Source organism: Onychomys torridus, chromosome 5 (assembly GCF_903995425.1).
Source record: "Onychomys torridus chromosome 5, mOncTor1.1, whole genome shotgun sequence".
Classification (NCBI taxonomy): Eukaryota; Metazoa; Chordata; class Mammalia; order Rodentia; family Cricetidae; genus Onychomys; species Onychomys torridus.
The window spans coordinates 2,075,277-2,218,434 of NC_050447.1; the positions used below are offsets into that span (position 1 = coordinate 2,075,277).

A 143,158-nucleotide genomic window follows, 5' to 3' on the forward strand; every position below is an offset into this window, starting at 1 on the left:
AAGTATAGATTAACAGAAATGGGTTAATTTAAGATAAAAGAAGTAGATAACAAGCAGCCTGCCATGGCCATACAGTTTATAAGCAATATAAGTTTCTGTGTGCTTTCTTGGTTGGGTCTGAGCGACTGTGGGACTGGCGGGTAAGAGAGATTTGTCCTGACTGTGGGCCAGGCAGGAATACTCTAACTACAAAACCCTGTCTCAAAAAAAAAAAAAAAAAAGTTTCAAGTCCTTTTTTGTTGATGGTCAGACCAAGTGCCAGCTCCAAAAAGTCTCTTGGTGCCCAAGTTCAGGGAACCAGAGATTTTAAAGGCAAAAACCACAAAGATACATCAGAGTTAGATGAGGGTCAGAATAATCTCCAAATGTTCATTCCTGGCAGAGCACAGTAGTTATTTTAGACATAACTTGCCAATTTCTACTCATACATCAGGACCATAGTTAAGGTCATGGAAATCTCAAATGTGTTGCCAAGACAGATGTGACCATTAAGCTGGGAGAGGTGGAGAACTACCTAAGCATGGCATTACCTGAACCATTCCAGTAGCTCCTGAGGCCTACAGCACGTGCTTGGCTGTAACCTATTTATCTAATGCTCACCAGTGTACTTGGTGAATGCCTTGATCCATGATTCCTTTTGTTCTGCAACTGAAGAAGAAGTTCATGTAGCTACCCCATGTTGAAACATGCTATTCCAGTCAACATGAATCTGTGTTCCTAGGTCATGGTCCCCCACACTTGGCTCCAAACAATCTCTTACTCACTTTGGGGTGAGAGCTGTGTTTTCCATAGATACTGTGTTTTCATAAATGACACTCCAGTTCTACTGTGCAGAGGGTAGAAGGGTGTCTCTCTCCTGAGAAACTCTACAGACCCCTAAAGAATAAGGAAGGAATTTGTTTCTCCACATGCCTGCAGGTGCTCCCTGGCTCATGGGCCTCTGTAGATGATATGTAAATTTTGAGTGGTCTGTAAGAGCAACAGAGCCTTTCTCAGCTCTTGGGTGGGTTTTAACAAGATCCTCATGGTCACTCAAAGCTTACACTGAGTCACTGGCATCTAGAGCCTTGTCTCACATATACAAAGAATGAAATTCACAGATCACAGAGGGTGAATTTTAAAAAGAAATTTATTATTAGATTCCCAGGTGGCAGCTTACAAGAAAGAAGGCAGAGTTCCTGTCCAGCACAAGGGACCCCAGGAGTGGGGTACCATTGAGGGTCACTGCTGTGGAGTTAAGGGTTGATTAGTTGGAGGCATGGAAGGGAGGATTCACTGGTCAGTCTAATTTTTATTCATAAGGAGCCCAGGTGCCTCTCTATTTCCATCAGATCCCTACAAATAGTTCCCGGATTGGAGTTCCCCTTTAGGAAAAAAGAAATAAGGAAAAACAGACTCCCTCATCTGGCATTACCCACCTCCAGCCAGGGCAGAACCAACAATATGGCATCCCTGGCCTCTGACAAACACAAAGCTGCCAGCCAAGGACATTTATGGCTTTGAGTAGAAGAAAAAACTATTCATTTTCAGGACCCTCTACTCTAAGCTGCCAGGCCAGCTTCTGTCTCCTGCTCTCATCTCAGGCTTTAGGAAGAATCATTGCATGAATGAATGACCCTGTGCTTGGCAGTTTTCCATCAACTTGATACAAGCTTGTGTCATCTGGAAAGAAAGAACCTCAACTGAGAAAAATGCCTGTATCAGATTGGCCTGTAGGCAAGTCTGTAGAGCATTATCTTGATTAAATACCCAGAGGAGAGGTCCCAGCTTACAACAGGCAGTACCACCCTTAGGCAGATGGTACTGGGTTATATAAGGAAGCAGGCTGACCAGGCCAGTGGGAGGAAGCCAGTAAGCAAGTGTTCCCCGTGGCCTCTGTTTCAGTTCCTGCCTCCAGGTTCCTGTCCTGCTTGGCTTCCCTTCATGATAAACTATGGCCAGGACATGTAAGCCAAATAAACATTTTCCTCCCTGAGGTGGCCTGGGTCAGTGTTCTATCACATCAATAAAAAGCAAACTAGAACAGGCCCCAACACAGATGCGAGGAAGATGGGGCCAAATGAATGTCCTTTTGTTAGGGGGATTAAGGTCAGTGCCTATGCCCTGGCAACCCTAGTAAGTGAGACTTAACCACTTACCCTCAAGCCAATTAAAAGAGCCAAACTGATAGTGAAAAACATCCTCCAAGCCCACATACTAAATAAATAAATAAATAAATAAATAAATAAATAAATAAATAAATGTGATTTTTTTTTTTTAAAAAGTACCCTCTTGCCAAGCATGGTGATGCATTCTTGTAAGGGGAGGCAGTAGATCAGGAGTTCTAGATCATCCTCAGCTATGTAACAAATTAAAGGCCTGGGTTCCATGAAAAACAGTCTCAAATAAACCAACATCTCAGGGCTGGAGACATGTGCTCAGGGTTAAGAGCATATACTGCTCTTGCAGAGGACAAGCATTTTGTTCCCAGAACCTGTGTCAAGTGCCTCACAACCATCTGTAACTCCAGTTCCAGGAGATCTGATGCTGTCTTCTGGCCTCCAAGGGCACCTACACACACACACACACACACACACACACACACACACACACTCAATTGTGCACACACGCAATTTTTTTAATTAATCTTACCTAACCACATTTCAATGGCCAAAATCAAGGAATATAAATCCAATGTTCTTATCTATTCTTCAAACCTTATTTATATTTCACCAAGGTCCCAATAATGTCAGCTATGCCAGAGAATACCAAGTCTCAAGCATGGCCTTCCACTGTTGGATCATTCCAGTCTTTACTGATGGGCAAACTCCCTTCAGTTTTATGCAAATGTATGTGCACACTTCAAGACATTGACACTTTTTAAGAATACAGGCCAGATACATTGTAAATTGTACTTAATTTGTGGAGGACTTGGATTATCCAGTTCCGGTAAGATGGGACAATAGTGGCTCTTCTCAGTGCATCATTTCAAGAAAAGTATGTGCTGTCACTTTATCCTGTTACTGATAGTGTTAATATCAATTTTGGGGGTATAAAGGAACATCTTTTGGGGAGACTGAAGAGATGGCTTGGTGGTTAAGAGCACTTTCTACTCCTTCAGAAAGAGGACTTGAGTTCAGTTTCCAGCACTCACATGATAGTTCACAACAATCTATAACTCCAGTTTCTGGGGATCCAAAGCCCTCTTCTGGCTTCCATTGGGTACCTGCATGCACATGATGCATATAAACTCACACAGGTACACATACACATAAATAAAAATAAATAAATCTTTTTGTTGATCTTCCAGCTAATTGCTGCCTTTACCACCAGCATTCTATAAGTTTAAGGCCAGTCTGGTCCTCATATGGAGTTCTAGACCAGCTAGGGGTACATAGTGAAAACTTGTCTCAAAAAAATAAAAAATAAAAGATCTTCCAATTGATTCACTGTTACACTATTTTTTTTTGTAGTTAACACATGTCTTATAGAGAACCAAGGTGAGATTATGTAGTTATCTGCTACTTCTCAAATGTCTATTCAGTAGCATTAGTGTCTTTGACCATTCCTACCTGAATGGATTATTATGACTGACAAAGGGTGCTTGTCAAATCCCATCATTTTTTTTCCTCAATTTATTAGTTGGATTTATTCAGTAAGGAAGCAATGATACAAGAATATTGGGGTGTCTTTAAGTTCAAGAAGGCCCTTCCTCTCTCCCATTAGGTCTTTAACTCAGGAGTTAGGATGGTAGGTTCTAGTCTCCTGAATTTGTAGAATGAAATTCTTGAGCCATGGAGGGTGTTTTAGTCATTGTTCTATTGTTGTGAAGAGACACCTTAACCAAGGCAACTCTTAAAAAAGAAAGCCTTTACTGGGGTCTTGCTTATAGTTTCAGAAGTTAGTCCATTATCATCCTGGTGGCAAACATGGTGCTGGAGAAGTAGCTGAGAGCTGTAGGGAGACTTTTCTGTCTAGACTGCTGGTCAGCTCTGTCCACCAGCCACTCCCAAATAACAACACATAGACTTAATATTAATTTTAAATACTCAGCTGATAGCTTAGGCTGGGTTTTGGCTAGCTCTTATAGCTTAACTCATTGATATTAATCTATGTGCTGCCCCAATGCTCATTTAACTCGTGTTTGTACTTCCCATCCTGTTCACTCTGCGTTACATGGCATCTCCTGACTCCACCCTTCTTCCCAGTATCCTCTCAATTTACTCTCCCACCTACCCTTATCCTGCCTAGCTAAAGCCAGTTAGCTTCTTTATTAAACAAATCATAGTGACATATATTCACATAATGTAAAGGAATAGTGCACAGATAGCTGCATCCTGATCTGCAGGTGGAGAGAAATAGTAGGCCTAGTGTGGGCTTTGAAACCTCAAAGCCCACCCCCAGTGACACACTCCTCCATCAAGACCACATCTCCTAATCCTTCTGAACCTTTCAAAAAGTGCTGCTCTCTGGCAACTAAGCATTCAAATATATGAGCCTATAAGGCCATTCTTATTCAAACCTCCACAGAGAAATGTATTATAGAGTCACAGATGGGCATCTAAGAGGAGAGAAGGGAGCACTACAGTACAGTAGGAGTGGGTCCGAGGAAATGGGATACCATCAGGCTCTAGTGTAGGGTTTTTCTTAAGGAGTTATGGCAGAAAGTGGGTGTGGCACAGGGAGGGGTGAGCTGGTTGGTCCAGTCCGCCCAAGCCAAGGTTTCCAGGTGTCTCCTCTCAGTTTCATTCATGTTCTCAGCTTCAGATTCCAGGCAAAGGTGATGGTTTAGGAGAAGCAGTAAGAAGGAAGCAGGAAGCAGAACTCTCTCCTGACCTCCAGCAAGGATACTCCTCCTGAAACAGCTTTGGGGGCCCAGCCCACAGTCACTGTCTCCTGTCATCATCAGTGTCTTCCTTTCTCGCCATTCATTTACTTACTTGTGTTAGTAGGCTCAGTTGCTCTGACTTCATGCAGTGTTTGTAGAATAAATCCTCCTTAACCAAGATGTCCCCTTCTGTAGTATCAGTTACCCTGAGACAACCTTAATCTGTTAATATGAGATGAAAGTGGGGGGTGTTTTAAAATCTGCACCATTGTAGTATTCTGAACTCTTATGCATCTTACCCAGAAAATAAGTCATTTCTTTAGCCAATATATTCACATTATGTGTGCTACCCTCCATCAGTCATTCAGTTGTTGTGGAATATTAGTTTAAGATGTGTTATGTTCATTTATACTGTGGATTATATGTACATTATACATATTTGTTTAATGATGCATTCTTTTATGTTGTATTTGTGTTACTTTGCCTGCCTAAAACATCTGATGGTCTGTAAAGAGCTGAACAGCCAATAGCTAGGCAGGAGAGGGATAGGCAGGGCTGCCAGGTATGGAGAATAAATAGGAAAAGAAATCTAGAGAGAAGAGGGGCGAGGAGTGAGAAAAGGAGAGGGAGAGGAGGTCTATTGGTGAAATGATGAAGGCCACTCCACGTAGTTAAAGGGAGGTTTATTTTGTGGGATAACTTACAAGTGAGGGGTAGGTAACAGGGTCTGGGAAACGTGTGGTGCAGTCCGGCAGTATTCTCTAGAGAACTCTGCTCGGTCTGCCTCCAGCTTCCAGAGTCCAGAAACCAAGAGAGCCCACGCATCCAGATCTTGGTTCTTCAGCATCCTCTCTAGGCCATGCCTTGTAGGCGTGACTATTACTGAAGCCTCCATGAGGGTTGGAACTTCCAGGTCAAAGCTGGAATGACTACCCACTACAGAGGACACCAAGGGCCAGCCATACAGCCACACAGTCAGCCATGGAGTAAAAAGAAAAGAAAGATATATAGAATTTTAAAAAAAAAAAGGTAAAAAGCCTTGAGGAGGGCTGGAGATATGGCTCAGAGGTTAAGAGCCCAGGCTGTTCTTCCAAAGGTCCTGAGTTCAATTCCCAGCAACCTCATAGTGTCTCACAACCATCTACAATGAGATCTGGTGCCCTCTTCTGGCCTACAGGCAGAACACTCACTGTATACATAATAAATCTTAAAAAAAAAAAAAAAGCGCCTTGAGAAAAATGTAGTTAAAGAGAAATGGGATAACTTAAGTTAGAAAAGCTGGCTAGAAACAAGCCAAGCTAATGCCAGGAAATCGTAAGTAAAAATAAGCCACTGTATTTATTTGGGAGCTGGGTGGTGGGCTACCAAAGTATAAAAATTAAAAAAAATAATAAAAAACTACATTTAGCAGCCCTGTCAGTTACCAAACTGTGACGAGAAAGCTTGTGAATTCAAGTCACCCTCGGTTTTCGTGAATGATGGTCCTACAAGAGTATCCATGCAGCTGGACATTTTATCACGTGCTTTAATCCCAGCACTCAGGAGGCAGAGGCAGGCAGATCTCTGAGTTTGAGGCTAGCCTGGTCTATAGAACTAGTTCCAGGACAGCAAGGGCTACACAGGGAAACCCTGTATTGAAAAAAAAATGAGTTGCAGTGCTGGCAATTAGAGTATGCCCAAGATGCTTTCTTTAAGGTAAATGAACAAAGAGATATTTAGAGACTGGAGAGACCACACTTGCATGGCTTTTATTACAGTAGATTAGCATAACTCCTCTTTTTATTATTAGTTATTATTGTTTCATCTCATTTGCCTACTTTATAAATTGAATTTCACTATATAAATATATCCCATGCCGGGCGGTGGTGGTGCACGCCTTTAATCCCAGCACTCAGGAGGCAGAGCCAGGCAGATTTCTGTGAGTTTGAGGCCAGCCTGGTCTACCAAGTGAGTTCCAGGAAAGGCACAAAGCTACACAGAGAAACCCTGTCTCGAAAAACCAAAAAATAAAAAATAAAATAAATATATCCCATGTGTATGTTATATGGAGAAAGCACAATATATGTAGGATTTGGTAGTATCCATTGTTTTAGTCATCTCTAGGGTCCTATAACACATCCCTGTGGGTAAAGGGGAGGATTGTAGTTTGACACTACCATTATTTATTTTCATTGTCAATTTGTCATAGATTTGAGTAGCAAGACAGAGAAAATGATTTGGGGATAGACAAGGACCTAAGCTGTTTCTTAGGCTTTTTTTATTTGTTGTTAGTTGTTTGTTTTATACTCTTGGCGATGGACCCAAGGTCTCTCAATCATAAAGCTAGTATTCTACCATTAGCTACATCCTCGGTCCACTAAATGCTTTCATTTTTAAGACTTATTTTTATTATTTTTAATTGTGTGTATCTCTATTTGAAGAAGCAGAAGGAACCAGATCTTCCTGGAGCTGATGTTCCAGGAGGTTATGTGCTGTGGATATCGCTCTGTGTAAATAAAGTTCTGATTGGCCAGTGGCCAGGCAGGAAGTATAGGTGGGACAAGAGAGAAGAGAATTCTGGGAAGTAGAAGGCTGGGGAGACACCTCCAGCCACCGCCATGAGAAGCAACACAAGCCATAATCCATGTGGCAAAGTATAGATAAGCAGAAATGGGTTAATTTAAGATAAAAAAGTAGATAACAAGAAGCCTGCCACAGCCATACAGTTTATAAACAATGTAAGTTTCTGTGTGCTTTCTTGGTTGGGTCTGAGCGACTGTGGGACTGGCGGGTAAGAGAGATTTGTCCTGACTGGGCCAGGCAGGAAAACTCCAACTACAGTTATGGGCCACCCATGGTGGATGCTGGGAAGTGAATTCAGGCCCTCTGGAAGAGCAGTACATGTCTAACCCCTGAGCAATCTTTCCAGCCCAAATTAAATTCTTTCTTAATGTCACAGAATGTGCTCCTACAGGCCAACAGGAAATTAGTGTGATGGCAGCCTTCTGTTATCATACCACTTACTTGCTAGTTGTTTGTTTGTAGGTACATTTTACATGGGTAGGGAACTCTGTTATCTTCACTCTGATGCATAATGAAAACACATCCTGTGGACTGGAGTAATCTCAACTACGGCCTGATTCATGGATAAGGCAGGCATGGGGAGGCAGTTTGCTCTAAGATGGAATACTGGAAATTAAAGGGTACTTAATGGATCTCTGAACCAGTGATCTAGACTCAGCCCTGAGATTTGTGTCTTTAAGGAACAATGATAGTCCAGCCACCCAGCTCTGAAGTCATCCCTTGAGGACATGGCTGTTCATCCTCCTCAGATAACTCATTGTTGCACATTTTAGAACCAGACCCTTTTCCACGTGGCTCCTGAATGCAAGCATAAAATGGAAAGGGGAGGAAAGCAGAGCTAGGCACAGGGAGCCATGTCACTGCATATTCTAAAGGTCATGGGTTTTCTGGGGAAAGTGCTAGGACAAAGAGAGGTGTAATAGAAACTAAATGATAAATATAGGCACCTGGGACAATCTGGAAGTGTCTCAGGGAAGCCGGATCCTCTAAGCAGAGAGCTCTGAGCTATTGCTGTTTGAGCAATGTGTATACAGGCTGTATGTGCAGAGAGCTTTAGGATTCTGTCCTCTGAATGATTATCTGGCCACAGTTGTCAGCCTTCAGTCAGAGGGCAGGAGAACTAAAGCTGTCTCCCAAAATTCAGGTTCCCAGAGCCTATGGCCAACATCCAATTCTGCAAGAAGACCTTACAAGGACAGCAGTCAGCACACCATGTTCAGTGTTTCCTGCACATATGTCCTTTTCTTCTAGCTGCTTTTTTAGCAGTGTCTCATGATTGCTGTTTGTGCAACTAGCTTGTGATGGTCCTTGGTGAAAGTTTGGGTCCTTGGTGAAAGTTTTGGGTATGGGAAGTTTCTATCACTTTTTTGATTTCTCTTTAATTTAAATTGATGATGATGATGATGGGGGGGGGCACTCATGTGTGCCTGGGTGTACATGTGGAAGTCAGAGGACAACTTTAGGAGTCCATTCTTTCCCTACAAGTGTGTTCCAGGACTGAACTCAGGTCATTAGGCTTGCCTAATGAGTCCTTTTACTCACTGAGTCATCTTGCTGGTACTACTGTTGTTGTTTGAGTTTTTGGTAAAAGCTAGGCTATCTGTAGGTTGCCACAGGCTGACCTCAACGACCAGGGCTCAAGAGATCCTCCTACTTCAGCATCCCAAGTAGCTACAGATGTGTACCACTATACCTAGCTCTCTAAACATATTTTGTATATTGAATTTGTTTTTATTTTATGTGTATATATGTTTTGTCTGCATATAGAACTATGTCCACCAGAGTAGAGTGTTCTCAGAGGACAGAAGAAGGATCCTCCCCTGGAACCGAAGTTACAGCTACTGTGAGCTGCCATGTAGGTGCTGGGAACCAAACTCAGGACCTCTGGAAGCAAGCAGCCCGTGCTCTTAACCACTATAGTGCCATTACCCCCTCGACCAGGAAGGAAGACGCAACACCGAGCTCTTCTTTCTGCAGTTTATTCAGGAACCTTGAACAAACTTCTGACCCTGGGGGGAGCCCTCCCTCAGCCCTAATAGCCTCTGGGTAGCCAACCCTAAACCGCCACGTGGGCATACGGAAGCAAGCCAGATCCTAAAGCCAAGCCTAATATGGAATTGTTTACCACCGAGAGCGCTCACCATCCGGGAAGGTGGAAGGCGAAAGCCAGCACCATCTCTAGGGTGTGGCATGCAGCTCTCTACACTATAGCTCTCTAAATTTAAAAATAATAATAAAATAAAGTAAAATAAAAATTCACCCTCTTTCCTTTTTCACCTCCTCAGATTGCATTCATCTTAAGCTCAAAGTTGTCCCATAGTCACTGACTTCATTCGGAGGCTTTCTCTTATATATTTCATTTAGGTGATATCTTTGCTGGGTCTTAAAGAATCTCTTTGGCATCTGATTGGCTGTTCACTTTATCTAGGTATCCCAAGCATTATAGCTTTCATTTCTAGAGATTGGATTTGTACCTCTTCTATGATATTTTGGTACCTTTATTGATGAATAACTGAGATATTTCAAAATGCCATATATTAAAGTGTAGGATTTGGTAGAGTTTTATGTTGACACCAACCAACAACCACAATCAATATAATGAATGTATTCTTTATGCTCCAAAGTTTGCCATCTTCACTCTGCTATTCTCTCCTTCTTTTCTTATGGATAGTCACTTTCTGAGCCATTTGATAGTAAAATATACCTATTATGTTTTGGCAACCGTGAATGTGGGAGCCACCCAGGCCTTTGGAATTTGCACTGCATTGGGCTCCAGATATTGGTGAAATTATTAAGGTCACTCCACATAGTTAAAAGGGAGGTTTATTTTGTGGGATAACTTACAAATGAAGGGATAGGTTGTAGGGTCTGGCAAAGGTATGGCGCAGTCTGGCGGTGTTCTCTGGAGAACTCTGCTCAGTCTACCTCCAGTGTCCAGGGTCCGGGCACCAAACACTCCCTCTCATTTGGATCTTGGGTCTTCAGTGTCCTCTCTCAGCCCTGCCTTGTAGGTGTGACCATTACTGAAGCCTCAGTGTGGATTGGAACTTCCAGGCCAAGGCTGGAATGGCTACCCACTACATCTCCTCCTTTTGTCTAAATAAGAAGGTTCTAACCTAATACAAGACTATATACAAAGAAATGGTTATCAAATATTGTCCAAGAGTAATGAGGGATAATGACCTAGATAAGATGGAACTACAATCAATGCAGACAATATCAAGCAAAAAACACATACTAAAATCCAGGGAAGTGTAGGTTGGTGGCATGTTACAAGGATCATTCCAAAAGGTGTCCTATCCTAAAGAACCTGAGTCTACTACTTAATATGTTCTATCTAAGATATTATACATTTTATACTAAGTTGTAACTATAACTGCTAGTCTTCAATCTCATCAAAGACCTGAGAAGGAATATAATAATACCTGAGGAATGGGAGAAGGATGCAAGCAACTTTCAGGAGTCTTGCAAGAGTAGACAAAGACAGCTGGCAGCCTGGACAGTCACCTAATGGTCCTCTCTCAGCCCCTTGTAGGTGTGACCATTACCAAAGCCTCAGTGGGGTTTGGAACTTCCAGGCCAAGGCTGGAATGGCTACCCACTACAATTATGTCTCTTTGTCCCAAATGCTTCAGTATGGCTTTTCTGGGAGCAAAGACACCCACTTCTCTCCTGACCCAACCTTGTCTTTAATTATCAACTACTTCTGCCAGATGTGTACAACAGCATGTGCCCCAGAGTAACCCAGATATAGCCCAAGGCAAAATTATAAACCTTTTGATACTTGATCACACAATTCTCGAGTGTGAATTTCATCGACGACAATATCATGTTCTAATCAAAAGATTAGATGTGCCACCTAGCAGTTCCTTTTCATAATCTTGTCATTTCCAGAATGCTGTTTAAATAGAATTGAACAGTATGCCATTTTGGGAACTGGTTTTTCTCACTCAGTTCTTTCAGTGGATTTTCTCTTTTTTATTTGTTAACAGTATTCTATGGTATGGACATACCAAAGTTTGCATAAGCATTTGGTGATTTCAGTATATCTAAACTGTCTTCACTTGAGCTCTGTCCTGGCTAGTTTTATGTCAACTTGACACAAGCTAGAGTTATCTGAAAGGAATAAACCTTAACTAAGAAAACACCTTTATAAGATCTGGCTGTAGGCAAGCCTGTAGAACATTTTCTTAATTTGTGATTGATGGGGTTTTGGCCCAGCCCACTGTGGGTGGTGCCACCCTGAGCTGGCAGTTCTGGGTTCTATAAGAAAGCAGGCTGAGCAAGCGATGAGGAGCAAGCTAATAAGCAGCACTCTTCCATGGCCTCTGAATCAGCTCCTGCCTCCAAGATCCTTCCCTGTTTGAGTTCCTGCCTTGACTTCCCTCAGTGATGGACTGCTACCTGGAAGTATAAGCTGAAATAAACCCTTTCCTCCACAAGTTGCTTTGGTCACAGTGTTTCATCACAGTAATAGGAATCCTAGTTAAGACAAGTTCTTAGGCTATATGATTGCTTCTGTATAAGTTTGGGGGTGAACAAAAATCTTCATTTTCATGAGAGAAATGCTTAGAAGTGGGAGTGCTGTGTGGTTCAGTATGTAATACTGTATGGCCTGAACTCCCAGAGATCCACCTACCTTTGCTTTATATGTGCTGGGATTAAAGGGTACACCACCATGCCCATGTGAAACTCTTTCATGCGTTGTATGTACTGGTCTTTTCCCAGTGTGTACTCTTTTACTCAGTTTCTCACACTATGTTGTCAACTTTGATCAACCTGTGCAGATCTGTGTCTGTAAGACATGAGATCTGAGGGCCTGAAATGGGTCTGGACTACAGACTAATGCTGTAGATAACTTTACTTCAGTTTCAGTGTATGGATGTAACAAAGAAAGCAATAATGTAAGGAAGGTGTTTTGAGTTCAGAAAAAAACGTAATCAGAACATGTAAATAAATGTCAGTAAGCACATAGTAAATATTAACAGAGCAACCCTTTCCCAAAACTTTCTCAGGACAGACTAATTTTAACACAATTGCCTGGTACCTACTATAGATTATATCTGGGAAAGAACAAAAGCAGGGCAGAGGCCATATCCAGATTCAGGGCACACTGAGGACCATACCCACATATCTTCTCACCATACTGGGTTCTATAGCTATGTTCTGACATCCAATAAGAATAAACATGTCTTATAAATTGAGTGTGAATGTTTGTCGCATGAAATACAAATCACATCCAAGAACAATCCAGGGACCAAAATGCACCTGAGGTGAAAGGCCCTCTGCCTTTTCCCCCCAGAGCCTCCTCATAGTTCCCCAAGGCATTGTTCACCATGCCTCATTCTTTCGACCGCGATCCAACACTATGTTGTTGTTTTTTTTTCTACTCTTTTCTCTTTACTCTTTTGGGGGGTCCTACCACCGAGCTCCCAAATAAATGCACACACGGAGGCTTATTCTTAATCACAAATGCCCAGCCTTAGCTTGGCTTGTTTCTTGCCAGCTTTTCTTGACTTAATTTATCCCATCTACCTTTCGCCTCTGGGCTTTTCCTATTCTTTCCTCTATGTACCTTACTTTCACTCTCACTCTGCAGCTGGCTGGGTGGCTGAATGGCTGGTTCCTAGCATCCTCATTTCCTTGTTCTCTTGCTCTTCCTTCTCCTCCCAGATTTCTCCTTCTATTTATTCTTTCTACCTGCCAGGCCCATCTATCCTTTCTCCTGCCTTGCTATTGGCCATTCAGCTCTTTATTAGACCATCAGGTGTTTTAGACAGGCACAGTAACACAGCTTCACAGAGTTAAACAAATGCAACATAAACAAATCCAACACATCTTTGCATCATTAAACAAATGTTTCATAGAACAAACAAATGTAACACACCTTAAAATAATATTCCACAACATTATGTAGATTTATTCATTTTTATTTTGTGTGTATGGAGTTTTCCTGCTTGTACATCTATGCACCAAGCACATGCAGTATCTGTAGAAGCCAGAAGAGGGTGTCAAAATCTTAACGAACTGGAATTACAGAAAGTTACCATGTGGGTACTGGGAACCTAACCTGTGTAAACAAGTGTTCTTACCTCTGAGCCATCTCTCTAGTCCCACACTAATTGCTTCTTAGCAGTTTATGTTTCATGTTTGTTTTGTTAGGAATGATTATAATGGTATTGCATTCATTTTTATTTATTATTATTATTAGTGTGTTTTTATTTATTTATTATAGTGTGTATGTGAGTGTGTGTGTGTGTGTGTGTGTGTGTGTGTGTGTGTCCTCACAAATGCTCATGAAGTCAGAGAAGAACTCGGAAGGGTCAGTTCTCTTCTTCAACCTTCTCTCACCAAGTACCAGAAAGCCATGCTAGGATGCTCATAAAAGCAGTGAAAAGTCTCACAGAAGCAGTGAAGATTCTGAGGAGGAACTTGCATTTGTTCAAAGAGCCTTGACCTCCTGGACTGATAGATAGGGAACGCTTCACATGGAGGCCCATTATATATTAACCCTATACTAGAAAAACAGGGTCTTTGTATTAAGCCAGGTCTGAAAATAAAGCCAACAAGAAGAGAAACTTGGAGAAGAAACACAGAGGGACCAATGTGAGTCCCCCAGATCCAGTCATGCCTGAAGCTACTGGGCATTTCAATAATGTAAGCCAATAAATCCCCCTTTTCTGGTTAACAACTCCTCCTCCTCCTCCTCCTCCTCCTCCTCCTCCTCCTCCTACTCCTCCGCTTTCTTCTTCTTCTTCTTGGTTTTTGTTTTTTGTTTGTTTGTTTGTTTTGAGTCAGGGTTTCTTTGGGTAATCCTGGCTATCATGGAACTCACTCTGTAGACCAGGCTGGCCTCAAACTCACAGAGATCCTTCTGCCCTTGAACTCACAGAGATCCATCTGCCTCCAAGTTCTGGATCAAAGGCATGTGCCACCACTGCCCAGCATTCTGGTTAACTATTTTAAGTTGGGTTTTTATCACTTAAGACAGAAAACATGATGGCTAGTGCATCCAGGAATTAAACAACAAAAATGAAATGCTTAAATGCTTCTTAAATGCTTCCAATAGAAGCCTAAATCAGAGAAGGCATCCCAGAAAAACAAATTATTGTCTTTTGGTAAAACTCATTGCCTATCTTTTTGTGCAGTGGATGAGGACTGAGGAGAATGAGGCTGTACTACATCATTTTCATTGTTATTTGCATTTCTACTTTGGGAATTAATTCAGCAACTTCGTGTCAGATGTTTTTGAATCTCAATATTGACACCTGTGCGAGCAATAATTAAACTCCAATCTTCTACTCGGTGCAGAGGGGAAAAGAGCAGAAACGGGGGGGAGGGGGGACTACACTGAGCAAAGACACCGTCAGTCTGGCCTCTAACCATTTGATCATTGAGAAGTCTGAGTATGAGATAAGCTGCCTGGCTCTTCCTTAGTCTCCCCACGGCAGCATTTAAAACATCCACTCTATTCTGGAATGGAAGGTCAGTTAGGATAAGGTCCTAAGTCTTAGCAAAACACACATGGGCACAATAATGTGGTTTGACAGTTTGGTGGGATTCACAGCCCTAGAAACAAGTCTGTATCTCTAATCACTTGCCGTTTACAGTGATTAGGGTACCAGCCTTTGCTCCAACAGATGAAGAGCTCACTGTTCACATGGAAGCCAACTATACTAGTGCTATGCTAGAAAAACAGGGTCCTGGTATTAAACCCTGTTCTGGACATTGTAAATTTACTTACTGGTCTAAGTTCTCCACAACAAATCAGAAGAAACTGGGTCCCCTCCTGTTTAGGAATAGTATCTACTCTTTCTTTGAGAACCATTTGTAACTTCTATTTATTTTCATTTTATGTGTTTTTAAGAGTTCTCCTGTGGCAGTCAAAGAACAATATGCATGAATAAGTTTTCTCTTTCCACTATGTGGGCTCCTGGTGTCAAAAACATACGCATTGGCTTGGTGTAAAGTGCCTTAATCTACTGACCCAATTTTCTGGTCCTGTAATCATTTAAACAAAAAATGGGGGGGGGGGGGAGGTGTAACAATTTGATGAGAAAACAAATTTACAGCTCATCTTATAAATATATGTCCTTGTACTTCACCTCACAGGGCTAATATCCAGATGTAGGTGCTAAATTATAAATAAATACTATTAATCTTAACGGCTCTGAGTTGGGCAAAGAGTGGAATGTCTTGAAATTAGCAGCATAATATTCTGGGGGGAAAAATCACTGCCTTAAAAATCCGAAGACTTGGGGGTAAAAAGAGAGCAAGGGTACTATTAGATGACCAGGAAGGCAGATAGGAGCCATGAGTTTGTGAAAAAGAATACAAAACTAATTGTTTTTCTAATGTTGTCTGACCTGGAATTTTTAGGGGGGTTGGTTTTGGTTTGGTTTTGTCTTGTTTTGTTTTTTGCATGTGGTAGATAAGTGCATAAAAATATAACTCATAGTGAACCTGTAAAATCCGAAGTGAAGCTCCACAGATTCAGCACGGCTGTTCTATTTTCATAAAAGTTCAGGGAGCTGTAAAGACTGGGTGAGGGAAGGTGCTCGAATGACTGCGTCAATCTAGTTGCCTGGTATTTTTCACTTGCAATTTCTTTGTAGAAACGTAATTTTTAATTGAAAAATGATCAGAAGACTTGGGAAATAATATGTTAAGAGAGATTTCTAGCCTCAAATCGGTACCGAGACCGCGCTCAGCAAGTTTTATTCGATGCGCTCGACACTCTTTCGCCGGCGCGATAGCCCCACTGCAGTAGGAGTCTGCGCTCTGGGCTCGACTGAGGCTCCCTGGTCGCTCGCGCTTTTCTCTCCTTCTCCAAGATGGCGGCGGTCGGCGGCGCTGAGGCGGGATCCGAGCGAGCCGAGTGAAGGTAGCGGCGAGCGGAGCCCCCCACCAGACCGGGCCGGACCCCCACCCCGGGGCGGCAACGGCCCTGCCCGGCCTCCACCCACCGCTCCGGCCCCGCGACACCGTCCCGGAGGCGCCTCAGGCCCGCTACGGCCTAGCTCGGGGGCCAAGCCGGGGACTGGAGTAGCGGCCGCAGCCGCCCCGGCGTAGGGGCTGGAGCGGGCCGCAGGAGGAAGGCAGCGGGAGCTATTCAAACGGGGAAGGCGGGAAAGCTGCGGGGCCGGGAGGGGGCGTGCGGCCGCCCCAGGGACCCGTGGCCCGCGCCGCCCCTCCCCCTGCGCCGCCGTCTAGGCGCTCCGGGGCGCCCGAGGCCGTCGGGACGCGGGAACCCGGGTCGGGCGGAGCGCGGCTGGGGACCCGGGGCGCGGGCTGTCTGGGGCTGTCAGAAGGAGAGGTCCTGGGGCGGACGGGAGGGCTGGGCGCGCGGCGAGCCGGAGAGGATGCGGGCAGCTCCCTGCGCTGCGCACAGCTTTGTTGAACTAGCTGTTGCAGCAGACCTGCCGGGGGTATCACAGCGTGGACCCCGGGAACGGTGGTCTTGGGGGCTGTGCGGATAAACAATCTCGTACTGTGTGTGTTCTTTGCGTGCGACCCAATTTGAACATGCCTTCTTAGTTGGAGTCTCCTCCACACAGGCCCATTTCTCCCTCCAGAACCACTGCTTGTAGATTCACTTCATTTTATATCATAAAGAAGAGATGTCTATCACCCTATCCCTATTTCTAAGCTGCTGGCCGATTCTATGCCTTCGTAGCAAAGTGAATTTTAAAAACTGCATCCGAAGTAAAGCCTGTTGATCGCACATGGCTTGTCGAAATTTGGATCGCTGGTCCCGTGGAATTGTGTTGTCAGCCAATCTGTGCAGTGGTCGTAGTTCTGCCTAATTACATTGCAATGAGAAGATTCAGTGCGCCTTCCTGGCTATGGAGATCTCTGCGTGTTCCAAAGCTGGCTGGGACTGGGAGTGCTGCATAGGTAGGTCCTTGGAAAAGGGTGTGGCAAGAACTCGGAGATGGAAGGAAACCCACTGAAATAAGAAGAATTCACCTGCACTGTACTAGAAGTAGAAACAAAATTTCAGAAACTGCAAACAGCTGGAGGCGTCTCTTCCTTTTGCCTGAACGGACTGGCAATCTTGAGTTCCTGAAAACAGCCTTGGAGGATACTCCCTCCTGGAGGAGACCTTTCTTGCCCAGTTTACTGGGTGGATTTTCTTTATTAATTTTCAATTCTGTATTATCTGGGAATATGATAATCATTAGTGATTGCTGGAACTGAGATTACCTCCAGAAAATCATTTTCTGAAACTTTTTTTTAATAGTTATTTTGAGTTTCCAAAATAACAAAATATGACCTCTGAAGATTTTAAGTTTTTTTTCATAATTACTTGGTTATCCGAAAAGCTTGTACCTGAAGGTTGACTTGCAGTTTTACTTCCAAGTGGAGCAGCAGCCTGCTTCTTTTTCATGTCCTGAAGAAAAGCCTCAGAGCCAATTCACAGTTTTCGAATTTCCTAAGCACTCACTTTTTAAAATGGCATAAACAGTATTAAATAACAAACTTTTATTTCTACTCTGTTGTCATTTCTCTGCACACTAGGACAAACACTGGATTGAAAATTATCCTGCCTCATGAAATTGACAACATTGAATTTTGTAGACTCCAAAATTATGGAATTCAAGAGAATGGGTTTTAACACCTGTTTTATGTTTGCCAACATTTAATATAGCTGTTTCCTGATGTGAAAAATCAAACCTAAACTTTTTCATCTTCATTAACCCTCCCAATTTGCTCTCTACCCCCTGAACCCTCCTCAGTTTGTCTTGGCTAGTATTTGAGACTTGGAAGGAATATCGGGTTCATCTAATCTTGTATAAATGTTGCCTGAACTCTGCTTCCTTTCATACTGCTGCTTGAGACATTTTTCCCTCTGGTACTGTCTTTCTCTTATGAGTCAGCCACCGCTGAACCCTGAGCCACAATTCAGGGACCATCAGTCTACACAGCCTGTAAAATAGTCCATGGTATTTCTCAAGTTCTAGACTACCTCACATATTGGTGAGTTGGACTTGTGTTCAGGGCTCACTTATTTTTCCTATAAGCATTGGTCTTGTAACCTGTAAAATGTTCTTCAATATTTTTGAGAAAGTTCTAGTAGTTGCAGGCCTAATCCTAATACATAAAGCCAGCACATCTGTGTGTTGACCTGTCTTTGGGGGCATTTCCTAGTTTTATGTTCCTTTTCACATCTTTTTAAAATCTACTAGTTTTTCACAGCAGTCAAAAAATAACTTTCATGTGTAGTTAAAAGTTCAGCCCCTGCCTCCATAAGCTATTCCTTAATTCTATTTCATATTAGTTTTAATGTTCTCAAGGGGAAAGCCTGCTCATGAGTCTCAGGGCCTGCCTTTTTACATTTGAAAGTATATTGGTGTTGACCAGGGACTGATGGCTGTATTTTCAGACTGAATAAGAGTGTAGTTGGAATTTGTGGGTGGAGAGCATTATTTTTCAGAAATTTTATGCCAAAATTTATCTGGCGTGAAAAGCCTGAAACTGCAATTAAAGCTATTCTATTTGGTATCAGCCTGTGAAAGCCCAAGTGACCTGTATGACTTCCTAGTAAACACATCATTTTATGCTGGTTCAAAGACTGCCTTTGTTTTGTTTGAGACGGGGTGTCTCTGTGTAGTCCTGGCTGCCCTGGAACTCACTCTGTAGACCAAGTGCTCCTGTAGACCTGCCTCCCTTCTGAGTGCTGGAATTAAAGGTGTATGCCACCTAGTGACAATTGCCAATGACCCACCTTCACTCCCTTTTACATCAGCACTAATGAGTGGGAAGTGAAGAACAGTTTCTAATTAAAAAACTTCAGTAATTAAGTGCTGGAACAGGAAAAACTGATTACATGATACAGATATAGATAGATAGATAGATAGATAGATAGATAGATAGATAGATAGATAGATGGATGTCTCCTCACATTCTTATATGAGGCCTGACCCTATATTCTCACCCTTTATTTCATGAAAAGGCCCTTTGAGCAAGCAGTGTGCCAGCTCTCTTTAAATAATCCAGTTCATGTGGTTTATTTACTTCACTCTATCTTCCCTTACCTGAAGCAATTCATTCTTCATTTCACATTTTGTATTTCTTAGACTTAGAAAACTTTGACAATGCTTTTCTTCTTTGTGTTTTCAACTTTGGCCTACCTATGCATTGTATTTATGTGGCTTTAAAAAAAAATTCTTTTCAAAGGTTGGGGATTTAGCTCAATGGTAGAGCGCGCTTGCCTAGCAAGTGCAAGGCCCTGGGTTCGGTCCTCAGCTCAAAAAAAAAAAAAAAAAAAAAAAAAGATAAACAGTTCTTAATCCCAGCACTTGGGAGGCAGAGCCAGGCAAGAGAGATCCAGGAAAAGGCGCAAAGCTACACAGAGAAACCCTTTCTCGAAAAACCAAAAAAAAAAAATCTTGTTTTGTTTTTGAGACAGGGTGGTCTCACTTCGGAGCCCTGGTTGGCCTGGAACTCACGTAGACCAGACTGGCCTTGAACTTATCAAGAACTGCCTGACTTTGCCTCCTGAGTGCTGGGTTTAAAGGCATTCACCACCATGCCTCACTAAATAAAAATTCTTAACTGTTAAATTTTGAAACTTACTCTGTTAATCCAGTAAATGTTTTCTTCCCAAAAAATATATGCTGTTTTCTCCATACCTATCTGAGGGGATAGATAATGTATAATTCTAAAATAATGAGTAATCCTAAATCCATTTATAATGATGTAAAAAAAATTAAATTAACAATTAGGTTAACTTCTAAGCATTTGACTAACTAAATGAAAACATTCAAAATAGTTACCATTTTAAATATTCTGCAAAGAATTGAGTTCTGAGCCAACCAGAGCTACATATTGAGACCTCAATATGTCTCAAACAAAGAAAAAAGAAAAATTCTGCAAAGATTTCCTGTCCTTAAGATAATTTAAGGATTTCACTTTATAGTACAAAATGTAACTCTGTCACCTTCAAAGTCAATATACATCTGAACTTGAATGACCCAGAATGCTTTATAGCAGTGATTCTTAACCTTCCTAATGCTTAGACCCTTTAATACAGTTCCTCATGTTTTGATGAAATAATTTTATAACCATAAAATTATTTTGGTTGCTACTTCATAACAGTAATTTTGCTACTGTCATGAATCATAATGTAAGTAATATATGTGTTTTTCAATGGTCTTATGTGACCCCTGTGAAAGAGTTGTTTGACCCCACAAAGAGGTTGGAACCCACAGGTTAAGAACCATTGCTTTACCAGGCATGGTGGCACATGCCTTTCATCCCAACACTCAGGAGATAGAGGCAGGTGGATCTCTTAAATTTGAGGCCAGCCTAGTCTACAAAGCAAGTTCCAGGACAGCCAAGACTGTTACACAGAGTCCAACGAAACAAAAGAAAACAAAACAAAAAAACCAAATAACCACAGCTCTAAATGCTACAATATTTAGAACTGTGTAAGGTGATGCATGCTTTTAATCCCAGTACTCAAGAGGTCGAGGCAAGTGGATCTCTGTAAATTCCAAACCAGTCTGGTTTACATTGTGAGTTTTAGGGCCAGCCAGGGTTACATAAGGAGACCCTGTCTCAAAAAACAAAACCCAGTACTTAGAACTTTTAAATTATAGAACTTATAAATTAGTGAAAATCATAATTTCATCAGTGGATAAATGGTAATTCTCCATACTTCTTTCTAGCCTTAAAAAAAAAAAAAGCTTGTTAGTGTTGGAAGTTTCCATATAGCCAACAAATTTGAGAAGTATGTCCATTTTCATACTTCAGTGAATTTGAACTTCAGTGAATTTGAACAAGTTCATAAAGCCCAGCAGAATGAAAAGCTTTAAAATTATTAGTATCTGAATACATTCTGTTTAAATTATGGCACAGCAAATTCTATTGGCTCACCAGTCTCATCAGTAGAATTTTGTGGTCTTCTGGTATTTGATGTGCTCTGTCCTCTGTATCTGGCTTTATCTGTGCATCCTGTGACCGTTATTGAACCCATGCCTCTGACTTAATGTCAGTTTCTACCCTGTCTTGATGTCATTAGTCCTGTTGGCATTCCAGAAATTCTCATTAATTTTGGAAGTTTTTTTTAATTTAAGAAATATTTTATATATTTCTTCAAATGTCAACTTTAATACATGAATTAAATCCAGTTAAGTTTAGCATCCTCCCTGCAAGTTCAACTCCAGTATATGCACAGAGTGAGGAGGTGACAAGATGCTCCTGTGTTCCTTCCAGTCAGCCCTTGGATTACTTGGAATTCCTACCTGGAAGGTTGCTTCTCCACAGTGATTTCACATTACAGGAAGGTTTTCCTTCTTTGTTTCTCAGACCTGGCCCTGTAGACGGGAAGGAGCCTGGACACAGTGACACAACACATTCTCAAAGGCCCTGCAGGACCACCATGGCTTATGATGACTCCATGAAGAAAGAAGGTATGACCCCTTACTCAGAAGCATTCCAAAGGGCATAACCTCTTCATTCCCTGCAGTCCATGGATGTAGAGACCAAGACTGGGCACCACAGCCTAGACCAAGTAATGCTCCAGAATACTCTCTGAGACACAGCCTCCATCATTCCCAGACTGGGCCCATGGAAATGAAAACCAGGACAGGGGTTCCTCCACCAGAGTCTGAAATAAGAGTCTTTTAGTTTATTGGGGTGATCCCCACAGCACTCTTAGCCCTTGGCCAGCTCCAGTGTGCATGAGTCTGGGACTCCCACAGAGCAGCACAGCACGAAATCCTTACCCTTTTCAGCCTTCCCTCGCAAGTCTGTGTCTACCTGCCAAATCACTGCTAAGAAACCATATCTGAGGACGCACACTGGGCATTTGCATAGCATGGAAGCAATGTGTTTTCAGGTTTGAGTCTTGTGTTTGAAGCCAGGTCATCAGAAGTCGTCTTGGCCCTCTGGGTTTAGCCCTGCATTTCAGTGGACACAGTGCGATGTAACATTCAATGGAAATGGGACTGTTGCATTTAGTTGTTGCTTGTGTACTTTAGTCATTTCCATTCCTAAATGAACCTGTGCTTCCCAGATTGCTTTGATGGTGATCACAGCTTTGAGGACATAGGACTTGCAGCCGGCCGAAGCCAACGAGAAAAGAAGCGGTCTTACAAAGACTTCTTAAGGGAAGAGGAAGAAGTTGCTGCACAGGTCAGGAGTTCCTCCAAGAAGAAGTCAAAGGTCAGTTCCAGATGTCTTTCAAAGCCAGGATCCCAGGAGAGCAGCTCCAAGCCATTACCTCGCCATCTTATTGCTCGCCATCTTATTGCTCGCCAATTCTTCTCCCTCTTTAACCACAGGACAGTGAATTGTTCTTCTTGGGGACGGACACACATAAGAAGAAGAGGAAGCACTCCCCTGATGATTACTACTATGGAGGTGAGAATGGGAATGGGCTGCAGGTGGGATATGCACATCTCTGGTTCTTGGAGTCGGGGTAGGGGAAGGGATCCCAGATTGCTGACTCAGTGGCCTATTTAACAGGACAGTGGTTCTTGTTCTGAGTGCCGATAAACCAGTGTGAAGGAGGAGAGAGGTGGAGGGCTGGTATTTTGGAGGATTCAGCATAGAAGAACAGTCTTCATTTGTGATACACAAGGTACCAGGTTCCTTCTCCCCTGAATCATCCACTTACCTATGCCATTGTTACTTAGCATCCCTTTGCCAAATGCAGTCCTTGGGCTCTCTGCATATCTGTGGAGCATTTCTCAGCCAGCATATATCCACTCACAAAACCCGTTTTCTTAGCTATGTTCTACATGTAGCTGATGAGACTAACCTCTCACTAGAATAAGTTTGTCCTCAGCACAAGAACCAGTGACACTCCATCTGCAATCTAATGTAGATTGTAACTACCCTTAATCCCACAGCTCTATTCCAAGTGTGCTCTCTGTCTCTTGTGAAGACTCAAGAAAGAGAATCCACTTTAGTGGCAAGAATGGTCTCGAGAGCCAAAGGTTGAAGCCAAGCCAAGAAGTACACAGGGTTCTGAATGTTAGGAACCAAAGTGTCTCCCTTCAAAATCGCTCCTGTTAGCCTTTTCCTCATGCCAGTTGGGTGTTTTTTGTTGAGAAAGGACACTTGCTAGAAGTTACTTCCGGTCCTGTTGACAGTACTTGTCTTGATTATTTCTAGACATTTCGTCTTTGGAATCATCACAGAAGAAAAAGAAGAAATCCAGCCCGCAATCTGCCGACACAGCAATGGACCTGTTAAAAGCTATCACTTCCCCACTGGCAGCAGGTGCCAAGTCCTCCAAGAAGGCAGGGGAGAAGTCCACCAGTTCTTCAAGCCATTTGGAGAGCCGAAAGGACCACCACAAGAAGAAAGGCAACGGAAGCAGCGGAGAGCTCTCCTTGGAGGACAGCAGTGCCCACAGACCCAAAAAAATGAAGCCACTTTATGTGAACACAGAGACACTGACTCTTCGTGAGCCTGATGGCTTAAAGATGAAACTTATTCTTTCACCAAAGGAAAAGGGAAGCAGCTCAGTGGATGAGGAGGCTTTTCAGTACCCTGCCCAACAAGCTTCTCTGAAAAAGTCCTCCAAGAAATTGGCTCGGGATGAGCAAGGTGCTTTACTCCTAGGACACGAGCTACAGAGCCTCCTGAAAACAGCCAGGAAGAAGCACAAGTCATCCTCAGACTCACATTCATCTCCTGGTCCTGAAGGCTGTGGGTCTGATGCCTCCCAGCTTCCAGAACCCCACAGTGCTAACCTCGATATTACAGGGCTTGACCCCATTCTAGTAGAATCAGAGTCGTCCTCTGGTGGAGAACTGGAAGCCGGCGAGCTAGTGATAGATGATTCTTACCGGGAAATCAAGAAGAAGAAGAAGTCAAAGAAGAGCAAGAAGAAAAAGGACAAGGACAGACACAAGGAGAAGCGGCACTCTCGGACCAAGAGAAGCTCGGGGCTGGCTGCAAGCGCTGCCCGAGAGCATGGCACTGCTCGGGAGCATTTGGTGACACCTTGCCCTGCCCCCAATATCCCCACCCTGCCACTTCCTGCTCTCCACACAGACGGACATGGAGAGAAAAAAAAGAAAAAAGAAGAGAAGGACAGAGAGAGAGAGAGGGGAGAAAAGGTAAGGAGAAAGGGTCTTCATTAGACAGCTGTTTCCTGAGTAGGAAGCAGCCTTAAGCCAAGCCGCCATTGAGCTCATGGGCTGGCACAAAGAATAAAATGTTACCAGTGGCCAAATTTGTCGGGGGTGAAAGTGGCATCAGTGTAATTATTACTGTTGTCTGTTTTTGCTCTTTTGGGGAGGTTGCCACCCAGCTCCCAAGTAAATCATACACGGAGGCTTATTCCTACTTCTAAATGCCTGGACTTAGCTTGGCTTGTTTCTTGCCAGCTTTCCTTAACTTTAAATAAGCCCCATCTATCTTTTTTTTTTTTTTTTTTTTTTTTGGTTTTTCGAGACAGTGTTTCCCTGTGTAGCTTTGCACCTTTCCTGGAACTCACTTGGTAGCCCAGGCTGGCCTTGAACTCACAGAGATTCGCCTGGCTCTGTCTCCCAAGTGCTGGGATTAAAAGTATGTGCCACCACTGCCCCGCCCCCACCTATCTTTTACCTCTGGGCTTTTACCATTTTCTTATTTCTGTAAATCTTGCTCTTACTCTATGGCTTGCTGTGTGGCAGAGCCCTTGGAGTTCTCCTCCTTCTCTGACTACTTTTCTTCCTCCTAGATTTTCCTTCTATAAATTCTCTCTGCCTGCCAGCCCTGTCTACCGTTTCTCCTGCCTTGCTATTGGCCATTCAGCTCTTTATTAGACCATCAGTTGTTTAGGCAGGCATAGTAACATAGCCTTACAGAGTTAAACAAATGCAACATAAACAGAAGTAGTACACCTTAAATAATATTCTCCAACACTGGCTTGTCTTAATAGAGCTATTCTCCCAGCCTGTTGATCAAACATCATCATTCTTAAATGTCCTAGAAGCAGCTGGGCAGTGGTGGTATGCATGCCTTTAATCCCAGCACTGGGGAGGCAGAGCCAGGCAGATCTCTGTGAGTTCAAGACTAGCCTGGTCTACAGAGCAAGATCCAAGATCCAGGGCAGGCACCAAAACTACACAGAAAAACCCTGTCTCGAAAAACCAAAAAAAAAAAAAAGAAAGAAAAAAGAGTCCTAGAAGCAGCTAGCTATACCCCATTTCTTTTCCTGTCTGCCAGGGCAGTTGAGAATGTGAAAAGGTTTGGGTCATCTTGGAGGAGATAGTCTAAACTAGTAGTGGGTGACTGATGAAGTTAATAAAAGGAACTCACAACTTTGTAGTAACTGGTGTGGGTTAGTGGAAAGAACATTTCTTCATGTTTGTTTTTTATGTCCATCCAATGTGTCCTCTCCCTGTTTGAGTGCTTACTGTGTTGGGGTGCAAAGATCAATAGGGTACAGTCTTTCTATTTCATGTGTATGTGTGTGTGCCTGAGTGTCTATGTGTACTATGTGCCTGCAGGGGCCCTCAGAGGTCAGAAAAGGGCCTCAGTCCTCTGGAACTGAAATGATCCATGGTTGTGAGCTGCCGTGTGGGTACAGAGAACTGAACCTGTGTTCTCTTTTAAGAGCAGCCTGTGTTCTTAGTGGCTGAGCATCACTCTAGCTTGTTCTTGACCTTGGGGAGCTCCCTGTCCATATGAGTGAGAAATCAGTCACCTCACCACTTCGGGGGGGGGGGGGGGTTTCCAACAGATGTATCTTGGGAACTGGTAAAGATAGTCTGACCCTGTTGGCAAATTAATACCTATTTTTATTAGGAACTTATAAACTCAGCTAGGTGTGGTGGACCATTCAGGTAACTCCAACACTGAGGAGGTTGAGGCAGGAGTGCAGAAGACCAGCTTTGGCCCAGAGGGGGGTGGGGTCGGGTCCCAAAGATGATATATAGAGGGTACAGGGAAAGGAGGAGAGGAAGAGATGGTCTGAGGGTGAATTGAGATGGCTGCCAGCACTTAAATTGAAAAAGGAATACATCCTTTAGACTCTAGTTGCTCACAGAATTAAATGGGAGAAAGGAGGCCTGTGAGCTGGGATTAGGCTTGAGATGGGGGGGGGGGGTGTTGAGGAATCTTGACCTTGACAATATGCCCCAGTCATATGTTAATTTAGGGCCACAAGTTCCTCTTGCCAGATGTAAGAATTTGTTTCCCTTTTTAGAAAGCAGGAACCTTCTTCAAGCCCCTGAGGAAACAGGGACTTGTCTAAATTCCTGACCTTGGGAAAGGGACTTTCTTGTGGGATCAGACATTTCATTATAGAATATTATAGGGGTTTTTTTGTATGGCTTAGTTTATCCAAATAACTAAAGCTTAAAAGTGAGCAAAGACAAAGCTAGATAAACACTATTGTGAACCTGATTAGACCTTAGGAATTTACAAATCTTAATTATCAAGTATACCTTATTTATCAAGCATATGTTACTCATTTAAATTTTCGATCAGTTTGGTGTTAACTTGTGTGGGTTTAGGCAGAGTTACCATGCTATATGGTTCCACAGTGGTGGGGACTTTTTCCAAAGAATTATCTTGTTTAGAGAGGATACCATTGTATACACTTTTATCCTTCACCGAAGCCTGCACAAAATTTCCCAAAAGGAAAGGCATAAGAGAACTCCCATGCCACAGAATGAGAATCATTAAAAATGAAAGTTAAATGGTGCTAGAGACTTATGATCCAAAAAGTTGAAATGCTGCAACTTTGTTAAGCAGCAATGGTCATCATTGGGTCCATGCCTCAGGAGGAGGAAAAGTTCAAAGCCAATGTGGGCAAGACCAAAAAGGAAAAAAAAAAATTAAATTAGAAATAAAACATGAAAGTCTTATTATGAAAGTATTTCATGAATGAATTACTAGAGCACTAAAGGGAAAGGTTATCAGTTTTTCTCTCAATAATAGAATGATTATGTCATCTAGAAACAGCTATTCTGTTCTTTCTGATTATATTTCTACAGAGGGAAATATATAAAATCTGAAAGAAAAGCTACTAAGAAAAGGATAATCCACTGTATTTAGAACTTGGGTATCATGTGATGCATAAAACTGGAACCCTAAAATCTGGAAGGCTGAGACAGGGGAATTACAATTTCATGCCCAGACTGGGCTATACAATAAGACTCTGTTTTTGGGGTTGTTGTTGTTATTGTTGTTGTTGTTGTTTGTTTGTTTTTAAAAAGAAGAAAAAAAGAAAACCACTTTTTTTTTTTTAAGATTTATTTATTTATTATGTACAGAAGAGGGCACCAGATCTCATTACAGATGGTTGTGAGCCACCATGTGGGTGCTGGGAATTGAACTCAGGACCTCTAGAAGAACACTAGGTGCTCTTAACCTCTGAGCCATCTCTCCAGCCCCTGGTGGTGCACATCTTTAATCCCAGCATTTGGGAGGCAGAAGGAGGTGGATCTCTGAGTTCCAGGCCAGCCTAGTCTACAGAACGAGTTCTAGGACAGCCAGGGCTGCATAGAAAAACCCTGTCTCAAAGAAACCAAAGGCAGATGTGGTAGCAGGCGTTTAAGAAGTCAGGAGAATCAAGTTCAAGGCCAGCATATACTTCATAGCAAGACTCTGTCTCAAAATTTAAAATAAAATAAACTGAAAATAATTTTAGGATGGAAATTTTATGTCTGTCTATAAAGGGCAAGTTGCAAGTTATTTTTGTTGTAAAACAGCACACAGCAGCCTTGGCAGGTTTGAACCAAAGGTGTCCCAAGGCACATGAGGGAGATGGCAGGAGTGGGGTGTGGGGTAGTGGGGTAGTGGGGTGTTACTCACACATTGCAGACAAGTTTTATTATGAAAGGGGGATGGCAGAGGGAATGAAAAAGCGGAGGTGGTGTAGCCTCATGGAAGGAGAGAAGGAGAGAGGAAGGAAGAAAAGAGAGAAGGGGGAGGGGTTTTCTCCTAAAAGGGACACTGGTTGGGTCCCCAAGGGATGGGCCAGAATGCTAACATTCCCTAACAATTTTCTCCACCATATACTGTGCTTTTAAAAGTGTGTGTGTGTGTGTGTGTGTGTGTGTGTGTGTGTGAAGCCATACCTTGAATCCAAGAATCGTTATGAGCACAGATCTGGATATGGCAGGTTTTTGTTTGTTCATTTGCAAATTGTTTCATGAAATTAAGGTTGATATTCTGTGTATGATTCTGTTATCATCAGCCCGGCTGGCCTTGCACTTGAGATGACTCTTCTGCCCACCTCAGGAGTACTGAGATTATAGGTGTATACCACCGTGGCCAGATTCAACTTGTATGTCATTACTTGTGTTGAACATTCATTTTCAAGGTTTTTTTCATTGTCTGTCTTTCTTTTGTTCTAATAATTTATTGAGTCATTGTTTACCAGGATATCACCTACTGACCCTTTGGTTTTTTTTCTTTTTCAGATAAAACTTACATAGGGCAAAATGGTTGTTGGGAAAGTAAGCCATTTGATGATTTTTGACAAATGTACATATACAAGTTTGACTATACCTTTAAGCTAGACATTACCTTCGTTCCTAAGAGTTCCCTCATCCAGTGCCAAACTCCTTTCCTTGGGGTTGGCATTTACATTTCCCTGTTCTCTTTGCTAAGTCTAACATCCTCCTTGGTGACTATATTTTGTCAGTATGTCAGGTGAGTGGGTCTGTACATAGTAATAGTACTAAAAAAGGTAAAATAGGGTCAAAACAGGGAGAGTCTCTTAAACAGTTTCTAAGGCACACATTGGTGAATTCTCTGTGGCAGTTTGATAGTGAAATGGCCGAGCTGTACAAGGACAGGTAAATTAGGACCGAGCAGCTAGCAGGAGATTGCAGGAGCAGAGGACCCTGATAGAACCCTGGAAGAGAGGAGGGAAGACATCCAGGAGACTGAAGGAAATGTGAATAAGATCTTACAATGGGAAGCTGCAAAGAGCTGAAGTGTAAAAGGGGAAATAAGTCTTATTTTTTAATCGAATTATTTATTCAACAGATATTTATAGTGTATATATAATGTTTTTTAAACCTGACCTAGACATAAAATTCCCTGTGAAGTGTAAAATGTATCTTTTCCTGAACTTTTGTATAAAAATAACTGTCGCCAGGGGAAATGGCTGGAAGAGTAAAGAAAGGCACTTGCCTCCAAGCCTAATAACCTGAGTTTGATCTCTGGGGCCCACATGGTAGGAGAGAACTGACTCCTGTAAGTTTTCTTGTGACCTCTCCACTGTGACACTCTCATGCACACACACATACATACTTGCTCGATAAATACATGTTTAAAAAGGAAAAAGAAAATGTAAAGCAGGGAGGAGGCTGGAGAGATGGCTCAACTGTTTAGCACACTTGAATCTCTTGAAGAGAACTTGAGTTTGGTTCCCAGCATCCATATCTAGTTGGCTCACAACTGCACCAAGGGATCTGACATCTTCTTCTGGTGACTTTGTGTACCTGCACATGCACACACGTACATACTCATAAAAAAGGTAAGTTGAGGGAAATATTCATCTGGAAATAGGAAGAGTGCTTTGGGTATGCTCCCTCAGTCTGAAATGGGTGGACACTGGATGGCCACCTGGTAAGTTTGCTGAACTTGACCCGCTTCCCCTTAGATTCTGTGACGGACTATAGCAAGAGTAAAGATGAGGAGAATAGCTGTTTTGACAGACAGTGATATGCCCAGATTGTGGGGACCCCCAAAAGACCACCACAGAGACCGAATCCCGCATGTAAAAGCCTTTATTTCAAGCTCTGGAGCTTGGTCCCCAAGCTCAGGTGGGGTGGGGTTTTTAATCAAAGCAGAGGTTGGGGTGAGGGGATTTCTAGAGTACAGGACCCTGATTGGCTGACAATTGTCTAAAGGTGATTTGTAAAACAAAAATTGGTGTGTGCTAGACTCAGAGACATCTAGCTACCTTATCTAATGGTTGGAATGTCAGGGATGTCACCCCTGGGTGGTATCAGCTTAAGGCTTTTCCTGGATGTGGGTGCTGCCTGCCAGTAAACCTGTCACAGAAGCTGTGTCTAGACCCGTAAGCTTTTCATGGCTGCTGTGTGGTCAAGCTGTTTTGTGGCCCCTTCACATTAGTAGTTTTCATTGGGATTTTGAGAAACAAGCGTTAGGATGTTTCATAAGTAAGTGGGTTGAGGAGCCAAGACCACCGAGTCTAAATCCTGATGCTTTCCCTTAGAAGTGTGATGGGGACCAGAGATGGCCCAGCTGGTACAGGTGCTTGTGGAGGAACCTGACAACCTGAGTCTGACCCAAGGGCAGGGGTTTCTACACAGTGGAAAAAGAGAACTGGCACACACAGGTTGTCTTCTGACTTCACATGCACAGCAGGACATGCACTATCCCAAATAAATACAAATATGTTACTTAAATTTTTTATTTAACAACAGAAGCTCTATAATGTTAGACAAGTTCTGTAACTTGCGAAAGGTAATGAGTACTTAACCTAGTGAGATTGAAATAAGATAATGCATGCTCACTTGGGGCCTGCCTCAAGCAGTGCTGCATGTTCTGGAGGTTTTAAAGGGAGGTTGCTTCCCAGACAGCTCTTAGGTATCTTAGGAGCCACTACCTCAGGGTCATCTCCTGACACAGCAGCTCTTGCATTCCCTTCACTCATGCTGGTGCCTGTAAAAAGATGGGTTTTCTGGGGTTGCTATGATAAAAATCAAAACAAGTAGCTCAGTGGTATAGCCATTTTCATTCCCAAAAACTTTAGGTTCAGCCCCTCGAACTGTGAAAACCTCTTGAACAATGAGAACCAGGAACCTTTGGGAACTTTGTCTTTGCTATAGCTTGCCTTACAGCTAGCTTTCAATAAATGCTAGTTGTTAAAATCATCATCTAGTCGAGGAGCAATGGAATATAAAACCCATAATTTGGGAAAATAGTTGAAACCAGAATAAAAACCAGATGGTTGTGTGCAATAAGTAAATGTATGGATGGGGAAGAGGAGATAGATGCTATGAGCCTAGTTTGTACTTGTTGATAAGTTTTTTTGCATCCTGATAGGCCTCCCCACCAGTGCATTGGATTCAAATCAGAGTGAATTAGAAAAAGCCCAGGTTTAATGGGTAAAGTGTTCCTGGTGATTCTCCAGCCCCCCAGAGAGGAGATAAGGATGAGAGACCATAAAACCATGTGTCTATTGTTTTCTGGGATGCAGCTTATATATACCTCTCTGGAGGAGGAGCTGTATTTGGCGGGCTTTGAAGGGGCTGGTTTGGGGAAAGAAATAGGGGAGGGAAGTTGAGGTGGATATTCTACCAGATCACTTGTATGCAAGAAGGAAGAGGGGGAGCTGTGGCTTATTTTGAATCCTTCTTTTTATGAAATAGTAGAGAAATTATATAATATCTTGATTTCCAACTAAAGCTAATCACATTGTGATAGAAGTTCTTTTTTAAAAAGCTTTTATTATAGTAATTTATTTATTTGGGGAAGGGGGTGCAGCTTGCTCAGACTTTGCCTTTTGTGGGGTGGGGTTCAAGATGGTTTCTCTCTATAACAGCCCTGGCTGACCTGGAACTCACTCTGTAGACCAGGCTGGCCTCGAACTCACAAAGATCCGCCTGCCTCTGCCCCCCCCCCCCCCCCCCCCAGTGCTGAGATTAAAGGCATGTACCACCACCAACTAGCTTTGGACATTGCTTACTGATAAACTAAATTTTAAGATACAGTTAGACCTAGGACAGTGCTGTGTAAGTTGTCCCTCTGGCCAACCAAAGCTAAATAACAAGAATAAATGGTAAGAATTAGTATCTGTTCAGTTCCTGCATGTGTCAGGCTTTCTTGGCATTTTATCTATCAGTCATCAATCATGATTGATAAGTTTCATTACCTCATTTGACAAAAGTAGGAAGCTGTAAAATGGTGTGGATCCAGATTTCAACACAGATCCCTTAAGTCTGTGCCTATAATCTTTCCACTATACATAGAGCTTTTATACATGGCTACTGAGCACCATATTAGTTAACCTTAAAGCCATGTAGGAATTATAGGTGGGAAAGAAGAGCAAGCCCTTTAGATAGGGAAGGAAAAATATAGGTGAAGATGCTAAGACATGAGTGTCTTGGTATTGAGAGGATCCCAAAGTTGTATACATGAAGTGAAGCCAGCAGAAGTTTTGGTTTGGGTTTTGGCTTTTCAGACATGGTTTCTCTATGAAGTCCTGGCTGTCCTGGAACTAACTGTAGACCAGGCTGGCCTCAAACTCACAGAGATCCACCAGTCCCTGCCTCCCGAGTGCTGGGATTAAAGGTGTATACCACCAGGCCCAGCCTGAAACTAGTAGAAGTTTAAAGTGTACTTATAGAAGGCAAGAATTGGTACAGTGAGGCCTGCCACCTTCTAGGAAAGGGGGAGGAGAGCTGAGTGGGTATTAGTAAATTGCAGTCCCTTGAGTTCTTAATGTGTTGTAGGCATTGAAGGTTGTCATGCTAATTTTATCTGTGCTAGGCCCTTGAACTTCCACTGAGAAGTTTGGATATTACCTCCCTCCCCCACCCATCGCACAAAAATAAAGGACATGAAATAACTGGCCACAGCCCCTGTGTTAATTGCAGTGCAGGAATTTAGATTCAAGTTTTTTAGAATTTAGGTCTCTGTTCTTTCCAATGACGTTCAGGGGTTTATTGTGATTGTGAGAGTAGTGGAGTATAGTATCCATTTAAAACCACTTTGATTGCCACTCAATCAAAGGCTTAGTGTGAAGACCTAACTAACCTTCTTGTAGTCTTTCTGTCCTTTCAGTCAGATTTGGGGTCTCAGTCAAGAGGATCAGACAAATGTCAGATTCCAGTGTGTCCCCAAAACCAGATCCCATGTTCACAGACTGGCCTGCTGGCCACTAGTCTAGTAATCCTGGCTCTCAGTCTCTGCCTTTTCAGTATAAAGTTACCTCAATTCAGAAAAGCTTACATGGGTCTAGTTGTTTTAAGTGTCTCCTTCCTAGCCAGTGTCAACAGCTTTCATATTAGAGGTATTGTTGATTCACATCAGTCACATTAGGGAAACAAAAGGATTTAACTCCCATCTTCTCTTCTTAACAGAAGAAAGCCAACTCTGCATTGTGCATGCTGTTTCTGTGTGCATGTGTGCACACGTGTATGTGAGTGTATGCTAGAAGTTGAAACCATGCATCTCACTGGCCTGACTACTCTTCAAATCCCCAATTTTAAGATAACCTATGTTGTGTCTGAACCTCCATAATTTTTCATCAGTTTCTGTGTTCTGTGTTCCAAAAAAAGTTCAACAGGATTATTTAACAAGATCATCAAGGTGTTGATTTTTGAAACATCCTACTATGATTTACCTCATCAAATACCAAAACCACTTCTGCCTGTAACATTGTATCCAAGGACATTTAGTGAGGTTGCTTGTTACATGTACTTTGTTTCTGGTAATTAATATCTGAGTTTTGACATTGTTACCATTTTATGGACCCAGTCCCTGTATCCAGCTCTGATTTGCTGGCCATCTCTTAAGCTTGCTTTGTTAGCAGCCCCTGGGAGGATTGACTGGCTTTGCATTTGGATCTCATACAACCATTTTGTGTGAGATATCATCCACCTTTCCTGCATTTCTAACTGCCTGTGCTGTCCTTCATTTTGAAATATGAACTTTAGAACCACAAACTAGATGTGCATCTTACACAAGTCAGGATGTCAAGTTCATCAAGTAGTAGATAGAGCTTCCTATTAAAAAGCCCTTGAGAAGGCTTCACTTCGAAGACAGCAGATCCTCTGCCTAAAGAGTATCTCCTAGTGTAACCTAGTTTTTCTCATTGGTGCCATATGATGTCATTGGCATAAACTCAGGAGACAGTTTAGTTTATGTGTATGGGTATTTTCCTGCCATGTATGTCTGTGCACCATTTGCATCCCTACTGCCCACAGAAGCCAGAAGAGGGCATCAGATACCCTGAACTGAAGTCACAGATGGATGTGTTAGGGACCTAATCAGGGCCCTGTGACAGAACAGCCAGTGTTTTTAATGTCGAGTTTTCTCTCCAGCCCCCCTCCCCTATTTTTTTTCTAAAAGAGTTATGTTACATAGCCTTTTTTATTAAATGGGATATCAAAATCCCACTTTGATAGTGAGTTACCACACTGAAAGAGACATATAGGAACTACCAAAATAATAGATTCCCAGGGTAGAATGGATGACAAGTGGGGTCACCAGACTCTTTTCCCCAACCCCATATACTATGTGTACAAATGCCCTGATGCAGCCCTGTATGTGTGTATAAGATGGAATTGGAAAGGAAGGGTTTTAGCTAAGACACATTTAGGACTGAGGCTAGAGAACTGCTCAGCAGTTAAGAGCACACACTGTTCTGTAGAGGACTTGAATTGAGCTTCCAAAACTGCCTGTAACTCCAGTTCCAGGGGAGCTGACACATCTGTCCTCCAGGGGTACTGCACATACCCCATATATGCGTGTGCATGTGTACACTCACACATTCTGACACACATGCACATTCACATAATTTAAAATAAATATTTTCCTAATTTAGGGCTATAAAGCTGCTACTGAGTAAATAAAGCTGCCAGAGCTCCCATGTATCATCTTGGCCTGGGTCACTAGAAGAATGCTGGAAATGGGACCTTTATTCTTTCCTTGTTACTTAGAATGTGTGTTGGTGTATATGCTACTAATGTGTATAGAGGTCAGGACTACTGCATGGGTTTTTTCTCTCCTATCACAGTGTGGTCCCCAGGAATTGAACTAGGTCATCAGGCTTGATAGCAAGTACCTTTAACTGCTGAGCCATCCTACTGGCCCAGACCTCTATTACTCATTTTTATTTATTTTTGTATGTTTGTTTTTCTTTTTATTGAAAATAATTGATTTCCACATAATATATCTTGATTATGTGTTCCTTTCCATGTACTTCTCTCAGCCTTTCTGCACTTCCCCCTCCCATCTGTCTCTCATTAGAAAACAAACAGCCTTCTAAGAGATAATAAATAATAGGATATAATAAGGTTAAAAAAAAAAACTATCACATTGCAGTTGGACAAAACAGAAGGAAAACAGCCCAAGAGAAGGAACAAGAACCAGAGACTCACTCCTTTGCACACTCAGAAATCACATAATAACACAGAAGACCTGGTACAGACCTGTGAAGGCCCTGTATCTGCTACTTCTGTCTCTGTGAGTTCATATGAGCCTTGATCATGTTGATTTAAAGGGCCTTGTTTTCATGGTGTCTTCCATCCCCTCTTGCTCTTAAACTTTTTCTGCCTCCTTTTTCTTGGGCTTCCCTGAGCCCTAAGTGGAGGGATTTGATAGGGAGATCCCACTTAGTGCTATGTGTTCCAAGATCACTCATTCTTTGCGTAGTGTCTGGCTGTGAGTTTCTGTATTTGTTCCCATCTGCTGCAAGAGGAAGCTTCTCTGATGATGACTGAACAATCTATGAATATAGCAGAATGTCATTAGGAGTCATTTTATCACTATGGTTTTTTGAGACCAGTAATATTTTGTTTTACCCTAGACCATGGGCTTTCTAGTTTCTGGCTCTTGGTCTCCTAAGCAGTGTGAGGTATGGATTCCATCTCATGGAGTGGACCTTAAGTTAAATCAGACATTGGTTGATTGCTCCCACAAGCTTTATGCCACTATTGCCCTAGTATATCATGCAGGACACCATTGTAGATCAAAAAGTTTGTGGCTGGGTTGGTTGTACCATGCAGAGTACCTTCCTGTACCAAAGATTCTAGAATATATGGTTGAAGGCTCTATGTATGCACCACTTCAGCTTCTCCTGTTCAATGAGTTATGTAGGTATTGTCTTCAGCAGTGGGGCCTTGCTGTGAGATTGTGTAGAGCAACCTATAGTCTTCTTGGCAATAGCCTGGGTTGTTTGGGGACTCCCATGGAACCCCTTTGGCCAACAACTCCATTAGATGTAACCCAATCCCAATACTGGAAGCTTCATTTGGTAACAAGAGATGGTCAATTAGGACTTTGTTTCCCCCGTTATTTGACAATTTCATTTAGATCACCATAATATATGTATATATTTTGGGAAGCTTCCGCTATATTAGGTTTCCATACCACCACCCAAATTGCCCTTAATTTTAGCTGTCTCTTCCCATATTTCTTCCCTCATCCCACTCTTCCTTTATCCTCCCTACTTAAGCCTCCCATTCCAGCCCCCCCATTCATCTATCCACAATTATTTATCCTATTTCCTTTCCTAATGAGATCTGTCTGTACCTCAGTTCTCATACTCTGTCCCCTAATCTCTGTGGTTCTATGAGTTGTAGCTTGGTTATCATTGACTTAACAGTTTGCTAATACCTACATATAAGCAAACACATACCATATTTGTTTTTCTGGGTCTGGGATACCTTGCTTATGATGATTTTTTTTTCCCTAGTTCCATCGATTTACCTGTGAATTTCATGATGTCATTTTTTTAATGGCTGATAATACTCGTTTGTGTAAATGTACTACATTTTCTTTATCCATTCTTCTGTTGAGGGACATCTGTATTGTTTCCAGTTTCTGGCTATTATGAATAAAGCTGCTATGAACATAATTGAGCAAGTGTCTCTGGTAGGATGAAATGTCTTTTGGGTAGATAGCTAAAACTTGAGGTAGCTTCCTAAAGAACTACTACATTAGGCCAGGTGCTGGTGGCACTCAGGAGGCAGAGCCAGGCAAATCTCTGTGGTTTACAGAGCAAGATCCATGACAGGCACAAAAACTACACAGAGAAATCCTGTCTCAAAAAACCAAAAAAGAAAAAGGAAGGGAAGGAAGGAAGGAAGAAAGAAAGACAGAAAGAAAGAAAGAACCACACTGATTTCCATAGTGACTGTATGGTTTGCACTCCCATATGATTGTTCCCCTTACTCCACATCTTCACCAGAATGAGCTGTCACTTCTTTTATTGGTCTTAGCCATTCTGACAGGTTGAGATGAAGTATATATATATAATAATGATTTGTATTTTCCTTATGGCTAGGATGTTGAACATTTCTTTAAGTGTTTCTCAGCCATTTACAATTCCTCTATTGAGAATCTCTGTTTAGATATGGACTCTATTCTTTTGTTTGTTTGTTTTCTGGTTGTGTGTGTGTGTGTGTGTGTGTGTGTGTGTGTGTGTGTGTGTGTGTGTAGTTTTGGTGGCTGTCCTGGATCTTGCTCTGTAGCCCAGGCTGGCCTCAAACACAGAGTCACCTGGCTCTGCCTCCTGAGTGCTGGGATTAAAGGCGTGAGCCGCCACCACCTGGCAAGATATGTATTCTAATTTTTAATTGGGTTATTTGTTTTCTTGATATCTGGTTTTTGAGTTCTTTATATATTTTGGATATTAGACTCCCACAGTGGTCTCAGTTTCATTATGTCCCACTTATTAATTGTTGCTCTTAGTGCCTGCACTATCAATGTTCTATCCAGAAAGTGTTCTCCTGTGCCAGTGCATTCAAGGCTATTCCCCACTTTCTCTTCTATCAGGTTTAGTATACCTGGTTTTATGTGTCTTTGGTGAATTTGTAGTTGCGTTTTGTACAGGGTGATAAGTATGGATCTGTTTGGATTCATCTACATGCAGCTGTCCAGCTGACCAGCACCATATGTTGAAGATGCTTCCTTTTTTTCCAGTGTGTGTTTCTGGCATCTTATCAAAAATCAGGTGTCTGAGGATTTATGTCTGGGTCTTCAATTTTATTTAATTGGTCACTGTGTCTGTTTTTGTGCCAGTACCGTACTGTTTTTATCATTATAGCTTTGTAGCACAACTTGAAATTGGGGATAGTGGTACCTCCCACAGTTCTTTTATTACTCAGAATTGTTGTAGCTTTTATGATTTGCATGTATGTGTTTCCAAATAAAGCCGAAAATTGGCCTTTCAAGATCTATATAGAATTGTGTTGGAATTTTGATGGGGATTGCATTAAATCTGTAGATTGCTTTTGGTAGGATGACCATTTTTACTATGTTAATCTTAGAATCCATGAGGATGGGAGATCTTTCCATCTTCTGATATCTCTTCTTCAATTTCCTTCTTCAAAGACTTGAAGTTTTATCATATAAGCCTTTCACTTGCTTAGAGTTACCCCAAGATATTTTATATTATTGGAGGGTATTGTGAAAGATAGTGTTTCCCTGATTTCTTTCTCAGTCCATTTGTCATTGTATATAGGAGGACTACTGATTTGTTTTAGTTAATCAGGTATCCAGCCACGTCACTGAACGTGTTTATCAGCTATCGGAATTCTCTGGTAAAATTTTTAGGGTCACTTATGTTTACTATCATGTTGTCTACCTATAAAGAAACTTTGACTTCTTCCTTTCCAATTTGTATCCCTTTGATCTCCTTCAGTTGTCTTATGGCCCTAGCTAAGACTTCAAGTATTATATTGACTAGGTATGGAAAGTGTGGACAGCTTTGTCTTGTTCCTGATTTTAGTGGAATTGCCTTGAATTTCTCTCCATTTCAACCAATGTTGGCTATGAGTTTACTGCAAACTGCCTTTATTATGCTTAACTATGTCCCTTGTATCCCTAATCTCTCCAGGAAGTTTTTCATAAAAGGTGTTGGATTTTTGTCAAAGGCCTTTTCTAATGAAATGATCATGTGGATTTTGTCTTTCAGTTTGTTTATATGGTGGATAACATTTATTGAATTTTGGGTATTGAACCATCCCTGCATCTCTGGGATGAAGCCCACTTGATCATTGTGGATGATCTTTTTGATGTGTTCTTGGATTCAGTTTGCAAGTATTTTATTGAGTATTTTTGCATTTATGTTCATGAGGAAAATTGATCTGTAATTCTCTTTTTCTTTGTTGCATCTTTGAGGTTTAGGTATCAGGATAACTGGCCTCATAAAATGACAATGTCCCCTTTCCCTCTGTTTCTATTTTGTGAAATAATTTGAGTATTGGCATTAACTCTTTGAAAGTCTGGTAGAATTCTGTGCTAAAACCATCTGGCTTGGGGGGGGGTGGTTGTTGTTGTTTTTGTTTGTTTTTCCTTGAAAGCGTATTTATTACTTATTTCTCTAAGGTGTGTGTGTGTGTGTGTGTGTGTGTGTGTGTGTGTGTGTGTGTGTGTAAATGGGAGCATGCAGATTCCAGAGGTATCAGATCCCCTAGAGCTGGAGTCATGGGTCATTGAGGGTGCTGGGAATCAAACTCAGGTCCTCTGCATGAGCCATGTGTGTGCTCTCAAATGCTGAGCACTCTAGCCCTCCTCTTCTTTCTTACAGAAGGGATCCAGATTTTCTCTGAGTCCTTCCTGTGTAGTCCTTGGGCAACCAAGACCTGGCCAGGTGGATGGCTACAGCTGTTGTTGTTGGGCCTTGGGCAGTTCTCTTTTTAAGATTTATTTATTTCGTATACAGTGTTCTGTCTGCATGTATACCTGGAAGACAGAAGAGTGCACCAGATCTCATTATAGATGATTGTGAGCCACCATGTGGTTGCTGGGAATTGAACTCAGGACCTCTGGAAGAGCAGCCAATGCTCTTAACCTCTGAGCCATCTCTCCAGCCTGGGCAGTTCTCCTAAAAGGAGCCTGAGTTGAGTCTTGAGGTCATCCATTCCGATCTGATTGACAATAGTTGACAACAGCTTCAGATGTCTGCCATTTCAGCTTGCTGTGCTTTCTCCTATGCACATGGGAGACCACTGCCCAAGGATGAACGTGGGCACGGCCCAGCACCCCAACAGCTCCCATATGTGCCTTTCTAGAAGAGCCACTGTTCAGAAAAGAACATTGGATTCTCTGCTGTGAGCTGTATGTGGGTGCTGGGAATTGAACCCGGGTCCTGGAAGAGCTGCAAGAGCCATCTCTCCAGTCAAGGCTCAACCTAGAAGCTTTATGACTGCAGACCACCACATCACACAATATCTCCTGGACCATCCTGCAGCTGCCCTCACCCTGAGAATGAACCATGATCACAAAGGGCCAGAGGGCAGGCTGGTTCTTATCTGAGAGAAAGCACCTCTGACATCTGAAGCTGTCACATATTAGCCATAAATGAGCCCATCAGAGGCTGTTCTTTTTTTTTCTCTCTTTTTTAACATAAAAATAGGTTATAATTCAAAAGTCCAGGGTTATTTGAAACTGGAAAATATTTTCTCTGTAGAAAATAGTAAAAATGATAACATTTCCCAGTAAGTCCTTTAAAGCCAAATAATAGCTAAATTATACATATAAATATTGATTAGATTCTGTGATATAGAAGAAACCTATCTTCGTCTGTTCAGAGAGCTATGTTTTACTTAAGTTGTGTAAGTGAAATTCCTATTTATCTTCCCCTTCACTGGCTGGGGGCAGGGTTGTTTTGTTTTGTGTTTTATTTGTTTTTTGGTTGAGAAAATTTTAATGACTGCTTCTGTTTCAGTAAGGACTATACATCTATTTAAATTAATTTTCTGATCTTGATTTAATTTCAGTAAGTGGTATGTATCAACAAAGTTATTTATTTCTGTTAGATTTTCCAGTTTGGTGGAGTACAAGTTTTTAAAATATTTCCTTATGATTCTCTGGATTTTCTCGGTGTCTGTTGTTATATCCCCTTTCATTTTTTATTTTGTTAATTTGAATATTCTCTTTCTGCCTTCTAGTTAATTTGGATAATAGTTTGTCAATTTTATTTTATCTTTTAAAAAAAAAAAACAAAAAACAAAAAAAAACAGCTTTTTGTTTGTTTCTATTTTCTTGATTTTAGCCCTGAGTTTGATTATTTCTTGCTACCTACTCCTTTTTGGCATGATTTCTTCTTTTTGTTCTAGAGCTTTTAGGTATGTTGTTAAGTTGCTAGTATTAGATCTCTCCAATTTTTTTTAAACCTCTTTTTTTAAAGATTTTTTTTAATTTATTATTTATACAGAAGAGGACGCCAGATCTCATTACAGATGGTTGTGAGCCACCATGTGGGTGCTGGGAATTGAATTCAGGACCTCTGGAAGAACACTAGGTGCTCTTAACCTCTGAGCCATCTCTCCACCCCCCATTTTTTTTTTTTTTTTAATGTAGGTATGGTGCTATGACCTTGCCTCTTAGAACCACTTTCATTGTGTCCCATAAATGTAGGTATGTTATGTATTCATTTTCATTCAATTCTAGACAGTCTTTTATTTATTTCGTTCTTTTTTTTTTTTGCTATTTTTGAGACAGGGTTTCTCTGTGTAACTGCTCTGGCTGTAGACCAGATTGGCCTTGAACTCACAGAGATCTAGCTGGCTCTGCCTCCCAAAGGCTGGGATTAAAGGCGTGTGCCACCACCAGCTGGCTGTTTTCATTTCTTTCTTAATGTCTATCTTGACCCGTTTTTCATTCAACAGTGAGTTGTTCAGTTTCCATGAGTTTGTAACCTTTCTATTGTTGATATGTAGCTTTAATCCATGAAGGTCAGACAAGATGCAAGGTATTATTTCAATTTTCTTGCATCTGTTGAGTCTTGTTTTGTGTTCAAGTATATGATCAGTTTTGAAGAGGTACTGAGAAGAAGGTATAGATAGTCTTTTGTATTTGGGTGAAATGTTCTATAAATATGTGAAGTCCATTTGATTTATAACATTAGTTAGGTCCAGCATTTCTTTGTTCAGTTTTTGACCAGATGATCTGTCTGTTGGTGATAGTCAAATATTAAAGTGTTCCACCATCAGTGTGTAAAGGTCAATATGTGGTTTAAACTGTAATAGTGTTTCTTTTATGTCTTATTTAGGGTTTCTATTGCTGTGAAGAGACACCATGACCATGACAGCTCTTATAAAAGAAAACATTTAATTGAGATGTGGCTTACAGTTTTAGACATTTAGTCCATTATCATGGCAGAGAGCATGGCAGCATGCAGGCAGACATGGTACTAGAACAAGAAGAGCTGCTACATGTTGATATGCAGGCAGCAGGAAGTAGACTGTCTCACTGGGAGTAGCTTGAGCATAGGAGACCTCAAAGCCCACCCCATAGTGACACACTTCCTTCAACAAGGCCACACCTCCTAATAGTGCCACTCCCTATGGGGGCCATTTTCTTTTAAACAACCACAATGCCCTTGTATTTGGTGCATAGATGTTAAGAACTGAAATGTCCTCTTGGTGGATTTTTCCTTTGAGTATGTAGTGTCCTTCCCTATCTCTTCTGATTAGTTTTGGTTTGAAGTCTATTTTGTCAGATATTAAAATGGCTACACCAGCTTGCTTCTTAGGTCTATTTGCTTGGAATATCTTTTTCCTCCTTTTACCCTGGGGTGATGTCTATCCTTGATGTTAAGATGTGTTTCTTGGATGCAGCAGAAGGATGGATCCTGTTTTCACATCCATTCTATTAATCTGTGTTTTCTTTTCTTTTCATTTTTTTTCCCTTTGGAGCTGAGGATAGATCCCAGGGCCTTGCGCTTGCTAGGCAAGCGCTCTACCACTGAGCTAAATACCCAACCCCAATCTGTGTCTTCTTATTGGGACCTAGAATTACAATCTTCCCAATTCCAGATGCCTAGACGTAAAAACAATGAGACCATTGATGTTGAGAGATATCAATGAACAATATTGTTGATTCTTGTTACTTTGGTGGTGGTGGCAGTTGTACTTCCTCTCTTTTATTTGCTGGTCTGGGATTATTTATTCTCTATGTTTTCTTGGGTGTGGTTAACCTCTTTAAATTGGAGTTTTCATTCTACTGCTACCTATATGGCTGGATTTTTAAACAGTTATTGCTTAAATTTGGTTTTGTCATGGAATATCTTATTTCCTCCATTTATTGTGATTGGAAGTTTTGCTGCATATAGCAGTCTGGGCTGGCATCTGCAGTCTCTTAGGGACTATAGCAGCACATCTGTCCGGGCCCTTCTGGCATTTAGTCTTCATTGAGAAGTCAGATGTAATTCTCATAGGTCTCTGTGTGTCACTTGGTTTTTTTCTCCTTGCAGCTTTTAATATTCTTTCTTTGTTTTGTACATTAGTGTTTTGATTATTATATGCCGAGGGGATTCCCTTTTTAGTCCAGTCTATTTGGTGTTCTGTATGCTTTTTATGTTAGGGAAATATTCTATGATTTTGTTGAAAATATTTTCTGTGCTTTTTGACCTGGGTTTCTTCTCCTTCCTCTCTTACTATTATTCTTAGATTTGTTTTCATAGTGTCCCAGATTTAGGATTTAACATTTTCTTTGATGTATCCTTTTCTTCTATTGTGTCTTCCGTGCCTGAGATTCTTTCTTCCATGTCTTGTATTGTGTTGATGAGGCTTGCCTCTGTAGTTCCTGCTCAAGTCCTAAATTTTTTATATCCAGAACTCCCACAGTTTGGATTTTCTCTATTGATTGTGTTTCCACTTTCAGATCTTGAACTGTTTTATTAATTTCTTTCCACTATTTGTTCTTTTATAGATTTCTTTAAGGAATTTATTCATTTCCTCTTTAAGGACCTCTATCACATTCATAAAGGTTGTTTTAAGTTCTTTTTTTGTTTTGTTTTGGTTTGTTTGTTTGTTTGTTTGTTTGTTTGAGACAGGTTTTCTCTGTGTAGCTTTGGCTGTCCTGGAACTCGCTTTGTAGACCAGGCTGGCCTCGAACTCACAGAGATCCACCTGCCTCTGCCTCCCGAGTGCTGGGATTAAAGGCGTTCACTCCCACGCCTGGCTTGTTTTAGGTCTTTTTCTTGTGCTTTAGCTATGTTCAAGGCCTGCTGTGGTAGCATTCCTGGGCTCTAGTGGAGATGTAACGTCCAGGCTATTGGTTGTGTTTTTACGCAGGCATCTAGGCATCTGGGATTGGGAAGATTGTAATTCTAGGTGATAGCTGGGCTTGTACTTTTGGGTTGGGTGTTTCATTCCTTGGTTTCTGTTTCCTCTCTGGTTCTTAGGAGTGTGTGGTGGCTGTGTTGCCTAATAGAAAATTCTTCTAAGGTCCTGAAAGGTGTGGCCACTAAGGGTTCCATTTAAAATATGTTTCTGGGTATTGGGAGCTGACAGTTAGGAATGGGGAAGGGCTGGGAAGGTTCCGCAGGGGATGGGGCAGAGAGTGAGCCTCTACTACAAAGCTAGGGATGAGACTGTAAAGGGGCCTCAAAATAGCTTGACCACACCGCAGCCATGACAGGCTTAGAGGCCCAGACACAGCTTCTGTGACAGGCTTACTGGCAGGCAACACCCAGATCCAGGAAAAGCCTTAAGCTTAAGATCCACCCAGGGATCTACCCTGGGGTGAGGAAGTACCTGACATCCCAAACATTTCAACCATTAGATAAGGTGGACAGATGTCCCTGAGTCTAGCACACACCTATTTTTTGTTTTACAAATCACCTCTAGACAATTGTCAGCCAATCAGGGTCCTGGACCCTGGAAATCCCCTCACCCCAACTTCTGCTATGATAAAACTCTACCCCACCTGAGCTCAGGGCTCTCTGCTCAGAGAGGGACCAAGCTCCAGAGCTTGAAATAAAGGCTCTTTGCTTTCACATGCAAGATTTGGTCTCTGTGGTGGTCTATGGGGGTCCCCGTGATCTGGGCATAACAGAGACTAGGGGACTGGACTTGGAGGAATGGATAAAAAGGTGAAGATCTGCAGTTAGCCTATGTTTCCCTGGTCAGAGTGGTGTGTGGGTTCCCAGGAGTGTCTGCTGGAGTTGGGGGCTAGAATAAACGGGGTGGGGGAGAGGCTAAGAGGAGAAGATCTGTGTGATGCACTAGAGATGGGGGCTCCAGTGGTGGTCTGCTGCAGAGCTGGAGATTGGACTTGGAAGAGCTGAGGAAGAAGAAGACATGCAGCTAGCCTTCCTGTTTTCCTGTCAAGAGTGGGCTGAGGGCTCCCAGGGAGTATTTATATATTTATTTATTATGTAGTCCTGGCTGGCCTGGAACTCAGTACTAGATCAGGCTGGCTTGCCTTTGTCTCCCAAATGTTGAGAATAAAGGTCTGTGATGCCTCAAGTGACCTTTACTATTTAAATGAAATATTTGTAAGTCCTGGGCTTCCCTCGTTTTGTGTCTTGTAGGTCAAATATTTTTCACTCATTCCTCCCCACCACAGTTTCTACTTTTAAAAAAGTTTGTATTCACTTCCTGGATGCCACTGCTTCTATTTTTAACTGTACAGAGGGAATGAAAAGAACTATCTGATTACTGCTGCACCATAATTTATAGACTATCACAAACTTATGGTTTAAAACAGTGTCCATGTGTTCCCACCCAGTTCAGTAGAGTGGAAGCCTGGGTGACTCATTCAGGTCCTGTGCTTAGAATCTCACAAGGTCTGCTGAGTGGCAGTCCCATCTGAGGCATATTCAAGTTAGATGTTCTATTTTAATGTTATTTATTCTTTTATATCTAATATTTTGCTTTTTTTTTAACTCTTAAGTTCCTTGAGATAGTTTTTTTATGTATGTAGCCCAGGATTGCCTTGAACTAGGACTACTCATGCTTAAGCCTTGTAAGTGAGCAGTCACATCTGGGAAGAAACATTTCAGACTACTTTTTTTTTTTTTTTCAGACTACTTTTGTAGAGCAAAATTTTTGAAGTTTTAGGAAAAGCATGGTGGTGCACCAGCCTTCTGGAGGCAGAAGCCGGTAGATTGCTGTGAGTTTGAGGCCAGCTAGGTCTACATAGTGAGTTCCAGGCCAGCCAAGGTTAGTGAGACCTAGTGAGACCCTGTCTCAAAAAAAAAAAAAAAAGCAAGAATCACACAGTAAGATTGAGACGAAAATGTGGGCATATGCAATATATTCCTGCCCCACACATGCGTGGCCTCTTCCACCACCACCATCCCCCACTAGTGTGCCTGAGGAATCCAAACTCAGATTGACATCTTTATCTCACCAAGTCCATAGTGTACAGAGGTTTGTGCTGTGTCCTGCAGTGGCATCACAAAGTACTTTTAACTACTCTAAAAAAAATCTCAGTTCTTCACTTGTTCATCGCACCTTTTTTTTTTTGTCTCCCTATTTTGCCTTTTTCAAAATGGTACATAGTTAGAATCATTTATAGGTGGCCTTTTTGGATTGTAATATTAACTTGTCTCTTGAATTGTATTTTGTTGTCTGGTTGGACCACAGTTCATTTGTTCACCAAGTACAGGCTTCCTGGGTTGCTCTCAAACTTCTACAGACATCCATATGTTCGTTTTATGTAGAGAGACATTCTCAGCTCCAGTGAGTAAATACCAAGGAGCAGGAAGGACTGTGTGATGAGTTATATTTAATTTGTGAGAAATCACCTTAACCATTTTCAGTGTCTACATCCCCCTGCATACACTGATGCCCTTGTAGGAGATTAGCCATACTATCTAGTACCCTCCCTTAACCGCCAAAGTCCTAGCATGCAGCAGCCACAAGGCAGGGCAGGACCGTAGAGTAACTCTCTGAATTAAAAGCCTTATGGCCTATCCTGTAACTTTACTATTATGCTCACCTGGACTCCTCCCTCTAAGCTCAGAAGCCTCCTCCCCTCCGAAGTCACAAGAAAAGGCATTTCCTTTGTTCTGGGTGTCTGTGGGCCCTTCTGCCTTAGCTTCCTCCTTTGTAGGTGGCCATCAGTTAAAGTACGACCCCTAAGATTGTCTCAGCACTTCTCCCAAACCTGAAAAGAAGATTATTTCAAACATCCACCAGTTGAGAAGTACCGACACTGCACATTCTTGAAGGAGCAGCGAGTATGGTCAGTTGTCTGATGGTATCTCGGTGATTAATATATGCTTCTCTGATGATGTGATGTAGAGCTTTTTTTCATCTATGTTCATCTATTGTCAGTTTATCTTTCCTGGTGAGGTGTCATTTAGCTTCTTTGGTCCAGTTTATATTATTTACTTGTTGATTTCAGGGTTCTTTGTGCACTTTGTACCCAATCAGTACCTGATCAGGTAAGTCTTACGCAAGTGCTTTCTCCCAGTCTGTGGACTCATTCTTCTAGCCGTGCTTTTTGCAGAGCAAAAGATTAAAGTTTTTTGGTTTTTGACAATGGGCATGCCCCACACCCAGATAATTATTATTTTAAGTCCCACTTACCAATTCTTCCTTTTAAGCCTTTGGTATCTTATCTAAAATATCCCAGGTCATGGAGATTTTCAGGAGTTCTATAGGGTTTTTTCTTTTTTTTGGTGGGGGAGGTACATATTACATTTGTTTGTAGGGTGTGTATATGTAAGGACTACTTGCAGGAATTGGTTCTTTCCTCCCCCTATGTGGACCCCAAGATCAAGCTCAGGTCCTCAAGTTTGGCAGCAAGCAAACACCTCCCTCCACCTCCACCCCCAGCCATCTTGCTGGCCCCTTGGCTTTCTATTTTATCTTTAAGCCTATTTTGAATTAATTCTCTTGAAGCATATAAAGTCTGTGTGTAGGTTTTTTGTTTTTGTTGTAGTGGTGACTCCCGCCTGCCTCCAGCTTGTGATTATCGAGTTGTTCATTTAAAATATTGTCTTTTCTCCATTGTGTTGCCTTGTTCCTTTGTCAAAGATCAGTTGAGCACATTGCTGTGAGTATTTCTGGCCCCTCTGCTGTGTCCCTCCAGAGTGTGTGTGTGTGTGTGTGTGTGTGTGTGTGTGTGTGTGTGGTGTGTGTGGTGTGTGTGTGTGTGTGTGTGTGTGTGTGTATGTGTGTGTGTGTGTGTTCCTGTGCCAGTCAGTACTGGCTGTCACAGCACTGTGGTGAGTGGTACCCTTGGGCAGCCCTTTTCTTTACAACCATGCTAGTTCTTTTTTGGTCTTTTACCTCTGTATACAAAATTTGATTCAGTTTTTGTTTTGTTCTTTTGAGACCAGGTCCTACTATGTAGCTCTGACTGGCCTGGAGCTCACAGAGATCCACCAGCCTCTGCCTCCAGAGTGTTGAGATTAAAGGCGTGCACTGGCTTGGCTCTTTTAATTAAGGGCTCATTCAGGAAAACTTCCCTTTTATTGACTGAGATTGAGCTCATTAGATGCCTTAATTATGACTGCAAAATCTCCTCTGCTACATAATAGAATTTATACAGGAGCCAGTGCCCTTTGTATTTAGCATCTTGTTCACAAAAAGATAGCTACAAGACATGCACGCCAGGGAGCAGAGTCTTGGAGGACATCTTGGATTCTTCCTAACACAAAAACAATATTGGGCACTTACTGAAGCATGGAACATTTTACTAACCTTACCTTTGAGCTATGGTATAGTATAAGTTAGATGTCTTTGCATGCTATGCCAGTGCTCTGCCACTGTGAAAATAAGACCACTACCACAGTTTAAAGCCAAATTTGAAGCAAGCTTTAATTAAATACTGGCCTGGCAGGTGGGCTCTGGCCAGGTCCATACCCAGGTTCCTGAGAAATGGCCCAGAGTCACGGTTTGCAGAGGCTTAAGAAGGAAAACCCATAATTCATTGCATTTTCCATCAGGTCCAACCAGGAGCAAGCATAAATCCTGATGTATTTCTGCCTTTGAACCTCCACCCACATGCGATCAAGTACATCCGGTGCAGATGGGTCAAACAGACTTATTTAAGGGAGTGGAAAAAACATGCCTTGTTATCTCCCATTAACATTAGCCTCTAGCATTTCAGGAATTATCTATCCTTCAGCAAGGGGCTTGCAGATCAGAGACATTTTTGTTTCATGGATCTCCTAGGCCTAGTAATTAACTTAAAATGTAACTTTAGCTCTCACACTGCCTCCTCAACCATCTACGTTTTACTTATAGAAGTTAACACTAAGGAAAATGAAACCATTTGTGTAGCTGGGGTTTGGTCTGATCAGGATCTCTCTGTTGGTCTCCAAATTCTGTGGGGTTTTGTGTTTTTGTGATAGGGTTTCTTGGTTTAGCCCTGGTTGTTCTGGAATTCTTTCTATAGACCAGGCTAGTGTCAACTCAGAACTCTGCCTACCTCTGCCTCCATGCTGGGATTAAAGTATTGTGCTGCTGCCACCTTCAAATTCTTCATTTTATTGTGACTTTTTTTTTTTTTTTTTTTTTTACTCTGTAGACCAGACAAGCCTTGAACTCAGAGATTCACTTACCTCCCAAGGTGTTCGCCACCACTGCCTGGACAACAAATGTATGTCTTATCTGTTGGATTATGTATCTCAATCCTGGCTATATTCACAGCATCTGACACATGATGAATATTCAGTAAATATAAATGAATGGGTCTCTGACTATAGCCTGGGACTTGCCCAGAACTCTCAGTAATCCTCCTGCCTGCTGAATCCTGGGATTATAAATGTGAGCCACACATCCTAGTTTAAATACTTATTGCCACATATTAGAAAAGCTACCCATTTCTTATGTGCTTACTCAAGATCAACCATGTAGTATATAGCATAGCTAATATGAGATGTTGGACCTTTAAAGGTAAAGTTCATGTGTGTCCTGTGTCCTGTCCTGCCCCCCATCCTCTCCCTCTCCTATCACCCCCTCTGCCCAGTTGTGATTGAGATCTGGGATTCAAGTTCATTCTATTATATCCAGTATGATTATTTGATAAATACCAGTTTGTTTGCTTTATAATGAATAGAGTCCTCTCTAATAGGGAAACTCTTTTCCTTCAATCTGTGAATTTGGGTGTTGACCAAAAATTACAATTAATTTTATGAAGGTACTTTATGTTAAACTCCAAGTGACTTTGGGAAAAGTAACAATATTGAACCATATTTGAGACAACATTGTTAAAATGCCTATTGCAAGACCTGTAATACAGTCAAATGAGATACAAGTTTTTATATACATATTCTCCCAAATATCTCAATACTTAGCAGTGAGATAGATTCTGCTGGAGGGAAGGATTTAGAAATGTACAGAATTTTTTCTTCTCTACTCTAGTGCTTTTCAGGCATGCAAATAGGTCAGCATAGAGTAAACACACCATTATAGTTCAGGTAAGTGTTGGTTACCAAAACAGTAAAGAAAACAGTCAGGCTTTCCCTGACCAAACAAGCAGCTCTGTGAGGTGACATAACAAATCAGACTCTTAAGGCAAACGAGTTTCCAGTAGCTTTGAATTGTTAGTCTGTGTGTGTCTTTATACTAATTATAAGACCAGAAGGGCCTCTTAGGAGATCATCAGATTTTGAAGCCTCTAGATGAAGAAAGTAGACAGGGTTTTGTAAGTTTGTTTGTTTTTCCATGACCACTCACTCAGTCATAGCCCTCAGCAAATCTGTTTCTCTGTTTGCTTTCTTCATCCACAAATGGGAGGTTTGGGTAGATATTTTAATCTGATGTATTTTCCAGGTAGAGATACTCGGCATCATTCCCTCAGTGGAGAGTTATAACATGTGATAAAGAATCTTATACTTCCCTTGCAGAACTGCTTGAATACAGATTTTGTTTCTGAAAATCCCTTTTGTTGCTTTGGGCATTGTCACAGTCCAGTGCTTTAATGGTGCCACACCACATGCTGAAGTGAAGAGCCAAGAGCCCTGAGCCCCTCTTGGCACTACCTAATTAAGAACTATATGCAGTGCCTGCCTGCCTTCCCCCTCCCTTCCTCCCTCCCCTCCCTCCCTCCCTTTCTTCTTTCCTTCCTTTGGTCTCTCTATGTAGCCCTAGCTGTCCTGGAACTTGCCTCTCTCCCCAGTGCTGGGATCAAAGGTGTGTACCACCATGTCCAACTTGTCTACAGGCTTAACTATCACTCACACCTTCCCACCACTGGAATCTGAATAAAATATGATAAACTACAAAGGTTAGGAAACTGGCTACAAGATGAGACATCAAACCCAGAGAAAGAAAAAGAAACATTGATTAAGGGTGTGCATTTCTGGCTCCAGAATTGAGCTGACTCAACTAGGGAACCCCTAGTCAGACAGTGCTCGTGCATTTCATTAATTCCAGATCTTGGGAGGCAGAAGAATATAGAAAATATACTAATTGGGTCCAAAGTCCTAATCAACTTTTGCCCTGTTATTTTTGTGTGTGTGTTTGTTTTTGTTTTTGTTTGACACTAGCCAAAAAAGAAGAACATGTCTGCCTACCAGGTGTTCTGTAAAGAGTATCGAGTAACCATTGTGGCTGACCATCCAGGTATAGGTAAGAACCTTTCTGAGCTTTGGGTTTTGTTTTGTTTTGTTTTGTTTTTTACTTTCTACTCTCTGAAGCTATGCGTTTAATTAGATTACCAGGCCTCTCCCCCTATAACATTAGAATACAAATTGAAACCAGTTTGGGTGGTTCATGCCTGCAATCCCAGGGAGGCTAAAGGAGTCTGTGCTGCAGAGTAAATCCCTGTCTCAAACAGAAGACGAATTGTAATTCCTCAATTCTGCAAATCCTTTATTTCACCCTGCCTATAAAAGTTTTCCAGCCAGGCAGTGGTGGCTCACGCCTATAATCCCAGCACTCGGGAGGCAGAGGCAGGTGGATCTCTGTGAGTTTGAGACCAGCCTGGTCTACAGATCGAGTTCCAGGACAGCCTCCAAAGCTACAGAGAAACCCTGTCTCAGGGAAAAAAAAAAAAAAAAAAAAAAGAGTTTTCCAGAGAATGATGATGTCAGGTATCTTCATCAGTTGCTTCCACCTGGTTTTTAATTATTAGTAGTATTTTGTTTGTTTTTGTTTTCTGTTATGTAGCTCTAGCTGTCCTGGAACTCCAGAATGTCCTCGAAACTCACAGAGCCACCAGCCTTTCCCTCTCTGGGATTAAAGGTGTGTGCCACCATGTTGGCTCCACCTTACTTTTTTTTATTTTTAATGTATAAGTACTCTGTCCTCATGTATGCCTGCACACCAGAAGAGGGCATCAGATTCCATGATGGTTGTGAGCCTCCATGATGGTTGTGAGCCACCATGTGGTTGCTGAGAATTGAACTCAGGACCTCTGGAAGAGCAGTCAGTGCTCTTAACCACTGAGCCATGTCTCTAGCCCCTTTCTGTTGAATTTTATGTATTCTTTTGTGTGTGTACATGTGTGCATGTATGCCAGTGGAGATCAGAGGACAACTTGTAGGAGTCAGTTCTCTCTGCCATGTATGTCCCAATGATCAAACTTAGGTTCATCATTAGTGGTGAATGCCTTTATCCTCAGAGCCATTTTGCTGGTCTCATCTTACTTTTTGAGGCAGGGTCTCTCACTTAACTCATCCATATGGCTAGTAAGCTTCATGGTTCCTTGTGTTTCTGCATTTCTGAGAATCATCCCAGTATGTATTTCTTAACCAATAAAAGAGGAAAGTTTGCTGAGCAGTGGTGATGCATGCCTTTAATCTCAGTGCTCTGGAGGCAGAGACAGGCAGATCTCTGTGAGTTTGAGGCCAGCCTGGTCTACAGAGTGAGTTTCAGAACAGCTAGGTCTGTACAACAAAACCCTAAATAAAATAAAATAAAGAAAGAAAAGAAAAGAAGAAGAAGAAGAAGAAAGTATAAATTAAGCAGATATAGGAGCCAGGTCTGTACCGGTAATCCCTGGGTTGGGGAGGCTAACCTAGAAAGATCACAGGTTTCAGACCAACCTGGGCAGTATAGCAAGATCTTGTCTCAAAAGAAACAAACAACCACAAAATCCCCAGTGTATCAGTGTACATTAATATGCAAAATATGCAATTTTATTTCCTGCAGTGTAGGCCTTGAGCTCCCTTGCATGCATTTTGTAGTGTTGGTGCTTGTCTCTGTGTTAGCACTTGGTAAGATGAGCAGACACTACCCTGACCTTACCAGGGTCACATTAGGTCTCTGTCTCATTGGACTTCTGTACAAAGTGGTTGTCCATGCCACAAAAATGCTGTGAAAAAGTAGACATTGCCAGGCACGGCAGCACATGTGTGCCTTTAATCCCAGCATTTGTGAGGCAGAGGCAGGTGGATCTCTGAGTTTGAGGCCAGCCTGGTCTACAGAGTAAGTTCCAGGACAGCCAGGGCTACACAGAGAAACTCTGTCTTGGGGAAAAAAGGAAAAGAACTCTGTCCTGCCAAACCCTCTTCCAGATTCTGCTTCCGCAGTCTTCTGTTTCTTACAGTGCTATTTTTTGTTTTGTTTTGTTTTGTTTTGTTTTTAACTCCTTTATACCAGATTTTGGGGAACTCAGTAAAAAATTGGCTGAAGTATGGAAGCAGTTGCCAGAAAAAGACAAACTGGTAAGTATATTTTCTTGCACAGTTTCCATTGTCTTTTGCCTGCCCGCCACACAACACTGAGAACAGCAAGAAAAGAACAGTAGAAGTGGCCAGCAGAGGAGGTGGCCACTGTCGGGCCAGGCTATTCTTGCTGTAAGAAAACGGCCTTTTTCTACTGCTATCTACTTTTCTCCCAAAATGATATTTAAGTAAAACACTAAGAGTCAAGTTGATTAAAATAGTTTAAAAAGAAAATTTAAAGTCACAGCACTCTATATGCCAGGCGGCCATGGTTTGGGGACTGAGGACCATCACCCTATAGATAAGAGAAGCATGGGATTCCCTTAGCCAGACTCTAGGACTGTATCCTCATCAACCATTAGCAATGTATTCTCCTATTAAGAAGCTAATAAGACTTCTGGGTATGGTAACCCATGCCTGTAATCTCAGTGCTTAGCAGACTTGGGCATGAATGTCATGGATTCAAGGCCAGCTTGGCTGTATAACAAGTCTGTCTCAAAAAACAAAAAGGGAAGTAGAAGAGCCAACAAAACAGTGATAGTCACGTCGGTCGGACTTGTGTGCAGTCGCAACCCAGTCATTTGGTACAGAGGTAGTTTGGGAACAAGAACTGCCATTCTTACTTTAAAGAATGGCTTTTTAAAGACAATACAGCTCTTTTCCACCCAGATTATTCTTGATAGCTTGCTGCTTTCCATTGCCAGACAGGTTAGAGGAAGTGGTTAGCCACATGGACATTATACTGAGCCAGGTGTTTGCTGTGTGACCTGTGTTTAACCTTGGAGTATTCTAACTGTACTGAGACTTGACCCTTAGCACTGAAGAGTGGGTGTCTGTAGTCCTGCTTTTAAGATCAGCTTATCAGCTCGAAGCCACTTGAGTGACCTAAGATCCAGAATTCCTATTTGTCCTCTCTCCACCTTCTCTCAGCTCCCTGCTCTTTTTCTGCTTCCCCTTTTGCCTTTCTTTTTGAATTATGTGTGGCTGATCTATCTGTTGCAGATCTGGAAGCAAAAGGCTCAGTATCTGCAGCACAAACAGAACAAAGCTGAAGCCACAACTGTGAAAAGAAAAGCATCCAGTGCAGAAGGTTCCGGGAAAGTCAGAGGTAGCAGCCACTTCTCTCTTTCTTCTGCTTTGAACAGGTTTTCTCCAGCGCCCTGTGAATTATGTTTCTTTGCTAGGAAGTTGAGAGAGCAAACAGCTTATAATAAAAGTAGGCCTTGATACCTAAGTATTACTGAATATTACAGGCTGCATAAAAGTAGTTCAAATTTAGAAACTATAAGAAGTCACAGACTTTGCTATAAAGATCCAGAAAGTAAGCCAGGGAAAGGGCCTTCAGCCTACATCTAACCCAGCAAGCAGGAGAGTGGCAAATTCAAAGCTAGCCTGAGCTCTACATAGCAAATTATAGACTAGTCTGGACAACACTAAGACCCTGTCTTTAAAAAATAAAAGGACCCAGAAAGTGGATGTTACAACCTTTGTATGGTATGGTCACATATACATTTTTTTATTTGTTTTTCTTTCTTAAAACCCTTTAAATGTATACAACTAGGGGCTAGAGAGATGGCTCAGCAGTTAAGAGCACTAGCTGTTCTTTCAAATGACTAGGGTTCAAATCCCAGCTTCAACCTTGCTCACAACTGACTATAACTCCAGTTCCAGGGAATCCAATAACCTCTCTTGGCTTCTGGGCACTTTTCACATGTGGGTGCACAGGTATGCATGTTAGGCAGACATAACATATATACATAAATATAAATAAAAAAATGTTAAGTATAACTATCTCATGGGTCACACAAAAAGAAGTCAACTAGCCAGGCAGTGGTGGCACACGCCTTTAATCCCAGCACTCGGGAGGCAGAGGCAGGTGGATCTCTGTGAGTTCGAGGCCAGCCTAGGCTACAGAGTGAGTTCCAGGACAGGCTCCAAAGCTACACAGAGAAACCCTGTCTTGAAAAACCAAAAAAAAAAAAAAAAGGAAGTCAAGCTAATTTTAGCTCACAAACGTAAATTAGCTTATGCCTGGTATAGTTTTTTAAGAGGGAAATTGTCATTTTTATGACACTGAAGGCCATGGGCAAATTTCCATCCCTCTGTTCTCAGCTTCTTCTGTGGGAATACTGTCACCCCAAAAGAAGTCCCCACCAACTACAATGCTTTTGCCAGCCTCACCAGCCAAAGCTCCTGAGACAGAGCCCATTGATGTTGCTGCTCATCTCCAGTTGTTAGGAGAATCCCTCAGCCTCATTGGACACCGCCTGCAGGAGACAGAGGTAAGCACAGCACTCATTAGCAGGATTCATTTTTCTTATACCATTTCAATCCATTTGTTCATTTAATAAGCAACTACTTAATGCAAAATAATGCCAGGTACCCATGGTGTAGTGAAAAGATGTCTAGAGATTCAGAGTCTGCCTACTGGCTCTCAGAGTTTATACCATTATACCACCCTGTAGAAACAGTGGCACCAGGAGAAGTTACCTGTAGCTGGCTTTTAGTCTCTAAAAGTTCAGTGGAAGAACTAGAGATGACTCTGCAGTTAGGAGCACTGGCTGCTCTTCCCAAAGACCAGGATTCAAATCCTGGCATGCACAAGGTAGCTCACCACCACTTGCAAATCTAGTTCTGGGAAATCTGACACCTTCTTCTGGCCTCCTTAAGCACTGAATGCACATGGTGCACAGACATACTTGGGGGTAAAACACCTGCCCATACATATAACATATTTTTTTAAAAAATGAAGTAGAAGCCACTCATGGCAGCTCAGCCTAATAATCCCAGAACTTGGGAGGCTGAAGCGGGAAAATTGCTGCAAGTTCAAGATTAGCCTAGGCTATAGACTGAAATCCTGTCTCAAAAAAACAAGCCCAAGCAAATTAAAATGCAGTGAAAAAAAAATATTGGACACCTCTGGAGCCTTCTGAGAGCTGGGATTGTTTAGTACAATTTCTGCAGTTTTGAATGGTCAGACAAGAATATACAAGGATAAGAATTCCCATCATTCTCTGAAAATCCCAGCGTTCAAGAGCCAGAAGCAGGAGGATAATTACAAGTTTGAAGCCAACCAGGGCTATAGAGTGAGACTCTACATTTAAAGAAAGGATCCTAGGGAAAAGTTCACAGGGCTCAACCTTAGACAAAGAACTACAGGCAACTAAGGAATACTTAGAGTAGAAGAAATAGTCTTCTCCAGGGAAAAGCACACCAACTGGTTATCCAATACCAAATGGTCAGCCCTGAGAACAAATACAAGTAACATTATACAGACTGAGTAGGTTGTATTTGTGTGCTTAGGAGAAAAATACACACATAACCTCTAGGAGTGTAACAACAGTTCATGATAAAAAGAGGCCGTGAATTTGAAAGAGAGCAAGGAGGGGGATGTGGGAAGGTTTGGTGGGAGAAAGGAAAGAGGGAAATGATGTAATTATATTACAGTATCAAAAAAATGAAAGGAGATGTATCGCTCACCTTTAATCCCAACAATTGGGAAGCAGAGGCAGATGGATCTCTGTGAGTTCCAGGACAGCCAGGGCTACACAGAGAAACCCTGTCTCGAAAATAAAAAAAGAAAAAGGGGACTGGAATAAGAGCATAGCTGCTTTTCCAGCAGACCTAGATTCCATTCCCAGCACCCACATGGCAGCTGACAACTGTCCGTAACTGCAGTTCCAAGGGATTCAAACACCCTTTCTAACCATGCACACACATGGTGCACAGAATACAGGCAGGCAACACACTTTTACACATAAAAGTTCAATCTTTTGTTGTAGTTTTTTATTAAAAGTCAAGGAAAAAAAGAATGTAGACAGTAAATGGTGCTTTACTGGTCACTTGAGTTGTTCAGTGCTATGAGCCTGGTAGATGTCTTTGTCCTTCTAAAAGTATTCATTTCTAACTGATCTTCCCTTAGCTAACTCAAGTGTGGCAGTTCAGTTCTCAGCTGTGAGACATTTTAGCAAAGGAATTATTGTATGCTATTAAAGCTACTTTTTTAAAGATTTATTTACTTATTATATATGCGTGTTTTGTCTGCATGTATGCCTTACTCCACACCAGAAGAGGGCACCAGATCTCATTACAGATGGTTGTGAGCCACCATGCAGTTGCTGGGAATTAAACTCAGGACCTCCGGAAGAGCAGTCAGTGCTCTTCACCTCTGAGCCATCTCTCCAACCCTATTAAAGCCATTTTTAAGTTAGAAGATCAGTGCAAGAATATAAAAACTAAAGACTTTTATATAAATGTTAAATTATTATTCAACAGACAAAATCTACAGAAAATAAATTTACATCTGAGTTCTTTGGCTAGTTTCTAAAAATTCAGCAGGTGTTGAAAGAACATGGGCATTCTCATATAATACTCAAATACCTGAATAAGTAAAAGTATTTCCAGAATAAAATATTCTGTGATCTTTACTGAATTTTCACATTTAACCATTATTATATTTTCTTAAAAGTTGAAAGTAAAATGGCTTTATGCACTGTCCAGATTTTCCAAGATAGTTCCTTTTTGTTTGGCAAATATTTTTATATTTTTGTTTTTAGAGACAGAGTTTCTCTGTGTAACAGCCCTTGGCTGTCCTGGGACTCCCTTTATAGACCAGGATGACCTCGAACTCACAGAGATCCATCTGCCTCTGCCACCACCCAGCTGGCAAATATTTTTGTGTTCTTATGAGATTATTCCAAGAACTTACAGAGTAGAAAAACCTAACTGTATTGGCTGTCTTAGGATGCTTACAGTCTAACTGGAAAGATAATTTTATGTGATTAACAGTCAGAACCATGCACACGTGTGAAGAGATGTATTGAGAATTTGTATATACACCGCAGGCAACAGACACCCAGCAGCATGCCCAAACCTACAGGTAGCACTTACACCTATATATAGAAATAGTGATACCACGATGCTTGACCTGGTACTAGAGATGGCTACTAGCAACCAAGAAGCAAGTAGCCCATGCAGCACTAAGATAATTAATAGAGTTAATCCACAGTCCACAGAGGACAGAGATTACATCGTGCCATTCCAACAGCATGTATGCAGTTTAGAATTGGGAATTGAGGCTGAGTGGTGGGTACACCTGTGACCCCAGAAATTGAGAAGCTAAGGCAGGAGGGTGACAGATTTAAAGCCAGCCTGCAGTATATAACATGACACTGTCTGTAAGAGAAACAATAACAAACCCCTTCCACACAACCAAAAAACCTGAGTAACTATAGCCATGAAAAGGGAAACTGCAGATAAGGGGTTGTTGCCATACCAGAAAGAGAAAAGAGTTGATAGAGTCTGTTGTCCACTTATCTTTGGTAACAGCCTTAATAAAATATGGTTCACATGCCAAAAGTTCACCCTTTTATAGTGCAAGATTTAATGGCAATACTCTTCAGAGTTTTGGACCCATCACTGTCTCTAAAACATTTTCATTACCCCAGAAAAAAACTCAATGCCCATTAGCAGTCATTTCTCATTCCCTGTCTAGGCTGTGGTTTCTCAAAAGTGTATGTGTGTTTGTGTGAGTGAGCGAGGTGCAAGTGTGGCTTCCACTGCCCTGAAGTTGGAGTTACAGGTAGTTGTGAGCTACTATGTGGGTGCTGGGAATTAACCCAGGTCTTCTGGAAGAGCAGCCTGTGCTCTTAACTCCTGAACCATGTCTCCAGTCCCATGATTTTTATTTAATGAACAGCATAGTAGATTTGTCACTATTAAAATAGTTAAAGTTCATATATATGCCACCAGAAATTGCATACCACACTTTCAGGAACATTGATTTACATAGTTCACTAGTGTAGATAGTGAATATCTGAGCTTCATCACAAATTTATACAACTATTAGTACGAAAAATAGAGCCTAACTGGCCTTGCCCTCCTCATGTTGCACTCCTGTGCTTTTGTGAGCAGTTACAAGACTGTCACAAAACAGTGTCACCTAGGCATTGATGGTGCACAGAACTGTAGCTCTACTGCTAGGATCCTGAGTCAGGAAGATTGTTGTGAGTTTCAAAAAAGTGAGTTCTAGGGACCTACAGAGATGGCTCAGTGGTTAAGAGCACTGACTGCTCTTCCAGAGGACCTGGGTTCAATTCCCAACAACCACATAGCAGCTCACAACTGTCTGTAACTCCAAGATCTGACACTCTCACACAGACATACATGCAGGCAAAACACCAATACACATAAAATAAAATAATAATAATAATAATAGTAATAGTAGTAGTAATAAAGTGAGTTCTAGGCCAGCCTACACTAAAAAGTAAGGGACCTTATCTCCAAAGGAGAGACAGAGGTAGCAGTGTACCGGGTTATGGGAGTAAAACGCCTGGTGAAAAGGGGTGGGTGGATATCTGGAGAGATGTTGTGAACAGAAGATGGCAGGTGCCTGGTTCTCCTTCTTGGGGCCTTTTGCAGAGGAGGGTGGAAGGAGGACCATTGAGGCTTTAGGCTCCAGCCCTACTTTCAACAGATCTTTGGAAGAGTCTTCCTGCTTAACTGTTGAGGTAGGGGTGTATACACACAGAAAGTAGGAAGAGAAGGCAGGCATCCAAACCAGATGTCTTGGTAGACACTGAAGTATTTGTAATTTCCTGTTCTGGTACTGCAGAGGGTTTTTGAGTAGGGTTTTGTGGGGGGCTGGGGGTGTGTGATTAGAGTTCCTACTTGGCCTTCTGAGAAAATCTATAGATTGTGAGTGAAGACAGGAGCACTGAGGAGAGAAGGTTCAGTAGCAATGTAGTGTAGAAATGACAGAAACTTAGCAAATAGTTATTAAGATTTTGCTTCATTGCATGGAATGAATTCCAGTAGCCTCTCACAGATCCTCTGGTAACTACACACAGTGCCTTTTGTCACTGTTTTATCAAGAAGATATAAAAGAGGAGTGAGACCTTACAAGCAGGAGAACGTGAGCAGCAAGAGCAGCTGAGAGATTCAGTTGCCGTCTGCTTTTCTTGCAGGGCATGGTAGCAGTGTCCGGCAGCTTGTCCGTGCTCCTGGATTCAATTATCTGTGCTCTTGGCCCTTTGGCATGCCTGACCACACAACTACCTGAATTGAACGGCTGTCCCAAACAGGTCTTGGTGAGTTTTTGTTGTTGTTGTTTTCCTTAACTTTTAGAGCCGGGACCTTTGGGAGCCATAAAGCCTCCTTAATGAGCATACCAAGCACTGCTCCTGAGGCTTGGTAGCACGTGGCACTTCTATCACATATTGTCATACAGAACATTATTATTATCAGCTGTATGTTATGGTTTCAGTGAAACTAGAAAATGTGCCATTTCCACAACAGTACTTTGGAGAGAATTGGTGTAGTCTAGCCCTTGAGGGGCTGCAACTCAAGGGCAGTAGAGGAACTTCTTCCTGCTGCTGGGTCTAATATGAGGCATGAGTAAAGAAGCTCCTGGCATAGCAGACACCAGCCTGCCTGTGTCTCTAGCCCACTTTCCCATCTCTCCCCTGAACATGACTTGTCTCTGGGACCACAGTGAGGCATACCAAAGCTGAGCCCTTTCTCCTTGTTTGCAGTCAAACACGCTGGACAACATTGCATACATCATGCCTGGACTGTGACCTCCAAGAAGCCTAGGACAGAAACCTGTCTACCCCCTCACTACTTTATGTATATATGACTGTTCCAGATCCTCCACTGATCTCTAGGTGTAGGTTTTTAATTTTTATATCTATATATACATATATATATATAATGTACAGTATATATATAGGATTATAACTACTTCGCTTTTAATAATTTTATGAAATGGCAAGGGTTTAGATAAAAAGGAAACTTTGGCATGAATGTGGGCTTGGAATTATTTTTTGTGTAAAAAAAAAAATCTGCCTTAAAAATCAGTGTGATTTGGGGACTAGGGGCTTATTCTGGGTACCATGTGTATCTCCTTATAGACAGCTAAAATGTGATTTTTTTTTTTCCAAGCTTGGTTGTACCTCCAGACCATCACTGACCATTTGCCTTACCTGTCTTATAATTGGAAATATAGTAAAGATTATGGGAGGAGGCCAGCTGACTACAAACTATTTGACTCAAAGAGACCTGGGGGGAGGTGGAGATGGCTTAGATGGACTGATGGGGGACTCATTCCAATTCCTACTAAAGAGGATCCATGTCTCCAATTTTGTTGAAACCGTTGGTACCACAGTCATTGACACTACTGATAGTCTCAGTTATGTGATTCTTGGCAGCAGAGAAATACCTTGGAGAGGCCAGAGTTGTTGGTGCCACCTGTTGAACCTGCATTGGCTGGCCAAGAAGGCTGGGTCTGTAAAAAACCAAAGCTTGTATCTTCTGTTGGCAGCTTGGTTGACCTGAGAGATTCTGCAGCTTCTTGGTTCAGCTCTGGTTCCCCTAGTGGGCAGATTGTGCTCTGCATTCCACATACAATCAAAAAGGAGTCCTCTGTTCTCAGTGGGATTATCTATATGTGCGTGTGAGCGTATATTTTAATTATGTGTATTTAACTCTTTAGAATTTTTAGATTTTAATTTATCCTGTAAATTTCTGTATATATAATTTAATAACAAGCCTCCACCAGCAGTGGCATGTGGAGCTACAGACTTGTCATGTCTTCTTCATGTCTGTCTAAAAGCTCTAAGTTAAGGTGTTATATGATTCAAAAAAGGAGCTTCATGGCCTTCAATAATGTTAGGAAAGTGAAATAGAAAGGAACGTCACAATTCCCAGAGAACCAGACCTGCTTCCCTGTTAGAAGACAGTTGAGCATTCCAGGGTTGTTTGGAAACTTGGTATGAGATCCCATTCCATGCTTTCTTCCTCTGGCCTAGATGGAACAGGGCAGCATCACAGCAAACTTTGGGGACCATGTAGCCAGCTGCCATCCTGTTTAATTCCTTCCCAGAGCCTCACTGTGCTTCACAGCTGAGCTTCTCACAGGTGTTCTGGACTCTCAGTCCCTAATTTTCAGATCAGAGCAGTTTTGAGATTTAATCTGGGAAATGGAGAAGGAAACAGGAATATGTGGGAACTGAAATCAAGAAGAGCAGAAATTTAAATTTGAGTGAACAGGTCAGAACCTTATTTGAACCTGCAGAAGTTTCCTTTGAGAAACAGGGTATGAAGAAGAGGCCAGGAAGACACACACAGTGCAGGAAGCAAGTCAGTCCTCCACTGTCATCGCTTCAGACAACAGCAGGGACTCCTGATGAGACCGGCTTTTCGTGTTTGTTGTCCTCTGACGCCTAGCCCTGTAGTGTTTGTATTAAAGATTTGTACACATTTGTATAATAATCTGTAACTTGTGTATTTGGTACTATTAGAGGAAAAACTTTGGATTCAGGCCTTCTTCCTGTTTTTATATCATTATTTTATTTTGTTTTTTAAATAAATCCTAGTGGTTTGATCCAAATCCTATTACAGTTGTATAAAGAAACAAAATTTTGTACTTATATTAAAGATCTCATTTTTAATATTTGTAGTCCGGTCTTAGCTGTCTTTTCCCTAATTGGGTTAATCATAGTTGCTATAAAATTATAAAACCTGACCACAAGGGCACATGATCAGCTATGTTCATAGCAGCATTATTTGTAATAGCCAGAACCTGGAAACAACCTAGATGCCCTTCAACTGAAGAATGGATAAATAAAATGTGGTACATACACAATGGAGTACTACTCAACAGAGAAAAACAATGACATCATGAGGTTTGCAGGCAAATGGATGAAACTAGAAAATATCCTGAGTGAGGTAATCCAAACTCAGAAAGACAAACATGGTATGTACTCACTCATAGGTGGATACTAGATATAAAACAAAGGATAACTAGACTGCTACTCACAACTCTAGGGAGGCTACCTAGAAAAGAAGACCCTAAGAAAGACACAGGGATTACTCAACGACAGAAATGGATGAGATAGATCTACATAAGCAAACTGGACCTGAGGCAGGGGTAATGAAGGGTAAGGTTCGAGGGAAAGAGAGCTTAGGGGAGCAGAGATCCTAGCTGGATCAAGAACAGAGAGGGAGAAGAAGGAAAAAGAGACCATGATAAATGAAGACCCCATGGGAATAGGAAGAAACTAAGTGCTAGAGAGGTCCCCAGAAATTCACAAAGATACCTCCACAATAGACTACTGGCAATGGTCGAGAGAAAGCCTGAACTGATCTACTCTGGTGATAGGGTGGCCAAGCACCCTAACTGTTGTGGTGAAACTCTCATCCAATGACTGATGGAAGCAGATGCAGAGATCCATGGCCAGGCCCCAGGTGGAACTCCAGGAGTCCAATTGGCGAGAAAGAGGAGGAATTATATGAACAAGAGATATTGAGACCATGATTGGGAAAAGCACAGGGACAAATAGCCAAACTAGTGGAAACACATGAACTATGAACCAACAGCTGAGGAGCCCCCATGGAACTGGATCAGGCCCTCTGGATAAGTGAGACAGTTGATTAACTTGAACTGTGTGGGAGGCACCCAGGCTGTGAGACCGGGACCTGTCCTTAGTGCATGAGCTGGCTGTTTGGAACCTGGGGCCTATGCAGGGACACTTTGCTCAGCCTGGGTGAGGGGAGAAGGGGACTGGACCTGCCTAGACTGAATCTACCCGGCTGAACTGAAACCCCAAGGGTGTCCTTGCCCTGGAGGAGATGGGAATGGAGAGTGGACTGGGGGAGAAGGGCGAGGCAGGGGGCATGGGAGGAAGGAGAGCAGGGGAATCTGTGGCTGATATGTTAAATTATAAAATTAAAAAATTAAAAAAATCATAAAACCTGTCATTCACTCTATTCTACCCTAATTTTTATCTAAAAGGGGGTGGGGGCTGGAGAGATTGTTCAGTGGTTAAGAATACTTTCTGTTTTTGCAAAGGACCCAAGTTAGATCCCAGCTCCAGAGGATCAGGCACCCTTTCTAGCCTTCTTAGGCACTAGCACACAAGTGCATATACCCACACAAAGATACACATACATATACATAATTAAAATTAAAAAATTTTAAACCAAACCCTGAAATAAAGGTCAAGTTTTCATATTCCTACCTATCTTGGGTCTCAGGCTCCCAAATATCATTTGCATATTGTAAAACTAGAGTATCTGATAATTGTGGCTGTAATGCCTGGCAAATAAAACCATGTACATTATTGTATTGGCCTAACCCAAGATCCATTAATTTTTTGTCAGAGTTGCATGAAATACTGTGCTGAAAAATATACAGTTCATGTCACAGGAGCTTCCAGAGTCTTGTCTGTAAAAAAAAACAAAAACAAACAAAAAAAAAACCCAGTGATGTCACCTCCCTGTCTCTGAGTCTACAACCAGCTGGCCTAAAGTGAATATTTGGTGATATTATGAACATTGAATATATGGAAATTTGACGTTTCATGGTTAAAAAAAAAAGTTAATGGAAATACAAGATGTTAAAAATTGTAAGTAGCAAAATAAAACTTATTAAAGGCTGAGTGTTATGGTGCACAACTATAATTCCAACACTGAGGAGATCTGAATTTGAGACCAGCCTAGGAAGATTATATCAAAAATAGGTGCAGAGCACTGGCTTGGTGTGAAAAGTTGTGGTACTCACCATGACACACACAGTAAAAAGAATTTAAAAAATTTAAAACATGTCTTATAAAGATATATCAAGGGGGCTGGAGAGATGGCTCAGATACTGCTCTTCCAGAGGTCCTGAGTTCAATTCCCAGCAACCACATAGTGGCTCACAACCATCTGTAATGAGATCTGGCGCCCTCTTCTGTATACATAATAAATAAATCTTAAAAAAAAAAAAAAAAAGATGTATCCAGGAAGAAATCACTGAATGCCTACTATTGAGTGATTTACATGTCATCTTAATACTCTGAAAGCATTATGGATATTGTCCCCCTTTACAACTGAGGAGAACCGATGCAGGAAAAGTACTTTTCCCATTTGCCAAGTAAGAACAGAGGCCTTGCCTCTTGGCTACACACAAGGTGGCTCTCTTGGAGCAGGGAGACATCAACAAGAAATTTCCAGTCTGATAGTCAAGGAGCCTGTGACTCAGGGCTACGTCTCCAGGATTGAAGGCTGACACCGATACGAGCCCCAGCTGTGTAACCAGACCCAAGTCTTTCCTGGGCCAGAGACCCAGTTTCCGTATGTGAAGACTTCTAGGCTCCACCGCAGAGCAAGAGGAAGCCTTTCAGGGGCGTGACTTAGAGGGCGGGGCCTCGTGGCTGTGCGCCAGTGCCCCCGCCCCGCGGGCCGGCCAGCGGGTCACGTGACGGGTCGGCGGCGCCGGCGGTTGCTGTCACCTGATTCTGGGACCTGGTGGCAGCAGCAGCGGTGGCAATGGACTTTCTCCTGGGAAACCCGTTCAGCTCTCCGGTGGGACAGCGCATCGGTGAGTTCCCGGAGCCGCGCGCAGCCCCTCCCCTGTGTGCCGCTCTGGCCTGGGCCCTGGGACCTGTCGGAGTCCCCAGTCAGGGGTGGGAAGAAGTAGGCGAGGCTGGCGCGGCGCTCTTCTCCGCCTCTCTGATTCATCCTGATTGACAAGATGGAGGACCAATCAGAAGCCCCATATGGGGATTGATGCTGAGGGTGACCAATAGGCAGAGGGAGAGGGCGGGTCCAGGCGTATGTGGCTCAACCAATGCATGCGTACTGGGGTCCAGAGTAGAAGGAGAAAGTTTGGGTTAAAGGGACTGCTGTGATGAGCGGGCGTTGGGCCTCGCCAACGCCGGGCTCGCGCAAGCTGAGGGCCACGCTCAGGTCATTCGCCGCTTCTCCGGCCCCTCACGTTCCCGGAGACCGCAGTGTCTGGGCTCGGCCGCGCCTCTGTCCCCGCGGTCGGGAGACTCGGGTTTGTGTGACGTCGCCCCGGTGGTGTTCCTCGCCCGTAGTTAAGGGACGGTGGCTTGTTTGATCATTAAATGCATTAATAAGCGCAAAGCACTGAGGATGCTGCCTGACACATGACTAACGCTTGTCATTGTCACTGAACCTACTCTCGGGCGGAGGGCAGGCGACGACATTTTCCCAGGAATGGGTGGTCTGGGTGTGACACCCACACACACACTTCTTGCCTGAAGGTTCCCAACAGCATTGTGAATTTTTTTTTTTTTCTTTCTTTGGAACTGAGAATCGAACCCAGGGCCTTGTGCTTGCTAGGCAAGCGCTCTACCACTGGGCCAAATCCCCAACCCCGAGAAATTCTTTTTGGCTTTAGGCCTTGGGTTCAGACTGGGAAGCCTGGATCATTTAGAAAGCATTCTTTGCATTCTTCCTGTCTTGGAAGCCAAGGCTTCCCCAAAGTCGTTAGCCGAGCTCTGTGTTGTAACCACCACTGCGGCTGTTAGTGGCTCTTTTGAGGTTCTCATCAGTTCTCTGCAAGGGACTGCTAGTGCCCTGAATCCTTGTTTGGGACCTGGAAAGAGAAGGCAGCCCTCTTTAAATACTTCCTATGTAAAAACAAGCAAATTAGTCTGGCTATAAAAGCCAGCCACACAGTACTGAGACTTTCTGGATAAGCTTATTTCAGTGTGCTTATCAGCTGTTCAAAACTCAACATCTCTTCCCGCCCTGGAAGGTTGTCTTCCTTGGGCAAGAAAATACTTCTGGACAGACAGAATGCTGCTACATCAGTGCACTGACTAAATCTCACTGCTGGACCCTCTCTGCCTTGGGGTTCATGTCAGATTAGGCTAGCCCCATCTGAGATTCAAACTGGCAGCTGTGGAGTTCTCAGTAGTGCTCTTTGCAATTGGCTGGGAGACCACAAATTTTAAAACCTTCCACCAGAAGCAGTAGCTCACATCTTTAATCCTAGCACTTGGGAGACTAAGACAAGAGGATTGCCTCCAAGTCCCAGGCTAGCTGGACTACAAAATGAGTTTCAGGACAGCAAGAGCTGCAGAGTAAGACCCTGTTTCAAAACAAAAATACCAGTCTGCACAGTCCTGTTACTGAGGGAAGGGGATTGAGTTCTCTACAAAGGGAAGGTGGTGAAGACTGAGACTCACCCAAGAAGCCAGTGAATTGATAGCACAACTGAAATGAGCCTTTCAGGGCTCCTGAAGAGGCTGTAAAAGAGCCTGGTGTGGTGGAACATGCCTATAATCCCAGCACTCAGGAGGCTGAAGCAGGAATATTTTGAGTTCAAGTCCAGCCTGGACTACATAAAGAGCCCTACCTTGAACAACAATATCAGTGTTCCATATGTGTAGACAGAAGTACTGGAGAGGTGGGTGTGTGTGTGTCTGTCTGTCTGTCTGTGACAAAGTCTCAGTGTTGTCCAGCTTGCCCTGAAATTTAGGGACTCAAGCAGTCTTCCTCAACAGCTTCCAAGTATCAAAGACCTTGTACCTGTACCAAAGGGCCTAGGTGGCTGTGATGATCGGTGGCCAGGTTTTAGCTCTTTGAATTCCTGAATCTAGGCCTCTCTTTGCTACAGGAGTTAAATGGTGTCTTCTCAGGCCTGACCTCATGCCCTGAGAGTAGACTCCTGAATGGTTGGCATACTACAGGACAACAGTCACTAAATGGTGCTAGTCAGGGCCCAAGGTCACTGGCCTCACAATTCACGTGCAACTTGATGCTTGCTCGTCTCACTGTCTGGAGTGTCTGTCTGCTTCTGTGAGGAGCTGGGCACCGTTACTTCCTCCACTGAGGTCTTTCCGAACTCCTGCTCCAGTCTCTGCTCTTCTATACTTTTATCGCTCATCACTCTGCTTCCTGTGGCACAAAACTGCTCTCACCTCAAGGGAGATCACAGATAGTTTATCCCTGAGCCGAATATGAATTGCTGTGACCCAGGAACACAGAGTCACATCGCCCCAAATAACATGTTCCAATGTGGGAAATAGTTTCATGACATTTTTGTAGCTACAGAACAAAAGCAAGCCAGAAATCAGGCAATTGGGTTACAGCAAATCATGAAAATCTATGCTGCATGTCTCAGGTGCCAGCTGGTGACATTCCTAGCTCTTGGGTTGGTGGACGCTAGTTTTCTATTAACTTACTCCAAAGATGTTACCTGATAGTCACAGATTTGTTAGGTCAGACACAGAGATGAGCAACAAGTGATTGCTAAAGGGTCCAAAAGCAAGGTAATTTGTCTCAAGATCTGCAGCATTTCCATTCTCCACAATCACAAAATTGTAGTCAGTCTTCTAACATCTTTAACACAGGTGTAGCTTTTTCTGGGAACTTCAGTTTGTAAACTTAAACTCTCTTGCTTGAGAGTAGTTGTAAGAAAGCTGGTTCCTAGAGAGTGCCTGCTCATTGAGAGGGTGTGGGAACATCAGCTACTGCTGTCTCACCATTATTACTGTTTCTACCTCCATCATACTACTACACCACCATCCCTGCTAGGCTTGACTTGAGACCAGGAGCTACCCCTTCCTTTCCTGGCGCCTCAGGTGAAAAAAGAAAAAAGGACATGACTGCTCCTAGGTGTGGTGGAGGAGAAAGCGCATTGTAGATTAAAGGGAGAGCACAGCCAGTGAAGCAGGCCAGGTGGGGCTGGTAGGGGAGAAGACACACACACACACCACACACACACACATACATACACAACACATACACACCACGACACATTGGAGTTGTCCTTGGATTCCCAAAGCCTACCCATGGGCTCATAGACAGGAATCAGAAATGAATGACCAGCATCAGGGCTCTGAGGTTCTTTTGGGGCAGATGGGCTAGAAACCCACAGGCTAGGCCATGTTGTAGACATTGGGCTGGGTTAGGAGTGATGGTATTGATCCCTGTCTACTGCTATTACAGTTCTGTCTCCCATCCCCATCTGTAATGAAACACAGGGGCATCCCCAGTCCCTCACCTTCCCAAAGGACTGGTGAACAGTAGTTAAAAGGTAGTGGGAATGGGGAAGGGCTAGTACTACAAGGCACAAAGGGGCAGTGTGGTGTTACAAGAGGAAGACAGTGCTAAGGTAAGCAGCCTACCCTGGACCTGTCAGAGATGGGCCAATTACCTTGTTCATAATGAGCTCCTCTGCCCACTCTTGGTGAAAGGTAGAGGTCAAAGGAGAGGGAGCCTCAGAGAACTCTTACATCGGCTGGCAGGCCACCCTAGACTAGGCGTACTTTACAAAGGGCCACACAATCAATCCTAAAGGCTTAGGAAGGCCATATGATCTCTGTTAAATACCTCAACAAGGCCATTATTGCATAAGAGCAGCAGAGACAATAGGCAAATGAATGGGTATGGTGATGCTCCAATAAAACTATATAGGCCATGGAATTTGAGTTCATGTCATTTCTATGTGCCATTAAGTATTATTCTTGTCGGGTATGGTGTTGCATGCCTTAAATGCCACACTCAGGAAACAGAGGCAGGCAAACCTCTGTGAGTTCTAGGCCAGCTTGGTTGACATAGTGAGACCTATCTTAAAACAATGTCTACATAGGGCTTTGCCTTGGCTGGACAAATACTAATAAGGCCCAAGGTGACCCTGAGTCAGAACACTAGCTCTGTGACTTGGAGTAGGTTATTAACCTCACTATCTTCTGGTTCTTTATCTGTAAAAGGAGCCTAATAATAGCACCCGTCAGGTGGAATTGCTGTGTGATGTGTGGCATTAGAAGCACTTGGACCACTGGCTGCCAGACAGGAGGAGTTCACAGCTGTTAGCCATGGGGACTGTCGTTGGTGGTGTCACTGTTCCTATGGGCACACTTAGTGACAGAGCTAAGGTAACAATGCAGGGCCCAGACTCTTATGGCAGCTTTTCTGTTGGTCTTTGTGTCCCTGGGATATGAGCAGTCACTGGCGGGGTAGCAGCACATTCACAGGCAGGTCAGGTTTCAGGCTGTAGGGTGGAGCTGATTCTCCTGGGGATAGGGCTCAGCCTGACTGTGGACTGAAATGGTGAATAGGTTTTGTTCCCACATGGAACACTGAAAGATAAGAGTAAAGTACTAGAGCTCTCAGGGGGTAGTGTTTGGGCAGCTGAACTAAAGCCCTCAGTGTGGAACTCTCTTGGGGCTGCCACTTCATAAGGAGCCTGGGGATTCAGGACACTTTAACTCTTAACCCTCTGATGAAGGAGGTCCTGATCTAAGCCAATACTCTCACACTGCCACATTCATCTGCCACCTTTTAACCTTTGTATCTTCATGCCTCCTTTATTATTATTTTCATGGTGTTTTCCTTTAATTGGCTCACCCATTCATTTATCCCCATCCTTCACAATTAGGCCCACAAAGTCATGACAGCAAGCCACTGAGCCATCTCACCATCCTGGTGAAGATAAATTTTAAATGAGATTAATAGTGACAGGAATGGATTGCCCTCTATAATGTGGACGATCCCTACCCAATCAGTTGAAGACTTTCCTGGAAAGACTGACTCCCCAGAGCAAGGGAAACCCTGCCAGCAGACACATCTGTCACTGATTCTCACTTGGCTCGAGATTTTGGACCTGCCAAGCCTCTACAATCATATGAGTGCATGCCTTAAAATCAATGAGCCCACTGGTATTTATTTGCATGCTCACTCACTCTCTCTTTCTCACACTCTTCCAGTCTTCCACTTCTCACTTATTTTTATTTTATATGGATGTGTTGCATGGTATATGTATGTAGATGTGTGTGCACAGGTTCATGTGCATTTGTGTAAATGTATGTGTGGAAGTCAGAGGTCAATGTTGAATGTCTTCACCTTTTTTGATTGTGGCTCTCTCACTGAACCTAAAGCACACCAACTCAGCAGACTACTTGTCCAGCAGCTCCTGGTACTCTCCTGTCTCTGCCTCCCCAGTGTTGCTATTACAGGTACACACACCATACCCAGCTTCTTACATGGTGCTGGGAATCGGAAACCACGTCTAAATAAACATAGCAAGCACATAACTAACTGAACTATCTCCCTAGCCTTTCTTCCATTCTTCCTTTCTCTGAACCCTGACTAATCCCAGCACCCTCTCCACCTCCTATACAAGGCTGTCCACAATCACAAGTTGGGTAGAGAATGACACCAGCACTCCCTCCTGCCTGAACAGCTTAGGAAACTCTCCTTTGTCTAACCAAAAGTTTCTCAGCAAGGAATTGTAGTTAGTTACATCAACTTGGAAAATGTAGTGAGGAAGCAATACCCTCCATAAGGTATTTTAAGGTTTCTCTTGTGGCCTGTAGTTTAAAAAAAAAAAAAAAAAAAAAAAAAAAAAAAAATGACAGGGAGAGACAACCAGGGTCTTAAGAAAGGGTGTTTCAGCAACTTATGAAATGGATAGAACAGTCCAGGCTGGGGTCTGGAAAGAGTTGTTCATTTGGAAAATAGGCTTCAAGACAATTTGCTGGCTAGAGAAAAAAAGTCGGCTACTCTATATGATTTTAGAATGGTTTTTAATGGAAAGTCTTGAAATTTTGGACTATGGTTTTGTGGCTGATACTTTTGTAGTGGGTGACATTTGTTTGGTGCTTATGTTGTAGTCAGTGGACTTAACATACTTAACATGCGCACTTTCATCCCCTTCTCACATGACCCTGGAAGGTGGGCACTTTAGTTACCCTATTATGCAGAGGAAGAATGAGGCTCAGAGGAGCTCAGGTGTTCACTCAGGGTCATCAGCTACTAAAGTCAGGGCCTACACTGGGAATTTTCTGTTCACATCATGTGTTTCTAGTTTTTCCCCCTCACTGCTGACCCACAGGACTGAAAGGGACTCACTGAGCTTTTCCTTGCATCATAGGGTGTCCATCTAGAATGATTGTATCCATTGTATCCTAATGGCTTCGATATTCCTACCTTTTCCATAACAAATTCCTCCCCAGGGCAGGGAGCTCAGCTGAAGACACCAGCAGCTTAGGTCTCTTTACTAAGAAAACAAAGCCTGCAGGAACCACCAGGGAGGGACTTCCACTTGTGTTCAAGTAGCTAGAAGTGAGTGGAGGGGGACTAGGGGAGAGAAACACTGTGAGCCAGGGGAAGGAGTCTCACAGCAGCAGGTCAGCCGTGGTGTTTGTGAATGTCATATATCAAGTGTCCACTAGTATCTATTGTGAGCAGATGAGTTACAACCATGTGTGGATTCCCACGTTGTACTTCCAGGTGGCTGGCACAACCAGCCTGTATCCTGGGGGCAACTTGAGATGGTGCTGACTGGGGAGATTATGTCCAGAATCACATCAGAGAAGAGGATGTTAGGTTAAAGGGCTGATTAAGAAAAGATCTGGGGCTGGAGAGATGGCTCAGAGGTTAAGAGCACTGACTGCTCTTCCAGAGGTCCTGAGTTCGATTCCCAGCAACCACATGGTGGCTCACAACCACTTGTAATGAGATCTGGTGCCCTCTTCTGGCCTGTAGGGACACATGCAGGCAGAATACTGTGTACATAATAAATAAATAAATCTTAAAAAGAAAGGAAGGAAGGAAGGGTAGAAAGAAAGAAAGAAAGAAAGAAAGAAAGAAAGAAAGAAAGAAAGAAAGAAAGAAAGAAAGAAAAGATCTGGGCCAAGTGTGGTGACACAGATCTTTAATTTCAGCGTTTGGGAGGCAGAGGCAGGTGGATCTCTATGAGTTTAAGGCCAGCCTGGTCTACACAGAGAAACCCTGTCTTGACAAAGCAAAAGGAGAGGGACAAAGAGAGAGCAAGAGAGGAGCAAGGGGGCAAGAAAAGAAAGAAAAAAAGGACCTGGAATTTTCTGAAAGATTGAGATTTTATCTCATACTTACTAGGAATGTCAAGTGGAGGTAGTGCTTCTCCTAACTAAAGTGCTGTAAAGGTGACTGTGCTGAATGTATCCTCATCATCATCCAGTCACTTAGCAAACAGGCCCTGCAAGCTTCATCCAGTGTAGAGAACTGGGAGACTTAACCTGTCTCCAGATGCATCGCACTCTAATGGAAGGGAAAGACAGACCAAAAACCCAGCTGAGAGTTATATTCTATGCAGAATGCTGGTGGCCCACTGAGTGCAGGAGCAAGCAGGGAGGATTCAAAGTACCCAGAAAATGACCTGACCTTATTGATGGGTCTAGGAATTGAGTTAAGGGACAAGGGCACAGTCCCAGAAGAATTGAGCATATTCAGAAAGTAAGGAAGCCTGAATGAGGGCCATCAGGCCAGTGCACAGCAGGTCGGAAGCTGAGCTTTGGGTAGGTCATACTATCCCAATACTTGGCTCCTGACCACCAAATTCCAGGAAGCCCAGGGCACTCAAATTCATTCTATAGGTACCACAGCATGGCCATCCAGACGATAGAGCCTGATAGAGGAATCCTGATCAGCTTGCCCTGTTCAAGCCTGGCAATAGGAAACCACATGTTTATCTATCAGGAAATCTGGAGAGAGACAACTTCCCATGGGCTGACATCTCAATACTGTCCTTGCCTAAGCTCTTCTCTGTCATCTGAGGTGTGAAACGCAACAAACAGTACTGGGGAGAACAGGTGTCCAGGCCATAGCATCGAACCAAATACCTGGTAGCCTGGAGACTCAGTGCATTATTACACAAACACACCAGGACCCTCTCCTATCTGTCACCCAGAGTGTGGGGGTGGGAGAATTATGAGCTGGGCAAGTAGTGGTAGCCTTCAGGGGACAGAGCAAAGTGGCCAGCACTCTGGGATAGTGCAAGCAAGCAGTCTTGCTTTGCCTGTCTTCATCAGCATTGGCTGATATATCAGCCAAGGTGACAGGAAAGGAGGGTCATGGAACTCATACACAGATACTTGCTCTGTGAATGCTGGTCATTTGATCCTTGTTTTCTGGTGATCTCGTGGTACTGGAGGAGGCTGGCTGAGGAGATGGTTAAGGGTGGATGTGGGTGAAGTAAAGGTGGGGTGTGCATTAGCGGACTCATTTCCCCTTCAGCATCCTAGCCCCACAACCTATGTGCTGACTCAGCCTCACTTTCTGCATTACCCACCATAACCTCCATTGGGTGCACATTGGCTGATGGCAGGACCTTGTTGGCCTTCCTCACCAATGTCTTCCCAGAGCCTGGACATGTTTCAAGGTATTTGGGAGGCATGTAACAGTGGTTATAGGTCTGTTTGGTCCTGTAATACAGGTGGGAAGCAAAAACAGGAGGATCAATATAAGTCCCAGGCTAGCCCTGCCTACAGAGTGAGCACCAGGCAGCCTGTCTACACAATAAGTTCCAGGCCACCTTATCTATACAGTAAATCCAAGGCCAGCCTTGTCTACACAGTACATCCCAAGCCAGTCCTCTCTACACAGTAAGTCCTAAGCCATTCCTCTCTACAGAGTAAGCTCCAGGCCATCCTTTTCTACAGAGGAAGTCTCAGGTCACCCAGGGTAATAAAAAAGCAAGATTCTTTCTCCAAACAAAAAAGAGTGAGTGTGTTTGAGAACCAGACCTTTTGGGTATGATTCTCTGCTTTGCAGCTTACCAACCATGTTACATCCCTCTCTGTTCTCCCAGTTGTTCTAGACTGTTTTGAGGGTAGTGAGTGTCACTATGTGCAAGACATTCTCAGTCTTATGTTTGGTGCATACTGTGCCCACTGAGTGTGTGTGTGAACTGTATGAAGGATGACCTTCCAGGCAGCACCCAGGAATGTGAAAAAAAAAGAGTTCCAAAAGTGGGGACTCAGTATTGATTGTTCCTCTCACTCCGAAGAGTTCAGATGATGACCCTTGGTAGCAGGGTTATAGATAACCTTTCAACAGAAAAGAGTGCTGGTTAGAATTGCATTAAAGGAAAAGGGTGTGGGAATGACAGTCTAGGCCTGGGCATGTGATGGCACCTGGTCAGAGCTGACCCTGTTGTGAGAGACTTGGTAGCTTCTGGCCTGTGTAGGTGAGGAGACAGCTGATGTGGCAACAGGAAGGCAATGGGCCATCACTGTAATGCTGTCTGTAGCTCTACTGAGCACCTACAGAATGGTTCTAAGGGACAGGAGAGTCAGAGATTGTAGGTGACCACTGAAGATGAAAAGGTGGTGGGCAGGGGCAGGCACCTAGCAACCGCCTGGAGCACAACCTTGGGCTGCTGCTCATTCCTTCCCTTTGGCCCAAGTTGCAGTCAAACCCCAATGACCATCACAGCCTTCACCTGGCATGAGACACTTGACTGGTTGAGAAGCCACACTGCTGAGAGACAGGCAGGCTCAACCTGACCTGACACATGTAGACATGAGCTTGCTCATTTTGACCCATAGGTGAATGTGTTTGAGTAAAGAGATGTGGCCAGCAGGCCCAGGCCATTGCCCAGATCAAGTCATTATAAATGGAGGAGTGTTGCATTTGTGCCAAACAAGAGACCAAGGGCCCTCTGGGCAGAACATACCTGCAACAGGCCCAACACAGGACAATCTGCTGACCACAGGACTGCTATCCCTAAGCAAAATTAGCAAGCCATTAAATGACACCAGAGACCTGCAGGAGCTGGGAGACAAGAGCCATTGCCCAGAAGCCCTTGAAAGTCATTGCCAGCAGCTAGAGGTGGAGGAGTCAATTATTGTGCTCTAGGAAGCTAGTAACCATGTTAGGGTTACTAACTTAAAATACCTTCTTAAAATAACAAGTTATGCTGGGCATAGCTGGTGCTTGGAAGGCAGAGGCAGGTGGATTTCTGTGTGAGTTCAAAGCCAGCCTGGTCTACACAGCTAGTTCTAGGACAGCCAAGGCTACACAGAGAAACCCTATCTTGAAAAAAAATTTCTTTTTTAAATAGCAAGTTACTTTTGTGGTCAAAAGCAAAACATGATGCCACTGTTCTCAGATTCCACACTTACAGGACACTTCTCCTCAGGGCATGTCAGAAGGGAGTCCAGGATTCTGTAGCTGCTCAGTCCCCAAGGGACCTGGATTGAGGGGCAGTGGTCTGCACACATCCACCAGGCCAGCCTCATCCCCACCTGTGATTCCCAGCTTTCCCTCCCCAGCCACTGGTCTTCCCACATGGCTATGTCTCTTCTGAAACTTCAGCTCTTTCCCCAGGAGAAGATGCTCCATTACCAGGGTGTGCCAGTGACCAGCAGAAGCAGCAGCAAGAGGAGGCCTTGGAGGGGTTGGGGTTGGGGAAGGCAGAGCGCATAACCCCAAGCAGGTCAAGAGGATGCTTTGCCATACCCTGACCCCAGGAAGAGCCAGGCACTAAGGCAGGCCTGACAAGTTTGTTGCAAAAAGATCAGCCACCCTTCATCATAGGATGGCTAGTGTTTTGTTTTGTTCTGAGTTTTTTTGGGTTTGGGTTTGGGTTTTGTTGTTTTGAGATAGGATCTGACTATGTAGCTCTGGATGGCCTTGCTCTGTTGACCAGGCTTGCCTCCAACTCACAGAGATCAGCTGCCTCTGATCTCTGAGGTTAAAGGTGAGCACCACTGTGGCCAGCCTGAGTGGCTGTCTTAAGGGTCTGACCCCTCTGTCTTGGTTTCCTCACTAGTGAGATGAGGTAGTAGTATACGACTCATGGGGTGACAATTAAATCTTGTGTTTTATATAACTAGCTAATTACACTGGTGGTTGTGTAATATATAGCTCAAGAGGTTAAAGTATTACAGAAGTGTTTTGTAGGCAAAGACTAAGGAACCCTGGAAGGCTGTGAAGCACAGGAAGGACATGGTCATTTTCATGGGAGGGGCAGATGTGGGGAGGGAGAGAGAAGAGAATGGGCACAATGCAGACTTGGGAAGTGGAATTGGCAGGACACTGTGGCTATTAGACATAGGTCTGAGGTCAAGAATGACTCAATACCTGCTGGCCATCTGACTAAGTGTAGTCTGTGGAAGAGGAGCAAGTTTTCATGTTTAAGCAGCCCCTGCTCCCAGACCCTCTGTAGCAAGTCATAACCTGCTCAAGGGGACACTTGGCCTCAAGGTGAGAAGTGGAGCATAAAAGCCACACTCAGTAGATATTTATGGAAAGAATAGGCCTTGTCTTCCAGTCCTCTACAGGGAAATCTTCCTGGCCTCCTCCCCTGGCCATAAGCCAGTGGCAAAGCAACTGCCCTTCTATCTCAGCCTCCTGTCATATGTTTGGACAATACAAGCATCTGTCTGTCTGCAGGAACCAAGGGTAGAACTGAAGGCTGACTGCCCAGCCCAGCAGGGGCATTGCCAATGGTTGGAAGAGGCAAGAGTCCCATTCAGTCATGTGGAGATCACGTTCTTCCTCTCCTTAGTCCTGTTGAGACTGGAGCCTGTTCTGGATACCATGAGTCAAGAACTGTACTTTTTTGTTCACCAGGCATCTCAGTGCCTAGAATGGGCCTGGCTTACAAATAACTACACAATGGTAAGCTCTCAGCACCACCCAGCAATAAAGACTGTGTTCCTTGTGAGACAAATTATACCACCAGCCAAACTGGCTGATCAGCAAGTGTGTGAGTATACCACATCTATAGCCAGAGTCTGAAAGCCAGAGGAGATAGCATGACAGCTAAGGAGGAGGGGAATTTGGACGAACACCAAGGTCCCACCCTCTGAGTATTGAATGTTAGCCTGTCACACAAATTACATGTGGAAAAATACACCTGCTGTGACAGGAGATGTAACAAAGTGTGTGTGTTCTGTGTGAATAATGGTAGTGTGTGTGCATGGAGGGTTGGTGAAGGTCCTCACATTTTATCTGTTCCTGGATTGTCATTCACTTAACACCCATCAATGCTCTTTGAGATAGATATGTAGCCTAGTTGGGTTTGGACTTGCTGTGTAGCATCAGGCTGACCTTGAACACTTAGTCCCTCTGCCCCTTCCTCCTAAATCCTGAGATTATACATGCATGCCACCATGTTCACCTACTCATTACAAGCCTTAAGAACTTTGTAGCTGGTTCCTAACTAAGAGATCTTACCCTAAGGATTACCCTAGCATGAAAATACCATGAGAGGTGGAAGTGGTTATACACCATGTGACTGTACCACTGATTACACAATTGAAGATATTATTTTACATGGTATGATTTTATATCAATTTAAAAGGAAGAATTGGATTAGGAATGTAATTCAGTGATAGAGCACTTGCCTGCCATCCATGAGTATTATTTGTTTGTTTTTAGTCTTTTCTGGGTTTTTTGTTGTTGTTTGGTTTTTTGTTTGTTTGTTTTGTTTTTTACTCTTTTACTCTTTAGGAGGGGCCAGCTATCAAATTTCCAAATAAATCACAAATGGAGTCATATTATTACTTATGAATCCCAGCCTTAGCTTGGCTTAGTTGCTACCCAGCTTTTCTTAATGTATCCCTTTTGCCTGTTGGCTTTTCCCCTTCCATTCCTCAATACCTTTCTTTGTTTCTTATTCCGTGTCTGGTTGTGTATGCAGCTGGGTGGATGGCCCCTGGAGTCATCCTCCTCCTGTGGCTGCTGCTAGATCTTAGCTCCCTCCTCCCAGATTTCTCCTTCTGTTTATACTCTTTGCCTCCCAGCCCCGCCTATTTCTCTCCTGTCTTGCTATTGGCTGTTCAGTTCTTTATTAGACTATCAGGTCTTTTGCACAGGCACAGTAACACAGCTTTATGGAGTTAAACAAATGCAACATAAACAAAAGTAACATACCTTAAAATAATATTCTGCTGCACACGAGACCCTGCATTCAGGCTCCAGAAGAAAAAGAATAATCTTCAGCCAGCAGTCACTGCACAGCCATTCTGAGAAAGTGCCATTTGGACATTACCTGCCCTTGAAACTGTTCTTTCATTGACCCAATCTACAGAGAAAGACTGCCTCAAGGTGGCATGGAATGAATGCCCTAGGAGAGAGCAGAAGAAACTGTCACATAGCTTTCATGTGGTAAAAATACATACATTTGCTATGCCAGCTCAGGCACGATAGGAGGTGAAACAGAGTGTGAGTGTCGTGTGGGGGCCTGTAAGAAATGAGACTTGGGGGCTGGAGAGATGGCTCAGAGGTTAAGAGCACTGATTGCTCTTCCAGAGGTCCTGAGTTCAATTCCCAGCAGCCGCATGGTGGCTCACAACCATCTATAATGAGATCTGGTGCCCTCTTCTGGCCTGCAGGCAGAACACTGTATACATGATAAATAAATCTTTGAAAAAAGAAAAGAAAAATGAGACCTGGGGCAGGGACAGAGATAGTTGCTCCCCATTGAATCCTTCTTTGGAACATTTTATGTTTTAAACCACGTGACTACTTCCAACTCAAAGGATAATATGAAGTGAAGAAGAGCAAATAAAGCAATATATGATCTCTGCTAGCCTGTTAACAAACAAGCCCTCTGAGGACAGGCCTGCCTCAGTTCTTGGCCCTTTTATCTACTTATGACTCTCTGAGCCACAGTTTTCTTATTCGTGAACAAGGAAAGACACTTCTGGCCTCACATGGCTGGTACAATCCAATGGCAAGTGGGATAGCATATAAACCTGGTGCCCTGAAAGCAGACATGTTCTTCTGTTTTATCTGTTCCCTTCTCCACTATTTTGGGTCTACCAATATAGGACTCCCCATACCTTTGTGACTCACAGTTTCTTCACAGAGAAAGCTACAGATGGCTCCCTGCAGAGCGAGGACTGGGCCCTCAACATGGAGATCTGTGACATCATCAACGAGACTGAGGAAGGGTAAGGGCCCTGAGGGGGAGGGGGAGGGGAGGTGGTGCAGGCTGTGACAGTCAACTGTAACGTAGTACACACCAGCACTGATTCATACCTATGTCCCACCAGATGATCCTCCCTAGTCCCCCACTGTTGTGGTCATAAAGTCTAACCCCGCTTTGTAGTATCCTGCTCCCATGCAAAACAACAGCATGGCATTTTAAACATCTTTAGACCATAATCCAGTCCACTGTCTTCATCAGGTGGATGAAAAGCTCAGAAATGTTAAGTTCAAAGACCCAGTGTGAGCCAGGCACTAGTGACCCACAATTTTAATCCCAGCACTTGGGAGGCAGAGGCAGGCAGACAAATCTCTTGAGTTCAAGGCCAGCCAGGTCAACAGAACGAATTCCAGGATGACCAGGGCCACATAGAGAAACCCTGTCTCAAAAAACCAAAAAAACAAAGGTACAGTGTGTAGCCAGCTGGCCTCTAGGTGCTGTGATACACACATTGTCTGAACAGCAGCCCAGATGGCACACAGATCTTGAGGCCCTGCCTTGGTGTATCACCTCCTTGGAACAAACAAAGCCAGCTGAAGATTCACAGTGCCTTTCTGCATGCTGAGAACTGGAGACCTAGGACAGCCAGATTTTTTCAAAGAGCAAGAACATACTTTCTCTTCCCTAAGATTAGAAAACAGCAGGGCCACCAGAGAGTTCACAGAGGGCAGTCAGTGAAGCAGAGCAGAGGTGTAGATCAGAGTGGGTGCCTTCACGCAACTAGATATGGGGCCCTGGTGTTTGTTCAGAATGCTGAGCCCAGTCAAAGCACATGGTATGGGAGAGGTATTGGAGTCCTGTCTTCCTCTGCCTAATGCATGCAGGCCAACCGTGTGATGGGACCATGGACAAGTTGCATTACCTCTCCAGGACATTTTCCTCAAAGGCAGAGCTCTGTTAAATCCTGCCGAAACTCTAGCCTAAGTCCTTGAGTGGAGCAGAAAGTAGGGTGAGGTGCAGTGTGGTTAGTCATGGCAGGCAGGGAGTACAGTCAGTTGAGGACATCCTCCCAGTCAAGTGCAAACTGAAGCAAAGGGGCAGGAGGCAGGGAGTGCAGGGAGAACTGTAGGGAGACCTCAGTTGTGCTGTGTGGCTCACTCCCACATCTGTATCTAGATTCGTAGTGAGGGTGGGATGCAAGTGGACAGATGTCAGCACCACCAGGAAAGAAGACAGGAGGCAGACATGCTTACTGAGCCTCTGGAAAGGCCTGGCAGCTTTATAGATGGTGTGCTGTAAGTCACTGCAGTATCTTTGCAGACATTGTTCCTGTCCCCATGGTGAACTTGGGAAGCACTGTATTCAGAGTTCATTGGCTGTGCAGCTGTTCATTTGAGCACTTAAAATGTTCCAGACACTGCACAAGCATCGAGGAGCCAGCAGTTGGCAATGACAGGCATGACTCTTAGCCTCACTTTTGTGTCTTTGGTGGATTCATACCATTGCCATACACTTTATCTGTGTCTTTGTGCATACATGGTCCACTGCCAGTGCTGTTCTCTTTTCTCCAGGCCACTCCATAAGTAGGAATAAGTAACTTTCAAGCATTAAAATGTTCCACAGGTCAGCAACTGTGTCAGTCAGCTTTTCACAGCTATAACAATGTTCTTGAGATGATTTGCTTCTAAAGAGAAAATGTTTATCTCAATTTTGGTTTGGTTTGGTTTTCATTTGTTTGGGTTTTTTTTTTTTTTTTTTTTTTTGGTGGTTTTGGTTGTTGTTTGTTTGTTTGTTTGATTTTTTTGAGTCAGGGTTTCTCTGTGTAGCTTTGTGCCTTTCCTGGAACTCATTCTGTAGCCCAGGCTGGTCTCAAACTCACCTTCCTCTGCCTCCCGAGTGCTGGGATTAAAGATCTGTGCCACCACCACCCGGCTGTTTGTTTGTTTCTGAGACAGAATTTCACTGTCCTCAAATTCACTATGGAGCTGAAGCAGAAGTTTTTATTTTGCCTCACCGTCTTGATGTTGCACATCATGAGGAGTGAGTGTGTGTGCTGATCCACAACCACACACTTCATGGCCAGGGAACAAAGAAGAGTGACAGGGACCAGGGTTCCACGGTGCCCTTTAAAGTCACATCTCTGATGACAAAAAGACCACTCAGCAGGTTCTAGCTCCCCCCCACTCCCGTGTATCAACCACACTTAGGATTGAACCCAGGGCCTTGCACATGCTAGACAAGCACTGCCATTGAGCTATTCCCCCAGCCTAGGCCCCACCTCAAAGTTTCTGTAGTGTCTCAGCAGTGCTGCTGTGAGTATGAAAGCATTTTTTAAACATGTGGGCCTTTGGGGGACACTCAGGATCCAAACAGTATAACAGTGCTGACATCAAGTACTGAAGCCAGCTGCCCCTGGAACTGGCCAGGGAAAGTCAGGGAGCTGTCTGAGGTTCTGAGTACAGGTTGTTCTCACCCTTCTGGACAGGCTCCTCTGTTTGCCCTGGCCTCTCCACTGTAGCACTGACCACCTACACAGCTTTGCCTCCATGTGGGATCCCATCCTGGAGGCCTCTGCCTTCACTTCTGCTAAGGATGTTACTAGGATTCCATACTGCCCCAATGTGGCCCTTAAAGGTCAGCACTGACAGACAAGCAGAGTCAGAATAAATTTCAAAGCCTGGCACCTGCAGTGGGCCAGCTCTGCTGAAAGTTGGTGTTTAAAGGATACTATCTGCTTGCTCTCTAGGAGCTATCTTCTCTGCCTGGATAGGTTAGTGTTTCCAGACATGACACACTGGAGGAGAAAGCCCCTTGGAAGCTTCACGGATCACTAGGCCTTCCCTTGAGTTTTGAGCATAGGTAGGGTCCAACAAAAGCCATCAGGGCAGAGCAGCCAGGCAGAGCTAGGAAAGGAGTAGTCAGCAGGTGGGACAGGGAGGATAGGTAACCCCAGGCTCTCTGTGGCCATCTGCTGTATGTAGGCACATCCAGGCTCCTGGCCCTCTACCTCCTCTACACTGTTGTCTCCTCTCTGTCCTTCCAAAGCAGCTTCTCCCCACCAAGCTCTCCCTGCACCTGAACCCACTCTCTTTGGCTGTCCTCCAACTTGTCCTCCCCATCCTTTATGGTTGGCTACCTCCTTGAGTGTCTTTTAGACCCTACTCCACTCTCCCTCAAGACTACTTCTTCCTTCAGTTATCCCAGAATCCTTAGAAGTAATGTGTGTGCACACATGTACACATATACACATATACACGTACACACAGGTGCTTGGTTAGACTTGACTGGAAGATAGATAGTGGAACTGTCTAGGATGTGCATTAGAACACTCTGCCTATAGTCCATTTGTTCTTAGCATCAATACCCAGAAGGCCCTGGGAGCTGTGGGGTACATGAGAAATAGCGAATTCTGGGACTGCCCTACTTGTTGGATTCTGATACTGTCAGCTAAGGAAGGCTTGGGATTCTGTATTTTTGGCAAGCACTTATACCGTGCCCCAAATGAGTCTGTGATGGGAGGCCCAGGGTCTACCTAGTGCTTGGACTGTCACTATCGGCCATGGTGGCAGCAGTATCCTGGTGTGATCAGAACCTGACACACAGCTCAGGCACAGGGAGGAGGGAAGATCCTACCCAGCCTTCCAGCTTTGCAGAGCCTCCTGAGCTCGGGCCCTTAGCCTTCTGTGTTGGGGAAGAGGATTCTATGCTTAAGCCCATCATTCTTCTTGTCCTTTTTACCAGCCCCAAAGATGCATTCCGAGCAGTAAAGAAGCGAATTGTGGGGAATAAGAATTTCCATGAGGTCATGCTGGCCCTCACGGTGAGTCTGTCTATCCATCCCTCCATGATTGCTCCCATGGCTAGACCATGGTCTGCTGAAAGCTGCTTCTCCTTAGTTAGGCCCAGTGGGACTCCCATCCATGCTTGAATTTCTCCTCTGAGGACTAGGAAGAAAAGCACCATGGGGAAATTGTTTTCCCATCCACGCTGCTGGTGGAGGTAGATGACAAAGCAAGGGAGCTGGAAAGGAGTTCTTAACCTTGGTTAGGGGAGTAGACATACTGGGGCCACTTCCCTCTAAAACTGCACTCTGAAAAAATGAACATAAAACAAATACCAGTATCTAAGAACAGCATTGGTCACAGCACTGAGCCAGGCCAGCATGGGCCAAGCACCAGGCATCCGTCCTGTCTTTAGGACAGCCTGGCTGGGGAATAGGTGGGAAAACACCCTGTCCTAGCCTCTACCATGTGGTGCTTAGATCCAGATGGTCCTGCTTCCCTGCAAAGGACAGGCAGCTCCTGCTAGGTCATGGGAGAGAAGGTCGGTGCTTGTCCTTGAGTCACAATGTTACCTACCAATAGGGGAAGCTCAAGTCGTCTCTGATTCCTCCTGGAGGACATCTGAAACTCTAGACTAGTGTTTCTCAACCTGTGACTCACGGCTCCTTGGGAGTCTAATGAACCTTTCACAGGGGTCACATATCAGATATCCCGTGTATCAGATATTTACATTATGATTAATAAAATGGCAAAATTACAGTTATGGAATAGCAACGAAAATAATTTTTATAGTTGAGAGTCACCACAACATGAGGAACTGTATTTAATGGTTGTAGCAGCATTAGGAAATTGAAAACCACTGCTCTAGATCATGTGATCTAAAAAGTAGGGTTATAACAGGCCCTGGTCTAGTAGGAAGGGAGTCCTGTCTGTCACATCATTCTGTATATCCCAGTCCACAAGGAGGAAAGCCTCCAGATCTAGCACTGTTCCATCCCCATGTCCTAGAAGACCCCTTCTGGAAGCCTCCTCTCCTCTGCTTGGCTTCCCTCTGGGATAGAAGAGGAGCCTCACTGGAGTGGCAGCCCATCTCTTCTCCTCTAATAGAGTCCTCTCTTGGCACCTTGACCTACAGGTCTTGGAAACATGTGTTAAGAACTGCGGGCACCGCTTCCATGTACTGGTGGCCAGCCAGGACTTTGTAGAGAGTGTGCTGGTGAGGACCATCCTGCCAAAGAACAATCCACCCACCATCGTGCATGACAAGGTGTTGAACCTTATCCAGGTGCGCTCTTCTCTTTGACAGGGTGGGGTGGCTTAGTGATCTCAAGGGGTTGGGGAGTGCCAGGGCTCTTGTTCCTCTATCTGCTAGTTGACTGTGTATCTATGCAGGACTTATCACTGTCTACTGACCCTGGTGCAGAAGGCAAAGGAGGGGAGCACTTCTGTCCTCTGCCCAGGTGCCAGGGTGGGGGAGGCTCACAAGAAAGAAGGTGAGCAGTGGTTACCGGCCATGTCCCCTTGTCCCCTCTCAGTCCTGGGCTGACGCGTTCCGCAGCTCGCCTGATTTGACAGGTGTTGTTGCTGTCTACGAGGACCTGCGAAGGAAGGGCCTGGAGTTCCCCATGACTGACCTGGACATGCTGTCACCCATCCACACACCCCAGAGGGTGAGGAGAACTTTGAGTGGGGCAGGAGTTATCCTGAGGGGCCTATAGTGCCTTCCAGGAGGGCCTCACTTACCCTGTCTTTTGCCCCCTAGACTGTGTTTAACTCAGAGACACCATCCGTACAGAACTCTGTGGGCTCCGACACCAGTCAGCGAGGAGACCTGAGCCAGCATGCCACCCCTCTGTCCACTCCAGCTGTTCTCCCTGGTGACTCACCCATCACACCAACTCCTGAGCAGGTACACAGACCAGGTCCAGGGAGGCAGTGGATATGGCCCCTAGCACCGGAAATTCCTTTGTCCTCCAAGAAGTCCACAGATGTATACTGTTCTTCCTGTGTTCAGGATAAGGTTCAGATAGATAAATCCATTCACTCAGGGGCTGGGGAGATGGCTCAGAGGTTAAGAGCACCGACTATTCTTCCAGAGATGCTGAGTTCAATTCCCAGCAACCACATGGTGGCTCACAGCCATCTTTAATGAGATCTGGCACCCTCTTCTGTGTATATAATAAATAAATAAGTCTTAAAAAATAAATAAAATTAAATTTAAATTTTAAAAAATCCATTCACTCAAAATCACAGGGCTCATCAAAATCAGCCGAGATTCCAGTTCCAATCTGTCTGTACTGGAATGCAGTCCAGTACCTCTGTCATTTTCCAAACTCTTCCTTCCATGGAGCCCACGGTTGAGCACCAAGGAGAGGAAATGGTCAGTAGGCAAGCAGTCCCTTTCACTTGAGCCACTCCACTTGTGGTAACAGGCTCACATAGAACTTCATCCCAATGGAGATTCTGCTTGAGGACACCTTAAAGGAGCTGTATGCTTGCTGGGGTTGGTGACACACTTCAATCCCAACATTTGGGAGATAAAGGTAGATGAATCTGTGTGAGTCCAGGGCTTCATAGTAAAACCCTGTCTCAGAAAGAGAGGGTGGGAGGGAGAAAGGGAGGGAGTAAGAGAGAGAAAGAGAAGAGGAGAGGAGAGGAGAGGAAAGGAGAGAGAGAGATGCACAAAATGAGAAAGTACATGTGTACTACACTGGGGCCTCCCACAGGCCTCTCAAAGAGGTTTGGAGGCCTAGCATAAGATTCTGGGGAAGTTTCCCTAGCCTGGGGCTAGCTCTAGAGGGTCACCTGCCCCAGACCAAGTGGCTATAATCTAGATCATCGGTCACTTGAGATGTGGTCCTGGGCTGGACTGGAGGCCTTCACAGACCTTAGACCGCCATCAGTGAGGCATACTTCACTTAGCTGCTGACTGTGCTGGAGGCAAAGATTCACAGTCATGATGTAGATGAGAGAAGCTTCACTCCGAAGGACTGTCCCCCGACTACTTGTATGCATGACACTTTATAGCAAGTTATGAATCCATGCACCACAGCAAACATGACTGGAGAAGGTTGGCATGCTAAGCAAGTAATTAAAGCCTACAAAACTGTAAAATCACCCTCCTATCCAAAACAGTTGTCTACCTTGCTTCTGGTTTTAACTAGTTTTTCTAATGTCTGTGTATTAAGACTGATTGATTACTTTAGTGCTCTTAGAAGGTTCTTGCTAAACAAAACTGAGTATTTTTGTTTGATTTCATACCCCTTTTCCCTCTTGGAGCATGTTAAGATTTTGTAGTGTAGTGATGTAACTCCTAGGCTCCTTTGTGGTTAGGTCCCTTTGGGTTTGGATGTGGCAAGTTGATGATGAACAGCTTGTCCACTCACACCAAGAGAGTTATTAAACAAGTCATCCTGCCTGGCATTGTGGGGTGTGATGTTGGTCAACTTCAGTGGATATAGTACTTGTCTCTGCATGCCTGTTTCTTCATCCTCAAGCTCTTTAAAGACATAAGGGGCCTACAACTTTCCCACTCCCTTGGGAGAACTGCCACTCCCTAGGGCCTCATTAATTGCCATCTTGGCCCCAAGAGATGCTGGTGCTCTTCCAACCACACTCACTGGCTTATTCCCCTCTGATTGTCACACTTCTTCCAGCCTTCTCCCTGCACCCGGCTCCTGGTTTGGAGATGGCAGCGGTTGGTAGCACTTCTGTGAGGGGGCTGTGTGGTGGGATGCACCCTCTGCAGGCTCTTGAGTACAGACCGTCCCCAGAAGTCAGGAGAGAAGCTGTGCGGAGAAAGTGTTGGTGGGGCATTTTGGGCTACACGGTTGTTCGAGCAGCATGGGCTCTAGATTCTGGCTTCTCTCCCCTTATTATGCTGCATTTCAGATTGGGAAGCTGCGCAGTGAGCTGGAGATGGTGAGTGGAAATGTGCGAGTGATGTCAGAGATGCTGACAGAGTTGGTGCCCACCCAGATAGAGCCTGCAGACCTAGAACTACTACAGGTGAGCAGACAGCCTGCCTACAGGTTCAGCCCCACCCAGGTGCCCCTGTGTGTATCCACACCTGCTTCTTCCCTGCCCACACTGTAATCTTTTGGTTTTGCTGGGAACCCTGAGGCAACAGAAAATATTACAGAGAGGAACCTTGGATTTGCATCAGATGGGAATTCAGATCTTAATTCTGCTGCTTTCCAGCTTGAACAAAATAGCCCCTCATTTTCTCCATCTGTGTGGCTGCTTTGATACAAGTAGGAGATGATAATTAAATGATATAGTACATGTGAAACGTAGTCCTACACCCAGTACTGATAACAACACTACGAAAAGCTGGAAGGGCTGATTTCCACCTTTCACAGTATTTGAGGGAGCAAGCAGAGGGATAGAGCAGTGTGAGCTTTGAGAGGAATGAGCATCTGGTCTTGGGGAGCTGAGGCAAGTGGGAAATGCTGGATTTGCTCCCAGGTGTCATGTGATAGTCACCTGATCCTGTCCACATATGGGGTGGGGTACTGGAGTGAAGGGAGCTAGGCTGCCTTCTTCCTGTGGAGGACACTCAGGGAAGCAACCACCAAAGCTTAGGAGTCTCCAGAGTGCATGGAGGGACAAAATGTTGTGTATGCAGAATGCTCAATGTGCTGTTCATGCATCGCCCTTCTACTAGCCTGATCTTTATGTCCCTGTGACTGCTAAGAGATCCTTATACTTGGTAGGTGGGAGGATGGGGGAGGGTACACTAGCACTATCTTAGCTGAGTGGACTCTTGAATGTGAGAACCAGATGAAGAAAGGGGTTGGCGAAGGGTTGTTGTTAGTTTTATTTGTCCCAAGCCATGTCCATATGGATATGTGCAGTCTGAGATACTCAGAAGGCTGGAGCCAGCTGGCAGGGTGACACAGAGTCAGTGCCCACATGATGGGCACTCTACATGTGTCAAGCTCAATGTAGGTACTTGATATACATTCACTCATAGCCCTGACTACACCCATTCTCCAGATCAGGAAACTAAGGCAAAGAGAGGTCATGTAACATGCCTAGGGTCATGTGGCTGATAGGTAGCAAAGCTGGGATTTGTGACTTGGAGCAACAGCTTCAAGCTGTGTTCTTCTGCTGTCCAGAGGGGCCCATTAGGAAGCAGAGACTAATCCTCAGGTGTGCTTCATCATGGGAGAAAGAGAAGGGAGCCCAGGGTATCTTTTTCTTTATTTTTGAACTGAGGTCTCATTATGCAGCCAAAACTAGTCTTGAGTGTTCTCCATCCCCCTACGTCAGCCACTGACTACCAGGGTTACTAGCCTCACACCCAGACTCTTAATATTTTTCTTTTTCCAAAGCAAATTTAACTGTTATTGAAAGCCAATCAGTAACATGATGACTAAATGAAGTGTAGGATCCAGAAACAGAGAAAAGGTGTTAGCAGAAAAAGTGATAAAACATGAACATGCACCAGGCGGTGGAGGCACACGCCTTTAATCCCAGCACTTGGGAGGCAAAGGCAGGCAGATCTCTGTGAGTTCGAGGCCAGCCTGGTCTCCAAAGCAAGTTCCAGGAAAGGCGCAAAGCTACACAGAGAAACCCTGTCTCAAAAAACCAAAAAGACAAAAACAAAACAAAAAAACAGAACCATGAACACGCAGTGTAGTTAATGCCAGTGTTGATGCCTTAGTTCGGATAAATGTCTAACTGGGTGAAGGTACATGGAGCCTGGGTGCCATCACTGCAGCTCTTTTCAATACACTTGAAAAATTGTCCCAAAACAGGTTTATCAAAAGAAAAAACAAAGTCAGTCAATAATGAGGCAAAAGCTCAAAATCAGGATATGTGGGGTAACAGAGAAATCACAACTTGTTTATACACCCCCAAACCCATTCTCAGGCCTGTCATAATCATCATCCTCTTTTGTTCTTCCCTTTGGTGAGGATTATTGTGCATGATGTGTGTAAGAGTGAGGACATGTGAATACCGTGGTGTGCATATAGAAGTCAGAGAACAACTGTAGAGAGTTGGTCCTCTCCTTCCACTCTGCCTGAAGCTGCCTCTCTTGTTTGTACTGCTTCACCACATGTGCCAGACTAGGTGGTTCAGGAGTCTGAGGTTTGTTTGGGGGTTTTTGTTGTTGTTGTTTTGGTTTTCGAGACAGGGTTTCTCTGTGTAACAGCCCTGGTTATCCTGGAACTTGCTTTGTAGACCAGGCTGGCCTCGAACTCACAGAGATCTGCCTGCCTCTGCCTCCCGAGTGCTGGGATAAAAGGCGTGCGCCACCACACCCAGAAAGTCTGAGGTTTTTTGTAAGGAAACAAACATGTTGGCAGAAATGTGACTCTTCAGTCTGCATGTACTCTCATTAAACCAGCAGAATCATTAATATGGTGAGATCCTGTACTTTAAATGTTAGTGTGAAACCTCCAGAAGCTGTGGGTCACTCAAGGCCAGGAGTTCCAGACCAGCCTAGGAAACATAGTAAGACCCCCATCTCACAACTAAACAATGTAGTTACACTGTAGCACCCTGAGAAGTGATTTTGAAAACAAGTTTGTAGAACCCCAAAAGCTGTTCTGTGGTGCCTTGAAGGCCCTTCCACTAGGACAGGCCCAGACTGAAATACCATCCATGAGGGAGAGCCTGGTCCTGTAATGGCCTCAATGTCCCACTTCTCCCTGCAGGAACTGAACCGCACCTGCCGCGCCATGCAGCAGCGGGTCCTGGAGCTCATCCCACGCATCTCCAATGAGCAGCTGACTGAGGAGCTTCTCATGGTCAATGACAACCTCAACAACGTGTTTCTGCGCCATGAACGGTAGTCTCACCCCACCCTGGGCCTGGCCTTGGCTTGTCCACAGTCATTTTCCCCATTCAGGCACCAGCAGGCTATCAGGGCCATGTGCCTCCAGCTCCCTGCCCATCACTGAGACACCTGGGTAGTAAGGAGTCATGAAAGCTGGCAGCAAAGGCCTCTGCTTGCCTGGAAACAGTTTATTATCTACCTGCCTCCCACTCTGTGCCTCTTTTCTGTCCTTCCCCACTTGCCCTGTGGTTTGCATTCAGTTGAGAGGGGCCTGGGCCCCTGAGACCAACAACTGGCCAGCTTCTCCTGTTCATTAGCCCAGTAGAATGTAGGACCTCCTCCTTGCCATCTTGAGGTGCATTGTGTGGTAGACCCCCAATACCCTAGCATCAAGACACTAACTCACCAGTTTGTTCCAGTGCCAACCACTGCTACTTAGTTTCTCAACTAAGTCATCACCTGAGCTGGCAGGCAGGTACCCAGAGACATTAGACCAGAGGATGAATTCAGAAGTAATGTCCTTTACACCAGGCCACAACTCCAGCAGAGTGCACACTAAGGTCTTCTCCATCCTTCTCCTCATCCCCTTGGTAGTCAGGGTTAGAGACAAGTGGCCATCTTGGAGAGCTACCCACACACTCCCCAAGTATAGAGTAGGTGGCTAACTAAGACAGTTGACAAAGCAGTACTCCCCTCTGCTTGCTGAGTGTCCCTTTCTTTTCTCTATGTTCTTGTCTATTGTTTCTTGCTGACACTTACAGGGTGGCCCTATAACGGATCATATCCAACTCTTGTGCAAGTGAAAGAAGGGCTAGAGGTGATGGGGAACAGTAAGGATGCACTGGATCTGCTAGGGAGGACCAGTATATCTCATCACCCTGGTAGCTAGCTACCTGTGATTTCAAAACCTCCTAGAGGTTTTCTGGGGACTGTGTCAATTTGACCTTTTGACTGGGGTCTTTTGTGTCATGTAGGTTTGAACGGTTCCGAACAGGCCAGACTGCCAAGGTAAGAGGCATCTCTTCTGGGACTAGGTCATGCTGTATTGATAGGAAATGAGAGGAAAGTTCTCACCCTCTCCCCGAAGCCCTGCACAGGGAACTGGTGCTTTTTAGGCTCATAGAGAAGTTTCTTCTGACTTCTTATACCACTGCCCCTTTAAGGGAAATAAGGCTCTGCCACCACCAGCTGGTACCTCAGGGCCTTCCCAGCCTCCCAGGGGTATAGCCAAGCTGGAGCCCAAGTGGAGGGGGAGAATCTCCCCAGCCCCCATTCAAAGATGTTGGGGCCTGGAGGCAGAATCACTACATCCAGAAAGGATCATCCAGGCATCTCCCTTCATCTAAGGACTCCAGTGAAGCCAAGCCAGCCGCTGACTTGATTGACATGGGTCCTGACCCTGCAGCCACCAGCAACCTCTCATCCCAACTGTCAGGAATGAGTAAGTATGTTGGGAGCTCCAGCCAAGGGTATGTTACAATGCATATGTAGCCTCAAAGTTCTGGATGTGCCTTCCTGTACTCCCCAACAGTAGTTCATTGGTCCAGGTCTCACTTTGCTGGGATCCCAAGCCAAATCTTGCTGCAGGATTGGGCACTTGAGAAAAAACTTGTGAGTATGCCCTGGGAGCACCAATGCTCCTGAACCCCTTGGATCTTATAAATCCCACTGTGCACTGATACCCTCCTCAGTCCCCACCTGAACAACCTGAGGGCATCAGGACAGTCTGCTACTCAGCCTCAGTAATTAGTCCCTCCCTGAAGAAAAAGTGGGAGGGGAAACAAGAGACTGACAGAAAGAAGCTTCCATCAGGGCTGAGCCAGAAGGCACTCTGTTTTGATGGTACTTGGGGATAAAACCCAGGGTCTTGCACATACTAGACAAGTATTCTGCCTCTGAGTTATACTCCCAGCTCATTTATTGATTTCTTTTGTTTTTTTGTTTTGAGAAGAGTAGATAGTTTAGGTTTTACTTGATTTTGGTGGCTTTTGATCATTTGTTTGTTTGTTTGCTTATTTTTCAAGACAGGGTTTCTCTATGTAGCTTTGCCTGTCCTAGAACTTGCTCTGTAGACCAGGCTGGCCTCAAACTCAGAGATCCACCTGCCTCTGCCTCCTAAGTGCTGGGATTAAAGGTGTGCCACCACCGCCCAGTTTGACCCAGGTTGTTGCTAAATGCTTAGTGGCCCGTCTAGGTTAGCCTTGAACTTTCTCCATCTTCCTGCCTCAGTGCCCTGAATGCTGAGATTACAGGTGAGTTCACCTCCCCATACTTTGATAAATGTGAGCAGTTATCTCCCTGAACTTTTTGTTGTTGCTTTTTTTTTTCCTTTTGTGTTTTGTTTTGTTTTGTGCAGTGCTGGGGATTAAGCCTAAGGCCTGAAGTATGCTAAGCAAGTACTCTACCACTGAACTATATTCCAACCCTTTAATTTTGAGACAAGACCTCACAAGGTTCATCAAACTGTCCTTGAATATGCTTTGTTGTAACCCAGGCTAGCCTCAGTTTCTCCTGTGGCTGGGATTACAGGCCTGTACCACCAGGCCTGCTTGAGATGGTATTGTTACTTGAGGGTGTAATGTTGTTGACTGCCTGCTCCATGCCAAGCCCCACTTTGAATAACTGATACTACACTTGTGAGAAGTCAGATCTCATCACTGTCACGCTGACCAGCCTCTTCCACTAGTGCAGTGGTGATCCCCAACCATACAATTATTTCATTGCTACTTTATAACTGTAGTTTTGCTACATAATATATCATATATAAATATCTGATATGCGATCCCTGTGAAAGTGTTCAACCCCCAGAGGGGTCACAACCCACAGGTTGAGAACTGCTGTTCTATGTCACAGGCAGCAGTTTTTCTGTTCTCTAATCCTTACCACAGCTAGGAGAAGGTGATTGTAAGACTACCTTAGAGATAAGTACACTCAACAGAAAGAAAGTCAAACTCCCACCACCTAACCCCTAATACTCTTCCAACAGATAACCCTAGACCCAGATGGGACATGGAAAGAGCAGGTGGATATCTCACCTAGCCTTTCTGTCTCTGCAGACCTTGGCTCCAGCAGTGTAAGAGCTGGCCTGCAGTCTCTGGAGACCTCAGGTCGCCTGGAAGATGACTTTGACATGTTTGCTCTGACTCGGGGCAGCTCGCTGGCTGACCAACGGAAAGGGTAGGTTTCCTCTTCCATCCTGCACTCCTGCAAACGGGGCTCTCCATTGGTGAAAGCATCACTCAGGATCCCTGAATCTGGATTGGAAGTGGGCCATCCCTATCCCCAGAGGAGACTCTGGCTCTATTGGTATATGTCTTTCCGTATGAGCTATCCATTTTCAGAGAGGTGCTGTCATCAGTCAGAACCTATAATGGAGCTGCTTTCCAAATGCCACTCCCTGCTTTGACTGATCTCATGCTGGCTCCACATGTGCTTGTCAAAGGAAATAGTTTTCTTATCCCTTTACTTATGACCCCCTTGGCTGAGCTGTAGACATCTATGGTTCTTACAACCAAGGAAAGTTCTAGATTAAAGAAGCCTCCTAAGTGTTCCCCCATGACTCCTTAGTGACCATTCTGTCTTTGGGGGCACTGGCCAGAGGGAATTCCCTGTGCACACTGCAGATCCAGGTACAATCTGACAGTCTGCAGCCAGCGGATCCATACTGAGCTGTGAACCAGGTTTGCCTTTACCCTAAGCAGTCTGGACTCCCAAGCCCAGAGGCTCTGGGACTAGCAGCGTACAATCACCATGGAGTTAAGAATGCTGCTGAGGCTACTATGCAGATGAAAGCTAATGAGTCTAGTGGGACCTACACTCAGGAGTGTGGCCTGTCCACATAGGCCCCAGGGTACAAAACGACTGGGCACACTGGAGAGTACTTCATGCTGAACTGGTCTGCCAGCATGGCTGGGATACACTGTTGCACCATCATCCCTCCATGGGGATGGCACACATGCAGACTGCTCTTCCAAGCAGCAGTCTTCATGTAGTGGTGTGCATGGCCACTGCTGTGTGATACAGTGCTTGCCTGGTGGGACAGGTAGCTCTTCAGAGGGCTCAAGGCCAGACAGGTTTAGGGAGCATTTCAGGTTCTAGGAATAGCATGTGCAGATGCTTGGAGGTAAGGTGAAAGGGCTGAGCTCTGGCCTTTTGCTGGGCACAGGTCTGAGAAAGGGAGCAGACACTGAGAGGACTACACAAAAGTTCTTCCTCATGTTAGCAATAGGGGGCAACAGGGGCAGGGGAAGCATTTCCTTGCAGATTTGTACCTCTGAAGCTCCCTTTGGCTGGCATAGGCGTTCTGCCACCTCTTAGGCCTTTGTTTTGCCTGTAACCCTCACTGCACTTGCAGCCACCTCCTCGCTGCAGAATGCACCCACAGAGACAGGACTGGGCCCTAGCTATGAAGTCCTTGTTCCTTTGTTCTCTTGCCTGGCTATGATAGATCCTCCCATGTAGTCACCTGGATGACCTATTCTGCCCAGGTAGTTTCCTTACCCTCCCAGCCTTCCTCCCACTCCAGGGTGACCTCTTACTCCCTGTACTTCAGTCACACCATACACTCCTTTCCTGACTTCATCTTCTAGTAGCCAGGTTCCAGCCTCACCCCTCTCAGCCCTAGCCTTCCACCTGCCTGGCTGCCTGGCCTCCCTTTGGGGACATCAGAGAGGTAGGGAGCCTTCCTGATGGTAATCCAATGTCAGATGGGCCTCAGCAGCTTACATACTCATTTTGGCAGTAGAAGGGACTCTTCTATTCAAATGCACCCTCAAACAGAACCACAATTTATGAAATTCAGATGGGAACTGCTCAAAAAGGAACCTCTGCAAATTCTCCATGGGCACAATCTATTTCCTAGTCCCTCAACTCGGCCCAGAGTGGTCTCAACCATGTGTGATATCATTCCTGGTCTTTGGTCAAGTGCTGTCCCTAGATTCTCATGCATGATTGATGCACGTCATTATGGGGCACATATCTGAGCATAATCCCCAGTAGCAGAAAATGGAGCCCCTTCTTCCTGTCCCAGGCTTGGAGAGAAGGAGCCTGGGATTAAGCCATCCTATGACCTGAGTTACTCCGGCCCAGGCCTGCCCAAGTCTAACTTACCTGGTCCCCTCAATCCTCACATTGCCTTTCAGGCCTGGTGTAGTCAGGGAGCATCTGATGCCTTGCTGTTTTGTATTTCAGGGTCAAATATGAAGCCCCCCAAACCACAGATGGCCTGGCTGGGGCCCTGGATGCCCGGCAGCAGAACACCGGAGCGGTAAGCATAGAGGTCCTGTTTTACCCAGAGTCTGCCAAAAAGAAGGGACTATGAGCCCACTTAGGAGCTCAGCACTGGCTTGGCACAGCCCTTTTCCATTTGACTCTCAGTTGGCCCTTCATGGCTAATGTCATTATTCCCAGTTGAAAGCCAAGGAGGCACTTACCCAGCAAGGATTCAGACCCAATCCTGCCTCAGGAGCTTGTGTCCAGTGTGGTCCTGGGTTCACATCTTACTTTGTCAACTGCCATCTTTAGGTCATCAAGCAAATTAACCCACTGGCCCTGTTTCATCTTCTTTACCCAGAACTTTTGACAGCAATAGTAGTTGAGAGAAGCCTGTGAGAGAACAGCACTGTCACTAATAGGAGCATGGGCAGAGGGAATAAAATGGAGACCCTAGAACGATAGTCAGAATTCCCAGGCACTCGTTTGTGTTTGTTTGTTTGTTTGAGACAGGGTTTCTCTGTGTAGCTTTGGCTGTCCTAGATCTCGCTCTGTAGACCAGGCTGGCCTTTACCACACAGAGATCCACCTGCCTCTGCCTCCTGAGTGCTGGGATTAAAGGTGTGCACCACCACTGCCCAGGCTCCCAGGCACTCTTTTAAGTCCAATTAATTCCTTGACTGTGTGTGGAGGCCCAGATTGAGCATTCTGTGGCCACCCTCTTCAGTGTAAGATCTTCAAATATAATTTATAATGAGCCAAGTCACTGGGAGTGTTGGGGAGCTAGAAACAGCACACCCCACTTAGGAGATAGAGGAGAGCAAGGAGGTCACAGAGGAGGAGTGTGGCAGATGGACTCTGAGGCCAAGTGGGCCTGAGAAGTGGAAGAAGAGGTCTAAGTGGTGGCTAGGACCATGGGCATTATCCTACTTGAGGTAAATGCCATTTGAAGCCTTGGACACAGGAGAAGGAAACCAGAGCTCCATTAGGAGGTCCTGCTCAAATGGGGCTGGATCTGGTGATTTCCAGGAACTCTCCAACTGCATTCATGTGCCTCCTATCTCCTTTCTTGGGGTCCATTTCAAGTCCAAGCAGAACAAGCACAAAATACTGGGGCATGCTGGGCAGTGGCACATGCCTTTAATCCCAGCACTTGGGAGGCAGAGGCAGGCGGACCTATGTGAGTTCAAGACCAGCCTGGTCTATAGAGCGAGATCCAGGCCAGGCACCAAAACAACACAGAGAAATCCTGTCTCAGAAAACAAAAAACAAAAAAACAAAAACAAAAACCACTGAGGCAGGCTTCATGGAGTACAAGGGCCTCCATTGGGTATGACAGAGCATACCTGCACTGGGCTTTAGTGCCTCTGCATGCTTTTGAGCCATCACTGCTTAAGCCTGTGCTCTGTGTTTGGCCCTATGCTAAACCCTCATGTTTCCCTTGTGGGAGTCACTGCACAGTCCACTCTTGCTGCCACCCAGAGATAGAGGCATCTTCCCAGGAGAAATACGTTGCCAAAAGCATAACCAGTATTGTGTTTTCAGGCTCCACAGCTGCAGTCACAGTGGGAAATAAGCACAGCTCCACTCACTGACAAACATGACCATGCTTACTCTCTCTCCCCTTTACTTGGACAGCCATCTGTTGGATACAATGTTTGAAGACCAAGCCAGCACCCACTCTCTCGAGGGCTTAAGTCTGACTAGAGGCAAGGGCACATAATTCACTGACTGCCTGGATGTGATTGCAAGATCAAAGTTCAAACTGGACCTCGTAGGCAGTGCCTTTGTCCAAGACTCAGCAGAACTGACAACTTGTGTGATGTACATCATTGCACCAAGGGCCAGATTCTCTCCTTCACTCCCTGGGGTGCAGCAGTGGACTGGGCCTACTCTGTCTGTGTAGAGTGGACAGGGAGGTCGATGCATAATGTGCTGGAGCCCCTCCACCACCCACCTGCTCTGGAGCCTAGAAAGCTTTCTCTTTGCTGTTGGTAACTATGAAGCCAGTGGACAAAGCAACTTTTCTGTAACTTGGGTGCCCCTCAGAAGCCCTGGCCAGTCACCAGTCTGGCTGATAGCTTCTATTCTTCAGCTTTGAGTATGCAGGCCACCCTTTGGGATTCCATGGGAATGGCAAGGAGTTCATTGTTGTTGTTTTAAGATTTATTTATGCGCCGGGTGGTGGTGGCGCACTCCTGTAATCCCAGCACTCGGGAGGCAGAGGCAGGTTGGATCTCTGAGTTCAAGGCCAGCCTGGTCTACAAAGATAGTCCAGGACAGGCTCCAAATCTACAGAGAAACCCTGTCTCGAAAAAAGATTTATTTATTTATTTATTTATTTATTTATTTATTTATTATGCATACAGTGTTCTGCCTGCATGTATCCCTGCAGGCCAGAAGAGGGCACCATATCTCATTATAGATGTCTGTGAGCCACCATGTGGTTGCTGGGAATTGAACTCAGGACCCCTGGAAGTGCCATTAACTACTGAGCCATCTCTCCAGCTCTCATTGTTTTTTTGTTTGTTTGTTTGTTTGTTTGTTTGTTTGGGTTTTTTGTTTTGCTTTGTTTTTGCTCTTCACTTTACCCCAGTCCAGAAGCTCTGGGCTCCTACCACCATGGTTCTCCCATAGTGAGGCACCCTGGGTAGCTTCCTTCATCCCCTTGGCTCTGCTGCCATACCTGTGCTGCCACACACATACACACAAAGTCACATATGTGCACATGAACATCTAGGTGGAAGAGGCTGCCAGCCCACCACTGGCCCTGAACTCAGCTCTGCTGCCTTCCACCCTGGTAAGGCTCTTTGCCTGAGATGAGAGAGTGGTAGTGTAAAGAACCAAATGATCAGTGGTCAGACAAAGGATATGAGCAAGGACCAGACCACAGAATTGGTACTAGGGAGCATGACCCTGGGCAGCCTCAAGAGAGAAGGGCTAAGGCTCAGATTCAAGCACTCCTTCCTCCAGCAGTCAAGGGACAGCAGTTAGCTGAACAGGCCTGGCTTGCCAAGAGCCCCTGCTGCTAGAAGGTCTCCTGCCTCTTCCCTGTACTAGGTGATAAGCTTGGGCCCTAAACTGGTTTGGTCAGAAACTCCAGCTCTCCTCTGTCCAAAAGCTGCCAAACAGGAACTTAGAGTTCCCAGCCCTCCTCTGTACAGGCTTTTTGCTGGCCTTACCTCCTCCTCACAGCACTCTGGATGGCGGTTGTATTGTCAGGTGAGGAAGACAAGTATAAGAACATTATGCAAGATGCTAGGAGTCACTCCAAGGGCCATAGCAGACCATATGTGTGCTCCTGACCTCCAACCAGATTGCCACTGTGGAAACTGTTAACAGAAGACCCTAACCCCTGTTCCTTTTAGGAGCCATCATGTGAGAGCCCATGTGTTTGGGCCCAGAGTCAAATGTTCCCATCTAGAAAGCTGCCCCTGAGACCACCAGCCTGGCTTTTCTGGAACACTCAGCCCCTCCTTCCTCTTGGATCCTACTTTTTCTGCTTCTGCCATTAACTGAATCTACCAAGGTGCCTGGAGACAGAGCCTCCCTGGCATTGCTCTGAGCACAGATGACCAGGGTTGTCCTTGTCCTGGACCATGGCATAAAACTCCCCTCAGCTGGAATACCTCCCCACACTTCCCATTGTCAGGACCAGATGTACATTCTCTCCATGTGGGGAATGGCTCCTATTTGCCCCTTGCCTACTCCAGCTGCAGGGAGCAATTCCTGCTTATTCTTCTGTATCTGTATTCCTTCACCTACAGCCTGGCACCACTACAGAGTGGTCCTAGGCAGCTGGAACAGGTAATCCCAGGATGTGTACCCCAGCAGGAGGCAGAGGAAACTCCGATCAGGGTGGGTGAGTGAATTTCAAGGACCATTCAGCTTCCTTCACAGCAGCCAGACCACTGCCCCTCCCTGCCTCACTGCTACCTTCCTTCCAGATCCCTGTCACCCAGGCCCGCATCATGGAGGACATTGAGCAGTGGCTGTCCACAGATGTGGTAAGTTGGGGCTCACTCTTTGCCTAACAAGGAGGGATCCATTTGTCTTGTAGAGGGGCCTGGTGTATAACTGGTGAAGAGAAATAAGTATTAATGTCCTCATCTGGTTCCCCAGTGTCCTTTCCCAGGCAATAGCCTCCCTGTCCCAGATCACACCCCCAGTGTGAGGTCCCTACACATGTCAGCCATCATTCGGGAAATGGCATCGGTTATAGACCAAGAGGGGTACTAAACCGAGTCCCCACAATAGCCCCTGGAGACCTAAAGCCACTCAGAGGGAGGCATCATTATCACCCCATTTCATATCAAAAAGGCTGATAACTGCAAGGGACCCAGCTCCTGGCCACCATGTTTCTAAAGGGGCATGACCAGAAGACAGAAGTCCTGAACCTGGTATCAGGGCTTCTCCCCCAGCTTCCACCACCACCTCTGTAGACATTAAAGACCCAGTGATGGGGGGGGGGGGGTTTGAGGATTTAGCTCAGTGGTAGAGTATTTGCCTAGCAAGCACAAGGGCCTGGGTTTGATCCTCAGCTCCAGAAAAAGGAAAAAAGAAAAAAGGAGCCAGGCGGTGGTGGCGCACGCCTGTAACCCCAGCACTCGGGAGGCAGAGGCAGGTGGAACTCTGTGAGTTCGAGGCCAGCCTGGTCTACAGAGCGAGTCTAGGACAGGCTCCAAAGCTACAGAGAAACCCTGTCTCAAAAAAACAACAACAACAAAAAAAAGACCCAGTAACAGCTTGAGCACTTCCCTTCCAAAGGCTGCCATCCATAAGCAGCAAGACTTTGGTTTTACCCAAATTAGGCCAAGGACTAGGCAGGACTCAAGCCATACTAATGGGTTGGTTATAGCTTACCTCCAGAGTCACACTGGAGCACAGCTTTCACTCAGACAGGCCAGTAGGTGTCAGCCTTCCATCCATGGAGCTAGACAGTCCCCGTCTCCGGGTCCTGGAGGAAAGGAATGTGCTGCTGGGCACCACACCTGGGCTTGATATTCTGTGCTTAGCTTCCAACAGCCACCAGCTTAGCCTTTGCTACAGTTCCTTTCTTTCTTCCTTTCCTTTCTTTCTTCCTTTCTTTCTTCCTTCCTTTGTTTTTTGTTTTGTTTTGTTTTTGTTGTTTTGCTTTGTTCTTGAGACAGGGTCTCTCTATGTAGTACTGGCTGTCCTGGAACTTGCTGTGTAGACCAGGTTGGCCTTGAACTTACAGAGATCCTCCTGCCTCTGCCTCCTGAGTACTGGGATTAAAGGCATGTGTCACCATGCCCAATCATCCTTCCTGTTTCTTGACATAAAGATTTAGTTTTTTAAGATTTATTAATTTTTACATGTATGAATGTTTTGCCTGCATGTGTCTGTATGTGCATCACATGGATACCTGGTACCTGAACAGTCCAAAGAGGGTATCAGATCCCTTGGAACTAGAGTTACAATTGGTCATGAATGGCCATATGAGTACTGGCAACAAAACTCAGGTCCTCTGCAATAGCAAAGTGCTCTTAAACACTGAGTTATCTCTCCAGCCCTAATTTTATGTTTTAATTGTGTGTGTGTGTGTGTGTGTGTGTGTGTGTGTGTGTGTGTGTGTGTTCATGTGAGTGCAGTGCCCAGAGAGGCCCAAAGAGGGCATTGGTTCCCTTGAACCTGGTGTTGAAGGATGTGATGAGTTGCCTGATAGATGTGCTAGGAACTGAACTCTGCTCCTCTGTGGGAATAGTGTGAGCTCTTAACCACTAAGCCATCTCTTCAGCTCCAGCCTCCTTGTTTAAAGAAGAAAAAAGTCACCGGGCGGTGGTGGCACACGCCTTTAATCCCAGCACTCGGGAGGCAGAGCCAGGTGGATCTCTGTGAGTTCGAGGCCAGCCTGGGCTACCAAGTGAGTTCCAGGAAAGGCGCAAAGCTACACAGGGAAACCCTGTCTTCAAAAACCAAAAAAAATAAAAAAAAATAAATAAAAAAAATAAGGAGAAAAAAGTCATGACTCAGGGAAACTAGAACACTTGGAGCCCTGAAGCTCAGGAAGGAGTGACCCAAGGCCTGTGTCCTGACACTAAGGTCAGCTTAAGCACAACACCAGCACTGTTCCTTGTCAAGGCCTGTCTTTGCCCACTGTGTGGCAGGCTGTACAACTCCCAGCAGTACTAACCTCTATCTGTTTCCCTCTGCATTCTCAGGGCAACAGTGCTGAGGAGCCCTCTGGTGTCACCAGTGAAGGTAACAGACCACCCCTTCTACCTACTCTTCCCTCGAAGTGATACTCCTGTCCTTGTCCCTCCCCAGCTCTAGCCTACAAGACTACTCTTTCCCATTAGAATTTGACAAATTCCTGGAAGAGCGGGCCAAAGCTGCCGATCGACTCCCCAACCTGGCCAGCCCTTCAGCCGAGGGAGCCCCAGGACCTTCTCCTAGCGCAGCTCCTCGGAGGAAGACCCAGGAGAAGGATGATGACATGCTGTTTGCCTTATGAGTGCAGAGGCTGGCACCCTGCAGCCCAGGGCCTAGCACTCTCATACCCACTGGGGCCCCTCCCTCTCTTGGTGTTAAGGCTGCTTGGGGGTGGTGTGTTAACCCCTTCTCTCCTCCCGGAGCCTGGGTGGCAGTGGGATGAACTGGGGATGGGTCAGCCCTCCACTAGGATCCTGACTAGCCCTGCCTCCTCCATCCTGCTACCCACTATGACTTTGCTAAGACCTGGGGCCCAGACAAGCTGACCCAATGTGACCTGATTGACCTGGTGTGAGACTGCTGCCATGAAATTCCCCTGGTTCCTTCCCCAGGGAAGGCCATGGGAGCCCTCTAGAATCCACACTACCAGTCGAGGTATAGAGGAGACATTACCACAGCCTTGCCCATCCCTACCCCTGTAGAGTAGGGCCTAAAGAAGGCTTTGGCTGGCTGTTGGGGTAGGCTATGGTGGCCCCTACTGAGCTGCCCACTGTTCAGGTACAAAGTTGTACCCAGTGAGGCAAGACCTTACCAGTCCAGGTGTCAAGATGAGACCTTGGGGATTCTGGGTACCCAGAGCCCCCCAGTTCCTCCACTGCCTTTCCCCCATTCTTGCTCTGTTCCTCCAGCAGGGTTCCACCCACCTGAGGCTCACCTGTTGGTTGGTCCTCAGGTACAGGGAGAGGTGCCTTTTGTGTCCCCAAATAAAAGTAGAAAGCCACCTGCTAGTGTGATCTGCTTCTGGCAGGAAGCATTTTGACCTCATGGTGACAGGGCCTACTTTAAGCTCAAGGCCATCTGAGACGTGGGCATCTGTAGATGTAGTGTGGTCTGTAGACCACACTCACAGCCATACTCACAGATGGAACTCCTGTCTCACCACACAAATCCAGCCTCCATCTGTTCTGCATAGGACAGCCATCTGCCTCTTTGGGTTCCTTCACACATGACTACCCCCATGCTTCTGCCCATCCTACAACAGTGGCATGTTGGGGCAGTAGGCCACAGGGAGAATGCTGGTGCCAGGTACTCTGTACTGTCTGCCCTGCATACTGGTGACTAGAACTCATGGCCACTGTGGCACACAGCACTGGGCACTGGACTGTGCACATCAGGTGTAAGCACCCAGACCGTGCCTGGTTCTACACATCCCTCAAGAGGACAGAGACTAGCAGTGGTCAGCGCACAGGGTCTGGTACCTGCACTCTGAGACCTGGCTCAGCCCTCTAGGGACAGTTGGGTAAAGGAACCAGATTAGCCTGCATGGACCCTGGCTGTTCCCTCTTTAAGCAGGAGAAGAGCCGAGTACACATCCAGGCCAAGCCCATCTCCCCTGGCCTGGTCCCACATCACCCATGGTACAGGTAGATAAAAAGGGCCTTGTTTGATTAATTAACAAGTCATGGAGGAGAGGGGCCCCAGCCCACTCCTCTGCCTGCTTCCTTCATTTTCTCCATGTCTGAACCCTTTAGGGAAACTGACTTTGTGATGATCAAAGCCAAGGCTTCTGCTTTCCTGTGTAAGCTAGAAAGCCCCAGGAAGTTTCCACAGACCACTCCAGAAGCCCAGGGTCCTACCAATAACTACAGCTACCATCTTGTCTATTACCAGGGTTTGCTATTGTGTGAGTAATAGTTGTAGGGCAGACATGGTATTCAGTGCAGGGGATACATATGGGGATGTGACAGATGTTCCTACCTGGAGACTTGTAGAAGGGAAGGGACAGTAAGATTAGATCTGAGATAAAAGGGCCACTGCACTGAGTGGGTATCGAGGATCAACCAATCAATCCCCAGATTTCCACCAAGACAGGGCAAGGCTGCAGGGGTTCTTTCTCTGGAGACCACGCAGACAACAGAGGAGAGGAGATACTGGCAGGAAACCAGGTACTGCCTGCAGACCTCAGGTCAGTTGGCAGCAACATGGCTTGGAGCACTGCTGTTCTTGTTCCTCAGCACAGCCTGCAGTGTTGCTGCCCAGCTCCAGGTATGTGTCCGTTCCCGACAACTGCTGGAGACCTAGAGGGCAGCACCAGTCTCTCCTCCTGCCTTGGATGCCCTTTGCCAAGATCCCAGCAATAGGAGTGAAGCGGGGGCTGACTGCAGGGCCTGGTGCTAGCCCTGCTACAGAAGCCAGCACTTCATGAAGCCCCTGACCCCTCCATGATAGCTGGAAGACTGTCCTGCTCTGATGTGTGTGGGCCTAGCTTCAGGATCAGAGACTCATTGTGACCACAAGATGGCAGCAGTGCTGCATGCACAGGAACTCTCCTTGCTCCTTTCCCTGCTTGAACACACATATACACATGCATGTGCATGTACACACACAAACCTCCCCACACCTACCCTCGCTTCTCTGACTGGTGAAATAGGGAGATGGAGTCTGAAGGATCTGAAGTCTCTCCTTCAAAACCCAGCTAAAGACTTGGTTCCCAGAAGCTTCAGTTCTGACACTGCCTGACTCCTGAGCTGTAGGGAAAACACACCAAAGCCACACCAAGGCTGTGAGGCTGTAGGTAGGTAGAGCCCGTCTCCTGATGCTCCTGGTAAAACCTGGTGTGCAGACTAATTTTTGTACACGTACTAGTTCATGTGTTTGTACATGCAGGAAGTCAGGAGTGGCACCAGGTACAGCCCAGCTTCTCATGCTGTTCCCTTCTCCAGTAAAGAGAAGCAGCCTCACTGCACATTTTGCACATTTTACTTTTCTTCCTTCCTTCCTTCCTTCCTTCCTTCCTTCCTTCCTTCCTTCCTTCCTTCCTTCCTTTCTTTCCTTGGTTGTTTTTTTGTTTGTTTGTTTTTGTTTTTGTTTTTTCTTGTTTTTTCAAGAAAGGGTTTCTCAGGGCTCAGTGGTTAAGAGCACTGCCTGCTCTTCCAGAGGTCCTGGACTCCCAGCAACCACATGGTGGCTCACAACCATCTCTAGTGGAATCTGATGCCTTCTTCTGGCATAAAGTTGTACACGTAGATAAAGCACTCATATACATAAATAAATAATAAAATCTTTTTAAAAATTCATGAAAGAAAGAAAAAGAAAGAAAGAAAGAAAGAGAAAGAAAGGAAGAAAAAGAAAAAAGAAAGGTTTTCTCTGTGTAAGTCCTAGCTTTCCTGGAACTCACTCTGTAGACCAGGCTGGCCTAGACCTCAGACCTGTCCCTGCCTCCCAAGTGCTGGGATTAAAGATGTGCACCACTACTGCCTGGCTCATTTTTCATTTTTTGAGCAAGCAAACTTCCTAATCTCCCTCAAGTTCTGAGTGTTGTGGTTTCAGGCATCATCTTATGCCTGCCTTGGTCCACTCTTTCTACTTCTTACTTAGTCCCACCACCACCAATCTGTTGCTGTCCCTGTCTGATATCTTCCAAGCCATCCTCTGCTGGACCCCATAGCCCCATCCAAACCCCACTCCTCTCAATGCAAGCTCCTGTGCTCCCTCTGGGCCACTGCTGTCCTCCCATTACCAGTGGCAATCTTGTCACTCATCTCACAGCTCTGGGACAGGAAGGGAGAAAGGGCAGGCTTTGCTGCAGGCAGACTGATAGAGTGACATCCACAACTTACTGTCTGGGCTAACTCCTCATCTGGGCAGTTCTGGGATTTGTCCCTGGAGGAGACCTCTCCACCTCCAGCATCAGAAAGCTCCACAGAGATCATTGGTCCATGCAGTTCCCTTGCATGGTTCCCCAGCAAAGGCCACAGCTGGCTGAACAACAGACATTTGTTCTGGAAGTCCAAGATCCAGGTGTGACAGAGATGTTCTCCTTGGTTTGAAGATGGCCATTTATACCCTGTGTTGTCACAACAATGATCCATGTATCTTCACCTTGATTTCCTCCTCTTAGAAAGACGTGGTTATATTGGATTATCCCCCTGTCTAATGACTACATTGAACCTTAGTCACTTCTTCAGAGGTGCCATCTCCAAATACAGTCACACCTGAGGACTTTAACATATGCATTTGGAAGGACATATCTTGCCCATGGCTATTGCACACAGATTCTTTCCACTGTATAGAGCAGTGGCATGTAATTCCTGCTTCCATTCCTGCCCTTATGGAGATTTGCAATGACTGATAGATCATATTTGGCCCAGCCCCAGAGCCATGGGAACTCACCAAGAACCATGAGGCCAGAGCAGAGCTGGAATAGGAGACAGAAAGGACTCAGGTCTAGCGAACCTGGCTAAGGCTTCTACCTGTTCCCTAGGATGGCCTACCCATCCAAAAGTAGCACCTACCAGTCAGCAAGCAAGCTTCACTGCTACCCATCTGGATCCCCATCCTCCCCATTCCTTGCTTAGCCAGTCTGTACTCTGCCCCTGCCAAAGACCACCCTGCATTCCAGTCCCCACAGCTGCATGCTGCAAAGGACTTGAGTTCAATTCCCAGCACCCACATGGTAGTACATAACTATCTCTAGCTTCAGTTTCAGGGAATCTGGAGCTTTCTCTAGGCCTCTATGGGTACCAGACATGTACATAGTACATGGACATATATGCAAGCAAAAACACTCAGACACATAAAATAAAAATAAACCTTGTTTTAAAAAAGATTAATGGGGCTAGAGAGATGGCTCAGCGGTTAAGAACACTGGCTGTTCTTCCAGAGGTCCTGAGTTCAATTCCCAGCAACCACATGGTGGCTCACAGCCATCTGTAATGAGATCTGGTGCCCTCTTCTGGCCTACAAGCATGCATGTATACATAATAAATAAATAAATCTTTAAAAAAAAAAAGATTAACATGCCGGGCGGTGGTGGCACATGCCTTTAATCCCAGCACTTGGGAGGCAGAGGCAGGCGGATCTTTGTGAGTTCAAGGCCAGCCAGGTCTACAGAGAGAGATCCATGAAAGGTACAAAAGCTACACAGAGAAACCCTGTCTTGAAAAACCAAAAAAAAAAAAAAAAAAGATTAACATACCAGAAAAAAAAGCCAAGTGATAAAGACTAGAAGCACTTCCCCACTCAGGCCTCCTTGCTCAAGCCGGTTTGCCGAGGAGGCTTGAAGTCTTTTGGGATCATACTTTTCCTTGCTCACTAGCCCTGCTCTCCTGGAACTTGGTCTGTAGACCAGGCTGGCCTCATACTCTGAGAGCCATCTGCCTCCGCCTGCTCAGTGCTGGGATTAAAGGTGTGCACCACCATGCCTGTCCATTTGCTCTTTCTTTAATAAATGATGTCTGTTTATTTCTAACTATGTGTCCCTGGTGCAATCTTTAGTCGGGAGTTGGAGGCACAAAAATCAGGAGGTAGGTCATCTCTGAACTCAGATCTCTACGTATAACCCTATCTCAACCTGGCTTAGGGAAGAGACAACTCCCACCCAGGCTGTGAGCACCAGGAAGGCAGTGCAGGGCCAGAGCATGGGGACTCCCAGGCCTACCTTTTTTAAGCAAGTTGCTGTGTGGCTGGAGTCCTCCTGGGAGTCAACAAGGAGGAGTAGGCCCAGCTTCTGCCTCACACATCCAAGTATGATACTTTTGGTTTGAGGCAAAACTTCTTTCTGGGCTTCAGTTTTCCCATCAGTTAACCCACAGAAGTGTCCCCCACTCTGCTCTTCTGCCCAGTCTGCCTTCACACTTCACTACCCACTTCAGGAAAGAGTGAAACAGGTGGAAGATCATACCTATAATGCTCATATTCAGAAGCTTAAAGCAAGATGGTTGTTATGAGTTCAAGGCCAGCCTGAGTTATATTATTTCAAGCTAGCCAGTGCTACAGAAGGATACCTGTCTCAAAACAGAAGACTGACTGGGGTGAACACAAGGCCCAAGTAAGTCATCTGTGGAGATAGGAAAGCAGTATTAGACTATGCTGCCCACCAGACCAAGAGAGGAAAGTATCTATCAGCAGGCTAGACAGACATGCAGAGGGGAAGACCCAGCAGGCCCCAAAAGAAAGTAAGCACAGCAAGGTGGTGGCACATGCCGTTAATCCCAGTACTCAGGAGACAGGGACAGAAGAATCTCTAAGTGAGTTCCAGGACAGCCAATGGCTACACAGAGAAACCCTGTCTCAAAAAAAGGGGGAAGTGAAATTCAGGCTAGGGTACATGTTTTTTTTTAAAGATTTATTTATTATGTACACAGTGTTCTGCCTGCATGCTAGAGGAGGGTGCCAGATCTTATTACAGATGGTTGGGAGCCACCATGTGGTTGCTGGGAATTGAACTCAGGACCTCTGGAAGAATAGCCAGTGCTCTAAACCGCTGAGCCATCTCTCCAGCCCTAGGGTACATTCTTGCACCCTGGTCCCACCACTAACAAGGGGAAGTAAAATGGACTATGGAGAGGGTTATGGGTAGCTGTTCCTACTGGATGCAGCCCTTACCAGAGCTTTTGGAAATTGCATTTAAAGATAAGTGAGTTCAGTGAGACCAGCTAGGTCAAGGTCCAGTTTCTGCCTCACTTCAAGAAGGAACCCTGGGAGCTGGAGAGAGATGGCTCAGTGAAGCACTGGCTGCTCTTCTGGAGGACCCAGGTTCAATTCCCAGCACCCACATGGCAGCTCACAACTGTTTGCATCTCCAGTTCCAGGGAATCTAGCACCCTCACAAAATCATACATGCAGGCAAGACACCAATGCACATGAAATAAAAACAAATCATTTAAAAAAAATTTAAAGAAGGAACTCTGAGGGCATTGGGCTGGTATGTTCTAAATTCTGGGCCTAGGCCTGTGCCTAAGGCTGCATGGAGGCTGGGAACATCACTGTGTGCATTCCTGTGCACTTTTGTGTTTTTGTCTACATGATATTTCAATATGTTGAGCAGTTACTGTTTCTCCCTTTTGCAATTCAGTATCAGACTGGGTCCAGTATTACCCATCAGAGACACTCTGCATGCCCAGCCTCCATCTGTGCAGCCCTGATGCCTGAGGCAGAACCCCTGACCCAAAAGGACAGGAATTGAGAATAACCAGACTCACTGGGTTACAGGCTCTGAGACACTCATGAATATGCTCATTCATGAACCCCTAGTCCTACACTGTCCTTGAAGGCTTTGCTCCCAGCTCTGCAAACTGCTGAGCCTATGCCTTTCACAGTCTTCTTGCTTTACTAATATTATCTCTGTTATTCCCTCCTGGCACCCATACCTTCACCCCTCCTCAGTCACTGCTGTGCCAAGAGCCCTACCCCTTGTCCACCAGCTAGCTACAGGTCAAGAGCAGACACCTATGTTTTCTCTTGTATTACACAAAGTGCAATGACTTGGAGGAGACAGACTGGAGCTGAGGATCAGGGATGCATTCCTGCCTCTGCTCTTCTCTCAGGCTCCTCCTTGACCAGCCTTGGCCCATGTGCCATGCTGCCATTGTAGATGTGGCACACAGGCACGCAAGCCTGCACACCCTCTAGTCTCAGCACTGTGTGAGGTGCTGCATGAGCACAAGAAGAAGGTATTCATGAGATCTAAGGTTAAAATTTCAAGGCTTGACTTTTATAAAGATTTATTTATTATTTTTATTTATGTATATGGGTGTGTGCCTTTGTAAGTTCATGTGCATTATGTGTGCAGGTGCCCATAGAGGCCAGAGGGAATTGAAACTCCTGGAACTGGATTTGCAGGTGGATGTGAGCCACTGGTGTGGGTGCTAGGAGCTGAACCTGTAAAAGCAACAAGTACTTTTAACCTCTGAGCCATCTTTCCAGCCTAAAGGCTGAATTTTAAAAATTCATTTTTTTATGTGTATGGGTGTTTTTGCCTGCTGTAGGTCTGTGCATTACTTGCATATAGTGCCCATGGAGGGCCAGAAGAGGGCTGGTCTTCTGGAACTGGAGTTACAGATGTTAGTGAGCTACCATGTGAATGCTTGGAATCCAACCCTGGTCCTCTAGAAGAGCAGTCAGTGTTCTTAACTGTTGAGCCATCTCTCCAGCCCCTGTAATTTTTAAACAGTTTTTAAAATTATTATCATTACATTAAAGGCACACACACACACACACACACACACACACACACACACACACACACACTTACCTGAGTGCACATATGCATAAGTGAGCATGTGGAGGTCAGAGAGGAAGGCTTAGGAGTTGGTCCTCTCTGTTCACCATGTGGGTCCTGAGATCAAACTCAGGATTTCAGGCCTTGTGCCTACAGGCTAAGCCATCTTACATGCCTGGCCATTGTTTGGGGTTTTGTTTGTTTGTTTGTTTGTGAATTATGCTGTCAGATCTGGAAACTCAAGAAGGGAAGAGCTAAAGCCTCTGCCAGGAAAGGGGCAATGACCACACCATCCCAGTGTACCCTGGAAGAAGGGCAGCAGAGCAGAGAGCCAGAAAGGAAGCCAGGTGTGGTGGCATACATCTTAATCCCAACCCTCAGGAGGCAAAGGCAGGTGGATCTTTGTGAGTTCAAGGTCAGTCTGATCCTCAAAGCGAGTTCCAGGACAGCGAAAGCTGCACAGAGAAACCCTGTCTTGGAAAATCAAAACAAAAACAAACAGAACCAGAAAGGAGGAAAAGAGAGAAGAGACATCTAGAGAGTACCAGTGAGCTGGGACCAGGCAGAGTCTGCAGGCTCTAAGATGAGCTGCTGGAAGGGAGAGAAGATCAAAGCCAACCATAAGAACGTCTAAGGTGCCATGTCACTTTGTCCTCTAAGTGGCTTGCTGTCAACCCTCTCAGTGTACCCAGATGTTCTGCCTACAAATATTTGTCAAGAGCAGCACTTTGTGGAACTGGAGAAGGGTGACAGTTCATTCCTGAGTCAGCACAGCACAGAACAGGAAGTCCTGTGAAGGATTGGGGTACTGGGGCTTTATGGTGAAAGCAGAAGTTACCCTCCCCTCTCCAGACCTCCAAATCTCCTGGAGGACTTGCATAGACAGTGGGCACTGACTTCCCAGGATGGGAACCTCCATGCAGTCAGGATGCTCTTTTTTGGGAGGAGGGGGGTTCAAGACAGGGTTTCTCTGTCCTGGAACTCACTTTGTAGACCAGGCTGGCCTCAAACTCACAGAGATCTGCCTGCCTCTGCCTCCCAAGTGCTGGGACTAAAGGCATGTACCAACACATCTGGCTGCCAGGATGCTCTTTTAAAAATATTTTTTATTGGTAGGTATATATGTATATGTGTGTATATGTATAGACAGGTGCTTGTGAACATAGTGTATATTTGAAAAGGTAATTGATTCCCTGGAGCTGGAGTTACAAGTGGTTGTGAGCCACCTGATGTGGGACCTAGATAATATGAACCAAACTGTGTCCTCTGGGAGTGCATCATGACTTCTTTTTTTTTTTTTTTTAAATTATTTAACTTTACTTTATGTACATTGGTGTAAGAGTGTCTGATTCTCCAGAACTGGAGTTACAGACAGTTGTGAGCTGCCATGTGGGTGCTGGGAATTGAATCCAGGTCCTCTGGAAGAGCAGCCAGTGCTCTTAACCTCTGAGCCATTTCTCCAGTCCACAGGGTGACTTCTTGTAATGACTGAGCTATCTCTTAAACCCCCAGGATGCACATCTGACCATGTTTAATTTTAAAATTATATTTACTTACTCACTTATATACGTGTATATGTGCATGTCTGCTAGGGGAGGTCAGAGGACAATTTTCAGGACTCAGGTCTCTCCTTCTGCTGTGTGGATCCCAGGGATCAAATTCAAGTTATTGTAAGTCACCAGGCTTGACAGTAGGAACTTTTACTTACTGGGCCATCTCACTGGCCTTAACCATGTTTTATAACCTCAACAAAATCAAATCTTTTGCCCAAGTTAAAGACTTGAGTTCTGTCCTGGCCAAAACTCCTGAGTCTGGCTCCTGTAACACTCAGAACACAGGCTGTTTTCCACACACAAGCCTCAAAGTCCTGTGCCCCACCTTATGGCCTCTGTACAAGACGTTTGTTGTTTGCTGTAGAACATGCCCCTCCCACAAATTATCTCACCTGTCCTTGGGTGTGTCATCTCCTCCAGTCCAGTCATTCCTAACCCCCTCACCAGACACTCACCCATCATGGAATTCTCTGTGGTTACAATAGCAAGATGAATGGAAGGATCATAAGATGGCTTATTACACCTTAGACATGTGTGACTCATCGTGGCTCCTACTGTCCATATGAAACAAAGTTGGAGGCCCATTGTGAAGAGGAGGAGGTGGCAGTTGGGAGCAGTGCCTGTCATATTATCAAGTACTTCATACTCGCAGACTCACCCTCACATACAGGGAAGAGGGCTGTTGGACGGTCCTAAAATATGATGACATGGGTAAGAGAGAGAATGAGTTCCCTGTGTTTGTCATGGACCTGGGTTGGCCTGCTGAGACTTGGAGCTCTGGGAGTCAAGGAGCCTGATTACTGCTCTGCTGGTTTTTAATGCAGGGAAACTTCAGGTCCAAACATGTCCCCTGAGAATCACAGAACCCACCCCCCACAGCAAAACTATCTTCTCAGGATCAACCAGAGATCGGCCTTTGCCTTGATTGGCAGCTGGCAGAGATTCACACAGTCATAGACTGGCATACCACAACAGCCAACCTTGGAATCATAGGCCTAGGTCTTATTGGCACACCTCCAATGTCAGGGCATTTACCATCTACCTGGGAGTTTTTCTCCCAGAAACCCCCAACTCTGCCCACAAACAGCCATAAGGTCTGTTGGTGTGATGTTTAGTGGTGTCCATAGGGTTCTGGTGTGGGCTTGTGGGAGAGCTCTGAAGATAGACAGTATGATTATGTGTTTTACCATGAGTTTCTTTTATTTTACTTATTCCTGTGTGTACCTGTTCCTGTATGTGTTCTTACGTGTATACATGTATATGCATGTGTGTCTCTAGAGACCAGAAGTCAATGTCTAATGTCTTATCCAATCACTCTACATCTTATTCTTCAGGATAGGGCTTCTCACTAAACCTGTAGCTGGCCAACTGGGCTAACCTGGCTAGCCAGTGAGCTCCAGCCATCCTGTTTCTGACTCCCAGCACTGGCTTTAAAAACATTTTTTGGTTTAGATTTATTTATTCTATCTTATAAGTATGAGTGTTCTGCCTACGTGGATTATATATACCACATATGTGCCTGGTGCCTACAAGAGGCCAGAAAAGGTTATCAAATCCTCTGGAGCTGGAGTTACAGAAGGTTATGAGCCACCATATGGGTGCTGGGAATCAAACCCAGGGCCTCTGCAAGAGCAACAAGGGCTGTAGACCACTGAGCCACCTCTCCAGCCAGCTAGCACTGGCTTTTTCCAGGGGTTTTGAGAATCCAAATCTATGTCTCATGTTTGTACAGCAAGTACTTTACTAACAAAGCAATCTCCCCAGCCTCTTCACCACAGTTTTTAACAAAGTTTCCTAATGTACAAGCTATATGACTTGTAACAGTCTATGAGATGGGGTCTCACTTTGTCACCTTGGCTGGTCTGAAGTCCACAGAGGGCTGGGATTAAAGAGTACTGCTACTAGGCTGACAGAGACTGGGGGTGTGGCTCGGAAGAGGAGAGCTTACCCTGCTTGCAAGAGGGAGAGGCAAAGCCCCAGGGTCCATCCCCAGCACCATGGGCAGTGGGCAAAGAGAGTTAACCCACTGAAGGCCTATCCCACCTCTTCGGTCCTGCATCACCCTCCTGTGCTGTGGTCTAGTGTGCCGTGTTCTGGGAATAAGTTCAGGGAAAAGTCACTATCCTTGACTTTGTAATTGATTGATCCATCAGATGATTAACTGATTTACTGAAGGAAACCTGTAGAGCCCTGTCCCCATGAAGGCCATCCGGTATGCTGACCTCCTGGGGATTAGCCCTGACGACCCACCTGATCTCTGGAATGACAACAGTGTAGGAAAATAGAAGGCTCAATCTCTATTGGCCTCTGGGGAATGTCAGATGACATGTTGAAGAAGAGGCGAGGTGGTTGGAGTTTTTATAACTGAAGCTACCCCACCCAGGACCACACCCAGTGGACATAGCCAATTAGAGAGCATAAAGCATAGGCTAGCCCAGAGCCCTCACCAGCCCAGACTATGCCAAGCCATTTAGAGGGTTTCTGTCTTTTTCTCTCTTTTTTTTTTCTCAGTCTTTTTGCTTGTTTGTTTGTTTGTTTTGTTTTTTTGTTTGTTGAGACAGGGCTTTTTTGTGTAGCCCTGGATGTCCTGGAACTAGCTTTGGACACCAGGCTGGCCTAGAACTAACAGAGATCTGCTTGCCTCTGCCTTCCAAGTGTTGGGATTAAAGGCATTCACCACCACCCAGCTTATTTTTTTCTTTAGTTCAATCTATTGTATATGTTATATGAGAGACTTCTAATTTTTTATTAGAATTTGTAAGGGGGGACTAGTGATGTAGCCCTGGCTTTGATAGAGAGGCAATGGATCAGAAACTCAAGGTCATCCTTGGCTATCTAGGGAGTTCAAGGCCAGCCTGGGCTTTATGAGACTTTGGCAAGAATCTGTTGGAGCTAAAGTACAACTACTTCTTCGATTGGAGCATGTGAGCTCCATCAGGCCATAAAAAAAGAAATCATTCTGGTCTATTTTCAGTGTGATATACATGTACAGTTCATCAATGAATAACAGAGAAGCAGGAGGCACCAGGCCCCTGTCATCCTCATCTAGCACTGATATTGCTTGCTTAGGTTGGAGATGAAAAGTTACAGTCAAGCCGGGTGGTGGTGGTGGCAGCGGTGGTGCGCCTTTGATTCCAGCACTTGGGATCAAGAGCCAGGTGGATCTCTGTGAGTTTGAGGCCAGCTTGGTCTACAGAGTGAGATCCAGGACAGGTACCAAAACTACACAGAGAAGCCCTGACTCGAAACAACAAACTAACTAACAAAACCAAAAAACAAACAAAACCAGAAAAGAAAAGTTACAGTCAGTTACGTGACTAAGTTCACTAGGAGGAAAGGGGGGAACTGGACCCTCAAGAGGATGGGGGATTTGAGGTGGGGGCTATGCTAAATGAGTGGGAGAGACTGTCTGTCACTCTCTAGAATATCAGCCTATTGAAAAAAGAGGGCAGGAGTTGTTTGTGACTTGGGACTATAAAAACCACTGTTTTGTGCTAAAGTGGTACCGGCCATTTTGCCTTTTGATGTCCAGCTTTGCAAAGTTGAAAAATAAACTGCTTTGGTTTTGCTGCTCTGTCTCCAGCACTCAACTTTATTTTTTTTTTGGGGGGGATGGAGTTTGAGACAGGGTTTCTCCGTGTAATAGTCCTGGCTGTCCTGAAACTCACTCTGTAGACCAGGCTGACTTCGAACTCACTGAGACCCACCTGCCTCTGCCTCCCAAGTGCTGAGATTAAAGGCATGTGCCACCACCAACTGGCTACAAAGTTGAAAAATCAACCACTTTGGTTTTGCCGCTCTGAGTCTCCATCATTCAACTTTAAATTTTTTTTATTTCATGCATGATTGCTCTATCTGAATGTACAACTTTATGCCAGAAATTGTTATGACATCAGATCCAACTATAAATGGTTGTGAGCCACCATGTGGTTGCTGGGAATTGAACTCAGGACCTCTGGAAGAGCAGTTGGTGCTATTAATGGCATTTCTCCAGCCCCTCCAGCATTCACTGTATGAAGTGAAGATCACTGTTTTTCATAAGGCTATAGTCCCTGCACACCAGCACCTGTCACATGGACTGTCCTCCCGTAGGGCCCCTGAATTCTAATCTAATATTCTTGTATCACTGATCAACTTGATGAGCAAGCAACTTTCCCAAGGTCACACAGATAGTAAGTAACTCATTTGGGATGAGAAAGATCTAGAATCTCTGGGGGTCCCAGCATATATTCAAGTCCTCCAAAAATCTCCCAGGAGCCTCTGCTGTTGGGCACTAAGGTGGGCACACCTGTGTAGGGAAGCCACCTAGGAAACAGGAGGGGACAGCCCCAGGCCTCTCAGAGCACAGTGATGATACTACATAGTTGATACCTCTCACCCCATCACATGACATCATCCACACCACTTGGGGTTGATCCTGACCCAGGTTCTGCCCTCAGCTTTGTGAGCCTGATGTCCCACCTGTGAACAGTGTGTTTATAGTGGGAAGAACTGAGATATCCCCACCCAGGGCTGCTTGCCCAAACTGTGGAAGCTGAACTGTGTCTGTGGAAGAGAAAGCAGATGGGCTGGTGAGGCTGAGGATGAAAGAGGAAGTGCGGAGAGGAAGAAGGGAGACGACGCACTGGGGAAAGATCATGATGTGTCTGTGCCCATCGGGGGCTGGCTCTAGAGCTTAGGGCTCTAGAGGGCTTAGGGCTCTGGGCTGTTAAAGCTACTGCTGACCCCAAGCAAAGCCTTGGTTTGGAGTTCTGGCAACTTAAAAAACTTAAAAAAAAAAAAAAAAAAAAAAAAAAAGAAGAGGGGCCAGAGTAAGGGCACTTGGCACCAAGCCTGACATGAGTTCAGTCCCCAGAACCACATGGAAGAAAGGAACCAACTCCAAGTTTACCTCTGACCTCCACATGCATAAATAAGGAAAGGAGAGGAAGTCATGTTTAATCCCACAGTTTATTACTAATAGATTCAAAGCCAGGTCTGGGGCTGGTTTTTCTTCTGTTGTGTTTTCTGTCTGTTTGGCTGGTTGGTTGGTTGGTTGGTTGGTTGGTTGAGACAAGATCTGACTGTTTAGTCGTGCCATTCATTGCTCTCATCTCCTCCTCCAGGAGCCTTCACTATGTCCTTCACACCCACGAAGGCCTGTGCCTGAGTCTAGTGAGCAGCAGAGTTTGAGGAAGCAGGTGAACACTAGTGTGCTCATCAGAGGCAGCTGTGTCTAGTTTAGTTAGCCACCTCTACCTCCAGCTCAGGCCCACACCCCTGATGAAAACTGACTCAGCACTTCCAGTAACCACTAACTGCCCATAGCGTCTCAGACAGAGGTGGAACTTCCCGAGTCCCTCCCTCCCCTGGCATCATGGGCTGATTTGGTCTTGCACAAATCATGTTCCAGCTACTGTGAGTTTACATGTGCAACTGAATTGTAATGCACAGCAAAGACTATTCCCCCACAGACACCCACTCCCTCTGGCTCTAACAATCTTTCCAGCCCTTCTTATGAGATGAATCCTGGGATTGGGGGAAGGGTGTCCCATTTAGACCTGAGCATTACACAGTCTTACTCTCTGCTCATTAACCTGTTCGTAGTTCCTGTGTTAATCTACATCTCCTGCAAAAAGAAGCTTCTCTGATGAGTTGAGTGATGCACTAATCTGTGCTTATAAGGATAAGAAAGTAGGAGGCAGGCTGGGGGTGATGGCAAATACCTTTGATCCTAGGACTCCCAAGGAAGGTGGATCTTACCCACTGAGCCAGCTCCTCCTGAGCCCCACCAGGCATCACTTTCACAGCAAGTAGGTCTAAAATGTTTTTTGTTTTGTTTTGTTTTCTCTACCAGAGATGGAACATGGAGCTTTGTGCATGCTTTAAAAAGAACACCTTAAAATGTTTATGTAAAAGCCAAGGATAGGATTAAGTGGAAAGAAAAGTCTTGTTGAGTGGAGTCTTTTGTTTGTTTTGTTTTGTTTTGAGCTTACACAAAGCAATTGGTTAACAGAAAATAATTTGAGAAGCCCTTTTCACAGGCAGCGACCACAATGGCCCCCTTCCTTCAGTGCTGTCAGAGGGGTAGGGGCGACATCCTCAAATGCCCAATCTTCATGCCTGAGTGTGCAAGAGCTCTGGGAGCTGACTTGGCTCCAGGTCCAGGGGTCTTGGTCCTGTTTCCTCCTGTGGCCCGGAGTTTGATATGCACGGCAGTGATGCCTAGCTCTTTGCACCTCTGGGCCACATCCTGGGCAGCCACACGGCTGCATACAGAGAGGACTCATGTGTCCACCAGTCATCTCCAGACTCCTCCCTGATGAGCAGGGGTTTGTTTGTTTGAGGTTTCTGTGTAGCCCTGGCTGTCCTGGAACTCACTTTGTAAACTAGGCTGGCCTCGAACTCAGAGACCCGCCTCCAAGTACTGGAGTTAAAAAGGCCAGCGATGGCTAGGCCTGGTCGTGCACGCCTTCAATCCCAGCTCGAAGAGGCAGAGGCAGAGGCAGGTGGACTTCTGCCAATTCGGGGCCAGCCCGGGCTACAGAGTGTGTTCCAAGGCAGCCAGGGCTATTACACAGAGAAATCCTGTCTCAGACAACCAAAAAAAAAAAAAAAAAAAAAAAAAAAAAGGCATGAGCGATCATGCTCGGCCTGTTGATTTTAAAATAGCAAGTGTGTGTGGAACTGCAGCTGGTTCCCACGCTTCTGAGGCTCTAAGCAGGATCCCTAGACAACTTCTACACAAGCTTCCAGAGCTCAGAGAGGGGAGGAGGAGGGGCCAGGGTGCAAGCCGAGCTAGCAGCCTGGGCTGACCCCTCCCCCCACTCTGCAGTCTTTAACAATCTGGGGCTAAGCCCTTTCTGCTGAGTCAAGGTCCGGGACAGCGTGGTGCTGAGTCACGGTTCCGGGCAGCCCGTTGCTGCTGCTGAGTCACGGTCCCGAGGTACGTTTTCGCCGAGTCATGGTTTGAACTGCTAGGGATTGAGCCCCTGGAGGCGGAGTCCTAGCAGGAAGGAGAGCGACGGGCTGACCTGACCTAGTGGCTGCAGGGCCGTTTCGTGCTCAGATCCAGCCAGCACTTGGAGACGGGAGCTATGGAGGGACATAAAGCAATCAGCTGCCTTGTGGGGTATTTTGGTTTTGGTTTTTGTTTTTCAAGACAGGGTTTCTCTGTAGCTTTGGAGCCTGTCCTGGACTAGGTCTGTAGACCAGGCTGGCCTCGAACTCACTGAGATCCACCTGCCTCTGCCTCCCAAGTGCTGGGATTACAGGTGTGCACCACCACTGCTGGGCTGCCTTGTGTTTTTTAAACACATCAGGGTAACAAAGCAGAGGTAAAGGAGAGTGCAGAGGACAGAAACAGCAAAGCTGTCCCTCAAAAGCACAGGATTTGGGTAGTCTGTGCTTATATAACGTGTATATGTAGAATTTTAAAGAACAGTTCCCTGGTGTTGTGAATTGAATCCAGGCCTTCAGACACGCTATTACATACTCTACCATCCATCTGCACTGACATCCCCAGGCTTTACAGTTAAGAGTCTGAGTGCTGAGGACATAGGTCAGTTGGCAGAGTGCTTGCACAGTAAGCAAGACAGCCTTGGGTTTGATTCCCAGCACCTACCGCCACCTGTCGTGACACAGCCTTGTAATCCCAGTACTCAGAGGATGGTAGCAAAGCCCCTCTGGTTACATGAGAACTTGCCTTTAAATTAATAAATCAGTTTGAAACAACAGTCCCCAAGTATGTTGTTATTTTTTTCTTTCCCAACACAGGGTTTCTCTGTGTAGCTTTGCCTATCCTGGAACTCACTCTGTAGCCCAGGCTGACCTAAAACTCACACAGATCGGCTTGTCTCTTTCTCCTGAGTGCTGGGATCAAAGGAGTGGACTACCGCCGGGCAGTGGTGGAGCACGCCTTTCATCCCAGCACTCGGGAGGCTGAGCCAGGCAGATCTCTGTGAGTTTGAGGCCAGCCTGGTTTCCAAAGGGAGTTCCAGGAAAGGCACAAAGCTACAGAGAAAGCCTGTCTCAAAAAACAAAACAAAACAAAAAAAAAGGAGTGCACTAACACCACCCAGCCAGGTATGCCATTTTTGCATTCTAAAAATGTTTTAAATTGTATTTATTACTCTGTGTGTGTGTGTGTGTGTGTGTGTGTGTGATGGAGGGCACTCAATGGAGGTCAGAGGACAACTTTGTAGACAGAGGACAATTATCTCCTTCTAACTTTTCAAGGGTTCCAAAGATTGAACTCAGGTGGTCAGGATTGCACTTATACCCACTGAGCCATCTTCCCAGCCCCTTGGCGCAATTATTTTGTGCTAAAGGCTAAGAGCATGCGCGCACGAGAGAGAGAGAGAGAGAGAGAGAGAGAGAGAGAGAGAGAGAGAGAGAGATTGACTCTCACTATGTAGCCCTTGATGGCCTGGAACTCAATTATCTCTGCCTCCTGAGCACTGGGCTTAAAGATGTTCACTACTATTTAAATAAATAAAAAGCTTAGTTGAAAAAAGACCAAGGTGCCAGGAGGTGGTGGCACCTTGGGAAGCAGAGGCCCGAGGATCTCTGTGAGTTTGAGGCCAACCTAGTCTACAAAGCAAGTTCCAGGACAGACAGGGCTACACAAAGAAATTTTGTCTTGGGAGGGTGGGCAGGTGCAGGAGGGGCACCTTGTGGGGGAGAGGGACAGAGAGAGAGACAGAGACCAAGGCAGAACATGTTGGCTCATACCTATAATCCTAGTGCTTGGGAGTCTAAGGTAGAAAGCAAGTTAGCAAGTTCAAGGATAGCCTGGGTTACACAGTGAAAACTAGGCCAGGCAGGACTTCACAAACAAGACATTTTTTCAAAACAAAACTACACACACACACACACACACACACAGACACACACCACAAAACAGTAACAAAGACAGGAAATTCAGCCTTCATGTGGAGGAAACCACCCACAGGCCAGGAAGAAATCAGTGGCCTCCTCGAAGTCAGGAAGTAGGGCCAAGCAGATTCTATTATCTGTCTTTTCTGGTATATGGGCCCTTTCTTCCTGGTGCTCCTTCACCCAGCTCACCCCAAAGCCTCTTTGCCTTGTGATGGAGTCCCTTACCCCTTAGCACAGGCACATAAAAGTGCCTGTATAGCTCTGGCTGTCCTGGAACTCTCTTTGTAGACCAGGCTGGCCTCAGACTTACAGAGATCTGCCTGCCTCTGCTTCCCAAGTGCTGGGATTAAAAATATGCGCCAACTGCCCAGCCAAATAGTTCTTGTCTCTACTTCCTTGAGTGTTCCTGCATCACACACTACTTCTCCCTGTTATCTGTTGTGTCACTTAACTCCCAGACCCGAATAAGAGCTCTGTACCTAAAGCACTTTGCCTCCACTTACAATATAATGAACCAGCCAGGAGGTGGTGGCACATGCCTTTCATCCCAGCATTCGGGAGGCAGAGCCAGGCGGATCTCTGTGAGTTCAAGGCCAGCCTGGGCTACAGAATGAGTTCCAGAAAAGGCACAAAGGTAGGTACACAGAGAAACCCTGTCTCAGGGGGGAAAATAACCAATATAATGAACCATATCAGTTGACTTTCCTATTGTTTGCAATTGTACAATAGTGTGAAGAAATTGTCACCTAGGCATAACTTAGTAAAGAATTTAAGGGTAAAGGAAAATGGTCTGCAGTTTACTCTTTGGTGAGGGTTAATTCTTATTGAATGAAGTATGTCAAAACAGGATATGGTTTTTATGCTTAAAAGCTCACCCTGAGAAAGGGTCAGGGCTATGCTGGGATCCTAAGCACCCAGCATATGAATTGTCTGGTTAATAAATCCATGTGCAAGTAGTTTTTTCTGATGGATACTTCATAACAGGGGGAGGGCAGAGGACAACTTTGTGGAGTTGGCTCTCTCCCTTTATCTTTACACAGGTTCCAGGGGTCAAACTCAAGTTGTCAGGGTTGCTTGGCATTCTCTTTATACATTGAGCCACCTTGCCAAATAAACAAATGAATGGAGACATGGGAAGCTGATATTCACAGCTTATGGTGGAGAACAAGGTTTGTCAGATGCTAGTGACTTTCCCATCCTAGTGCAGAACCCTCTGGAAATTTCTAGATTAGAGAAAAACTGGGACTAAATGGTGGAAGGGGAACTGGCTCTCCCTGGCCACGTGTCACAGTGGATACTTCCCCTGTTCTTCCCCTGCGCCATGCCCAATTCTGAGCTGCTACCTGAGCCAGCCCTCCCCCATACTGAGTGAATGCTATTTTTAATTCTCATTTTGTCAAATGAGAAAATAAAGGCTTAGGAGGCTCAAGTGTACACAGTTATTTGTCAGGATCCTGCTTTGAGCTGCAAACCCTTGCTTGAAGTCTGTTTCATTAGTGTTTACATTGTCCGAGGAGTTCCCTCCTTCATGCACCGTCAAGAGAAGCCAAGACTTGGAGCTATAGCCAGGTTCCACATGGCAATATAGTCCTTGTGGTCTAGGGGTCCAAACAGCAGACCTCCAGCCTGTCTGATGCTGAGGGAGGCTGGGTGATGTTTAGAAAGGGTATGGCTCTATCAACATTCTTAGTGTTTAGGCCCAGTGGGTTGCTCTGAAGAGGAACATGCAGGATGCCAGGCACACCTGGAGTGTGTGTGTGGCCTCCAGGTAGGAGTTGAGCCCAACTTTCTAAGCCTCCTACATTAAGTATGCAGATAATTCCTGGGTGGTACCACCAAGCTCTGACTCCTGTGTCATCTTGCTGCCCAATATTGGGTTGCTTATAGCTAGGTGGGGTGGGGTGTTGGGAGCACTGGGATTTGAAGGGCAGGCCCCCTAAAGTGACTGGTGATAGGAAAAAGCAGGGAAGCCTTGGCTGAGTTTGTAGCTTTGTGGAGCTATAACTGAACTGTAACAAACTTTACATATGTACAAAGGGTGGTGAGTTCAGGCCCCATAATTTTCGAAACCATCCCCACTGCCAAGGTTCTAAGCATATTTATCACTCCTAAGGGTTTTCTCCCGGCCTTCTACCAGGTAGTATATCTGATTAATTTACTTGACATTTTCTAGACTTTTATATTAGCTTAATATATGTATGTACTATATATAACACAATATATATATATATATATATATATATATATAATACAATATATATTGTGTTAACTTATGTTAGTTATATATTTTTATGCATGTTCTTATATAAATGGAATTACAAAGCAAGTGCCTTTTTGGATTTTTGACCCTAGCTGTCCTGAAAACTGAAGTATAGACCAGGCTGGCCTTGAACACACTGAGATCTGGCTGACTCTGTGTCCAGAGTGCTAGGATTAAAGGCAAGTGCTGCATACCTTTTTGTCTTTATCCAGCATAGCTATTTTGAAGACTTAGGTGTTGAAGCATAAATCAGTAGTCCCTTCCTGTTTATCGTGTTCATGTTTACATGACAATTTGTTTATCCAGTCACCTGCTGAGGGATATATAGGTTATCTCAGTTTGAGACTATGACAGATAAAGATACCATGAACATCCCTGAACAATCTCTAAAATCTAAGCCCTTGCTTAAGTGTACATTTCATGCTTGAAGAAACTCTAACAGAGTGGTTTGGTCTAGGAACTTTTTCCGTTTACCTCCTAGGCTCTCTGGCTGGAAATAAAACAACAAAAAGACAAAGGAAGCTGCACTTAGTGAAGCATGGCTTTAATCCCTTCCAGCACTCAGGAGGCAGAGGATCTGTGTTTGGTTCCCAGCACCCACATGGCAGTTTACAATAATCTGTGACTGCAGTTCTACCTAGAACTATCTAATACCCTATCTATCTACTACCCTCTTCTGGTCTCCTTGGGCACCAGGTGTTCATATGGTATACAGACATAACTGCAAGAAGCACCTATATACCTAAAATAAAATAATTAAAATAAAAGATACCTTAGGGGGCTTTCTCTGGGGTTGGAAAGATCTAATATTTTTATTCATTACAATGATACTAGGCCTGCTTTGGGGCAGATGAGGGAGGGGAAAGTACAGAGCTTTTGGGGACCTTATTATCTTCAGTTCAAAAGAATCATGTGCTAACACAGCATGTTGTTAGGGCAACATTCTGATCACCACAATGAAGGAATTTTCAGTAGTAATAGGAGTCATTCATCTTCTTAATTAAGCTCTTCTTGTAAGTGTGGAGTGACCTCACTGTGGGCTGAATTTGCATTTTGGTGTCTTTTCTCATACCTAGTGGGTACATGGGTGTAACTTGGATATTTGTACACTGTATGAAGGTGTATTGCCGTAATTGGTATAATAAAGAGCTGAACTGCCAATAGCTAGGCAGAAGAGGATAGGCGGGACTTCTGGGCAAAGAGAACTCTGGGAAGAAAGGCAGATTTGTCATCTAGACTTGGAGAAGAAACAGGAGGAATAAGATAGAAGAGAGCTAATGCCACAGGGCAGAATGTAGATTAACATAAATGGGTTAATTTAAGTTATAGAGCTAGTGGGACAAGTGTAAGCTAAGGCCAAGCTGTCATAATTAATAATCAGTCTTTGTGTTGTTATTTTGAGCTGGCTGTCCCAAGGAAAAAGCTTCCTATATATGGTGCCCAACATGGGGCCACATATATCCACATAAGGCCTGAAAAAGCTAAAAAAAAAAAAAAAAAAAAAAAAAAAAAGTTCCTAACACAGAAGATGCCACTTCCTGGTGACCACAGTCTCTCTGGTAGGTATGGTGGCATACAGAGGCGCAGCTCTTTTCAGAGGCCCTGCTGTGAAACTGAGCACTTGAGCAGCTAGCACTGGGTACAGACACCTGCCCCACGTGGACACAACACATTCCCAGAGTTGGGGGTGGGTAAATTTGGCTCCAGGGCCAGCACTCACCAGCATGAGGCTAGGTTCTCATGAAACTGAGGGGTCAGAGCCAGCTTCCACAGCCTCATGGCAGTAACCTAGCAGTTTAAAGTTTGGCTCACACAGTCAGGGAACACTGCAGAGGAGCAGAAAAGCCAGGTCCAGACACAGAAAAACTCTAAAAAGGTACAAATTCTTTAAAAGGTGCTTAGGTGCTGAAGAAAGTAAAGAAAGTGGATATAGAAAGTCATAAAAAATAGTTTAAAAATAATAAAGTTTTTAAAGAGAGAGAAAAGTAATATAAAAAAGAATAAGCCGCATAAAGATGGGAAATACACAGGGTAGCTGGATCCTGTATGGTGTTTTGTTGACTTTGAATTTTTTAAATGTTAGTGAACAAAACATGACAGCTACTGAGAGATACTGGATTATGGAAACTGCTGAATTAAACCAGCCTATACATTTAAAGATGTCTTAACTTCAGAATGTAAATCAGGAAATACATTGCATTGGAAGAGAGGTTATACCTTTATTTCCATAGGAAACAAAAAGTTAATGGATTTATCCAAAATTAATAAGGATCAGATTTGGCTGGGAGAGACCACCTGAGGATCTTGGCTGTAGACATGAGGGAGAAAGCCAGGAAAGACTATAGGACAGGTATCGTGTATACTGATCTCTCTGCATGAGAACAGCTCTGAGACTGGATGAGAAATGGTAAGTTTTGTTGGCTACAGACTCTTCATGACTTATTATTACATGCCATCCTTTCATATAACATAGATAAAGATGTATATTGCATTTTGGTTATGCAGTTCAAGTGGACTTATAAAGTTGACAGATGCCTTTTACCTGCTAAAATATAAAATAAAAAATCTTTAGGGTCTAGAGAGATGGTTCTGCATTTAAGAGCACTGGCTGCTCTTCCAGAGGACTCCAGTTCAGTTCCAAGCACCCACATGGCAGCTCACAACTGTCTATATAGTTCCACTTCCAGGAGATCTAATACCTTCACACCAATGCATATAAAATAAATAAGTTAAACAAGCAATAAAAAAATTATTTTAGGGTTGGGGATTTAGCTCAGTGGTAGAGCGCTTACCTAGCAAGCGCAAGGCCCTGGGTGCAATCCTCAGCTCAAAAAAAGAAAAAAGAAAAAAATTATTTAAAAAAAAAAATCACCTTTAGTTGACTTTTACACACTGCACATTCCATACTTGTGTTAATACAGATATATATATATATAAAACCTTTAAAAGTTTATGTGTTTTCATGCCTTTAATTCCAGCACTCAGGAGACAGAGGCAGGTGTATCTCTATGAGTTCGAGGCCAGCCTGGTCTACAGATCAAATTCCAGGACAGGCTCCAAAGCTACACAGAGAAACCCCACCTTGAAAAAAAAAAGTTTGTGTTTTCAGGGGGAAAAAAGGACCAGACACCAATAATGACAAGTAACCCAGGTGATCTAGCCTCTCAGAATGCATCTGTGCAGTTTCCTTAAAATTATGCATCCCAAACAGTTTCAAAGCTGCTAATTGAGATGGTTCAGCCTCACAGACTACTATAGCAAGGACTTCAGATAAGCCCTACAATTTCCCATCACAGAGAGACTAAATAAAAAATAACAGCTAACTCTCCCAGGACTTGATTATTATCCCAATTTTCTCAGGGTCCCCTAAAGATATCATTATCTGGGCTGGAGAGATGGCAAAAAGGTTAAAAGCACTGGGTGTTCTTCTAGAGGTTCTGAGTTCAATTCCCAACAACCACATGGTAGCTCCCAACCATCTGTAATGAGCTCTGGTGTCTTCTTCTTGCCTCCAGGGATACATGCAAGCAGAACACTCTATACATGACAAATAAATAGATTTAAAAAAATGTCATTATCCCCAGACAACAGGAAGAAATCTAGAGAACACAACACCCACCCACATTCTCAAGAGTTGAGGTAGGTGGTTTCTGGTAATTTGGTGGATGTTTGTCATTGTTTAGCATGGGGTTAGTTACAAGTTATTATTGGTCATAGTCAGGGGAAAAAAAACTAAACACAGGAGGTTAGAATCAAGGATCTCATTCTAAAAAGAAAAAGGAGCATAAACGAATGGTAGGAAAAGAAGGGTAGATTATTGAATCTACTTTTAAATTAAAAAACAACTATTACTCTCAAATACTTTACACTGGTATGGATTTTTATATATTGATACATATTTAAGATTATTTTTGTTATACTGCATATATGTTTCTACTCTTGTTTAAGATATTATACCTATGCAACTCATTTTAAAATGTAAAGTTCTATCCTTAAACGTTATTATTACAAACTATTTAGGATAATTAAAAAATATATGTTAGGCTGGGCAGTGGTGGTGCACACCTTTAATCCCAGCACTTAGGAGGCAGAGCCAGGTGGATCTCTGTGAGTTCAAGGCCAGCCTGGTCTACCAAGTGAGGCACAAAGCTACACAGAGAAACCCTGTCTTGGAAAAAAAATAATAAAATAAAAATAAATAAATAAGTATATATATATATATATATATATATATATATATATATATATATGTAGTCATCTATAACAATCAAACTTGTAGTCATATAGGTATGGTTTCAAGGTTAAATGGATATGTTTTAGATAGATGGTCTTCAAACCATCTATCTACAGAGACCTACAGAATATGGCATTTAAGTTGTTTTAATAACATAAGGCTTTTCATGATGAGACAAGCTTGCTCCTGGTAGTACCAATTTACTTCAGAGAAGATGATGGGCATCAGGGAAACTCCATATGGAGTTTACTTTCTTTGTTGCAAAAGTTAGCCACTGGGCAAAGAAACTGCCCTTGCCTTAACTGCTGATAATATGCTATTTGAACTGGATTAGCAGGACACAAAAGAAGGCAACTACTGAGCTTTGCCAAGACAATGCAGGACAGTCCTTCAAAATTTCTGCTTCACATGCTTCACAGAAAAGTCTGTCAGATATTTTAGGCCTGAGGCTAAAGATGGATGCCTCAACATTGCAGAGGAAACTTGGGTGACTGTCCATGAAGCCAGATGTCTTTGTCATTTTTATAGTCTTGGAAGTTGTTTGCTCTGCACTTCCTGTTTACTCAAATAATATTTTATCCTTCTTGGGTCTCTGATGGGGATTAAAGACTAGATATACAGTTTTCCTTGTTACCAAATTCAGATAAAAGAACTTATGTAAAAGATGTAGTTTATAAGGTTGAAAACATAAAAGTTTGTTTTTCTAAAAAGATGTTTTAAAGTCTAAAAGATATTTTTAGGATGGCAATACAAGTTATGATAGAAAATGGTTTAGCTATAAAACTTTGGACTCATCAAGATAAGATAGATAATTAAGTAATTTTTCTAAATTTGCCAAATACAAATGGATTGGACATTGTAAATGTAATCCTTACTTGATAATTGTTTTTATTGTATATAGTTTTACGGTGTTACAGTTAAAACCTTCCCTTTTAATTTAGACAAAAAGGAAGAAATGTTGTGGGATATTTGTACATTGTATGGAGATGTTTTGCTTGTAATTTGTGATAAAAAGCTAGGCAGGAGAGGATAGGTGGGACTTCTGGGCAGAGAACTCGGGAAAGAAGAAAGGTGGATTCGCCATCCAGACATGGAGAGGAAACAAGAGGTACAAGATGGAAGAGAGGTAATGCCTTGTGGCAGAATGTCGGTTAATATAAATGGGTTAACTTAAGGTACAAGAGCTAGAGGGACAAGTGTAAGCTCAGATCAAGTTTTCATAATTAACAAGTCTTCCTGTTATTTGTGAGCTGGCAGTCCTGAACAAAAGCTTGCCACAGTAACTCTTACATCTTTGGTGAACTGATTGTTCTTCCCACTTCCACTTCCAGAGTGCTGGGTTACAGGTGTGCGCCTACATTAGCCTCTGGGCAAAAGTGGTATTCAAGGGGAGGCTAGCAACCCTGAGGATAACAATCTTGCTGGATCAGGACTGGAAGGTACTCCATTGAGTCTGGAATACTTGATGTGGGTGGCAGTGAACAGAGTGAGAATCGTCTGCCAGAGAGGTGGGCTTGGCTAGATCTCCAAGGAACAGGTGTCCCCAAATAAAGGCCTTGCACTTTACCCCAGGGGTAGCCAGGGAGCCATTGACAGGTGTTGAGCAGGGGTGGGAAGCTTCCTCTGTTATCTCTGTGATGTCCTGGGGCAGAAGAAAGAAAAAGCGGGCATGAAGAGGAGGTCCACTTCTCTGATCCAGCTGTGCACCTGCTGTCTATCTATGTGGGGGTTTGCTGTCACGGGGCTCTGACTTTGGGCAGTTGTCTCATGAGGAGTGCTCTTGTTCTGTCCTCTATCTGTGGCGGCGCAGATCTGCCTGCCTGTCAGAGGGTCTCTACCTTACTTATGGACCCTCCTGTCATCGGAATTCCATGTCTTGGTATCAGGCTATTGGGAGTTTTTTCAGCTTTGGACTGTCTGCCCTGTATATGTAGGCTGAAGAGCCTCACTAGAGTCCTAGTCTGTCTCAGGCATAGTATAGTCACTATGCTCTCTGTGAGGATTCTTGCTTGAAGATACCGACACAAATCCCCTTACTGTCATCTAACTGGGGCAAAAGACACAAAGAACTCCAACCCTGGCCCAAGACTCCAGCCCCTACTGAAGCCTGGACTTTGTTTTCCACACCGGCCTGAAAGCAGACCCCAACCCGGACTCCCCCTCCCGCCCAGAATGCTTAGTTGCAGTTTCCTCATTGCTTCGCAGCTGGTTTTTTGCTGTGTCATGGTTGGGAGGAGGGATTTCACACAAAGGCAGATTTTGCTGAGTCACCCTCAGCCTTGCTCTGAATAGTTAGTTGGTACAAAGGGCAGTTTTAGTCTTAGGCAGCAGGAAATGAAAGTTCTAGCAAGGTACAGAAGCCTTTTGTTTGGTTCTAAATTGTAAAGCCCTGTCTGAAACACTTGAAAATGTATGCACGTGAGCGTGCACACACAGGCACACAGTTGCTGCTCTTTACCCCATTCCTCTGTCACAGAAGCTGGCAGTTGATTCTGCAGAATGGAAAGCTTTGAAGTTGCAGCTGATCCCTCTTAGGTCTGTTCTATCCTGGAATCCACCACGGGAGCCTGTGAAATGGGCTGGGGAAGGGGTGTGTGTGTGTGTGTGGATAAGGCTGGGCACTCCTGTAGCAGGAGTTTCCTAACTTTCTAGCTTCCTGAGGCTGACTGTGCATGTCAGCTTGCGGCTGTGTCCCCCATCTTTATAGGAGGTGGGACAGCATTTTCCTGTCCTCTTCCCCCTTTCCTCATCCATAAACTGTGTCTGGACCCATCTTTTGTAATGACCCTGGATCCTGAGGGATAGTAGTCCAGGACAGTCTCACATCTGCACATCTGCCTTTGGAATTTCTTTCTGGTCCTTTTTTTTGTTTGTTTTTTTTTTTTTGTTTGTTTTTTGAGACGCAGTTTCTCTGTGTAGCTTTGGAGTCTGTCCTGGAACTCACTCTGTAGCCCAGGCTGGCCTCAAACTTACAGAGATCCTCCTGGCTCTGCCTCCCGAGTGCTGGGATCAAAGGCGTGCACCACCACCGCCCGGCTTCTCTCTGGTCTTAATGTCAGAGTGTAGACATCTTTGAGGGGTGGGTATTCAGCTAGCCACTGCAGCAGGAAGAAGGGCATGGATTGGAGTCTTTTGGGTGCATGAGGCAAAGGAAGTTAGGAAGCTGAGTCAGTGTTGGCATGGTTGGGGTGCAGGGGCTGGGAAGGGACCAGAACAGCCTGTCTCGTTGCTTCTGTCCCCCAGATTCTGAGTAGCCTATCTTCTAGCTACATCTGGGGCTCCCAGAGAACAAGCCAGGCCCCAGGAGTCAGAAACTCAGGGTAAACAAAAGTTGTGTCGCTAATGGGGCCACTGCCTAGGTCAGTGCCTCCCACTTTGGGTGCCCCAACTCCCCATGTTGAAAAGGAGATTCATGTTGTTCCATTTTCGCAGTCCTTGGGATAACAGAAAAATATCAGAATAATCTCTATATCTACAGATTTTCCATTATCCCCACCCCCCCAGCCCCCAAAAAACTCCTGGACCCTCCATGGCAGGGCTTCAGGTGGGGTGGTCAGGAGGGAGGCCTAGCTTCCTCTCACCAGGGCTAGAATTCTGGTTCTGCCGTCAATATAGCTGAGTGACAAGAAAATCCCTTGACTTCACCGTTCCTCGTCATACTCAAGGAGACAAAGAGGTGCAAATGGCTGTCGGAGGACAGATCTTGCGGCTGCTGTCAGGATCAGCTGAGCTTCTGCACTCACAAAGTACTCCTTTTGTGATCCTAGCTTGGTTTCAGCCCTTTCTGGCAGCTCAGTGCCATGACAGCCAAACAACAACTTCCTCATTCCCTCAAGACCCTTTGTGCAGCCTCATTCTTGCAGTTAATATTAACCATCTGACACGTGCCCGTCACAGGTCCAACCCTGAGGATTTACAGCACAGAGTGGACAGAGTCCCTGCGCACCTGCCTTCTGCCCTCCCTGAGGAAGGTGGCCCTCTCCAGAACATCTATAGAAGCACTCGCTGGGTGGCAGAGGTCATAGCCACTTGTCCTGTCTACACCTTCTGCAGGCAGAAGATATGCCACCTGCTCTCCAGGGAATGTGGAGTCCTCCTGCTACAGTGAATTCACATCCTATCTTGAGCCTCTGTCATGGCCTGTAAAGTGGAGTTCTCAAGAGAGGGAAATGAGTTGTCTGCGTGCAGTAGGTCTGCAGTTCCTGCAGCTGCTCTTCTGGTGTTACTGCTCACAGTGGCACAAGTGGTGGCACAGGTTCTCGGGCACATGCAGGTGAGGCTTGGCCATCCCGTTCCCTCTATGGGGGAGTCCACCCTTGACAGGCAGTTGCCACCCTTCATTAGTCTTTTTTCCAGAGCTGATGACTTGCAACCACTATTTCTAAATGATATCCCTAAAACAGAAGAAACGGCCGGGCGGTGGTGGTGCACGCCTGTAATCCCAGCACTCGGGAGGCAGAGGCAGGTGGATCTCTGTGAGTTCAAGGCCAGCCTGGTCTACAGAGTGAGATCCAGGACAGGCTCCAAAGCTACAGAGAAACCCTGTCTCGAAAAAAAACCAAATAAAATAAAATAAAAATAAAAAAATAGAAGAAACAATCAAAAAATGGAATCCTTGTTGACATCAGAAGTCAGTTTTAGGCTGGAGAGAAAGGTGGCTTAGAGTCTGACAGTACTTGCTGCTCTTCCAGAGGACCTGCATTTGGTTCCTAGCACCCACATGGGCAGCTCACTACCACCTTTAACTCTAGTTTCTGGGGATCTAATGCCCTCTTCTGACCTTCTCAAGCATTTGTGTGTATGTGGATGAATGCATTATACTTGGGTCCACATAAACACATAAAATACTGTTTTTTTTTCTTTTGAGACGGAGTCCTCCGTGTAGTTCTGTCTGTACTGGAACTTGCTCTGTAGACCAGGCAGGCCTCCAACTCACAGAGATCCGCCTGCTTCTCCCTCCTGAGTGATGGGTCTAAAGGCATGAGCCACTATTGCCTGGTTTTTCAAGACAGGGTTTCTCTGTGTATCTTTATGCCTTTCCTGGAACTTGCTTTCGAGACCAGGCTGGCCTCGAACTCACAGAGATCCGCCTGGCTCTGCCTCCCGAGTGCTGGGATTAAAGGTGTGCACCACCAATGCCTGGCACAATAAATATTTTTTAAAGAAGTCATTTTTAACCCAAAACAACACAACTAGAACTCTGAGTGCTTTGAGGAATGACTCAGTACTGAGGGGGCCACGTCATTAGGAATTCAGGTGATTGTCCAAGTCCTACCCTGCTAAGTCTCAGTGGGTATCTATAATGATCGAAGTGTCCTGACTTCAAGGTCTCACATTCTTAGGCATCAGGAAGTCATGGTGTGGACCAGGTTCTAGGACAGCTCGGAGGAGGCAGCCAGACACTCAGGTGCTGCTCTCCATGAGACCCTAGGCAGCACACTTCATTCTCTGGTTCAGTCTACCCAGCACTATGATGTATATGGATGAACATGGAAAAAGTTAGTCTCAGCAGGTGCTGGCAAACCAAGCAGGACTGAGTGTCCTTAACAGGGTTGAGAAACCCAGCTGTCCTCAGAGTTCTGGGAAGACAGATTCAGGTAGACTCAGAACCCTAGGGTAAGTCCCTAGGGTTGCCCACCAGCATCTCATTCTGACAAACATTGTCTCTTAGTTCTGGAACCTTCTAGATTCTTGAGGGGCTACTCCTGTCCAGTCACTGAGAAGGGAGGATTCTGGAAAGAATCCAAATTCTGCCCAGAGGCCACTCAGAGTTCCTTTTTTTTTTCTTTAAGATCCTGCAGCAGTGCTTGCCAGGGTCATATGACTTATCCCCTTGCAGACCAGGCCAAACCGCCCCTGGGCACGGTATTGCAACAGGAGCTCAGCTGGGCGGCTGCCACGTGACCCGCTTACTTAAAAGGCTGGTCCCGGCAGCTGCTCTCAGCCCTGTTTCCTCCAGAGTTTCCTCAGACAGCCATTGAGTGGAGCCCGCCGGATCCGAGCCATCTGAAAAGCACAGCCGGGAGCCTAAAGCAGACGGAACCAGCCTGAGGCAGCCCAGCCCGGTGATGGAGCGCCCACAGCCCGACAGGCAAGCAGCTGCGTGGGGACGGGAAGTGTGGCGATCCTCGTGCCCTGTTCAGCTAGGGAATGGTGTTACCGCCTAGTCTTCCTGTAGCCATGGGCAGCTGGAGGGAGAAAATGTGATTCACCCCTCTGGCACCCTGTGTGATGGGAGTGCCCTTGTGGTATCCAGGTTTGACGGCTGGTGAACACACTGCTGAGTCCTGGATCCTGGGCTCAATAGTCTATGCTCGGCTCTCCCGGTGGCGCGGAGTGCTCTCCTGTCAGGCCGGACATGACTTTGGTTGTGCAGTTCTCAACCTTACAGAATTGCAAAACAGCAATAGCAGGACTAGAGGGTGTTTAGGCTGAGGTTTTTTTTGTTTTTTGTTTTTGTAGGGGGAGTGGGGTTTTTGTTTTTGTTTTTGAGAGAGGGTCTTTCTATGTAGTCTTAGCTGTCTTGGAACTGGGTATATAGAGCAGGTTGGCCTTGAACTCAGATTCGCTTCCCTTTGCCTTCTGAGTGCTAGAACTAAAGGTACTCCGCCACCATACTAGAGTTTTCCTCCCCCTCCTCCTCCCCCTCCCCCCCCCCCTCCTCCTCTTCCAACTCACTTTGTAGACCAGGCTGGCCTCGAAAAAACAGAGACCTGCCTGCCTCTGCCTCCCAAGTGCTGGGATTAAAGGTGTGCACCACTATGTTTTATTCATTATGCATGTAGAGTGGCTACATATGTGCCATACTAACCATATAGAGGTCAGAGGACAACTTGAGGGGCTGACTTTTCTCCCTCTGCCATATGGGTTCCAAGGAAGAGGGGGTTATCAGGCATGGTGGCAAGTGCCTTTACTGGCAGAGCTAGCTCACACTGTCTACCTCTAACCCCTGTGCATTTATTTAGCATTAAGGATTGCTACATTCCAGACAAGCACTCTACCAATAAGGTGCAACATCGCCCCCTTTTTATTTAAAGGCCGTGTCTTAACTAAGTCCTCCAGGCTGGCCTGGATCTCTCAATACCCTGCTGCAGAACTCCTTTGACTGCTTAATGCAGACACTTTGAGTATAATCTGGGTGTGTGTGCAAGGGTTTTTTTTTTTTTTTTTTTGGTTTTTCGAGACAGGGTTTCTCTGTGTAGCTTTGGAGCCTTTCTTGGAACTCACTCTGTAGCCCAGGCTGGCCTCAAACTCACAGAGATCCCCCTGTCTCTGCCCCTGAGTGCTGGGAATAAAGGCTGGTTTCTATTTGTAATAGAAACTTTTTGAAAGAAACCTTCACATTAGGTCTAAAAGCTTATCAAGGTATCTACCCTTAGCCAGGAGTGGTGGCTCATGCCTTTAATCCCAGCACTGAGGAGGTAGAAGCAGACAGATCTCTGTGTTTGAGGCCTGCCTGGTCTGCAGAGTGAGTTCCAGAACAGCCAGGACTACACTGTATTGAAAACCAAAATAAAATAAATAAATCAACCCTTGAGCATGGTCCTCCAACTGGTGTGACTCCTCTCGGTGGTCAGGCCATACTTCCCCTCTCCTTTACTGGGAATAATTAGGACAGGAATTCTCCCTGTGGCTTGGGGGACTATATCCCATAGTATTTAATGACTGATGATTATTTGCATGGTTAAGGCTATGGCTTGGCCTAGTAAAGATGTTGGACCTATTCTGCAGGACCAGTATGTGAAGATGAGGTCCCAACAGTCTGGGGTTAGCTTGGAAAGAACCAGGCACAGTCACCTCCACTGACTCCTCCCTTCTTCCACAGCATGCCCAAGGATCTGTCTGAGGCCTTGAAGGAGGCCACCAAGGAGGTGCACACCCAGGCAGAGAATGCTCAGTTCATGAGGAACTTTCAGAAGGGCCAGGTGACCAGGGAAGGCTTTAAGGTATGTGTGACATGTAGGTTGGCCAGAGCATTGGGGGAGGGTGTAGCAGGTATGCCCAGGGCTCATGCTAATAATTTAATGGAGAGGTTGGAGCCAAGGATGATGAGGGGTTGTCTAAGGAAGTCATCCTACTAATTTTGACACTAGCTAAGAGAGGAGAGGGTCACAAAGCAAGTTCTTGGCCTGCTATGTGATGCTGACAGAGGAGCCTGGACAGCAGGATGGTTAAGTGAACACTAACTCTATGTTGGTAAATTTAGACTCGTCTCAACCTTAGGAGTAGTTAAGAGGGAAGGAAGCCCAGAGAGGTTAAGAGGCCAAACAGTCAGCTTAGGTGGAAACGACCAAAACCAAACAGATAGCCTAATTTCAGAGCATGTACTCTTGGCCTGGTGAACCCAGGGCATTGTATGGGTTAGATAGGTTCTCTCCCAGTGACTTACATTCTTAGTTCTTGGGTTATTGGACAGGGTCTCACTACATAGTTCAGGAGCTCTGAATGCTCCTGAGTCAGTCTCCTGAGTATTTGGACCAGAGGCATGTACCACCACACCCAGATCTTTTGACTCAATTCCATTTTGCTTCTGATGGCAAGGAGAAGTTTGCCTTAGCCCTGCAATGTCCTGTCCTCACGGTGAAATTGTCTAGCTCATTTAACTTCCCAAGCTCATCTGAGAAATGGGCTTTTGACAGCGGGGCTTTCTTTATTGTGTGCCCAGCATACACAACAGACTCTGGCTTTGCTGTTTCCTGGCACAGTGGAATTGATGTCAGTAGAAAATACCAGATACGACTGAATGGTGATGATACACACCTCTAATCCCAGCACTCAGGAGGCAGAGGCAGGCAGATCTCAATGAGTTCGAGGTCATCCTGGTGTACAGAGAGAGACTAGGACAGCCAGGGCTACACAGAGAAACCCTATCTCGGGAAACCAAAAAGAGAAGAAAAAGAAAACACCAGATACACAGTGGAGAACGCTGAACTGGGTGGAGAGGGAGAGGACGCAGGCTGGTGGGGGACAGGAAGCCTTCCAGAAGGCACTCACTGTTGGGGTCTTCTAGGGACATGAGAAACTGGCTTTGATTTTTCAGCTGGTGATGGCCTCCTTGTACCACATCTATGCGGCCCTGGAGGAGGAGATAGAATGGAATAAGCAGAACCCAGTCTACGCCCCGCTTTACTTCCCTGAGGAGCTGCACCGACGAACTGCCCTCGAGCAGGACATGGCCTTTTGGTATGGTCCCCACTGGCAGGGAACCATCCCTTACACACCAGCCACACAGCACTATGTGAGGCACCTCCACGAGGTGGGGCGCACTCATCCTGAACTGCTGGTGGCCCACACGTACACCCGTTACCTGGGTGACCTCTCAGGGGGCCAGGTCCTGAAGAAGATTGCACAGAAGGCCCTGGACCTGCCCAGCTCTGGTGAAGGCCTGGCTTTTTTCACCTTCCCCAACATTGACAGCCCTACCAAGTTCAAACAGCTCTACCGTGCTCGCATGAATACTCTGGAGATGACACCTGAGGTCAAGCACAGGGTGACAGAGGAGGCTAAGACCGCATTCCTGCTCAACATCGAGGTGAGCTTCACTACTCCTCCAAGCCACACTACTGTTATTGGAGGTGGGGGGTCCCGGAGTCACAGTTAAATACAAAGTTTTCAGAGGCTGAAATGCTTCAGGTGGCATTTGCTTTTGGAGATTTTCTATACAGCCACAAAAGTATCTCACAACTTTCTGCAAATGCCTCAATACAAGGAGGAGGAAAATGTGGGTCTTGTAATCATTTATTTTATTATTATTTTTATTTTATTTTATTTTTTTTGGTTTTTTGAGACAGGGTTTCTCTGTAGCTTTGGAGCCTGTCCTGGACTAGCTCTGTAGACCAGGCTGGCCTTGAACTCACAGAGATCCACCTGCCTCTGCCTCCCGAGTGCTGGGATTACAGGCATGCGCCACCACCACCTGGTGATTTATTTAATTTTTTTATGTTCATTGATGTTTTGCCTGTATATATGTCTGTTTGAGGATGTCAGATCCCCGGGAGCTGGAGTTACAGACATTTGTCAGCTGCCATGAGGGTACTGGGAATTGAACCGGGTCCTCTGGAAGAGCAATTGGTGCTCTTAACCTCTGAACCATCTCTCCAGCCCCTAGGAAAGTGGGTTTTGAGCAAAGCCCTGAAAGATAGAGCTGTAGGGGTATAGTGTCCTGTTGATTGGGGTGCTGTGGTGCTTAGGATTCTAATTCATGACCTCCTGGCTCCCCACTTTCAGCCTGGGACCCCTTAAAGGTCCGCCAGGCAAGCACCTGTTAGAGAATTATCCTTTCAATTCCAACCACATCTAGAGACATCCATGTCCTTCTGAGGATATGAAGCTGGGGGTGGGGTGGCACATGTCTTTAATCCCAGCACTCTTTGGGAAGTAGAAACAGGTAGATCTCTGAATGAGGTCAGCCTGGTCTACAGAGTGAGTTCCAGGACAGTTAAGGCTACACAGAGAAACCCTGTCTGAAACAAACAAACAGACTCAGCCCAGCGGAGAGCTGGGTCTCCATCCTGACTTAGTCAATCTCAAGCAAGCCGTACTCCAGGAGCTGTGGTTGCTCCCCTTCAGAAGCAGTGTGAGGCTCTCCATGGCATACCCCTTAGCAAGGACGAGAGATAGCAGGCTGTATGCTGCTCAGCCACCACACAGTCATGTGTTGGTTCAGAGGAGGCAAAATGGTTCTCCTAGTGGGCACACATAAACTCCTGAACTCCAGCTTTAGGACAGCTGTTGTTACTGGTGGGGACCATGTGGAGGTACAGACACATTAGGGAAGCACAGGCAAGGAAGCAAACCAAACCTGACTTCTCTCTCATAAGGCAGGTAGACACATGGGTATGTGATAGTTTTCTTAAGTTGTCATTTCCACAATATCTCATAACATGCTTTAAGCCCTGCCTTCATCTGGGGCCACCAAGTCTCATTAACATGGCAATATGTCTTATCTTCTAGCTGTTTGAGGAACTCCAAGTACTGCTGACACAGGACCACAAGGATCAGAGCCCCTCACAGATGGAGTGGCTTCGCCAGCGGCCTGGGAGCCTGGTGCAAGGTAAAGGTCCCTCTTGCAGGAACATGGCCTGTCTCAGGGATTTTTGTTTTTTTAATTATTATTCTCCTCTTTTCTGAATGTTTTAAGTTAGAAATAGGGTACAGACAAAAGGACCCAGGGTCATCCTGTAATGTGTGACTGGGTGAGCTGTAAGGCTTTTCTACCTTAGTTTCCCCACATTGGTTAATCAGGTGGTTGGGTTGTAGTATATTGGCTGAGGTGTACAGAAATCCCTTAGAAATCACAGAAATCCTTTCATTTAGGACCATCCCCCCCAAGCTTTTTTTTTTTTTTTTTTTGAGGGAGTCATACTGTGGTACCTAGGCTGGCCTCAAACCCTGGGATCAATCAATCCTCTTGCCTCAATCTTTCACAATAGCTGGGATTGTAAGTGTTTCCCTTTTCAGACCCACTAAAGGCTCCTGGAAGGTGCCCATATGAGGCAGGGTTTTGGGGACTTATTTTCAGTGCTGACCCTCCAGGGGACACTAGGAAGACATCTGGACCTTGGGTGCCAGCCCCTCTCTCCTGTTCCTTAGCTGAAGCCATAGTAAGACTTTCAAAAAGACCAGTGACACAAAATGTGCCTTCCCTGAGCCTGTCACCCCTGGGACAGAGTGTGGCCCAGGGAGTGGTGACAAGAGGATGGGCAGAGCAGGCTATATGAAGCTGTCTTGCTCAATGCCATCCTGCTTAAGTCTTTCCCAACTGGGACAGGATCCCATGGCCCTGTCGCTAGAAGTATTGTTTCTGGTGGCTGAAATGTGACCAGTCCTGATGGAGTTAGCTACCTGGTTGGGTCAGGGGACTTTTCCCTTGATAGGACATGGCTGAGCATGGAGGAATGAAGAGCTTGCAAGGGAGTGCCTAGCTTGGAAGGTGTTCAAGCACTGGCTAGTGGACACTGTGTGCTGTAGCAGAAACGTGGTCTTGGACAGACACTGGGTCTCCTTTACTCTGCGTACTTTCATGTCATATACCCCAGGCTGCAAGGGTTTGACCTTTTCTCTTTCTCTTTCAGACTCTACCCCTGCAGAGACACCCAGAGGGAAGCCTCAGATCAGCACTAGCTCATCCCAGGCACCACTCCTCCGATGGGTCCTCACTCTTAGTTTTCTGATGGCAACAGTGGCAGTGGGAATTTATGCCATGTAAATTGCAAATATGCTGAGAACTCTGTCCATGAAGGGCCTTCTCTCTGTAGGGGAGAATCTTGCCTGGCTCTCTTCTCTGGGGCCTCTAAGAAGCTTTTGGGGCTCCTAGCCCCCACCATGTGTCCTCTTTCTCTCTGCAATGGAGGGAGATGCTTGACACATTTTTCCCTCACCAAAATCACAGCAGCCCCAGTTCCTGCAGAAGAGCCAGAAAGCTGTGGCCTGAAGCGGCAGCCATTCTGAGCCCGGTGTCCTTGGTTATCGGCACCCATGTTAACTGGCCATGACTGCTTTTCTCTGGTGTTATGGCCACCTTGATATCAGTGTGTAGAGATGTTCTGTCTTGTGTTTCTGTCTTATTACTTCCCCAGTTCCACCTGAACGGTGGTATTTTGTTGTGTTTTTTTGTTTGTTTGTTTTTTGTTTTTTTTTCTAACAAAGTTGGGCTGTCTTTTGAGGGATGGGTGGGGAAGAGGTATTTAATAGTTGTAACCCTGGTCTCCAACTTCTGTGTGAAATAATAAATGACATCTAACAGTCACTGAAGTGTCTTCATGGAAGTGTCTTCATGTCTCTGCTGTCCATGAAATGGGCCCTACCCTCTCTTTGTGTCTTCAATACCTGGCAGGAGGGCAGCTGATGGTGGCTGCTTTGACATCTGCAAGTGAGCTTTAAGCAGTTGGGCAGATCATACTGACAGTGAGTGTAGGGGTATGTACTTGTGTGTGTGCATGTGGAGACCAGAGGTCAATCTTGGGTTTTTGTTTTTTAAAGATTTATTATGTACACAGTGTTCTGCCTGCATACATGCAGAACACCAAAAGAGGGCACCAGATCTCATTACAGATGGTTGTGAACCACCATGTGGATGCTGGGAATTGAACTCAGGACCTTTGGAAGAGCGACCAGTGCTCTTAACTTCTGAGCCATGTTGCCAGTCCCAATTTTGGGTTTTTTAAGGAGTAACTATAGCAATAGGAAAAAAAATCCAGCATGAACTGAGTCCCCACCTTTCTTTTCAGTGCTGGGAATTAAATCCAGAGCTTTGTTCCTATTAGGCAAGACTCTCACTGAGCTACATCCTCAACTTCTACTTGTGAAATGGTGAATTAGTATTTTACACTCCTGTGCATGTGGTGCTGAGACCAGATCTAGGACCCTGCACATGCCAATTTAATGCTATCCTCCTAAGCCACAATCCCAGCTTGCCCTGGGCCCTTTAATGGTAGGTGGATGGCCTAGAAGGGGGTTAAGGTACTGAACAGAGTTAAAGAAGTGAGAGTTACAAAGATTAGTCAATGTAGATGTCAAGACCAGCTATATCTGCCAGCAGGCAATTATCAAAGTTAGAATTCTATCTTTTTTGGGGGGTTGGGGGGGGGGGTTTCGAGACAGGGTTTCTCTGTAGCTTTGGAGCCTGTCTTGGTCTAGCTCTGTAGACCAGGCTGGCCTCGAACTCACAGAGATCTGCCTGGCTCTGCCTCCCAAGTGCTGGGATTACAGGCGTGTGCCACCACCACTGCCTGGCATAATTGATGTCACAGAACTTTTTTTTTTGAGCTGAGGATTGAACCCAGGGCCTTGTGCTTGCTAGGCAAGCGCTCTACCACTGAGCCAAATCCCCAACCCAGAATTCTATCTTCTTACAGAGACTAGGTAACAGGTCCTATCCTCAGGGGGCTGGCTGGAGCAAATAGTGACCATGATTTTGTCACTTTCAGTTTTCTCTGGCTAGAGATATGGCTCTGAGCCATTCCAAATATTAATGGTTATTCAAGTCTTTATAGATAGACACGAAGCAGGGACAGGCAGGAAAACAGCCCAGCCACCCTCACCTGTCTGGATCTGGCTCACATCTCTTGCCGACTGGTTAAGAGTTTCAACATAAGGGGCTGGAGAGATTTTGGCTCAGTTCCTAGTACCCATATGGTGGCTCACAAACCATCCATTACAGGCTTGTTGTCTTTCTTGAAAACTGTTACTGCCTTTTAAGCAATGGCTGTCCTAATAACTGCAACTCTTCTGCTACTAGCAGCAAATTAGGCTGCAACACCTGCAGCCTGAGGGGATTCTGTTCCTTCAGGCATGGACTCTTTCAAAGCTAGAAGAGAACTCATTTAAATCTCTGTCCCTCTAAATAACTCAAGAGTTAATGGTTGAAGTGGCATCCTGCTCCTCAGAGAGGCTGAATAGAGAATAACTCACCTCCTCTCCTTGCTCAGCTTCTCCCCTGGCTCCTCCCTACCTCTTCCTGTTAGCTTGTTGCTGACTCAGCCTCCTGACCACAGGTTAATTTTATTTAATCAAACAAATGTAACACATCTTTGCATCATTAAATGTTCGAAAGCATAAACAAAAGTAACACACCTTAAAACAATATTCTACCACAGGGGCTCTCACACCTCCTGATGCCAAAAAAATCACGCAGGCAAAACACTGTAATATAGATAAAACAAATATCTTAAAATTAAAACGAACAGTTGGGTGGTGGTGGGGCACTCTTTTAATCCCAGCACTCAGGAGGCAGAGACAGGTGGACCTCTGTGAGTTGGAGGCCAGCTGGTCTACAGAGCTAGTTTCAAGAGTCTAAAAAAACAAAAAAGCAAAACAAGCAAAAAAGAAAATCTTTTGAGGTTGGGGATTAGCTCAGTGGTAGAGCGCTTGCCTAGCAAGCGCAAGGCCCTGGGTTTGGTTCTCAGCTCTCAAAAAACAGAAAATCTTTTGATAAGGAAATGAGTAGACCAACACATTCTTCTCTCCTCCCACTTTAGTGAGTATAGGTTCACTCTTATAAGCGGCTGAACTCCAAAGGCCCCAAATTGCCTGTTTAACTAATCTGAAGCACTTATTCCCTCATTTGGCTCTCCTTACATGCATCTGTCCATTTATTTTTTCTTTTAAGATTTATTTATTTATATTATTTTTGTTTTTTCAAGATAGGGTTTTTTTTTTTTTTTTTTTCCTGTAGCACTGGCTGTACTGGAACGCACTCTGTAGACCAGGCTGGCCTGGAATTCATGGAGATCAGCCTGCGTCTGCCTCCCAAGTGCTGGAATTAAAGGTGTGTGCCACCACCTGGCAATTTATTCATCTTTAAAGATATATTTATCTTGTATAATATTAGAGGGACCAGCCTTAATATTATACATCCCAGGGGCTCAGGAGAGAGAACTACTAATGGTGAGGACTATTTCCAGGAAATAGAATCTCAGCACACCGAGCTCTATAGTCCACTTGCTTTAATTCCTCTGGGATAACATCCTATCTACACAGCTTCAGTTCTGTTCTCATGCCTAGCTCCTTTCTTGCCTGATTTCACTCTATATTTATCTACTGCTCCTTCTAAGTTCTATCTTAATTCTCTCGTCTTAATTCTGCCTCATTTAGGTCCTTTTCATCTTGTTCTTTCCCATCTGGCTCTTCCTCATCTTCCATCTTGTTCCTCTAGTACTCTCTTCTAGTCCTTCAATCTAGTTCTTCCCCATCTCAGTTTGTTCCTCTCAAGTTCTTACACATCTAGTTCTTCCATTCTCTTTTCTCTTCATCCTCTTGTGCCCTGGGAGTCCCGGCCTATATAAATTTGTAAGCAGTAATCCCTTGGCAGTGCAAAGCCAGGCTTCCAGGGTCAAATGGAGGGATTTTAAGAATCACATAGAGAGGCAGTAATTGTTAATTATCATTTGTAACCCAAAAGGGAAGTGACTAACAGGGAAATGAATTAACTAAAGGCTAAATTCGGGTAATATCTAAGAAGAGGGATCTTTTGTGTTCCACTGTAGTCTTAAACATAATTGTAGAAAATGTTAAAAATCTGTAAGTTGCTAGGCCAATGGGAGAAAATAAAACTGTCTTCTTTTTTCCTGTGGCTCCTATCTGTCCAAGCTATCTGCCGTTTCTTTCTGCAGGGTGTGTTCAGTCGCTAGGCAACCTGTGTACAGCTAGATGTCTCTGGTGATAGTTAAAGGGAGATGTGGAACTAGAGGTAAGGTTTGGAAAATGAGGAAGTAAAGCTTAATTGTCACATCCGTCAGGCCTTCTCAAACGGTAGCCTTGGATGCTTAAGTCTGTTCTTAGAAAGTACAGAGGTATCTCTGATAAGG

General features: G+C 44.9%; 3 protein-coding genes across 6 annotated transcripts; all 3 read left to right on the forward strand.

Moving 5' to 3' along the window:
- The first annotated feature begins 16,189 nt into the window (after positions 1-16,189).
- Positions 16,190-62,782, forward strand: Hmgxb4 (HMG-box containing 4). Of its 3 annotated transcripts, XM_036188637.1 has the most exons (11): positions 16,190-16,253; positions 21,683-21,786; positions 22,392-22,540; positions 22,660-22,738; positions 23,495-24,447; positions 51,213-51,294; positions 53,269-53,333; positions 54,336-54,441; positions 55,446-55,615; positions 60,299-60,421; positions 60,866-62,782. In XM_036188637.1, the coding sequence occupies exons 2-11, from the start codon at positions 21,756-21,758 to the stop codon at positions 60,908-60,910; spliced, it is 1,803 nt and encodes a 600-aa protein (XP_036044530.1). In that variant the 5' UTR covers positions 16,190-16,253; positions 21,683-21,755; the 3' UTR covers positions 60,911-62,782. The 3 variants fall into 3 exon arrangements, with proteins under 3 accessions (XP_036044530.1, XP_036044532.1, XP_036044531.1); XM_036188639.1 differs by lacking the exon at positions 21,683-21,786; XM_036188638.1 differs by lacking the exons at positions 16,190-16,253; positions 21,683-21,786; positions 22,392-22,540 and adding an exon at positions 22,844-22,958 and having other exon boundaries at positions 22,550-22,738.
- Positions 62,783-65,555: 2,773 nt separating this feature from the next.
- Positions 65,556-102,726, forward strand: Tom1 (target of myb1 membrane trafficking protein). Of its 2 annotated transcripts, none has more exons than XM_036187708.1 (15): positions 65,556-65,694; positions 79,711-79,795; positions 83,512-83,590; positions 84,688-84,837; positions 85,088-85,222; positions 85,315-85,461; positions 87,444-87,560; positions 90,218-90,351; positions 91,314-91,347; positions 91,687-91,780; positions 93,396-93,516; positions 95,530-95,605; positions 99,498-99,557; positions 101,733-101,772; positions 101,871-102,726. In XM_036187708.1, the coding sequence occupies exons 1-15, from the start codon at positions 65,643-65,645 to the stop codon at positions 102,023-102,025; spliced, it is 1,479 nt and encodes a 492-aa protein (XP_036043601.1). In that variant the 5' UTR covers positions 65,556-65,642; the 3' UTR covers positions 102,026-102,726. The 2 variants fall into 2 exon arrangements, with proteins under 2 accessions (XP_036043601.1, XP_036043602.1); XM_036187709.1 differs by having other exon boundaries at positions 65,591-65,694; positions 79,700-79,795.
- Positions 102,727-118,240: 15,514 nt separating this feature from the next.
- Hmox1 (heme oxygenase 1) lies at positions 118,241-139,604 on the forward strand. Its single transcript, XM_036188106.1, has 7 exons — positions 118,241-118,423; positions 130,749-131,124; positions 132,644-132,942; positions 134,677-134,797; positions 135,892-136,383; positions 137,805-137,904; positions 138,926-139,604. Exons 3-7 carry the CDS (start codon positions 132,920-132,922, stop codon positions 139,057-139,059), a joined length of 870 nt encoding a protein of 289 aa, XP_036043999.1. The 5' UTR covers positions 118,241-118,423; positions 130,749-131,124; positions 132,644-132,919; the 3' UTR covers positions 139,060-139,604.
- Positions 139,605-143,158: the final 3,554 nt, after the last annotated feature.

Coding starts and splice junctions, on each gene's coding strand:
- Tom1 (XM_036187708.1), top strand. CDS start 65,643: ATGGACTTTCTCCTGGGAAACCCGTTCAGCTCTCCGGTGGGACAGCGC. Junction 79,796..83,511: donor ATCAACGAGACTGAGGAAGG/GTAAGGGCCCTG, acceptor CCTTTTTACCAG/CCCCAAAGATGCATTCCGAG. Junction 84,838..85,087: donor AGGTGTTGAACCTTATCCAG/GTGCGCTCTTCT, acceptor GTCCCCTCTCAG/TCCTGGGCTGACGCGTTCCG.
- Hmox1 (XM_036188106.1), top strand. CDS start 132,920: ATGGAGCGCCCACAGCCCGACAG. Junction 134,798..135,891: donor TGACCAGGGAAGGCTTTAAG/GTATGTGTGACA, acceptor TTGATTTTTCAG/CTGGTGATGGCCTCCTTGTA. Junction 136,384..137,804: donor CATTCCTGCTCAACATCGAG/GTGAGCTTCACT, acceptor CTTATCTTCTAG/CTGTTTGAGGAACTCCAAGT.
- Hmgxb4 (XM_036188637.1), top strand. CDS start 21,756: ATGGCTTATGATGACTCCATGAAGAAAGAAG. Junction 22,739..23,494: donor TGATGATTACTACTATGGAG/GTGAGAATGGGA, acceptor GATTATTTCTAG/ACATTTCGTCTTTGGAATCA. Junction 55,616..60,298: donor ACCGCCTGCAGGAGACAGAG/GTAAGCACAGCA, acceptor CTTTTCTTGCAG/GGCATGGTAGCAGTGTCCGG.